We start from the raw sequence: 144,179 nt of genomic DNA, 5'->3' as shown, positions 1-144,179 counted from the left end.
AAGTTTGATTTGAGGGATCACGACTGCATTAAAGACTGAGTGTATTACCCCAATCCTCACACAGACTCCACTTTAATCAGTGATCAGACATCACATCAGACCTGAGTCTCAGGTACCGAACTGTATTTTTCCTTCCACTATCAAGGTTGTAACATAAAGAGATGTGTTTTACCTGGGAAGGTGCATGTGGTACCTTTGATTAGCTTTTACAGTAAAGCTTTAAACCTGAGGTCTGATTATGAGCCTTTTTTTGTGGAAGATGCACCATTTTTATTTTTAGGCTTCACATGTAAAATGTTGGCGGCACGGTGGTGTAGTGGTTAGTGCTGTCGCCTCACAGCAAGAAGGTCTGGGTTCGAGCCCCGTGGCCGGCGAGGGCCTTTCTGTGTGGAGTTTGCATGTTCTCCCCGTGTCTGCGTGGGTTTCCTCCGGGTGCTCCGGTTTCCCCCACAGTCCAAAGACATGCAGGTTAGGTTAACTGGTGACTCTAAATTGAGTGTAGGTGTGAATGTGAGTGTGAATGGTTGTCTGTGTCTATGTGTCAGCCCTGTGATGACCTGGCGACTTGTCCAGGGTGAACCCCGCCTTTCACCCGTAGTCAGCTGGGATAGGATCCAGCTCGCCTGCGACCCTGTAGAACAGGATAAAGCGGCTACAGATAATGAGATGAGATGAGATGAGATGAGACATGTAAAATGTAATAAAGCTGTTCCCTTAATAGCAGCACCAGAGGAACAAGGAACAGTTCAGCTTGGTACCTTTATTCAGCTGATCTACTCATTAACAGCACTCCCTGAGTTAAGTGTGTGTGTGTGTGTGTGTGTGTTAGAGCAAGAAGACACTAAAGCATGCAGGACATGGAGTTCTCTCCAGGACCACTGCTGGGGAGATTTGGTTTCGAAGGACAAAAAAAGACAATGAGCCACTCGGGAGCCGGAAGAGTCGACTCTTATTGTGAGTTGAATCAAATGATCCGACTCACTGAAAAGATCCGGAATTCTCATCACGGCTGCATTAAAGAAGATTTTTGGGAAAGAAAAGCGAGCTGCGAATGACGTGATTGGAGAAGAGGGGGAGGGGGTGAGCGTGGTGGGGTGGAGGTTTGACAAGTCTCGCGATGCTTAAACGAGATTGTGACTGTGGGTTGAAGAAGGCAGAGCGGCGGAAGCGCCATCTAGCGGCGGTGGTGTGAACTGAGCGTCAGGTTTGAGGGTGAAGAACTTGAGCGGTCGGGATGCTCTTCATCTCGCATCATCATCATCATCATCCTGACTGAGGAACACACAGCGCATCAGACCTGCATCAGACCTTCAGACCTGCATCAGACCTTCAGACCTGCATCAGACTATCAGACCTGCATCAGACCTTCAGACCTGCATCAGACCTGCATCAGACTATCAGACCTGCATCAGACTATCAGACCTGCATCAGACCTGCATCAGACTATCAGACCTGCATCAGACTATCAGACCTGCATCAGACCTGCATCAGACTATCAGACCTGCATCAGACCTTCAGAGCTGCATCAGACTATCAGACCTGCATCAGACCTTCAGAGCTGCATCAGACTATCAGAGCTGCATCAGACCATCAGACCTGCATCAGACCTTCAGACCTGCATCAGACTATCAGAGCTGCATCAGACCTTCAGACCTGCATCAGACTATCAGAGCTGCATCAGACCATCAGACCTGCATCAGACCTTCAGACCTGCATCAGACTATCAGAGCTGCATCAGACTATCAGAGCTGCATCAGACCATCAGACCTGCATCAGACTATCAGACCTGCATCAGACTATCAGAGCTGCATCAGACTATCAGAGCTGCATCAGACTATCAGAGCTGCATCAGACCATCAGACCTGCATCAGACTATCAGAGCTGCATCAGACTATCAGAGCTGCATCAGACTATCAGAGCTGCATCAGACTATCAGAGCTGCATCAGACTATCAGAGCTGCATCAGACCATCAGAGCTGCATCAGACTATCAGAGCTGCATCAGACTATCAGAGCTGCATCAGACTATCAGAGCTGCATCAGACTATCAGAGCTGCATCAGACCATCAGACCTGCATCAGACTATCAGAGCTGCATCAGACTATCAGAGCTGCATCAGACTATCAGAGCTGCATCAGACTATCAGAGCTGCATCAGACTATCAGAGCTGCATCAGACTATCAGAGCTGCATCAGACTATCAGAGCTGCATCAGACTATCAGAGCTGCATCAGACCATCAGACCTGCATCAGACTATCAGAGCTGCATCAGACTATCAGAGCTGCATCAGACTATCAGAGCTGCATCAGACTATCAGAGCTGCATCAGACTATCAGAGCTGCATGAGCCCGCGACACGAGCATCACATTTACTGTCAGACAGTTTATTACAGCGCACGCGCTTCCGGAAACTTATTGCTGGTGCGCAGCCTCGCGCGCCGCGACCTGCTTTAAGTTTGTGTTTATTAATAGAGAGAGAGAGACTGCTGTCTGTCTGACTGTCTGTCTGTCTGTCTGTCTGTGTGCGCACGCGCGGCTTCGTTGTTAAAAAATTAAGGCTGCATTGCTGCTGATGATGAAGAAGATGATGATGCTGATGATGAAGATGTTTTCTCCGGAGCAGCTGAGACGCAGAGACTCGTCCTGAATCAGCTCCGGTTCCGGGCGGGGAGTGAAGCGGATCTGCGCAGCTTCCACAAAAGCAAGGTGCGGTTCTGAGAGAGAGAGAGAGAGAGAGAGAGAGAGAGAGATTAACATTAGTATTTTTAATCTGCAGGCAGCGCGCGCGTGTGTTTGGGAGATGATGATGATGATGATGATGAAGTCGCAGCGCTTGATGTCCTGTGCGCGTTTTTCCTCATCAGCGCGCAGTCAGTCCGCTTTTCTTTGCGCTCCACATTAAGATCATTTATCAGTCCATTGATCATAAATCTGAGATGGAGGTGTTTAAGATCAGATTAGATCAGATCAGATCAGATCATGTGTCAGGTGAAGAAGCAGTCTGATTGGCTGCTGCAGTCGGAATTCTTGGGGAAGGAAACTGCGCAGTTCTTGTAGAAGCGGAATCAGGCTGCGATTTTATATTTACCCAAAACCACTCCGAGATATTTCCTTCAGATTTACTGCAGTCATGGTGATCAGATCTCTCCAGAACTGTTCTGTTCGAGTCTCTGATGCTGGAGAGTCAAAATGAGCGGATTGTGTTTTTCTCAGATCAGTGAGATGATGAGCTTCAACACTGAGATCACTCCATAAACACCAACACCTCCTCTCCATCCACAACACGACCTGTGGGCTATTTACAGTACCACATTATTACCCCTGCACTGCTTTACACACACACACACACACACACACACGAGTTTATGATCTCTAATGGAATCATTTTTACATGAAAAACAAACTTTTTTTTTTTTTTTTTACACTGAATCAAAAAACAAAACAAACCAGCTTTAAAATAACAGCACAAAGTTTCCTGGTGTGTGAATTTCATCTTGGGCATTTACAGTTCAGTTTAAGATACATTTTAAAAGTTATTTTTCCAATATTATTATAACCCTTTAGGTTATTGTATGTCAGGGTTAAATGGCTTTAAAGGAATTCAGCATGATGTCACATCCGGTTCCTGTTGTATCACCTGGAATTTTTCAGGAAAAACCAGGAGCTCAAACAGGATCAGGCATAAAGTACTGAACCGGACTGGAGTACTGAACCGGACTCCTCCTCATCACTGGAGAGGAATCATTTTATGAACATGTTTTGGACCTTTATTGTGTGATTTTGTTTTAATTTTATAATTTAGTTTTTTCACTCAAATTAACTTACATTATTTCAAAGATACAATATTTACTCTTTCAGGAAAAAAGCACTGAAGGTACATTTGTAAAGGGTACCACTCCAGCGACAGGCACCGGTTCAGTTCAGGACCCTGTGTGTAAATCTGCAGTATCAGGAGCAACATGTCACTGAACCATGACACATTTTACTGTGTGTTTCCGTGGTGATGTGTGAGAAAGTGAGAATTTGGGGGTAAAACCACACAAAGAGGCAACGCTGGATCATGCATGAATTTAGTTTGAGTCATAAACCTCTGAGAGTCGGGGGGGGGGGGGGGGTGGCAGCCATCTTGTGTACAAATTAGCAGTTCAGTTGCATTTTTTTTTGTGCGTGTGTGTGTGTGTGTTTGTGTGTGTGTTTGTGTGTGTGTGTGTGTGTGTTTGTGTGTGTGTTTGTGTGTGTGTGTGTGTGTGCTCTCCAGTTTAAGTGCTCTTTTATAGCTTGATGCACACATTGTGTTCTTTAGATATCTGGAACTATCTGGAACTCTCAGTGCTAAAGATCATGTTTATTCCGATCTCAAAGCTCATGATGACAACGATGTTTGTTTTGTAACTACTGATTTGGATCCCATTTTTCTCTTCAGAATAAATCTCCGCTATGTAAAGAAGCTGGAGCTTCAGTAATTTTACTCAGCTGACATCATCGATTTGCTTTAAGACTAAATTCCATAAGATTGCAAACCCTGAGCACAGAAACCTTCAGCCCAAATTTACACACTTCGTCCTTTTCATTTTACATTTTCTGCATCAGTGTGTAAGTAGAAGACCAACATTTCCATTTCCAAACATCCTCATCTTCTGTAAGATCCATATCCTGGTGCTGATGGATGTGGCGTCTGTGCTGGGAACACTGTGTGTGATGCTGGAACACATCCTGGATGTGACAGCAGTCCATCACACACACCTTCACACTGACAAACCCAGCTACTGGCATGTTTTTGGGAGGAGGGAGAAAACTGGAAAACCCAGAGGAAACCCAGATAGACACGAGGGGAAGACATGAGACTCAGCACAGACAGGAACCTGAGCTCAGGACTGAACCTGGAACCCTGGAACTGTGAGCTGTGTTTTCCAAAAGTAACTTTAAATATGACAGAAGTGTGTGTATGAGGATAAATAAAGTCTGATCTTCAGTCGTGGAGCTGTTTTAAACCCGTCACGGAGGCCGTAGTGGATTTAGTGCAGGAACAGAAGAACCGTGTCGAGTTCTCCAACACGCAGCAAAAACCTCCAGCTGATTTCTTTATAAAACTGAAGGCCAGAGAAGCTGAGAGAGAGAACCGCTGCAGCTTTTAACACTTCACCACACACACACACACTGACCTGCTCAGCTTTAGGACTCTTTACTGCGGTTTATAGTTTGTTTTTATCTGTAGAACACTTTGTTATAGTATCTCTGCTTTACAGACGATATTTGGACAGAACTGTGTGTTAAATCAACATCACAGCTTTCCTTAAAATGGAAATTTTATATCCACGTCCTGGGCGCCTCGTGCTCTGGACGTTAAATTGAATTTATTGTGCAGTGAGAGCCGAGTGGAAAAAGAACACGTGTTTCACAGAGAGCCTCCAACTGGGATTTGAGAAATGAAGCCGTAACTACAGATAGTTGAAGATAACATGCAATGGGCGGTTTGGAAATATAGGATTACAATCTGCTCGGGATAATTCTGACATTCTCTGATCGTGATCTCATAACCACGACGTTAATGGATGTTAACTGAGGTGTGCTTCCAGGGGAGAACTCTCCTCTTGAGTTTCTATTAATGTGCCTCCTCTAGAGAGAACCGCGTTCACTCAGGCAGCAGCAGAGAACCCATTCCTGAATTCACTTAGTGGTAGAGAGAGAGAGAGAGAGAGAGAGAGAGAGACAGAGGGATTTGAGAGAGAGACAGATGGAGAGAGAGAAAGAGAGAGCGTGAGATTTGAGAGAGAGAGAGAGAGAGAGAATGAAAGAGAGCGAGAGAGAGCTCTTTGGTTTTAAAAGCTAAATGGAAGAGTGTGTGTGTGTGTGTGCGCGTGCGTGTGTGTGTGGAAAGCAAGACAGCTGTGCTGAAACGTCTCCCTGTCTGTCTGCTCGTATCACAGCGAGCTCATCTGAGTGCCTGTGACGGCTAATTGTGTTTTTTAAAGTGGGTCTGCGAGGACACAACGGGGAATCGGCTGGTTTTGAGCTCCCCAGCGCCGTTCCGTGGATGAGAGACGTGTCAGATTTGTAGGTCAGGCTGCAGGGGTTGTTGTCAGGCAGATTCACAGCAGTACACGTGGTTTCATTCTGAGGGTTTCAGACCCTGCTGATGTGTGAAATTTCAGTTCAGCTTGTTTACTTCACACAGCAACAGCCCACTGCTGCTCCTCACAGCTCCTCCCTTTACACAAGTGGTTTTGTTTTACACTAAGAGACAACCAGCTTCCATCAGCCTCCATCAGCCTCCATCAGCCTCCATTAGACTCCATCAGCCTCCATTACACTCCATCAGCTTCCATCAGCTTCCATTAGACTCCATCAGCCTCCATCAGCTTCCATTAGACTCCATCAGCTTCCATTAGACTCCATTAGCTTCCATTACACTCCATCAGCCTCCATCAGCTTCCATTACACTCCATCAGCCTCCATCAGCTTCCATTAGACTCCATCAGCCTCCATCAGCTTCCATTAGACTCCATCAGCCTCCATCAGCTTCCATTAGACTCCATCAGCTTCCATTAGACTCCATCAGCTTCCATTAGACTCCATCAGCCTCCATCAGCTTCCATTAGCTTCCATTACACTCCATCAGCCTCCATCAGCTTCCATTAGACTCCATCAGCTTCCATTAGACTCCATCAGCCTCCATCAGCTTCCATTAGACTCCATCAGCCTCCATTAGACTCCATCAGCTTCCATTAGACTCCATCAGCCTCCATTAGACTCCATCAGCCTCCATTAGACTCCATCAGCCTCCATTAGACTCCGTCAGCCTCCATTAGACTCCGTCAGCCTCCATTAGACTCCGTCAGCCTCCATTAGACTCCATCAGCCTCCATTAGACTCCATCAGCCTCCATCAGCCTCCATTAGACTCCATCAGCCTCCATTAGACTCCATCAGCCTCCATCAGCCTCCATTAGACTCCATCAGCCTCCATTAGACTCCGTCAGCCTCCATTAGACTCCATCAGCCTCCATTAGACTCTGTCAGCCTCCATCAGCTTCCATTAAACTCCGTTAGCCTCCATCAGCTTCCATCAGCTTCCATTACACTCCATCAGCCTCCATCAGCTTCCATTAGACTCCATCATCTCCATCAGCTTCCATTACACTCCATCAACCTCCATCAGCTTCCATTAGACTCCATCAGCCTCCATTAGACTCCATCAGCTTCCATTAGACTCCATCAGCCTCCATCAGCCTCCATTAGACTCCGTCAGCCTCCATTAGACTCCGTCAGCCTCCATTAGACTCCATCAGCCTCCATCAGCTTCCATTACACTCCATCAGCCTCCATCAGCTTCCATTAGACTCCATCAGCCTCCATTTGACTCCATCAGCCTCCATCAGCTTCCATCAGCCTCCATCAGCCTCTATTAGACTCCATCAGCCTCCATTAGACTCCATCAGCTTCCCTTAGACTCCATCAACCTCCATCAGCTTTCATTAGACTCCATCAGCCTCCATTAGACTCCATCAGCCTCCCTGATGGACATTTACACCTCCTGCTGCCTTAGCAGAGCTAAAAACATTATCAAGGACAGCTCCCACCCTGGCTTTGATCTGTTCGACCTGTTGCCCTCAGGGAGGCGCTACAGGTGCATCAGGACAAAGACAAACCGATTCAAAAGCAGCTTCTTTCCAAAAGCCATAACCGCCTTGAACTCGGATATGCTCTGACTTTATAGTCTATTTATTTTACTCTGTGACTCTCCTCGTGTAATAATTTATAATGTGCAGTACTTTATAAGGGACTCTCTCTGTGCAATACTTTTATAATGTGCAATGCTTTAAGCTCATTGTACATGTGTATAGTGACAATAAAGGCATTCTATTCTATTAGCCTCCATTAGCTTCCATCAGCTTCCATTAGACTCCGTCAGACACCAACAGCTTCCATCAGCCTCCATCAGCTTCCAATAGCCTCCAACAGCCTCCATCAGCTTTCATCAGCCTCCATCAGCTTTCATCAGCCTCCATCAGCTTTCATCAGCCTCCGTTAGCCTCCATCAGCTTCCATTAGACTCCATCAGCCTCCATCAGGTTCCATTAGCCTCCATCAGCCTCCGTTAGCCTCCATCAGCTTCCATTAGCCTACGTCAGCTTCCATCAGACTCTGTCAGCTTCCATTAGATTCCATCAGCTTTCATCAGCTTCCATTAGCCTCCATCAGCTTATCCACACTTTGGAATAATTCTCATCACTGCTGTTTCAACCTCAAACTGAAATACGATCAAATCTTAATTAAGTTTGTGCTTTGGAGAGCAGCGCGTCATGTCATGTCATGTACCGTGATCGTCTCTCCTCGTGAAACTTGAGGTTAACCTTGATTCCCCATGTCTCAGAGGTCTAGAGGGATGTGTCCATATGTCCTTATGTCAATCTCATCCAGGAATGTCAAGATGGAATTGGGCTGGATTGGCTGACATGAAACACACACACACACACACCCTCTCATGCACGCCACACACACACACACACACACACACACACACCCTCTCATGCACGCCACACATGGCAGTAAATCATTGTAGGTCACTCAGCACGTCTCCTCCTTCCATTTTGGGAAAAGAGAGCTTCCGGGGAAATTTCGCCCTAGAAAAGAAATAATTATCAGCTCTCTCCAATTCACATTTATTATGAACACATTTAGTTAAGAAGAGGATCAGAGAGAGAGAGAGAGAGAGAGAGAGATGTAGGGTGCCTCACTGAGGGTTAAACCACTGTGCCTCCTGTCTTAGGTAGAGCTGTCTCACTGCACCGGAGTCTGGGCGTGGTCTCATCACACTGGAGGAGTCTCGCAGCACGCCACAGTCATGGAGAAGGTAAGACTCTTCAGCACTCGTGTTCTTCTCAGGAAGTGTGTTTGTGTTTCGGGTTGATGAACCGAAAGCAAGGTGTGTGTTTGGTTTTGTGTGATAAAACATTCATATAGAATAATTTATCCGATTTTAATAAGGTTTATCTCACACTGCTGATGAGTTCTCGACTCTGATTGGTCAGAAGGGAAAGTGTTGATTAGTTCTTTATAACAGCAGCTCTGAATGTAGTGCAGGTTTCTGATACATTGTGGTTTCTATAGTCACGGCTCATTCACAGGGACTCGGATTAAAACTAATTGGTGTGGTGAAGGTTTTTCTCAGGAGGAATGGGTTTATGTAACGTTTCTGGAAGGAGTCTCCAGTGTTGGTGCTAAAGCTGTAAACTTATGCTTTGTGACGTCTTCAGGACAGAGGAGTTTACGATTCTTTGCAGTTTCTCGGTAAAAAAAAAAGCTTTGTTCTTTGTCTTATTTATTTGAAGAGAGAATAAAGAGACCATTGAGGGAATGAGTGTTTATAGCTGCTATAACGTCAGAGAGAACAGGAACTGACACCAACATTAATCTGTTTATAACTACATTTAAAGGTAAGACGTGACAACATCAGAGATTGTAATCGTGGGGAAATGGCTGTGGGATAAGGAGGAGAAAAACGCTTGTGGACATGTTTAGGAAAATTAGGATTAGGAAAATAATGAAGTTGTAACTAATTCGGCTTCATCACGTCACTGTGTTGTTGATTAGTTTTCTATGACAGTGTTACTCTGTTAGGGTTTAATCCTTATCTAAAATATTATCCTACTTTAGATTGTCACAGTCTGGACACATCCAGCAGCTTTAAGATTAAAGAATCTTACTCACACACCCACTTCACCTCTTTGGCTCCACCCACCTGAGCTGATCTCCATATAATTGACCCTTATTTATTTATTTATTTATTTATTTCAGCGACTCCAGTGAAAATGACATGAATATAGTGTGTGTGTGTGTGTGTGTGTGTGTGTGTGTGTGTGTGTGTGAGAGAGATGATCTGATGGTGATGGATTTGAATCTGTGTTCAGAGCTGAAGCAGTAAACCCGGCTCTCAGTAAAATGATGTAATCTCTGCTGGGATGCTGAATTTTTAAACTCTGGTTCCAGGAATAGCATCCGAGCTCTAACCCGTGGGTTGTTCCACTTCTCGTCCTCTGTGTTTGTCCTTTCAGTGCTGTTCTGAATGTCCAGAGCCGAGAGTGGCCCAGAGTTTATGCACCTTCTGCAACAAGTGGCTGTGTTTCCAGTGTACAGATCTGCACCAGCACGAGAGAACGCCAGCAGCTCCACCGCCTGAGTCCCGCCTTCACCCAAGCACCAGCAGCCCCACCCTGCCCTCAGAACCAGGCACGTTTAAATGATTTATACATATTACATGCTGTGCCATGAAAGATCATGTCTTATATATTGACATTATATAATTTCAGGATTATTTGGTGTTGAGACTTTAACTGGAAAAATGATGGCAATTGAATCCAGATCCACTCCGGTGTGTTTAGATTATAAACCAGAAACTCGGTTTTGTGTTTTTCATTTATTCACTGAATTGAATTGATTTTGAAGATGAAAGATGGTTGTTCTGTAAGCAGCAGGTCCATCGTGTAATGATGTAAACTGATAAGCGTCGTGTGTCCTGTAGAATCCTGTTGGATTCGTTATTGGTGGCTTCACCGCATCTCCTCTGCTCTGAACTGGACGACTGTGTTTGAGATTTCAACCTGCTTTGAATAGATTCTGATCTCCTGCTGAGTCTCACCATCAGGACTGAAACTGTAGATCGGTATGAGATCTGAGTTTGATCTGTTTTCTGATCTGATCCTCTGGTGAATGAGAAACGACTCTTCAGGCACAAATAACATCTGAGTGAGTGAAAATATCCTGAATGTAGTCAAAATGATCCAGCAGTCCCTATTAGAAGATGACAAGAAACCAAATATAAAACTCATCTCATCTCATTATCTGTAGCCGCTTTATCCTGTTCTACAGGGTCGCAGGCGAGCTGGAGCCTATCCCAGCTGACTACGGGCGAAAGGCGGGGTTCACCCTGGACAAGTCGCCAGGTCATCACAGGGCTGACACATAGACACAGACAACCATTCACACTCACATTCACACCTACGCTCAATTTAGAGTCACCAGTTAACCTAACCTGCATGTCTTTGGACTGTGGGGGAAACCGGAGCACCCGGAGGAAACCCACGCGGACACGGGGAGAACATGCAAACTCCGCACAGAAAGGCCCTCGCCGGCCCCGGGGCTCGAACCCAGACCTTCTTGCTGTGAGGCGACAGCGCTAACCACTACACCACCGTGCCGCCCACCAAATATAAAACTATTAAACCTATTTAGATTTTTTTTTTTTACATTTTAGCAAAATGTCAATGGAATAAGAACATTTAAAGCTTAAAAATAGTAAAATACATCTAGAATTAGGTTTAATAATCTTATATTTGGCTTATTGAAATCACATAATGGGAAATAGCCAATAAATTACGATATCTGAGATATTTTCACTTGTTAAGATGTTATTTTTTTGCAGTGCACAAACTCCTGATGCAGTTTGAAAGCTTAAATCATGTCTCCTGAATGCGTCCCATATTTTGCATAACTTGCAAAGAAAAGCCTGCAGCTGAGGTCACACGTGGCGAAGTGGTGATTCAGCGTTTAACACTCAGAAGATTGTGAGTTTTAAATCACACAAACCTTTTAAAACCAACACCTGCTCAGCCGAATCATAAAAGTCACCAAGAAGCCAAGAATCAACTGTGAAGGAGCTGGAGAGAGCCCGAGCTCAGAGATGGGAGAAGCTGTTCACAGGAGAACCACAGCCTGGACGATAGTGCTGCCATATCAGATCCTGTTTGGACAGCGAAAGGCGTGTTGGAGGATCAGCAAATGTGGGAAATGATTCTCTGGTCTGATGAAATCAAAATGGAACTTTTTGGCCTTAACACAAATAGCTACATTTTGTGGAAACCTGATATCCTGAGAACATCATCCTCACTGTGAAGCATGATGGTGGGAGCACCATGTTCAGCTTTAATGTTGCTCTGTTGGATGTTCAAAGTTTGTGATATTTTTAGAACCGAATCCTGACTGAGCCTCTCCCTGAGTTGTTTTGGTCACTCCTTGGGCTTCATGACGCTGTGGGTTTCGATATGAACTCTAACATGCTCTGGGTTCCTACAGGAACAGATGTATTCATATTGAGACCATGTGACACTTTAATTACTCACAGATCTGCTTCATTCTACTGACTATGATGCTTCTGTTGGAGTCCGGCTACACCAGAGTTAATTTAGGGGGCCAATACTTTCCCCCACACTTCAATATTATGGGTTATTTTGTGTAGATTCATGACACAGACTTCCAATTAAATCTGTTTTAGTTCCAGACTGGAGCACTACAAAATGTGGAAGAGTTCAAGGGGATGTGAATACTTACGCACCTCAGTATTGGGTCAGTCTCAGATGAGGATCTGTGATGTTTTTCCTCTCCTTTCCTCATCCCGTCTTCTCTCAGTACAGAGCTGAACACGATGTAGAACCCGGTTTCTGTAAAAGTTGTGATTAATGATCTGCAGTGATGTTTTGTAGACTTGTGCGTTTTTATTTTTTTTAATCTGACCCACTTTCTGAACGTGAGACTGCCTCAGCGAAACACACCCGCGGCTGAGTGAGCGTGAGCTCCAGTCCCATGTGTAACACTCCGAATCCACAGTGGAGAAGGTTTGGGTTTGTTTGGCCTGGTGCTGAGAGAGAGAAAAGGGTGTGTGTGTGTGTGTGTGTGTGTGTGTGTGTGTGTGTGTGTGTGTGAGAGAGAGAGCAGCTGAAGGTGAGAAAGTGCAGCTCTGGTATACAGGATGTGGTCAGTAGCAGAGCTCTGAGGCTGACTTTTCTCATCGCTGATGGAGTGTGTGTGTGTGTGTGTGTGTGTGTGTGTGTGTGTGTGTGTGTGTGTGTGTGTGTGTGTGTGTGTGAGAAAATGCATCTCTGTGCTCCAGACTGAGAGGTTTGTGAACGTTAGCCTGCTTGCCATCATGATTGACACACAGTAAATTGAAGGTGGCAGCGTTGGTTGGTGGGAGTCGTGTGTGTGTGTGTGTGTGTGTGTGTGTGTGTGTGTGTGTGTGTGTGTGTGTGTGTGTGTGTGTGTGCGTGAGAGAGGCACCACATGCTGTGTCTCATCATTTTGGGACAAGGATGAAGAAAAATCATTCAGCATCACATCCTTATATATATATATATTTAACTTTCAATTCTAAACTGCAGTCAAACCGACTTTCAACTTATTTACATGTATTCAAATATCTTACTGATGATCTGTCTGTCTGTCTCTCTCTCTCTCTGTCTGCCTGTCGCTCTCTCTCTTTCTCTCTGTCTGTCTGTTGCTCTCTCTCTCTCTGTCTCTCTCTGTCTGTCTCTGTCTTGTGCTCGCTTTCTGTCTCTCTCTCCTTCCCTCTGTCTGTCTGTCTCTCTGTCTGCCTGTCGCTCTGTCTCTCTTTCTCTCTGTCTGTCTCTCTCTCTCTGTCGCTCTCTCTCTCTGTCTGTCTCTGTCTGTCTCGTGCTCTCTTTCTGTCTGTCTCTCTCCTTCCCTCTGTCTGTCTGTCTCTCTCTCTCTTTCGTTCTTTCACTGAAAATTGCGTTCCTATGTTTCGGCGTGTCCCAGAATTCCTCCAGATTTGTGTTTGCTCGAATCTCACCTCCATGTTTATTTCCTTTCTTTCTTTGTCTCGTGTCCTTCGGCATTTCCTTGAGCTCATATTCCTCAGTAATCACTGATGAAATCATGAGTTCAGTTTGTTTGTTTGTTTGTTTGTTTTCCTGCTGATGATCTGCAGTAATATTTACAGGGTTTGAAAGCAGCTGTGGATAAAAATGACAGATTAAAGTCCGCTGATGATCACTGAACACACGGCGAGTGTTATTAACATTTATTAACCAACATTAGCTCAGTAACAGCAGCAGATTCTTTATTCATTACATCGAGTGGACTCTGTGTGTGTGTGTGTGTGTGTGTGTGTGTGTGTGTGTGTGTGTGTGTGTGTGTTGTTACTATGGAAACATTTCTGCTTTATAGGAATTAAATAACTGACTCTGTGTGTTTTTGCTCATTAGAGAGCGAGACGTCATTGTTCTGTAAATCTTTCTGCAGAATTTATGCCTGAATGCATGCAGTCAAGTCTATAATTATTGGCACCCTGTATAGAATTGAGAAGTTAATGGTATAAGATGAATCACGCTTGCATACAGAGATGGTGCGTCATTTTATCTCAAAGTGGTGTAATTTCTCTGCAAAACAGTGATTTCAAAATTATTGGCACCTCCAGAGTTAATATTTATTAAAGCCTATTCTACCACAGAGAGAAAACAGCACTGTGTCACTTCCTGTGATGTCTCAGAAGATTAGAGAGACGTGTGGAAGATCTCAGACCCTCCTCCAGTCACAGCAGTTGATTCTCTTTGATAGTCTCAGCTTTGTGCATGTGTGTATGTCATCGTCACTTCCCCACCACAGCGTTAGCAGGGTTCGAATCCAGAAACAGAGATGGGCACTGAACATAAATTATTTTGTCTCACAGCTGGAGCCCAAACGTGGGTTGCCTCTGCCAGGAGGTTATGACTCGGCACAAATACTCGTATATCCACATTAACACTGACCAGGGCTTTGAACCGGTTCAAGGAACGAAAACGAAAACCGGGAACTTTTTCTATTTCACATGGAACAGAAACGAAACCAGAAACTTTATTATTTTTTATGTTCCGGAACAGAAACACTTATTAAAAATAATGGTAACCGGTTAATACCGGTTTTTATTTCGTTCCTCAAAGTTTCCGTAGCCTACAAATAAAGTCATTCTTCTCCTGCGCAAGTTTCTATGACCCGCTGGGGTTCACTTCCTGTGTGACGTTCGCTGATTGAATGGAGAGAGCGGGAAGGTGGACTACTATCACGTCTCCATGTGATAATAAGTGAGTAAGTGCGTTACTGAGTGTCTGAGCAAAGAAGAGCCTGAACGAAAATGTATCAATTGTTGCCCCTCCCACGGGAATCATCGCGGGCTCGAGAGACGAGATCTGACGAGTTAGTTCGTTGGTAGCAGAACAAAATGTCTGGACACAAATCGGGTTTTCAGAAAAGGAAAGAAAATAAACGGAGGGTCGAAAATACAAAAAAGGAGGCAGAAAATGCAAAACGAGTTTTAAGGTAGGACAAATGGTTACTTTTCTGAGGCAGCCCGCCGTGGCTGCCTGCAGGCTTATTTATTATAGCCCATTTAGTTCAAATAGTTGATATAAAATGTTTATAGTTATGTGATGGTTGTCCTGATTTAGACTGGTGTTTTTTTTTTTTTTTGGGGGGGGGGGGGGGGGGGGGTTGCGCGATGTTGCACCCGGGTCCAGATTAGGGCAGAACCGGCCCTGGCTACATTTAGTTTATTTTATGTATGTATGTACTTGCATAGATGTGTACTTGGTCTTCCAATATGGCGCCTAACAAAATCTCGCGGCGCGGTGACGTCATGCGGTAGCCCTCTATAGGGCCTGACTAGCCTTTGGTAACACACTAAACGAATTCTCTTTCATTTTTGGCACTTTTTCTGTTTGTGTAGATGGGAAGACATACTGAGAATCCAAATCGCCAACATTTGAAATAATAATTGTTTTGAATTATTTCTTGTCTTATTTAATGAAGGTTGTAATAGAATTAGCCTACATTTGGCTTAAGCTGGATGAGACAGAGACATAATTTTATAGCCATTTGTTAAACAGCTGACAGGGAACATAATTATCCGTTCCGGGAACGAAATTTTTTTGTTCTAACCGGTTCGGGAACGTCTATTTAATGGTGGAACCCAAAACCGGAAACGTTAAAATTCCGTTTCTGTTCGGAACGAACCAATAGGAAAAAAATTCTGGTTCAAAGCCCTGACACTGAACACTGATCTCATGACTCACAGACAGATGTCTCTGCTGATCTGGATGATAGAGGCTCATTAACCTATTGGATCGTTCATTTACAACCTCCTGGTAGAGTCGGCTCGGTTTTGAGCAGGTGTTTAGCAGACGTTATGATGCCACTGATCGTGACAAGAACAGGGAAACAGCTCCAGAGTGTCTTCATGGTTTCTGTTCCTTTTATTCAGTTCTCTTTTTTTCCTCCCGACATGTTGATGGTGTTCCTGGGGAAAAAGGTTTGATTTTTTCCACGACTGTATCTCCAGTGAGGTTTGGTGAAGATCAGGATGGAGCTTTCTTTTGCTTTGCATATTTTAGATCCATTTACTGACTTATTCAGGTTTACAACTCTCTGTATATTTTGTGCTGAAGCTCACAAAGTCTTACGAATAATTGGGTGCCAATAATTTTGGACTTGACTCTATGTGAATATGTGTATGTGACCGGCTTTAATAAAGCTGCTCACACCTTCTGACATCGTTGAAGCATTTTGAAATGCGTGTCCCCTCATTATCCCGTCTCCCGTTGTCTCGTGTGTCTTAGGTTCGGCGTGTTGTGGCCGAGCGGTCGTCATGTGTCTGCACCATAAACAGGAGCTTCTGGAGCTCTTCTGTGAGACGTGTGACCTTCTGGCCTGCAGCAGCTGCCACCTGTCTGCACACAAGGACCATCGGTGAGCTCGGAGGACACGCAAACTCAGACACAAAGTCAGGAAATGACATGAATGACTGTGAGACTGAAACACACACAGCTTGTTCCCGGTCATCTTGAGAGAAAGTCTGAAGCATGTTGCTGTGGCTCGTCTCAGCGGGTTTTGTTTTATTCATGAAATAAATCTGAATCATCTGAAGACGAAAATTCTGTCACATGACCTGTCTCTCTGATTTACTACATGATCAGTTAAACTGAGCAAGACGACTGAACATCTTAAAAGTTTCACTGAAAAAAAAAAACTGTGACCAGAAAAAAAAAAACCCACTGTGGCAGAATTTTTCTGTGACACTACAGAACAATAAAAAACTTTCATTTCTGTAATAATGGTTATGAATGTATCCTGATTTTCTTCATCCTCAGGCTGATCCACGTTGGCAAGGCTTTACAGGATCAGCGCTGGCTCCTGGAGAACCTGATGGCTCGGGTGGAGGAGAAGAGATCCGCTGTGGAGAACACCGCCAAGCAGATTCAGGGCAGGTGAGCATCAGGACCGTGTTCGACTTTTAAACAGCAGCAGAGCTGAACATCTCTCCATCTGACTGCAGAAGTGAGACTGATTTCTGACTGTTTTCTCATTTGTTCTGGACAAGTCAAACTACTCAGGTTTGCCCCAAACATCTGAACCGAGTTATAATAATAATAATAATAATATTGGGGCGGCACGGTGGTGTAGTGGTTAGCGCTGTCGCCTCACAGCAAGAAGGTCCTGGGTTCGAGCCCCGTGGCCGGCGAGGGCCTTTCTGTGTGGAGTTTGCATGTTCTCCCCGTGTCCGCGTGGGTTTCCTCCGGGTGCTCTGGTTTCCCCCACAGTCCAAAGACATGCAGGTTAGGTTAACTGGTGACTCTAAATTGAGCGTAGGTGTGAATGTGAGTGTGAATGGTTGTCTGTGTCTATGTGTCAGCCCTGTGATGACCTGGCGACTTGTCCAGGGTGAACCCCGCCTTTCGCCCGTAGTCAGCTGGGATAGGATCCAGCTCGCCTGCGACCCTGTAGAACAGGATAAAGCGGCTAGAGATAATGAGATGAATGGATAATATTATTATTATTATTATTATTATTATTATTATTATTATTAATAGTAAGTTCAACTTATATAGTGCCTTTCTCACACCTAAGGTTGCTTTGCAATTACAAAAAAAAAAAAAGTCCACCAAAAGAGGGTCAGAATGTAACTCCAGTGGTGTAGCTGCCCACAAAAGGTGCATGAGGGTACACCTCCTGCCAGGGCTTTGAACCAGAATTTTTTTCCTATTGGTTCGTTCTGAACAGAAACAGAATTTTAACGTTTCCGGTTTTGGGTTCCACCATTAAATAGACGTTCCCGAGCCGGTTAGAACAAAAAAATTTCGTTCCCGGAACGGTTAATTACGTTCCCTGTCAGCTGTTTAACAAATGGCTATAAAATTATGTCTCCGTCTCATCCAGCTTAAGCCAAATGTAGGCTAATTCTATTACAACCTTCATTAAATAAGACAAGAAATAATTCAAAACAATTATTATTTCAAATGTTGGCGATTTGGATTCTCAGTATGTCTTCCCATCTACACAAACAGAAAAAGTGCCAAAAATGAAAGATAATTCGTTTAGTGTGTTACCAAAGGCTAGTCAGGCCCTATAGAGGGCTACCGCATGACGTCACCGCGCCGCGAGATTTTGTTAGGCGCCATATTGGAAGACCAAGTACACATCTATACAAGTACATACATACATAAAACAAACTACACCTGAAATGTAGCCAGGGCCGGTTCTGCCCTAATCTGGACCCGGGTGCAACATCGCGCAACGCCCCCCCCAAAAAAAAAAAAAAACACCAGTCTAAATCAGGACAACCATCACATAACTATAACTATAAACATTTTATATCAACTATTTTAACTAAATGGGCTATAATAAATTAGCCTGCAGGCAGCCACGGCGGGCTGCCTCAGAAAAGTAACCATTCAATGACACAACTAAAAGCCTGCAGCCACGGCGGGCTGCCTCAGAAAAGGAACCATTTGTCCTACCTTAAAACTCGTTTTGCATTTTCTGCCTCCTTTTTTGTATTTTCGACCCTCCGTTTATTTTCTTTCCTTTTCTGAAAACCCGATTTGTGTCCAGACATTTTGTTCTGCTACCAACGAACTAACTCGTCAGGTCTCGTCTCTCGAGCCCGCGATGATTCCCGTGGGAAGGGCAACAACTGATACATTTTTACAAACAGCCAATAGGGAGGTTGCAACGTTCAGGCTCTTCTTTGCTCAGACACTCAGTAATGCACTTACTCACTTATTATCACATGGAGACGTGATAGTAGTCCACCTTCCCGCTCTCTCCATTCAGTCAGCGAACGTCACACAGGAAGTGAATCCCAGCGGGTCATAGAAACTTGCGCAGGAGAAGAATGACTTTATTTGTAGGCTACGGAAACTTTGAGGAATGAAATAAAAACCGGTATTAACCGGTTACCATTATTTTTAATAAGCGTTTCTGTTCCGGAACATAAAAAATAATAAAGTTTCTGGTTTTGTTTCTGTTCCATGTGAAATAGAAAAAGTTCCCGGTTTTCGTTTTCGTTCCTTGAACCGGTTCAAAGCCCTGCCTCCTGCACAGCCACCATGACACCACTGGCAACCTCGCTCAGAACACTGCACCATGGATCCAGAAAGCGAGTACAGAAGCACCACCGCACAGAGCGCTGGACAACTCCGACATTAAAGAGCGCAATGAGCTCACTGCAGTCCATAGCGAGCAGAACATGCATCGCCCACGGCGGACCAAGGCCTGAGGAAACCGACACCCAAAACTGGCTCTGGAGCTATGCCACAACTGGCAGACAAAATATTCAAACAAAGAACAAACATCAAACCATACAAACACAGAAAGAAAAACAAAGGGGGAGAAAGAAAGAAAAATAAAATGCTCCGGTGAGAAGCAGCAGCCAAAACACGCACAGCATCCTCTCAACCGGACACGTAAAACAAGACCAAGTTCTGAAGTTCAAAGAACCAAGTTCTCCTGAAAATCAGAGTTCTCATTCCTGATGTGTGTGAACCAGGGCTCGGTTCCGAACACTAGAAGGCTTCGTTAGTTTCTGGACAGAAACGACACGGTAAAGTTTCTTTTTGTCCAATGTGTTTTGAGTAGACGTGTAACAATTCACCCAGTTCACGATTCAATTTGATTCACGATATTGGGTTCGTGATTCAATTTTGGATTTTATTACCAAACATTTATTCTTTTATTCTTTATAAACTTAAATGTTCCTTTTGTTAAATTAAAAAAGCTTTTATTTCATTTTCTTCATAACCAGCAATAATTTTTAACCACATTTATAAAGGTTGGCATGAAATATAACAGCCTCTTAACTAAAATATTCCTTTTTGTCAGAATAAAAAGGTTAATAACAAATATTGCTTTTCTTAATAAACTTTTATGAACATTTTTTCTCCCTCCATTTGCTTCTCTTTATCTTTCAGCAGTCTGTAAAGAGAGTGAGTTCTTGTTAAATCTATTTGTACAGAATCACACAGCAGCTCTTTCACATTTTACATCCTGACATTAGAGCTGTGTTACTTCCGCTTACAGTGAAGTCACGTGTCTTCCTGCTATTGTACGTCATTGCGCCCCCTGCTGTCTAAACAACACAATTACAGCGAGGAAAAACTCAGATTCTGCAGCCTGATAATCATCACAATTCTTTTTTTTTTAAATGTCATCGATTCAACTCATTATGAACTTGTATCAGGATTTATTGTGGCGTGATCGATCATTACGTGCTGAGTTCTGAATACTGTGCGGTGGCTAATACAGATTTACAACAGTACAACCAGAGAGATGATCCACACCATCTGTTGTTGCTTTAACACTAAAGGTAAATATAGATCATCTCCTCCTGCATGTATTTATAGTTAACATTACAAGCACAAACCTTCAGTAGATCAGAGCCTTGAGGCTTTAGACCAGAAACACTGACGACATGATGGACAGATGTAGTTTTCCTCTCAGATACAAAGCCCAGAAACACATCAGCAGCGTGCAGCTTTTCATCAGCTGTGTCAATCAGGAATAATGGAATTTCACGAGCTAATACAGGAGAGGAGTTAACCTTCAGATGGTCGATTATTCTGACTCTCATCATCATTACATCAAACCCTGAGTCTGATTTTACATTACAGTGAAGAGGAACTTCTCAGATTTCTCCTGAAACAGGATTATCTTTGTACTCTGTGCTTCCGATGATCATATTAGCACCAGAGTCCTTCACGTCCACATCATCCTCACACCTCACCACGGATCTGTTCATTTCTCTCCTGTGTTTTATTTTACAGACTTCACAGCGTAAAGATCACGCAGAGGAAGGCTGAGAACCAGATTAAAATGGCTAAGATGATCATGATGAACGAGCTGAACAAACGGGCCAACCTATTAATAGAGCAGCTGGAGGTAATTACCTTCTCCTCCTTTTTCTTCTCCTTGGCTTCTCTTTGTCTTTCCTCTCCAAACCCATGCAGGTAGATGGAGCACGCAGAATATCACACCTTCATCGGTGTTTAATGTTGCATGAAAGCAGATGTGTATTCGATTCTGTTTCGGCTCTTGGGCTCTTTACATGAGGCTCTTTGCTGCTCCACAGAATATCTCCAGCGGTTTTAAGCAGCATCTGGAGGACCAGCTGCAGGGGGCTATAGACCTTTGTAGCCAGCTGGAGCATGTGCAGAACTTCATCACCTGGGCGGTGGCACATCACAGGAGGAACCCGCTGCTGTTCAGCAAAGATCTGGTACGCTTTCAGAGTGTGGAGAGGATTGTGTGTCAGGTAGAAAAGTGATCACAGCATGAGGACACAGGTGTGAGACGAGGACAGCAGGCAGCACCCAAACACACACCACTGCATTTCTTTCATTTATATACACACGATAGTGATTTTTATTAATAACGTACAGAAAACAGTCCACACTGAACAACCTTTATTCCGTCGGTTGATCTCTTCAGCGGCAAGAAATTTCTTTTTTAAACATTGACGATGTCCCTGTCATGTCACATTTTCACTTTCACAACGATGTTGCACTCATGATGCACTGAAATGTATTCACAATCCTATGACATCACTTAATTACACTCAGGGGCGGGGTTACAATCAGAGGAGTGGATAAAAAGGTTTAAAGTTGTTCGAATTGAAGGCATTTATAGTTTTTCATTGGTGTCTTCAATCTTGCTGCATTACATCACCTCAGACTTTTCAGAATTAAACTAAAACGTGATCAAATAATGAATTAATCTGATGTGAAAATACGTACAGCTAACAGCAGGAACCAAGAAATATTTTACACGTACTTTTATTGAGGAGTAAGATCAACATTTAATGTAAGAGTGACGCAGTGAAGGTTCTCTGTCACAAATGATCATCTGTATGGATGCAGAATCTTCTCCATACGAGACGCTGCATGACGACGGAGTTTCCGTCTTACTGAATAAACGGATGCTTTTATTCTCAGTGAAGAACTTTATAGGAACACGTCCTCGATTACATCATCAGTATGATCATGAAGCTGCTGTGTGTCGGTGCTGATTGTTAAAGACTTGGTGCCTCAGGAAGAGAAGTGTGTGAGCTGCATTGGTGTTTATATCTCGCTGTGTTTATTCTGCCTGTAATCGTGGAGGTTGATGTGTGAATTGTGATCCATCAGATTGCTCTTCAGATGCAGCAGCTCCTGGAGCCACTGATCCACTCCGAAACATGGACACCTCTGAAAATAAAGTTCAACTGGGATGCCAGTTTCTGGACCAAACAGATCTCCGCTCTGGGTGAGCAGAACAAAGAGAGATACCTGTCATGACGTTATTATTCTGGAATGAAGTGCATTAAATATCACACAAGTTTGCGAGATTTGTGTTTATCTGCATAAAATGCTGAACATCTTTCTTTGTGTTTGTGCGGTAACTGTGTAGGTCAGCTGAGTGTCGAGGGAGGAAGTCGCTCATACTCTGAGGGCGTGGGCCGGGCCGCGATCCTGAGACCTCAGCCTGTTCCCTGCGTGTCCGTGCCGTCTCTGTGTTATCCGCTGCGAGAGACAGACTGCAGCTATCAGTCGTTCTGCCAGCACCAGCTCTGCTGCCTTCACTGCAGACCGGCGTCGTCTGTCCCGCTGGACAAGTACACACTTCCACTGGACAAGTACTCGGTACCTCACGCTCAGGAACCCAGCTGCAGTTCCCCTCCGAGCCTGCAGAGGTGCTGGAATACTGACACCACGACCCAAGTGCACCCATCCCAGAATTCCACTCAGCGGAGCCCAGATCCAGAGCCAGTGAAACGCCCTGCTGTGAGCGACGTTCAGCCCACAGAGCAGGAGAACTTTCCACAAAAACAGCGTGAAGATCAAGTGGGTGAGGAGTGCAGTGAGGATCGAGTCTCAGCACGGACAGAGGAAGACACGGTGAGTAGATGGACTGGTCAGAGACGTGTGCGTGCGTGCGTGTGTGCGTGTGTGTGTGTGTGTGTGTGTGTGTGTGTGCATCGAGCCCTGCAGTGCCTCCAACACCAACCACAGCCTCCATCCTCCCTCTGTTTGTCGTTTTCTGCAAAGTTCACACCTCAACCACACATCGAAACAACTTCACGCCACAGACATGCAGCAGTGTCGTTCACACTCTGATACACGCCGAGGACTGAAAGACACCTACGCTCTCTCTCTCTCTCTCTGTCTGTCTCTCTCTGTCTCTCTCTCTCTCTCTGTACTCCACCTGTACCGTGATGCTCACAGTGTGTTTTAATGTGACAGGACAACTGCACTGCATCATTTACAATATAAACCAAGATATGAGCGAGAGAGGAGAAGAAGAAACTGAATCAGTGTTTGAGACATATATATATATATATATATTTAATGCATTGTCACTATGACAGCAGCTCTGCTAACAGATGTCACCTCTCAGCCTTTATATCACACACACACACACACACACACACACACACACACACACACACACACACACATGTGAACACCATGGCAGAGCAACATCTCCACACCTGCAATCTCTAAAAATGTGAAATAAAGTCGGGTCTGTGAGTGAAAATATCTTAAAGCTCAGTGAAAACGTGCCAAATTCTGATTCTCTCTCAGGACTCCAGACGAATTTGTGGGTTCGGCCCTATTTATCTCATCTCATCTCATTATCTGTAGCGGCTTTATCCTTCTACAGGGTTGCAGGCAAGCTGGAGCCTATTTATATATTTATTTATTTATTTAAACAAACATTGAGTGCATTTATTGAGAAATAAGAGCTCAGACTCAAGCTGTGCAGATTCACTATCAGCTCATGAGTGTTTGTGACCTCCTACCTGCTCTCTACACCCTTCCTCTACACCCGCCCACACACACACACACACACACACACCCGCCCACACACACACACTCTCTCTCTCTCTCTCTCTCTCTCTCTCTCTCTCTCTCTCTCTCTCTCTCAACACAGCCTGATTCGTTCCAGATTGTCTTACAAAGAATTTAAATCTTCTGTAATTATCCATGAGAGAGAGAGAGAGAGAGAAGGAGGAAAAGTGAAAAGACGAGGAATTCTGACGAGGAGACCTGAACCCTGACACCAGTCACCATCAGAGGAGCATGCAGTCCCTTCTGGCAGTGTGGTGTGTGAGTGAGGAGAGTGTAATCTGTCGGGTGTTAATGTGGAGATGTGGATTAACACGCTGTAAATGATCTCTCCATCAGCAGGACGTTTCTTTTCCACCTCAGTGGTGGATGTGAGACGTCAGAGAGGAACGAGGCTGAGTGTGCTGATGTTTTCCTCCCCGTTGCTGCTCCTCTGCTTCCTCATTGTTGCTATGACACTTACATCGTGGTTAAGCTGTGAAAGTGACTGTTAGCTTAGCACTGCTAACGACAGCGTGGCTCTTCCTCACAGAGAAACCCCGGACCCTCAGACATGCTGCTGCAGGACAGAGGAGGATGTGGAGCGAGTGCCGAGAGCCCGGAGAGCAGGAGCGCGGTGTGCAGCATCTCGGCAGAACCGGGATCGTCAGGCAGCGCTTCATACCAGCCCGGTTCTCTCGGGGTTAATCAGCACCGAGGAACAGCAGCCGAGGAACAGGAGCACACGGTACAGAGGGTAAATACACCAACCAAGAGGGAAGCGTTGCAACCAACACTGTACTGCTGTCAGGGACACCTGTGGGCATAATAATAATAATAATAATAATAATAATAATAACAATAATAATAATGGATTAATGTCATTGTGTCTTATCACTTAATATTTATGAAAAATAAAAAATGGTGTGATATTTATATAAGATTTATTGAGTGACTTTTAAAAAGAAAAAAGGAAATAGATTGAAAGTTATCCAGAAACGAGTGCCGTTGATAAAACTGTAAATTTATACTTATTTTAAATTTATATGATATTTAACCATTCATTAGTTTCTTCATGCCTGTTTTTATCTCTTTGTCTGTCTGTTTATTTTTTGCTTCTTTTGAATAAATTAACTTTGTTTTTAATTGCTATTTTAATTTATAGTATATATAACTAATTAATTGATATATTTACATGAATCTAAGTTATTGTCTTTTAATCAAACTAATTATTTTAAATGGAAATATCTTTATCATTTTTCACAGTATTGAAATGCAGCATCATGTGACCCTTCATCCTCCTGAACTTATTTTTCATTTAACCTGTAAATATTATTACAATAATAATAATAATAATAATAATAATAATAATAATAATTCTTTATGCAAAGGTGAGAAAAACTAATATTCGTATCAAATAATCAGCTAATGTTGTGTCTCTATAATTTAAAAAAAAATCATGTTTTGTGTTGTTTCATTTCTCCACACGGTCTTTCATGATCATGAACTTTGTGTTTATTTTAACGAAGCGTTCTCTCTTCTTTCACTTTCTAATTCTCTGTTTTAAACACACATACGTTACATTTTTTGCTTTTTTTTCTGAGACTGAATTATTGTCAGCTTTAAACCTTTGGCTTTACTCACGCTCTCAGCGTTTGTACAGATGTTTACTCAAACTGAAACTTACTGATCTGTGGTCTCCGAGCTCACGACCTCTGCAGCCTGGGGACTGAAGCGTTTGTTCTTTGCATGTCAGTCAAATATTCTCTTTTTTTTGTGCCCAAGCTGGAAAACACAAGTCCTACTGAAAGAAGTCCAGACGATGTGATGACCCGGCTTCATCCACACAGCTGTGATGGTTCTTCTCAGACAGTCTACAAGACTGAGCCAGGTACAGAGACCTGTTTTAGCCTCGAGTCTTCCTGTAATACATTTTAGATTCAGATAAAACATTAAAATATTCCGTTATGATCCGTTCATGATCGGATTGTGCAATTCTTTTTCAGATAACGTTTATGCATATTCTTCTGAAAACACCAGCTGTACGAATCCCACTAAATACAGCATACCGAGAAAAGTTCAAGACACCAGGTAGAACCTTTTAGAAAGTTCCTGCAGATGTCTGATTCTTCTGCCTCCATAAACAGCTTTAAAGTTTTGTTGTGGTTTCCGTGTAATAGCAGAAAAGTTCCTGAAGGTTCTAAGGTACCAGTTGTGTGTCTGAAACGTCTGAAGATCCTGGTGTCCAGATGTCCACCACAGGGACACCACAGCACAGCTCCTCCAGCTGACTCCACTCTGAAGTGTGAAGGCATCGTGTCCCAGGAGCTGGACAGAGAACTTAGTGCTGAGGTAAGATCCACTAACAACAGCAGATTCCCAAAAATATTTTAAAAGTTCAACCTCCATGTTGATTTCTGTGGTTTTGTTAAAGGAGGAATCCAATGAAGATCCAGGACAGAGAGTGGAGGTGGATCAGATTCCTTGTGAGCCACTGTTAGCAGAACATCTTCCATGCAGCACATCACCTGTTGATTCAGAGTCATCACTGCAGGAGCTATGCAACCGAAGCATGGAATTTTCAGCACCCAGTGCTGCATCGGCCCAATCCAGCAATCTGGAACCTTCCACACCACCTGAAACTGAACATGCTTCTGAACCCAATCCATCTGAACCCAGATCAGTGCTGGCGTCTGACTCGCAGCTTGACTCCACAGTGGAAGCTGACTTCGGCTCAGATGCAGAACTGGAATCAGAACTTCAAATTGAAACGGATCCGAGCTCCACATCGGAACCACAAATTGAATCGGACTCAGAATCAGACCTTGAATCCGAACAGATTCCGTTGCTCTCCGGCGAGTCCGAGCAGGAGCTGGGATCGGATCCAGACTCCACCGCCGAAGTGACTCTGAATCTGGAGCAGGAGTGTGAATGGGAGGCGGAGCAAGTCAGTGCGGACGTGAGCGTGCAGGAGGAGGTGGGCGTGGTTGAGCGGGAGTGTGCGGAGGTGGACAGTGAGGATTTTTGTGCCGTCTGCTCCATTGGCGGCGAGCTACTGTGCTGCGATTGCTGCCCCAAGGTCTTCCACCTGACCTGCCACGTGCCCTCGCTCCTCAGCTTTCCCACGTAAGAGCTCCTCCACTCTCACCTCACAGAATGTTTCTCCACCTCCCTGAAGCTGAGCAGATGTTTCTCCTCTTGTTCCTGCAGGGGCGACTGGGTGTGCACTCTGTGCAGAGACGTGCAGCAGCCAGAGGTGGAGTACAACTGCGAGGACTCCCGGCTGCCCCCACACGCCGCGCCATCTGCCCTGCCGCCATGTGACCTGAGGGTAAGAGGGCAGATGCTGAGTGACATTTGCCCTGAATGTGATTTATTTCTGGAGACTGCTTCTGGGTTGCTATAAGCATAATATCTTTGGAATAAAACACTTGGGGGTGTGCTGTCATAGGAAAATAATCAACTATGGGGTGGTGTGATGCAGTAGGATGCAAACTTAGCGTCAAAGTGGATTCATTTCTTATAACTGCAGGTTCCCAAGTGTTTTTATTGAAAGAACAACACGTTATACTTTTTATCCATTTACAGTCAGGTTTAATGTTGTGGAACGTCGATGAAACGAGTGAGTTCTTGTTGTCACTGACATTAAAGCAGTTATAAACAGTCGTTCCCTCACCAGAGTCTCTTTATTCTCTCTTTTGGAGTTAATAAGACAAAAGAAACCACACAGAAGTGTAAACGCCTCTGTACTCAAGATTTATATATTTCTGTAAAGCTGCTTTGTGACAGGAAACTTCACCACATCAAAGATTACACACATTTACCAATTTGTTTACGATCAGTGAAGTGCATTAAGAGCTCTACACATCCTTGTGAATTAGCTGTTACTATAGAAACGATAACGTAATAGAACTGGTGGATTAATGTAAACCTGTAGAAGTGAGACACTGAAACACGAGCGCTGTAATGATTTAATCATCTGTGTGTTTGTTGTACAGAAATGTGAGAAGCTCACGCTGCTCATCTACAGCAACATCCTGAGCGCTCCGTTCCACGAGCCCGTCAGCCCGCTGGTCCGTTTAAACCGTCCTTTCTTCTGAAAGAACAAAGCAGAAATATTGCATTTCTAATTTTTTTTTTTAATTTCTGTCCAAGGCTCGTCATTATTATCAGATCATCAAGAGGCCCATGGATTTGTCTGTAATCCGGAGCAGACTGAAGAGAAGCAGCTCGGCTCACTACAGCTCCATCAGAGAGTTCGTGTCTGACGTCCTGCTGATGTTTAAAAACTGCGCCAAGTTTAACTACGTGAGTGAATCTCTTATCGACTCGTCGTACTGCTGTTTGGTTTATTCAGTCCTTGTGCTCATGTGTAAGAGATGTTTGCTTTCTCATTCTGCTGCACTTTCATTTCCTGTGTGACAATAACACACTAAAAATAAACTGCGCCCATGTGAATTCACTTCATCGCCCTGCAGTTTGTTATTGATTCTGTTCACGCTGCATCATTGTCACTGCACGCTCACTTGGAGAATGAAATAGCGATAAAGCTGAAGGACTTGAACACAGTGTGAAGTTTATTTCTGATGGAAGCAGCGCGAGTCGTTGCTCTTTCATCTGTTTTGTGTGTTTTGGAATATTTCAACAGAGAAGTGAATGAATGTAGATGGAAATACGGGGAAAGTGACATGTTTTATTTTAAAGGTGCAGTTAGAAGTAAATATGAGAAACATCGTGTGATGTCGAAACCCTACATCTAACATCAACCATGCTTCCTGTTATTTTATAAAACTCCACCCTCTTGCACTCGCAGGTGTTTTAGGGGCGTGGCTTTAGGGGAGCGGTGATGGGAGGGGCTGCATTCACTGACTGCATCTTTAACCCTCTGGGGTTGAGAGCTTCTCTGCGGAAGCTCAACAGGTTTAGAATGAGTAGGTCATGGAGTGAAATAAATATCTGTGAGTTTTTATCATACAAGCATGATAAACATATTGACAGAAACTTTATGTGCTTTCCTCTGATCCCACTGCCAAATAATAATAGTTTTTAAATGACCTAAATTAGATGAAACATAAAACTCGTCCCGGGCGGCACGGTGGTGTAGTGGTTAGCGCTGTCGCCTCACAGCAAGAAGGTCCTGGGTTCGAGCCCCGTGGCCGGCGAGGGCCTTTCTGTGTGGAGTTTGCATGTTCTCCCCGTGTCCGCGTGGGTTTCCTCCGGGTGCTCCGGTTTCCCCCACAGTCCAAAGACATGCAGGTTAGGTTAACTGGTGACTCTAAATTGAGCGTAGGTGTGAATGTGAGTGTGAATGGTTGTCTGTGTCTATGTGTCAGCCCTGTGATGACCTGGCGACTTGTCCAGGGTGAACCCCGCCTTTCGCCCGTAGTCAGCTGGGATAGGATCCAGCTTGCCTGCGACCCTGTAGAAGGATAAAGTGGCTAGAGATAATGAGATGAGATGAGATAAAACTCGTCCCCATCCTCAGTCACACCGGAGTCGGAGCGCTGAGCGCACACTTACACATTCATAAAAGACTGTTCCCATGGTAACAGCATGATAATAACTTTCACTCTTTCGCTTTCGATTGGTTTCTCTCTCGCGGTGGGAACGCCCACCGTAAACAGGATAAAATCTGTCAGACATAGTTCAGGCTATTTGGAGGTAAAACTTGTTTCAAGGTAGCACGTGGATTTTATTTGGTTCAATCTTGAGAACTGCGACACTGATGATCAACGGTGCCTTTTTTTAAAAATTTTGACTCGATCCAGCCGAAGATCAGCTTGAGGAAGTGTAAATATTTCTTCTATTTCTGACGATCAGATCAGCTGATATATTGTGCGCTGTAGTGCAGACACAGAAAAATCACTCAGCAGTTTTTTCCAGAGTTAAAAGTATTTTCCTTAAAAATAGTTAATTTTGCTCCATTTTGAGTTTAGAGATTGAAATTTGGAGTTGGAGCAAAATTACAGAGTAACTGTGTAACAGAGTAACAGAGTTGACTGTGGCTCTGAACTGAGTAAAACAGTACAAGAGTTAATTTCAAGACACACTGAATCGAGTCAAATCCCAAAATAAAGTCAAATATCAGATAAATGAAGGTGTTGTAAAAGTCAGTTTTAGAACTGTGTTGGAATGTGTGAACGACATGACCTCACCCAATGGGACTTGACCTGATGGGATTAAGAGTTGGCAGTGGGAGGGGTTTTCACTCCTCTCATGGAATGGAATGGAATTTTTTACTCTTCTCTTTGAATACCCCTCCCACTGCCAACGCTTTATCCCAAAAACAATAGGACATAATTTTTTTGATGGCCAGTTAATTGTCCAAATCAATGGAGCAGATTTAAGATTTTGTGTTTGATCCATTCCTCAGACTGAACAGAATCACCTCAAGTGACCAAAACGGTTTGACACAGTGGGTAAGGTCAGGTTTTTACACACATCCCAACACAGCTCTAAAACTGCTTTTTACAACACCTTCATTTATGTTATTTTTTTTAAAAGTGCAATCATGACATACAAACTACAGAGATATTATTGTAGCCGAATTTGTGCTGAATACAAAAACGTCATATGACTTTGAAAATACTGCGAGGATTTGTTGAAATTGACAACAAAATCAGAGCTTGACAAAATCATTAGAGTGCCAGAAAATACCCTCAGACCCCAGAGGGGTAAAGATCTTTGTCTTTCTTCTCTCTCTATCCAGATTCTCTCTCTCTCTCCCCTCCCCATCCAGATTCTCTCTCTGTCTCTTTCTGACCAAACTTTCTCTCTCTCTCTCTGACTAAACTCTCTGTTTCTTCTCTCTCTCTCCAGCCGGACTCAGAAGTGGCTCAGGCTGGCCGCAGCCTCCAGTCCTTTTTCTTCTCCAAGCTCAGTGAGATTTTTCCTGAGCTCATCTGTCCTGCTCCTGATGAGGACTCGGACAGCGATGATTACGAGGAGCCCGAGTGTGCGGCTGCCATGGCCTTCCCCTGGCCTGAGAGGAGAGAGCAGAGCCACAGGAAGAGGAAGAGGAGGCGCTCGCTCACCTGGAGGAGACATCAGTATTAACCTCCTGTTCCATGATGGCTTTCTAAACCATACGAGTTACACAGCTTCCCGATTAAAGAGAGAGCTAAACCCAATTAAAACCTTTTCTTTTCTAAGTTCCCATCTTCTTCCTCCCTTAACTTTTATAATCCTGTGTGCCACTGTGTTCCATATTCACACAGCTGGAGCTTTATAAACCCCATCGCTGTGCTGCGAGGTTCTGCACTGGGACGGTCTCTCCATGTCCGAGCTTCTCTTTGGAAAGGTTTTGATATCTCACAGGTTGCTGGCGACTGCTGCTTCATGGATGTAGATGAGCAATGTCCATTATTGTATACAGTAATATACAGTATATTTATTATAGATAATGTGATATTGTGATATGTTTTTATATGCTTTATATGCCCTGTCTGTAACAAGCGTTTCCTTTTTCCTCCTGTAGTAACCCATTAGACCTGTAGGGGGAGCAGTTTATATAACCTTAAGCCCAACAGCTGTTCACATTGGACAGACTATGTTGAATTAATTTTCTTTTGGCTATTTATCAATGAAAAATATTCCTCCTATTCTGGAGAGGAACGAGGATTCTGATTGGACGTTGCTAGGTAACTCGTTTTAAATATGTATCACTTAAATATTAATTTAGTAACGATTCTAAAATATTCAAGGAATGAATTATTTCTCAGGTAGAAGTGAAGGAGGAGTGCGGTTTATTCCTCAGTATAACTCGTGTACAGGGTAGACATGAAAATAATAATAATAATAATAATACTTTGTAATAGTGTAGAATTTGTTTATTTTATTCTCTTATACTACTGTAATTATCTGGATTATTTGATCGATATATAGACTTCTGTTTGTACTTCAGCTCATTTTGCTTCCTTCATATAATCCCACTTTAAATCATTTACAGCTTTATTTACATTGTACAGTTGGACATCATCAGTATCTACATTTCTTTTCTAATGCAGTACTTTTTATTATTATGATTATTTTTTAATCTGCTGTATAATCTGTACAGATTGTATAAATAGTCTGTGGTGGATCCTGGTTATTATCTGCTAATAACTCAGACGTGACACCACTTCTCAGTTTAATTTCCATTTTTTGGCACAAACTGAGTGGAAATGTTCTCACGCTGAATAACGATGTAAATCCGATCACTCTCGTACTCTCGACTATGTTGCTGCTTTGTCAATGTGCCATAAACACTATTCATAGCACTGAAGATTCCATTTAATCACAGAAACTGCATGATCACACAGTGAGGAGATAAAGATCCGCACTTGGACTGCTGAGTGTGGACGTCATTATAATGAGCTGCATTTATCAGAATTAAAACATCCTGAAACTCACTTTAACTCTGACCTCGTTTTTCCCTTCAGCACTTCCAGATGTTCACTTCAAATAATCTTCAAACATTTTAATCTAATTATAATTTTCTTGCAAAGATCATGTTCATTTTTAAAGACACAGGAAAGGAGGAAAAAAACCCAAGCATCATATTGATCTCTCTCCCTGTCTGTGTGTCTATCTGTCTCTCTCCCTCCCTCTCTCTCTCTCTCTCTCTCTCTCCCTCTCTCTGTGACCCCCTCCCTCTCTCTCTCTCTCTCTCTCTCTCTCTCCCTCTCTCTGTGACCCCCTCCGTCTCTCTCTCTCTCTCTCTCTCTCTCTGTGCCCCCCCTCTCTCTGTGACCCCCCTCCGTCTCTCTCTCTCTCTCTCTCTGTGCCCCCCCTCTCTCTGTGACCCCCCTCCGTCTCTCTCTCTCTCTCTCTCTCTCTCTGTGCCCCCCTCTCTCTCTCTGTGACCCTCTCTCTCCCTCTCTCTCTCTCTGTGATCCTCTCTCTCCCTCTCTCTCTCTGTGACCCCCTCTCTCTCCCTCTCTCCCTCTCTCTCTCTCTGTGATCCTCTCTCTCCCTCTCTCTCTCTCTGTGACCCTCTCTCTCCTTCTCTCTCTCTGTGACCCCCTCTCTCTCCCTCTCTCTCTCTCTCTCTGTGACCCTCTCTCTCCCTCTCTCTCTCTCTCTGTGACCCTCTCTCTCCCTCTCTCTCTCTCTGTGACCCTCTCTCTCCCTCTCTCTCTCTGTGACCCCCTCTCTCTCCCTCTCTCCCTCTCTCTCTCTCTCTCTCTGTGATCCTCTCTCTCCCTCTCTCTCTCTGTGACCCCCTCTCTCTCCCTCTCTCTCTCTGTGACCCTCTCTCTCTCTCTCTGTGACCCTCTCTCTCTCTCTGTGACCCTCTCTCTCTCTCTGTGACCCTCTCTCTCCCTCTCTCTCTCTCTCTCTGTGACCCTCTCTCTCCCTCTCTCTCTCTCTGTGACCCTCTCTCTCTCTCCCTCTCTCTCTCTCTGTGACCCTCTCTCTCCATCTCTCTCTCTCTGTGATCCTCTCTCTCCCTCTCTCTCTCTCTGTGACCCTCTCTCTCCCTCTCTCTCTCTGTGACCCCCTCTCTCTCCCTCTCTCCCTCTCTCTCTCTCTGTGATCCTCTCTCTCCCTCTCTCTCTCTGTGACCCCCTCTCTCTCCCTCTCTCTCTCTGTGACCCTCTCTCTCTCTCTCTGTGACCCTCTCTCTCTTTCTGTGACCCTCTCTCTCTCTCTGTGACCCTCTCTCTCCCTCTCTCTCTCTCTCTCTGTGACCCTCTCTCTCTCTCTGTGACCCTCTCTCTCTGTGACCCCCTCTCTCTCCCTCTCTCTCTCTCTCTCTGTGACCCTCTCTCTCTCTCTCTCTCTGTGACCCTCTCTCTCCCTCTCTCTCTCTCTGTGACCCCTCTCTCTCTCTCTCTGTGACCCCCCCCCCGGTGCCTCTCTCTAATGGCTGAGTTTGAGATTCTGAAATAAAGAGAATAAAATGTGGGTGTTATGTAAAGGAACAACTGCCTTCCAGAGTCACAGCGAGTGAAAGTGCACTATAATAAAACACTGAGTTATTCAGCACTCACTGTATATAACGATGAAATATTTATTAAGTCCTGAAGGTTTGTGTTGTAATTTTAACTCCCACAGTGAAAGAAGGGAAGTCCTTCAGGTGAAGTTGTGAGTGAGCTGCTTTAACACACTCATAAATCTGGATCCATTCTTCAGTTTGGTTTTAAACCCGAATGAGAGGAGTGTCCAGGGCAGCTGCTGGAGGAGTTTATTACTGCTGTAAAATGGTCCGTGTCTGTCTTTCCCAGATACACTAAATCAGTTTGTCGCTTTCAGCTAACTTTTATTTAAAGCACAAAATATCTCGTCCTACACCTTTCATTTCAGATTCGCTCAAACCCAGAACCGAGCCAGGAGCTTCTTTCATGTGGACTCCATCTCATCACTGAACTTCCTTAACACAATAAAGAACGACTGTAAGGTTAAAAAAATCAACATTTTTGAACATTTTTGAGAGGGCTGAATCTTTTCCTTATTCCACTGCTCTGGGTGTGAGAGAGAGTGTGTGTGTGTGTGTGTGTGTGTGTGTGTTCACTACTTCAGATGGGTTAAATGCAGAGGAATTTCACTGTGCTTGAGTGTGCATGTGACAAATAAAGGCTTTCTTCTTCCCTATGACTCTGTGAAAATGAATATAGTTATGATGATAATTTTCAACCACAATGTGATTGTGAATAATAAGCCTTTGATAATAAAAAAGTGGACAAAAAAACCATCAAGGCGGCACGATGGAACAGACAGAAACTGCAGCGCCTTGTTGTGACGTAGATCAGGGAATCTCCAGAAACCAGAAGTGCACGCACAGCATCTGAAGGCAGGACTTTTAAACATCATTTTCCATCAGTACCAAAGGAACAGAGACACGCCCCGTCACTTAATAACATGGCAGTTGTAAGAGCCATTTTTTTTATTTGAAGATAAATTGTAATATTGTGCTACAGGAGCACTTGAAATTTTGGTTGAACTTTAGTTTAGTTGACTTTACTTTGGTTGGTAATATACTCTTATTTTGATACCTGTGAAGAACTTTGGAGCCAAGATGGCTGTCAGTCACCTTTGACCTTAAGGGTCAGTTCAGCAGAGCAGAACAATAGAATTGTTTGAAGGACCTGGTGGTCACACAGCTCTTTACAAGCCATTAGAAAGCTATTTTGAAACTACTTTGAACGTTTAAAGCTAAGAACAAGTTGGAAATATTTTTAGTTTGGTTTTGATCTTAAGTTGATACTTTTGATGTACCTTTACTGGATTAGTGACTTTCCGTGGAGCCTTTGTGTTAGCAGGCTAACTCGGCCTGCTAACACTGCCTGCCTGCCTTCTGTCCATCCATCCATCCATCCATCCATCATCAACCGTTCATCCGACAAGGTACATCTTTGTTTATTTGAAAGCTTGTTAAAGGAAGCCACAAGGTCTGCTTGAATCTTGAAATTGGACACAACAGCAGTTTATTTACAAATGTTATGGCATAAATGCAGTGTTCCTTTGTGGTACTTTACAATACCTAAAAGGTTTTAAATTAATACTAACATAATTTCACTCTTCTCCATGACTCCTCCGTGAACATAAAGCAATCTGGCTGACAGATGATGGACTCGATTGTACACACACTCCATTAGTCCTGAGTGTTGAAAATGCTTGAAAACAATGACAAACCCAGGCTTGAACAGTGGGTAGATATTCTTAGGTAGCTGGGAAAATATTTTATTTTAGCCTTCAGGTAATAAAATAAGTAGAGGAGATCTAAACTAGCACTGTTCTGGTACACTGGCTGCAGTCTAGTGACGACTTTCCACTACAGTTGTCTCCACTAAGCACTCTTCCCCAACTAACTCCTCTTCATCCCCATCATACAACACATGTTCTGTCATGAAAGCATGTTCTGTCAGTGCACCTTCCAGGCAGGGGTTCCCCGATCTACATCATTTCCAGTTTGGGACATTCTCGGTGGAAGGGAAGGGAATTCCAGGCATCATTTTGTGATGGGAGGTTTAAATGATTTATTTTGTTGAATTTTCATCTCCACACCATGCGATTACATCGAAAATTGAAAGTTTGTGTTAAAATCTATAAAATGACACCGAGGAGACCTGTTCGTGTCAGTATCACTTAAGTTCTCCGACATCTTCAGGATAGATGAGTTTGCACTTCTTTTTTTGGTAACATCAGCTGCATTTTTTGACTTATTAACTTTGAGAGAATAAAGAGAGGCTGGTGAGGGAATGAGTGTTTATAGCTGCTATAACATCAGTGACAACAGGAACTAACCTGATTCACCGACGTTCCACAACATTACATGTAACTACAAATGGATAAAATGTGCAACATATCATTCCTTAATTAAAAAAAAACCCTGTGATGTAATCATTGTTAAATTGCTGTGGTTTAAGAGGAATAAAACACTTAGGGACTGTCAGTAAACCTGCTGAGAAACAACGAACTACAAACATGGACACTGGACTACAGTTCCCAAAACACAGTGCCCTCTGGCTCCAGCCTACTGAATCTCAGCTGGCTCGCATTTCCTTAATCACCTGTTCCTCTATTTAAGCTCTCCAAAGAAGCACTCCGGCGCTGTTTACACATACCCAGGTATTTTTAAAAACGCATATTTTCTAAACTCCATTTTCCAAAATAACTTCGTGCACACAGCTGCGTTTTTTTTTTTTAAATTACGTTTATATTGATCCGCATAAATACGCTGTCAAGAGCTGTTAAACTACGCCAGAGTGTGCAGGCAACTTTTTTGACGACATTGACAGAAGCGCGCATGTGAGTACACTCGCCCTGTATGTACGGACGTACCAACTCTGCGAGTGACAGGAGTGAAGATCGCGACATTCTGAAATTTTCCTGCTATTCCTCCGGGACGACAACGCCATTCTCGAAATTCTCCCACCAGACAGCAGTCCGTCCAGGTCGAACCCAAAATTGCTGGCGGCGATACGGTCGGGCTCTTTTGGTCACCAGAAGCTCCGCAATTGCTGCCCTCCGAGCCCTAATGCGTCTCTGCTGGTCAATGAGCTTTATGAGCTTTATTCTCAAAAGCAAACAGGCGAATATAGCTCTTAATAACAGAAATGCTGCTACTCTGAGTATTTCCATGCTTGTCGTATGTACAATGGTCGCTCTTTTGTGGCGCGAAGATTGCTTAAAACTCTGTTTTGGTCTCTCTACACACAAATGCAAAACGGAGTTTTCAAAAAATCTCCACTTTTGCCGGGGTTTTTTAGAAAGAATCGTTTTCAGAGGAAAAAACTCCGTTTGTGTATAAACGAAAGGCACAAACGAAGGCAAAGGTCTGTGTTTTTAAAAATACCCGGGTATGTGTAAACAGCGCCTCCATTGTGAAGTATTATCCTGCTAGTTCAGTTTATACCAAGCCTTGTACCCTTTCTGACTGCCTCTTGTAGTTCTGATCCTTTGCTATTTCTTCCACGTTTTTGCTCGGTCTTCCCTATGTTACGCTGATCGCCTGACCCTCGCTAGTTTACCGATACTGATTCCAGTCCCTTGACTTGGCTTTTTTGACATTCTGCACTCTGTTCTCCTCTGCGTGTAAATCTGTAAGCACCTGCATTTTTATATATATATATATATATATATATATATATATATATATATATATATATATGACTTTAGAAATTAAATCTAGTAGACTAATAAATGCTAATTACAGATTTGCTCAAATCAAAAACTATTTCCTTGTAAATTCTTTCCTGCTTTTGGAAAATGACATTTCTGTGTGAACTCTGTGTAAATCTCCTCTCGGAACACATTTTCTGCTTCATCTTCACTCACACTTTCCTGACGAGACTTAAATCAGATTAGGTTTCTGAAAACTGTGGGATAAGAACCGGGCCTCTAGAAGGGCACATTAAATGGGTATGATGTAATGCCTCCAGTGCCATTATTTAAATCTTTTTCTGTTCTCTGACCTCATTTTTACCCCCTCACATTTCTGAAAGCTCATTTGGAACGACTGTTTTTGAAATAAGGTAAGAGTATTTATTTTCCTATAAGTGCGGTATTTCCTCCCTCTCGCGCCTCACTGTGTGTAAGTGCTGAATAATGATCACACAGCTGAATGAGCTGGAGGTCAGTGTGGTGCAGTTAAACCTAAAAAGCCATTAGTTGCCTCAGTGTGTTGCGTTCACCAGCTTCTCTGATTTACTCTGTGGCTTTTTTTTTTTTTTTTTTAAGACGATCAGTTCAGCCTTTTCTAGGGTGACCAGATTTCCCGAGTCTGAAACCGGGACACTTTTGCGCGCGACCATGCTCGTGCACGCACACCTTTTTTTTACGTAAACGTGACACTCAGAGAGGTGCTCTTATCACTGTGCTCAAGCTCACATTTATCAACATCTCACATGAAATAAAACAAACAGGCATTGTGTTCTCTAGTAGCACAGTGGGATACAGATCAGTTAAATTATGGTCAGACAGCAGATGTTGTAATGGCTGAGAATAGGCCAGGCTATGTCCATAGGCCACATTTACACTGACTTATTCCACCTGTTTGTGAGAACACCAAGAAGAATGCATATGCACATGTAGGCTATATCTCTAAAATTGTATGCACTATAGCATGAACTTAAAAAGTAGATATGTGACCTCAACATAGCCTCGGTCAGAATCAACCTTACTAACCATTCCCCACAACTGAATGAATAAAGCAAGAAGATGTGGACAAAAGTGAACACTTTAATGGAAGGTGCAACAAGCTGTTCAACACAGCAATATGGCCAAACTGTCAGAATGGTGTGTTAAACAGAAACAAAAAAGAGACAAGTGATTTGAGAATATATACTATGGAAGCCGAGAGAGGCCCTTCGTATAATCCTTTTTTTAATTCACCTTGTTATCCCGAGATAACGACATAATTCAGGATCTCGAGAAAACAACACTAATTCAAGATCTCGAGAAAACAAAACAATTATTTCATGATCTCGAGTAAACAGCTGAGAAATGGTTCATTCAGGTGCACCAAGAGACCTGTGATATGCTGACTTTGGGGCTATTTCTCATTCTGTATAGACGCAACTTTGGTCATTAGAATGTCTGGAATAATCAATCACCTAATAAGGCAATATTTTGATCAGGGGTTGACACAGGGAGAGATTGCATTTAAGTTTTTTAATAAGGGATAATTTCAAAATTAGTCCGCGGCACCTCCACAGAAGACTGGCCCGGCTTCATCTCTACTGACGGAGATACAGTGATCCAGCTGAGATCATGAAATAATTTTGTTTTCTCGAGATCTCGGAATAACGGTTTTGTTTTCTTGAGATCTCAAATTAGTTGTGTTTTCTCGAGATCCTGAATTATGTCGTTATCTCGGGATAAGGTGAATAAAAAAAAAGATTATATGACGGGGCTCTCTCGGCTTCCGTAAATATACACTCAAACAAAACAGCAGTAAAGGAGGAGAGGGGCGACGGCCCGAGGAAAGCCCCCACAGGAGCGCACAGCATTTGCAGCATAGGCTACCCAACTCAGTACAAGAACAAAGCACTTACAGTGTGTGCAGTCGGCTTCGTGCGCATTGTTCTGCGCCTCTCGGAGGAAGGGGTAGGTGCCCTGTAAATCTTTGGAAAAGGTACATTTTCTTTTCGGCATAATTGCTGCGGCATTACTGCTGCTAGCTGCTAGACAAAGAACATTCGCACCAGTTAATGTTTATTTTATTGTTGCATGGCAACACGTTCTGTTGTCTGGAATAATGTGGCTAAATAAACACCCATGCCACAGGGCCAGGGGGCAGTAACCAGGAAAGTTTGCGATTCCTGTCAATTCATCAAAATAGTAAATGCAGACATTTCTCCGCTAATGATTCCCACGCTGCTCAGTCGCAAACGTCGCGAGTGGCGAAAACCGGGACATATCCGTGTCCCGACAGACTTTTGTTGGGACTCGGGACACACGACCCCAAATCGGGACTGTCCCAGTAAAACCGGGACGTCTGGTCACCCTAGCCTTTTCATCTCTGTCAAACTTTCTCCTTTCTCACTGTTTTTGCTGATCTGTGTTAACACATTACATACTACATTATAGTACAGTTTATTCACTATAGTATAGAACTGTATGGTCTGGTATAAGACAGTACAGTTCAACACCTTTCCAAAAACGTTAGAACAGTAAATCATTTCCCACTTTATAACTAACGCTCCCGTTCCTTCTCCCGACACTTAAAAGCTGTTTATGGACTGAAGACTCCAAGTGATGAAGTGGTTCAGGTGTTATTTTTGTCCCGTTCTTCCTGTAAACAGGTCTTAAGGTGTGGAACAGTTCGGGGTCGTCACTGTCATATTTATCATTTCTAAATTCTCCACACATTCTCTATTGGGGACAGAGGGGACACGCCCTCTTCTTCCACAGCCACACCTTTGTAATGTGAGCAGAACGTGGTTTTGCGTCGTCTTGTTGAAATCTCCCTGGAAAAGACGTCGTCCTGAAGGCAGCAGATGTTGCTCCAAAATCTCAGTGGACTTTTCTGCATTAATGCTCCATCACAGAAGTGTAAGTTACCTTTGCCAAGGGCACTGACCCAACACCATACCATGATACACCCTGGCTTTTGGACTCGTTCCTGTAACAGTCTGGATGGTCCTTTTCCTCTTCAGAGCACACGGCATCCATTTCTTCTAAAAAAGTCCTGGAATACTGATTCATCTGACCACAATACCCGTTCCCACTGTGTGATGGTCCATCCCAGACACCTCCGAGCCCAGAGAAGTCAGTGGCGCTTCTGGACACAGTTAACATACAGTGGTGCTTGAAAGTTTGTGAACCCTTTAGAATTTTCTATATTTCTGCATAAATATGACCTAAAACATTATAAGATTTTCACACAAGTCCTAAAAGTAGATAAAGAGAACCCAGTTAAACAAATGAGACAAATATTATACTTGGTCACTTATTTATTGAGGAAAATAATCCAATATTACAGATCTGTGAGTGGCAAAAGTATGTGAACCTCTAGGATTAGCAGTTAATTTGAAGGTGAAATTAGAGTCAGGTGTTTTCAATCAATGGGATGACAATCAGGTGTGAGTGGGCACCCTGTTTTATTTAAAGAACAGGGATCTATCAAAGTCTGATCTTCACAACACATGTTTGTGGAAGTGTATCATGGCACGAACAAAGGAGATTTCTGAGGACCTCAGAAAAAGCGTTGTTGATGCTCATCAGGCTGGAAAAGGTTACAAAACCATCTCTAAAGAGTTTGGACTCCACCAATCCACAGTCAGACAGATTGTGTGCAAATGGAGGAAATTCAAGACCATTGTTACCCTCCCCAGGAGTGGTCGACCAACAAAGATCACTCCAAGAGCAAGGCGTGTAATAGTCAGCGAGGTCACAAAGGACCCCAGGGTAACTTCTAAGCAACTGAAGGCCTCTCTCACATTGGCTAATGTTCATGAGTCCACCATCAGGAGAATACTGAACAACAATGGTGTGCATGGCAGGGTTGCAAGCAGAAAGCCACTGCTCTCCAAAAAGAACATTGCTGCTCATCTGCAGTTTGCTAAAGATCACATGGACAAGCCAGAAGGCTATTGGAAAAATGTTTTGTGGATGGATGAGACCAAAATAGAACTTTTTGGTTTAAATGAGAAGCGTTATGTTTGGAGAAGGAAAAGACTGCATTCCAGCATAAGAACCTTATCCCATCTGTGAAACATGGTGGTGGTAGTATCATGGTTTGGTCCTGTTTTGCTGCATCTGGGCCAGGACGGCTTGCCGTCATTGATGGAACAATGAATTCTGAATTATACCAGCGAATTCTAAAGGAAAATGTCAGGACAGCTGTCCATGAACTGAATCTCAAGAGAAGATGGGTCATGCAGCAAGACAACGACCCTAAGCACACAAGTCATTCTACCAAAGAATGGTTAAAGAAGAATAAAGTGAATGTTTTGGAATGGCCAAGTCAAAGTCCTGACCTTCATCCAACGGAAATGTTGTGGAAGGACCTGAAGCGAGCAGTTCATGTGAGGAAACCCACCAACATCCCAGAGTTGAAACTGTTCTGTACAGAGGAACGGGCTAAAATTCCTCCAAGCCGGTGTGCAGGACTGATCAACAGTTACCGCAAACGTTTAATTGCAGTTATTGCTGCACAAGGGGGTCACACCAGATACTGAGGCCAAGTTTACATTAGACCGTATCTGTCTCGTTTTCTTCGCGGATGCACTGTCCGTTTACATTAAAACACCTGGAAACGCTAGGAAACGGGAATCTGCCAGGGTCCACGTATTCAATCCAGATCGTGTCTGGTCCGGTGCTGTGTAAACATTGAGAATACGCGGATACGCTGTGCTGAGCTCTAGCTGGCGTCGTCATTGGACAACGTCACTGTGACATCCACCTTCCTGATTCGCTGGTGTTGGTCATATGACGCGACTGCTGAAAAACGGCGCGGACTTCCGCCTTGTATCACCTTTCATTAAAGAGTATAAAAGTATGAAAATACTGCAAATACTGATGCAAATACTGCCCATTGTGTAGTTATGATTGTCTTTAGGCTTGCCATCCTTCCACTTGCAAGTGGTAAGTGATATGCACTGAGATCACACACACAGCGGCTCAGTCCCGAATCACTGCTCGTGCGCTTCACTCGCGCGCTCTGTGAGCTGCGCAGGGCCGGAGTGCGCACCCTCCAGAGGGCACTCGCTGTTCAGGGTGGAGTGATTTGGAGTGCAGGATGCCTGCGGAGCCGAGCGTATCCGTGTATTAGCGTTGCTGTGTGCACACTAATCGTTTTAAAAACGTTAATCTGATGATCTGCTGATACCTGAAAGCAAAGGTTCACATACTTTTGCCACTCACAGATATGTAATACTAGATAATTTCTCAAATAAATAAATAACCAAGTGTAATAGTTTTCTCATTTGTTTAACTGGGTTCTCTTTATCTACTCTTAGGACTTGTGTGAGAATCTGATGTGTTCGGTCATTTATGCAGAAATATAGAAAATTCTAAAACGGTTCACAATCTTTCAAGCACCACCATAAGCTTCCTTTTTGCACAGTAAACTTTTAACTGGTGTTTGTGGATGTAACTCCCTATTGTAGCTTGATAAAGCTTTTCCAAAGTAATCCTGAGCCCATGTGGTTCTATCAGCTATAGATGAACGACGGTTCAGTCTTTTACAGTGCAGTATAGTATGATGTAGTATAGCACAGTCTGGACAACCAATCAGTCCAAGGCATCAGACCTCAGGCTACTCCCCTACCAATCATCTTGCCTGTCAGTTCAGAAAGCTCCGCCTCTTGCTCAACTCCTGATTATTTTAATAGTTCCTGTTTTTATACAGATTTTATGCAGGTGTTTTGATAATTGTTTTGGTTTTAAATTGAATTGAAATGATCAGTGTCTCATTTCACATGTAAATCCATCTCATCTACACAGTGATCTATTTTTGCATATCCAGCACGGTGGCGTAGTGGTTAGCACTGTCTCCTCACAGTAAGAAGGTCCTGGGTTCGAGTCCATTGGCTGATGGGCTTCTTTCTGTGTGGAGTTTGCATGTTCTCTCCATGGGTGTGCTCTGGTTCCCCCACAGTCCAAATACATGCAGTTAGGTTAACATGAGGTGGCCTCGGCCTGAAGTGCCCAAGAGTGGTGGTGTGCATGTACGCAGTGGCTTTGCTCTCCAATGATGAACTAAATTTTGTTGTACATTTGTACAGCAACAGCAATAAAGGTGTTCTATTTTTTTATTTAATCTTTTGAAGAGCTGTTCCAGAGGTTCTGCAAGTCCTCATCCAGCATAATCAAGTCTGACTCATGCCCTAATTTTAAGGACTCGTGACTTGACTTGGACTTGAGCACTGATGACTTGGACTCTGACTCGTGTGTTAACTGCATTCAGACTCGTAAATTGGAGACGAGGTCTCGGATCTTTATTTTTTTTGTAACATGCTATAATAATTTGGCACAAGATATTTATGTCTGTTAATTTTTGTGCGAGAGAATGCACGTTCACTTGTTCATACGTCATGTTCAGGAACAAACTAACATTAATGGTGCTAAAATACCTGGAGAGACGCCCCAGGATTGTCCGCTTTGCTTATGCAGACTTCTCGTGCAGTGGAAAAAAAAAAATGCACTGCTATGTCTTCCGTATGTAGAAGAACTATCAAAGAGACTACGGGGACAACCTTGAACTTCAATCGCCATTTGGTGAGACTCCACCCAGAGAAGGAAGTGACTTGCCCTGTTGATACTGGGGTTTGCTGAGTGATGAACTAGCTAGTGTTAACCCTGTCTCATGTTATTTGCCCTGCTGATAGTGGGCGGGGCTTGCTGAGTGAGGAGCAAGCTTTATCTGTAGCCTGTTCACTTAAATGGGGCAGTGGAGCAGGAACGTTAGTCCAACACAGTAGCAGAGACGCTTTCACAGTAAGGCAGCAGTAGACACCGTTGCATGGTGCAGTTGGAGTCTTGTTCTCAGACTTGAACACTGGGGACGTGAGACTGGACTCAGACTCGAGGTTTAGTGACTTGACTGCAACACTGAGCAGAACTGGGGGGGGAACTCCTCCTCCACAGCAGGACACTACCCCTTTTCCACCAAATCAGTTCCAGGGCTGGTTTGGGGCCAGTGCTCGCTCACAACTCGTTTAACTTGCGAGTCAGCTGAGAACCAGTTTGCTTTTCCATAGCTCGGGGTGCTAAGGGGAGCCACATCAGTTACTTCGCTGTATACATCGGTTACGTCGCTGTGTTTGCATAAACCTTAGCGCAAATATCAAAGCAACAACACGGAGAAGCAGCAGCAATAATAATAATAATAATGGATGACTTCGCGTTTGTACAGCTGCTGCTTCTTGGTGCTTAAAAATGGCGACCTTTCACGGTCTTGCGATTGTTGTTGGTCTTAACAACTCACACACACACTGACGTAAGCGGTTCTTTCCTCTGGCCCAGCAGAGAGTTGGTGTTAGCCTGGAACCGTTTTTTCTGGCCCCAGAGCCAGTTCTTTGTCAGTGGAAACAGAAAACCCGGTTCCAAACTAAGCACTGGCCCCGAACCAGCCCTGGAACTGCTTTGGTGGAAAAGGGGCAGAGACGCTGTGATCTGAACAGAGTCCGACCCGATCAACAGGAGGAAGAAATCAGACTGATTTCTGAGCAGTGTAGCTATCTGTGAAACTGAGGTTTGAGGTTTTTTTTTTTTCCACTGGAATGTTTGGAATTGTGGGGGGGGGGAAGGAAAAACAGATCTGAGAATCTGATCCCTGCACTGTAAAAAATGATTTGTTGTTTTAACTTAGTTAGTACCCGGGCTGCCTTAAAATTGAGTTCATTGAAATTAATATAGTAAGTTAACACAACAAGGTGGACAATTTAACTTGATATATGAATTTCAATGAACTCAAAATTAAGGCAGCCTGGGTACTAATTTTTTTTTTTTTAAGTTAAAACAACAAATCATTTTTTACAGTGTGCTCAACATCCAGCTGCTGTGTGTGGAGTCTCTCACTTCATGTGGGATTCAGCATTCACTGGAAGTGTGAGTATTCATGTGATTTGGAATTTACACGTGTGTGTGTGTGTGTGTGTGTGTGTGTGTGTGTGTGTGTGTGTGTGTGCGCTTTTAGACATCTTCACATTATATTTCTCACAGTTCTTACATGTAGTGAAAATAAATGAATTGTGTGCACTTTTGTCAGATTCATCACGTTACTTGAGTTCATGTCGAGGCTGAAATACACTTCCTGAGGTTTCTCACATGTAATCATAAATTATTCACAGAATCACAAGGGAAAAACAATCGCATGAAGACCGGATGCTTTTCTTTGTACTGTGAACACGAGGAAGTGATCAGTAAACCATTCTGAGTGTAAAAACACCTCGGGGAGCTTCAGTGTGCAAAATAACACTATTAAATGGAACATCATGACAACCAAACAAACTGAAATTATTGTATATTCCAATATGAAGGTGGTTAGTTTACGAATCGTAACTCTTTCTGAGGAAAATATCTTGTCAGTTCACTGTGAACAGAAATCTGCTAAACCTCATGTTGGTGAGATCCCGTCAATTTTATTTGTATAGCGCTTTTAATAATAAACATTGTCGCAAAGCAGCTTTACACAATTTGAACGACTTAAAACATGAGCTAATTTTATCCCTAATCTATCCCCAATGATGAAGCCTGTGGCGATGGCGGCAAGGAAAAACTCCCTCAGACGACATGAGGAAGAAACCTCGAGAGGAACCAGACTCAAAAGGGAACCCATCCTCATTTGGGCAACAACAGACAGCATGACTATAATATTAACAGTTTTAACATGAAGTCAGTTTCGCTGATGTTATAAACTCTTCACTGATGGAAACTTGAGTGCAAAACTGTTCATGACAACTGCAGTCCTAAAGTTAGCAAGTCAACTGTAGTCCTCAGCCATAAAAGCATTACTGTAAGAGTCCAGAGCGTCCTCCAGGTGTGACTTTCAACTGTCCTCATGGGGCCGTCCTCTACAGGAGCGATGCGATGAGACTCCAACCAGACACAGGGCACCAGGATGGATCAGGCAGGTCCGAGGAGCAGAAGAGGTTCAGCATCTCGATCCCAGGACCGACATGTAACTCAGAGGGACAGATTTGGGGGGGAGAAGAGAGAGAAAACACAGGTTGTTATGTATGCCCAATGTCACCTGAATAAGTAGGAACAGTATACATATTGCACTGAGTACAAGCAGGGACTCCGGCAACTAACTATGACAGCATAACTAAAAGGGGAGAGCCAGAAGGTAACACAGGCATGAGGGGCCCCGGGACATAAAGCAGCAGCCACTACACCGTCAACAAACTCGAGTGAGCAAGCGAGTGGGGACTGACAGCATCCATACATCCCAGTTTACCAAAACACTCTGTCTGAGGATCCTCCAGATCCCATGTGTTTCAGAGTGACCTCGTGATAACTCCTGATGTTGAACGCTCCACACTGCGGGAGGAGAAAGTGGAGCTCGGAGCATTAATGTGCACAAGAAAAGGAGGGAGAACCTCAGATGGAGACGGGAAAACAGGGAAAGGTTTCGTTTCTCCTCAGCTGAGGAACGGTGTTCGAGTCTCCGTCTGTTCTGCAGCCATGAACGAGGTGAAGGTGGCTCTGCTGGGCAGCGAGGGAGCGGGGAAATCAGGTCTGTGTTTTATCTTTTCATCTCCTCACACAAAAATGAATATGGGGGGGAAGCGAGCAGGAAACCTGCAGTGTCTCACCACAGTGACTCTGAAAGTCTGCCATCAATCCACAGTGCAGGTATCTGCACACACTCAGGGTCCAATCAAACCTTTAACGACCTCAGAAACCATCAGAGCATCTTATTAGTAAGTATATATTTATTAAACAAAAATAAATTTACATTATTTTTAAAATTTGACCTTTCTTGTATTTTATTATAAATTTACATAAAATATACAGGTAAACAGTTGTGCTGTTGCACAAAGTTGTTTAAAAAAAGTTTATAAAACTTTGCATTTTTACATTCACTTATGGGATTTTATTTTTATGTAATATTAAACATAAGTACTGTGGCAATTTGCTTGTTAGTTACATTATTTTATAAACTTTGTTTTTCTCACTGGAAATGATACAAATTTATGCCAAATGTTTAAATTGCACTTTTATTATAAAATACATGAACTGCTCAGTCAAGGGTGCCTTTTTTTTTTAATTATTATTTTTTATATAAAAGTTCAGGGCACGGTGGTGTAGTGGTTAGTGCTGTCGCCTCACAGCAAGAGGGTCCGGGTTCGAGCCCCGTGGCCGGCGAGGGCCTTTCTGTGTGGAGTTTGCATGTTCTCCCCGTGTCCGCGTGGGTTTCCTCCGGGTGCTCCGGTTTCCCCCACAGTCCAAAGACATGCAGGTTAGGTTAACTGGTGACTCTAAATTGAGCGTAGGTGTGAATGTGAGTGTGAATGGTTGTCTGTGTCTATGTGTCAGCCCTGTGATGACCTGGCGACTTGTCCAGGGTGAACCCCGCCTTTCACCCGTAGTCAGCTGGGATAGGATCCAGCTCGCCTGCGACCCTGTAGAACAGGATAAAGCGGCTACAGATGATGAGATGAGAACGTGGAGAGCAGATGCATCCTGGAGGAACCGGTGGACTGGGCAGATGGCTTTGCGGTGGTGTACACAATCAGTGACTGCATGTCTTTCCTCAACGCTAAAAACCTCCTGCAGCAGATCAGAGAGAGCCGTTGAGAGATGTGTAAAGGGTGAGTGTGGGTCAGAGCCCAGACCAGGAGACCCGATCTCACAATGAGTCCAATAGAACTTGAATGACTTAATGAAGGACAGTCAGGAGGCCAGGCCCAGGTTCGAGTTGAGTAGAAAAGAAAACCCCACACTGGCTCAAACTCAACAGGATGACATGCAGTCGGCATTTATGATGAAAGTCAGGGACATTTTGGTGCCTGTTCATTTCTGTAGTGCATCACAACCGGACCGTGAGACTCAAACCCAGTACGCTGTTAGTCAGCGGCATCTGTGAGCTGTGTGTCATTTTAGTCTTTTCAAAGCCATTTCAGGACAACAGGCAGGACGTGAGACAGGACGGATGGATCGGATTAGAGAACTCAAACAAGCTGAATCGGGTCATGTGTGGCCAAGTGTCATTATAATATAATTATATTCTCTATACAGGACACTTTTCCAATGGAATAAAAACGTGTTCTATTCCCTTCTAGTGGGTTTCATTCATTTTGTTTGATGGTGTGCAATATTGTCAGCGTATCGCTTATCCTACGTGTATTACGTCACACTACCCAATGGAGAATGAGCGTTGACTATGGTTTACAATATTGCATGGTTGTCAAGACATGTCACACGTCGGACACGTAAAACTTCCGCGCTAGCGACGACTGTGAAAATTTGTGAACAAACATGGCTGCCAGGATTGCTTCGCTAAATACGGAAGATTTTGAGAGAATTTTGAAAGGGAAAGACGTGCTGAACACCCGAAAGGAATGTGTGTGTATATATAATAATATTGGCTGGCTTTTTTTCTCATGGTCTATCAGATGTATTCCATTCAGCTACTCGTCTCTGACTCGTTCAGTATCATGCTCACTGAATGGAATATATCTGATGGACCACAAAAAAGCCAGCCAGTATTATTTAAATATAATACAATATCTTAATATAGTTTATTACTTTCCAAATGCATATAATTATCTGGACATGCTTTCTGAAGGGACTTTAATCCCCCCAGTGCTTCTCAACTACATGCCAGGGAGTTCTCACATTTTCTTTATATTTGCATCACGATGGTACACTTTCTAGCCCAGAGGTATTGAACATGCGGCTTGTGGATCAGAACCATTCTGATTACATTACGTTAATGGGATTTAGCAGACGTTCTTATCCAGAGCGATGTACATCACACCCAGAGCAGGTGGGGGTTAGGTGCCATTCTCAAGGGCACTTCAGCCATTCCTGCTGGTCCAGGGAATCAAACCAGTGACCTTTTTGTCCCAAAGCTGCTTCAACCATTAGGCCATGGCTGATAAAATATAAACTTTCTCATAATTTTAATTATTTGTGGGTCATACTTGAATCCAAAGTTTTGGAAAAAGAGCTAGTTTCCATTATTCCACTAGGGGGCAAACTAGAGCAATAAACTCAGCTACTGATCAAATGAACTAATGTTAAACTGTTCATTAGAAAGTGAAAAAAATCAAAAAGTTGAATACTTTTACAGTGAGCTGTTTGTGTAGGTGATATACAGGATGTGTGTTCAGAATGGACTTTTAGTTGATTGATGTACACGTGGAAGAAGAGTTGGTGTTCGTCACTAAACTCTTTTTATCCATTAAACTTTATGGGTTACGTGTTCTCTAAAATGAGTTAGACACCATGACACCACCCTTTCTTAGCTTTTCACAATAGAACAAAATTATTTTATTTTATTCTGATGGAAGTGTTACAGCGCCACCTGCTGCATCATAAAGACTGTGTGCTTTTCATGCCTGCGTTTATGAGATGATCATGTTCAGTGTTGGAGCTCTGTGTGGTTTTTGTGAACTCTGCTCTGATGGCTTCTGTCTGGTCCACACACAGACGTGGATGTTCCCATCTGCCTGGTGGGGAATAAGCAGGACCCGAGTCACAGCCGGCAGGTGAGCGAAGAAGAGGGACGTTCTCTCGCCCTGGAGCACAATTGCGTCTTTTCAGGAAGTGTCTGCTGCTGAGAACTACCTGGACATCGCCAACCTCTTCACCGGACATCGCCAACCTCTTCACCAGACTCTTACAACACGTCATGGAACACATGAAAGACAGGTCCAAGCACCGGTGCTACAGCAGCTTGAAATCCATGGCCAAGCTCACCACCAGCATGTTTGGGAAGAGGAGGAAGTCCATCTGAAGCACTTTGCAGTGAAGGAACATGAGACTCTTCTGAGTGTTTGGAGTCTGGGATGTTCCTGAGAACCTGATGTCCACAGCTAGTGATGAGAGCCCACCTGAGAACAGGAGAAGAACCCAGACACCACTTACTCCACTCTTCAAAAAAAAAAATTAGAGCCAGTAAAGAGTCTTTGGTTCTTCATTTAACTTAAAGGGCTTAAGAATCTTCAGAATCCGAGAAAGCTTTATTGCCAAGTAATTGTTGCAACTACAAGGAATTTGGCTTGGAGTTAAGGTGCTCAATAAATAAATGCTAAGTACAGACAGTCTATTCTAATAAGGGAGCTACATAAGTCTATTCTAAGATATTAAGAACTAAGTAAACAAGATAAATAAGATAAAATAAACTGTGCAGGTAAACAAATGTGCCAATTGGGTGAACAAGAAGATAAACAAATGTGCAAATCACGTAGACAACTGGGGGGCAGAGGAAATGGGGCCACTGGTCTTTGTTTATTGAGGTGGGGGAGTGGGTCAGGAGTCTGAGGTATGGTACTGGTGGGGGGGGGGGCAGAGTAAGTGGGAGTCACTGGTCATGTTTAGGAGGCCAGCAGCGGTAGAAAATAAACTGTTTTCTGTAGTGTGAGGTTTTGGTCTTGATGGACCGCAGCCCCCTGCCAGAGGGGAGTGTCTCAGAGTTTATGTCTGGGGTGGGAGGGATCAGCCACAATCTTTCCTGCCTGCCTCAGTGTCCTGGAGGCGAACAGGTCCTCAAGTGAAGGCAGGCTGCAGCCGATCACCTTCTCTGCCGAGCAAATGGTACCCCGCAGTCTACTCTTGTCCCTGGCAGAGGTGGCAGCGTACCAGATGGTGATGGAGGTGAGGATGGGCTCAATGATGGCTGTGGAGAAGTGCACCATCATTGTCTTTGGCAGGTAGAACTACTTTAACTATGGCAGGAAGTACATCCTCTGCTGTATGTTTTGAGATGAGGAAGCTGATGTTCAGTTCCCACTTCAGGTCCTGGGTGATTATGGTGCCCAGGAAGTGGAATCAAGTCAAGTTTATTTGTATAGTGCTTTTAACAATAAACATTGTTGCAAAGCAGCTTTACACTGCAAAAAATAAAAGATTAAAACAAAGCATATTTGCTTGAATCAGGTGAAAAAAAAAATCTGCCAATGGAACTAGTCAAATTTGACTTGGTAAGATTTCTTAAAGTAAGATGAAAAATCGAACCTGTTTTTAGATGAAATAATTCCAAAATAAGATTGGGGAACTTATTATGCGAGATCTGATTTAACTCCAAAATAACACCATAGACAATACCGGCAATATAAAATTCACACATGAAGAAGAAACGGAGCAGTCAATAGCATTTTTGGATTTAAAAATACAACACACAGAAGATGGGGATATCAAAATAAAAGTACACAGAAAACCCACACACACCGACCAATATTTAAACTGGACTTCCGAACACCCCATAATGCACAAAATATCCGTAGTTAGAACATTACATGAACGCACAGCAATAATTACAGATCCACAGGACAAAGAACAGGAGGAACAACATATACAACACGCACTGAAGGCATGTCAATATCCACAATGGGCAATATCCAAAGGGGCGGAACAGGTTAAAAACAAAACACAGAAGAAAGAGAAAAAACAAACTAACAAACAAGAACACAGGGGAGTAGTTACATTACCATACATCAGGGGAATAACTGAACGCATTCAAAGAGTAATGAGGAAACACAACATTAACACACCTGTCAAACCACACACAACACTCCGTCAGATCCTGGTTCATCCCAAAGACAGAATACATCCGGACAACAGATGCAACACCATATATGAGATTCCATGTCAATTATGCAATAAAACTTACATTGGGGAGACAGGAAGGAGTTTCAACACAAGAAAACATGAACATAAGAAAGAGTGCGAAAAGGAGACAGCTACAAGACAAACCCGAACAATAAAAGAAAAGGCACAACAGGAAAATTATAAGTCAGCTATAACAGATCACTGTAAAAGGGAAAATCATATTATGGACTGGGGGAATGCCAGAGTCATCCGCACAGAAGATAACAAACATCAGCGCTGGATCAGGGAGGCCATGGAGATCCGTAAGCGAAGCCCGAGGACCATCAACCGGGATGAGGGAGCATACATGCTCTCCCACACCTGGAGTGCCATCTTGCAGGGGACAAACAGACAGTAGAAGGCGTGACCGACCTGTCAAACCAGACAGGAAGGCCACGCCTTCAGAAACAGCAGCTGATAAAAGATGCGTCACCAATTAACATCCGGTGACACTCTGAGGAAGACGGAAGTTGTACGTCGAAACATGTCAGGTAAACAAACCCAATAAATTAGATGTCTGATAAAAAAGAAAAAAAAAAACAACTAACTATATTTAATATAAGACATAATGAACGTAATCGAAAGATAATCAAAATAGTTCTTATAACAAGATCGTACTTCTTACATTTAGCCATTCAAGTCATTTTTATTTATTTCATTTTAAGGGTATTTCACTTAAATTCATGACAAAGTCTTGGCAGTAAAAACTGAATTTAAGATAAATATACTAATATTAGGATTGTTAAATTCTACAACTAAGCATTGCTAGCTTAAAAGATTCTCCTTTTGTGACCTGTAATTAGTAAAATACTCTAGATATGAGACCAGAGACTATCTTGAATCAAGTTGACGACACGTGTAGCATTGCAACAAGTTTATTTTTTTTCCCATTTCAACATTAAAACATCTAAGATTCCACTTCCCCAGGACCTCAGGCACCAAAAAAAAAAAAAGTCTATGCATTTTGACTTACAGTGCTTACACAACGCCAAAGCAACAGTGCATTTTGGGGGCACTGACTATTCATGTGTACGAGGGGTTTACAAGATCAGGCACAAAAAAACCCCAAACAAGCAACAAAAAACCCCACTGAACTTAACTCCCAGCATTCCAAAAAGACGTCACTAAAACGCCTCCACTCACTCACAGCCTTTTTGAAGGCGCTTGTCTGGTCTAGAGTCTGTACAGCATCTAGAAGGAGCTCACTCTGAATGACTGACTGAGAAAACAGTCACAGTAAACTTAGGATATGAAAGGTGACCCAAACGTCTACACATTTTGACTTGCAGTGCTTACACAACGCCAAAGCAACAATGCATTTTGGGGGCACTGACTTTTGTTTTTTTTGTTTGGTGCCTGACTTCAGTAAAGTTCATTTATTCCCAAAACAAGCATACTTTTTTTCTTCTTGAAACAAGATGAACTGCATTTGACAAATGTCCAAAATGTACTTGCTTGTTTTTTTTTTTTTAATTATTTTCAAAAGTGCTCCAAATAGGACTTTTTTTCCAAGACATTTTGTCTATACAAGATTTTCAAGATGGACTGTCTAAAAACCAGCCTTTCTAGCTAAATGAGGTTTTGCTTGTTGGGCAATTGTCTTATAATAAGGGTGGCGAGATGTTTTGACTTGAAAATAGACAAACTTCCTAAGATTTCTTTTTTGCAGTGTATAAACCCCCCACCGATGGAAACCCGAGTGCAAAACCGTTCACGACAACTACTGTCCCAAAGTCAGCAAGTCAACTGCAGTCCTAAAGGAGCTTGACGGAATGGTGGGTGGAGGTGCAGCTGTTTTATATACAGGGAGAAGAGCAGAGGAGAAAGAATGGAGCCTTGGGGGGGGGGGGGGGGGATCTGGTGCTGATTGTCCTGGAAGGACTCCAGTGTCCACTGGTGAGCTACGCAGGGTGATTGGGAGAGGAGGGGCTGGGTTTTTCCTCAAGTCCACAATCATTTCCACTGTTTTTTCAGCATTTAGCTCCAGGTTGTTTTGGCTACACCAGGTCGCCAGACAGTCAATCTCCCACCTGTAGGCAGACTCCCGAGAGAGGAGTCCAATGAGGGTGATGTCATACGTGAACTTCAGGAGCTTGATGGAATGGTGGGTGGAGGTGCAGCTGTTTTTGCATACAGGGAGAAGAGCAGAGGAGAAAGAATGGAGCCTTGGGGATCTGGTGCTGATTGTTTTATCTTGCAATAAACAGAAAATAAATATCAAGTAGAACCTCTTCAGGAGGATGAGATGTCTTAATTATCCAACAAAACCGTACAGACCCCTGGAAAAACCATGAGGTTTTTCAACACAACACGTCTCAATTCAGAACAGCACAACTCAGTTGAACACAGCACAGCTCAACACAATTCAATTCAACTCAACACACAGGTCAACACAACTCAATTGAACACAGTTCAACACAACTCAATTCAGAACTCAATTCAACACAACACTACTCAACTCAACACACAGGTCAACTCAACACAACTCAGCTGAACACAACTCAATTCAGAACAGCTCAACTCAACATAACTCAATTCAAAACAAATCAACACATCTCAGCTCAACACCAATTCATTTCAACACAACACAGGTCAACACAACTCAATTCAGAACAACAAAACAATTTAATTCAACACAATTCATCTCAACACAACCCTATTCAACTCAACACACAGGTCAGCTCAATTGAACTCAACACAACTTAATTCAGAACACAACACAGCTTAATTCAGAGCAACTCAATTCAGAACACAACTCAACACAACTTAATTCAGAACAGAATTTAATACAACAACTTAATTCAGAACAACACCACACAATTCAACACAACTTCTCAACACAATTCAGAACAACACACAATTCAACTCAAATCAACACTACAAATCAGCACAATTCAATTCATCTCAACACGGCACTACTCAACTCAACACACAGGTCAACTCAATTCAGAACAAATCAACACAGCTCAACACAATTCAACACAACACACAGGTCAACTCAACACAACTCAGTTGAACACAACTCAATTCAGAACAACTCAACACAACTTCTCAATACAACTCAATTGAACACAACACAATTCAGAACAACTCAACACAACTAAATTGAACACCACTCAATTCAGAACAACTCAACACAAAACACATCTCAGCTCAATTCAATTCATCTCAACAAAACACAAGTCAACACAACACAGCCCAATTCAATACAGGTCAACACAACAAAGCTCAATTCAACACAATTCAATAAAGCTCAACTCAATTGAAGCCAACACAACTCAACATGAATATTCTACAACTACAGCTCAGGCAGAATGACTTTCAGTCTGACTTTTTATTTAGCTTAGAAACAAAAGGTAACAAAAATGATTTTTCTTTGGAAATACAAAACAGGGGCGGCACGGTGGTGTAGTGGTTAGCGCTGTCGCCTCACAGCAAGAAGGTCCTGGGTTCGAGCCCCGTGGCCGGCGAGGGCCTTTCTATGCGGAGTTTGCATGTTCTCCCCGTGTCCGCGTGGGTTTCCTCCGGGTGCTCCGGTTTCCCCCACAGTCCAAAGACATGCAGGTTAGGTTAACTGGTGACTCTAAATTGAGCGTAGGTGTGAATGTGAGTGTGAATGGTTGTCTGTGTCTATGTGTCGGCCCTGTGATGACCTGGCGACTTGTCCAGGGTGAACCCCGCCTTTCGCCCGTAGTCAGCTGGGATAGGATCCAGCTTGCCTGCGACCCTGTAGAAGGATAAAGCGGCTAGAGATAATGAGATGAGATGAGACAAAAGGTAACAAAAATGATTTTTCTTTGGAAATACAAAACAGGGGCGGCATGGTGGTGTAGTGGTTAGCGCTGTCGCCTCACAGCAAGAAGGTCCTGGGTTCGAGCCCCGTGGCCGGCGAGGGCCTTTCTGTGCGGAGTTTGCATGTTCTCCCCGTGTCCGCGTGGGTTTCCTCCGGGTGCTCCGGTTTCCCCCACAGTCCAAAGACATGCAGGTTAGGTTAACTGGTGACTCTAAATTGAGCGTAGGTGTGAATGTGAGTGTGAATGGTTGTCTGTGTCTATGTGTCGGCCCTGTGATGACCTGGCGACTTGTCCAGGGTGAACCCCGCCTTTCGCCCGTAGTCAGCTGGGATAGGATCCAGCTTGCCTGCGACCCTGTAGAACAGGATAAAGCGGCTACAGATAATGAGATGAGATGAGAAATACAAAAACAAACACGTGTTTCCTTATGAAGCTGGACCAGAATCCCTCTCATAGGAGATTTACTTTATGCACAGATATTTACCTGTAAACTGCTCTATTTCACAAATTACTTTAATCTTCTTCAAATAACTTCTAAAATAAAACGTGTGTGCGGGTTAATAAAAACCCTATTAAATAAATTGTGTAATGTGCAGTGATTTTCGGGATTAATATTTAATCCCTGAAAGCACAGTGAACATTTCTGCTCTTAATTTCTCACCCGAATTAATGATTCACTTTGAAGTTTTTCTTTTTCCTTTTGTTTTTCTCTTCTTTTTTTAAAATACCCTGTTCATGTGATGGATTAGTGATAAAGGATGAAGGATGTAATTAAATAATGGAGTAAAATGCAGTTTGTACAAAATGTTTTTTGGGGCTTTTTGAGGTTCTGCATTACAGCAAGTTTCATCCTGATGTCAACAAAAATATATGATATCACACACAGAGAAATGGTCCAATGTCAACATTTAACTTCACTTTTGGGAGCCTAAATATGGCGGTTAAAACAAACAAAAAACCCCAACAACAAGCCACTGTGTTTCTTTCTGAGGATCAGTCACATGCTCTCATTTAATAAAAATATATCATGTATGTCTGTCTATATGTATTTATTTACACACACACACACACACACACACACACACACACACACAATTACAAGTTACATTACTCCACTGGCCTGCAACTCATAATATACTAATCTAGGCTGGTCAGTGATATATATTATAGAACTACAGTGTAAAAGTAAAAGACAAATAAGGATACTAATATATTGATAGAATGAGACCAAATGAATTATGACTAACAAGATGATGAATGTAAACAACAACTGAAATAACAAGAATAATGGTTCCAAAAAACTCTGATTGATAAATGAGGCTATTAGTTAAGATATATTTTTATTGATGCAGCACACACACACACACACACACACACACACACACACACACACACACAAATATCATGCAAATATCTTGTGAAGAAACTAATGAATGTTTCTAGGATAATTAAATGGCTTTATGGAACGTTATTAATTTGGTGATAAAAAGTTGGAACACATCTGTGTGAAATTGGGCCACCAGCTGTAATAGCGTTTATCACCACTAGATGGGGCAAAAATACCAATAAACCCTCCATATCAAGTCTAATAAAAAGTCAAGTCAACTTTATTGTCAAATATGCTCTACATGCTCGACATACAGCACAGATGAAATTTCAGTCCTCTCTGACCCACGGTGCAAACAGGCAATGCAATAAATAAAAATAGAATAATTGAAAAAAAAACAAACCAAACAACAATATAAACAGTATAAACACTCTAGATAGGAACTAGACAGACTAAACACTCAGACAATATAAACAGTATAAACACTAGATAAGAACTACACACAGACTAAACACTCAGACAATATAAACAGTATAAACACTCTAAATATGAACTAGACGTAGACTAAACACTCATATATATATATATATATATATACACACACACACACACACACACACACACACATAAATTGGTACAAATAACCAAACAGTCAAGGGCACTTGAGGTATAGCAGGTAAACATGAAACATGAAATAAGCAGAATAAACAAACTAGCAGCTGTTAAGGTGAGGTAGTGCGGGATAGTGCAAATGGGCGAGGTAAAGTGAGATGTGCGGTCCCTGAGTTCAGTGTGTTAATGAACGATGAGATGTATGTATGTATGTATGTGTGTGTGCTAGGGCGTAATTTTGGGTAGGGACGCTAGGGACGTGTCCCTACCAATATTCAGATGCTATTGTGTAATCACGATCAATAAAACCGATGTCCTAACCTGAGCAATGATTATATGGCACACAAAGGGTTAAATGTATGACACTGCTAATAATCCCCACTCTAACATAGATATACATTCTCTGATTAGCTACCTGTTTCTCGCTAACTTACATGGTTGGCTATCCCAGCTGTCACTCCATCTGCTGTAAAAGCAGCACACGTCCCACAGCAGCCGTGACTACCCGCCCATCAACCCCCCGTATCTCACACGTACACACCTGACCTACCCCATGCACCCCCCACTCTCCGTCAGCCTACAAATTGAGCTGGACTTCGATGTCCATGCATGCTTGCCCTACGACTCGCATGCTGACTTGAGTATCATGGATGACGGCCCCCCTCCCAAGAAACAAGACATTCGTTCATTCTTCTTCAAAGTCAAGAATGTAAGTGCAGGGTTTCCGTCGAGCTTTAAAAACTCAACAAAATCCTTTTGATGTATGGAAACCCTTCATAAAAGTATTGCTGCGGCTCCTTAGGCAGGTTTAGCAACGTGACAGGACGCATCAGAGCTAGGCTACTGCATAGCTGCAGAGAAAAGGAATGCTGGAGCAATGTAACTTGGTGTTAGATAATATCCTCGATGAATGAATGTTAAATTTATAGACCTAATGGTTTTACAGAATGTAAGTAGTCAGATGTAGGCTACTGCATGGCCATGCAGATGTGCGACTTGCATTTCAGAATCAACAGCGTGACAGCCGCTGAGTCTGCTGCTGAGTCTGCTGCATTCACCGTTTTACAGAGACCTCTTTCTACTACTAGGCTAGGCTAGATGCAACAAATCCATGGTCCTTTACTGCCACCTACAGACGAATATTGGTAACTGCAGCATGAACATGAAGTCACAATCACATCTGCAGTGAAAATCATAACACACGTTACAAACACAGAAACAGGCAACAAAAAGACATAATATGGAAAATGGAGGGGCAACAAAAAGACAAAAAAATGGGGGGGTATACTACAAATGCAATACTAATGTAATCATAATCATGCTATAATAGGCAATCACTAAATTATATATCCAAATATCATTTTAACTAAATTTGAGCTTAATTACAGAATAGAAAATGCCACCAGTAGCACCTATTTATGAGTGTCTCAATAAGGCAGTCAGTGAATTTTGAGACCCCCCCCATGTCAAACAATACAGATATTGAATTAAAAAAACCCAAACAATATTTAATGCTAAAAATGCTTAAAGTTTTTAATTCTTATTTTCATGTATTTCTGTGGAAGAGACAGAACGACTGCTTAAACACAAATTAGGAATTGTGCGGTGTAAAAGTAATAAATCATCAGATTCTAGCAATGTTGGGTTAGGTGCCTTGCTCAGGGGCACTTCAGCCATGGACAGAGATGTAAGGGTGGGATTTGAAGCTGCAACCCTGGGATCCAAAGACCAATTCCCTAACCATTAGGCCACAGCAGCCCTCGTTAACCTATAAGATCTGCATGACATGAAATTATGATTGCTAATGGAAAAAAAACCCCCACCTTTCGGAAGCTCTGCCTTGGATCACTTTTGTGTCCCCACCAATGTCAAAATCAAAGTTACTCCCTTGTGTGTGTGTGTGTGTGTGTGTGTGTGTTGGGGGGGAACTGTGAGGGTGACATGTCAGATGCTGAAGGGGGGGCAGGGGTGTGTGTGGGCGGGCAGAATCTGTTGCAGGGGGCAGAGGGGGGAGGAGGGGCAGAACAGGGAGGGAGTTGAGCCTCCTGACCGCCTGGTGAAAGAAACTGTTCTTGAGCCTGTTGGTTTTGGCCCGGAGACTCCGCAGTCTCCTCCCCGACGGCAGCAGGCTGAAGAGGCTGTGAGATGGGTGGGTGGGGTCACCTGGAATCCTGATGGCTTTGCGGGTGAGGTGGGAGTTATAAATATCCATAAGAGAAGGGAGAGAGACACCAATGATCCTCTCAGCTGCTCTCACGATGCGCTGCAGAGTCTTGCAGCAGGACACGGTGCAGGCGCCGTACCACACGGTGATGCAGCTGGTCAGGATGTTCTCGATGGTGCCTCTGTAGAAAGTGTGCATGATGGGGGCCGGGGCTCTTGCTCTCCTCAGTTTGTGGAGGAAGTACAGACGCTGTTGGGCTTTTTTGGCCAGTGATGCGGTGTTGTTGCTCCAGGACAGGTCTTCAGAGATGTGCACACCCAGAAACTTGGTGCTGCTCACCCTCTCCACTGCAGCACCGTCGAAAAAAGACAATGATTTAAAAATTGTTCAAAAAGTTTACAAAAAGTGGGCTAATAAAATAGATGTGGACAGATGCACTGAGCCTCCCAGGGATTAATGAGCAGTAAAGTTAATGAACTTGTGTCTGTTAGTGTTCAGTGCACACATGAATAGATATAAAACACAGGCCAGCCGATTAATAAACAGCTCAAACTGTAACAGTCGGAGTCTAAACCCAGCCGGAAGTGAATCACTGCAGTCTGTGTGAAAATGAGCCGCTGTGAGCTTCGCGTTTCTGTGCTGCCTCCTGTCCCTCGGTGCTCTCCGGAGTTTTACACTTTCAGCGGCGAGCAGCGGGACTGAGGCCCCGGGCCACACAGCCTCTGTTCATCCATCAGCCAATCAGTTCACTGACTCATTCCACTCAGCGGGTAAAGGCGTGGTCATTCATAAATAAATAAATAAACATGCTCCGTTTGATTGGTTGAGCCGCTGTGTGATGCGGAAGTGAAAGCCTTGCGGTTGTCATGGTAACGCGCGCTTGCGGCTGTGTGTGTGTTCTGGTGCTGCTGATTTTTCACTGATTCACTGCGGGATTCACCGGCGGCTTTCACTTCCAACACTTCCAACACGCGGCCGACTGGAGCCTGGCGGAGTCAAGAGCAGGTAACGCACAACTGTTCGTGTTTACTGGAGGATTTGAATCAGGGATCACTTTAACAGCTGAGAACACAGTGCTGTTCTGAGTTAGAATGGGCTGGAACGGAAGCATTCTTTACTGGACAGTAACATTCTTTACTGTCACTGGGTCGTCAAACAAACAAACACCCCGCCACACATTCTTTAACACTATACCATACAATAACAAACAGGACAATAAACAGCAACAAATACAACAAATAACTATAATAGCGCAAAATAAGGAAGAAGAAAAGAGGGGGCATTTATTTACACTTTACCCTCCTGCTGGAACTGTGTGAGTATATAATGAAGGGTGAAGGAACTAAACCCTAACCCCTAAACCCCTAACCCCTAAACCCTAACCCCTAAACCCCTAACCCCATGCATGAACACACATAGCCTACTATTCATATACCACATGACACATGTCTGACCGGTAAACGAGAAAGTATCCAAAAAGATTATTGTGCATGTGGTTGGATATACGAGAAGTAACATTGATCTTCTGCGACTGAGTCCGATTAGGTGGGCATTGCTGTAGGGAAGAAGCTGTAATTGAGTCTTTAGACAAATTAAGTAAAATTAAATAACACTGATTTCTAACACAAGTCCCGTAAATCATTATTCCACTCATGTACAGGGTTTAACTCTATATTCAGGGGAAAGTGGCTCAAAAACAGCTCAAAGTCACCACATGACATCACAACACAATTAGCATATTCAGTATTTCATCATGCTCATTTGCATATCCAAACCAAACGTGTTCCATGAAGAAAGAAAAAAAATTCTGAAGACATTTAGACTGTAACAGAATGATATTAAATTTGATCAGAATCTGAACTAAACTCACAGGTGACAATGTTTCTAAAATAAGCACAGTTCCCATGGCTCCTCCAAATCCTTGAAAGTTTGTGAATTTGAGGGAAAAAAAAATGAAGGCCTCAAAAGTTTTTGAAAATGTCCATAAATAAATACAGGTCATTGAAAGTCCTTGAATTTATATATTTTGTGCAAAAATAGAAATTGAAGAGCCTTAGATGGTACAGCGTCAGGAGCCATCATTCATCATTCGCTGATCGAACCACATGGGCTCAGGGTGAACTTTTGCAAACCTTTGTTCAGCTCTACAATACAGAGTTACATCCACAAACCTTGCGTAACGTTCGCGTTCTTAACCTTGATCATTCGACTTCACTCACTCCTGTACACACGTGACGGTGACCATCGCACTTTCTTGAGGCAAGTGGCATTTATTTTTTGTCTTCCTTTGGCCACAGTCACGTTCATGAAAAGCGTGTTTTGTGTTGTGAAGCTGGTGCTAATGAAATAGCCCTCCAACTGGTAAGCCTCTTCCTCTATCAATCAACTTCACATTGCTTTGCTGTGCTGTTAGAGAATGAAAGAGCTTACACAGCCTGCCATCACTGCAACAGGACAACTGAGAAGTTTTGACATGTTCAAGTTGACTGTGAGCTTTTGTAAAACCTGCTAGTTCTCATTATAAACATTCTTAGCGTTGTAACAGTAATTAACCTTAATCTGTCTCTGAAACTATGCTATGCTGGGTCCTTGAATTTGATGGAATTGGGCCTTGAAAAGTCCTTGAATTCGATGCTTAAGAAGGTGCAGGAACCCTGAGCAAGAAGTCGTCCTGGGTCACGGCACCATAAACTATTGAAATATTTACAAAGTCCCTGTCAAATCTTTTACAAATACAAACAAAACACTAATGAACAGGAGTCAGGAGTCAAGAAATAGACATGAAGGACACGGTTATGACTGGAACCATTAGCTTTTATGACTGTAAATATCCTTTAATAACACAATCCTGTACAAAGACGCATCCAGACAGCGGCGATCATTGACTGGTCATTAGGAACAGCGTTGATGATAACATACCTGAGAACAGGAAGTGACTTTTTACCAATGTTCTGCAACATTTAATGTAGCTATAAATAGAAAAAAAATCTGATGTGTTCTTTAAGAAATACAAAATCTTCCTCACTGGAAAGTTGCTGTGGTGTAAGAGGAATAAAACACTAGGGGATATGCTGTTATAGGAAAATAATCAACGTCAGGATGGTATCAGTACCATCATACTATTTTCCTGTAATAACAGCACACCTGAATGAATGAATGAATGAATGAATGAATGAACCCTTTATTGTCACTTAGTCACAAGTACCAGCGAAATTAGCTGTCAACCCGTCCGTACATATACACATACACACAATTGACACAGGGGGAGTAGACAGGACAGGAAGACAGGGATGAAAAATACAGAGTAACATGAGGGGAGGGGAGAAGAAAAAAGCAACCCCCACACTATGCTTCTGTGGGGAGTACAGTGTGGGAACATTAAAAACACACCTCAGCACATAAGCACAAAAACAACACAGTACACTTTACACATGACTCGGGACTCGAGGGGGAAGGGGGTGAGGGAGGGGGTGATCATGGGAGGGGGGAGGGGCAGAGGTATAGGTAACCCAGCGCAAACAAGCAGTCCAGTCCTGCAGCCGAAGACAGCACTTACCCACTTGTCACACTGGGGGTAAAAGTGGTGACCGTGGGAAGTGGGGGGAGGAATACGAGAGAGTCTAACAGCAGTGATCTTCAGGGGGGGAGTTGTTGTCCCAGCAACGACTTTGGCCAAGGCCAGTGCTGTCTGAGGGAGCCAAAAGCAGATAAGATTGGGATTGTTTGGTCTTGGGGCGAGTAGACGCATTCCTTTACACGACTACTCTGTTTGTCCATTCTGGTCTCCGAATCGATCCATTTTCCTCTGCAAAGCCAAAAGCTTCTCCATGATGATATCCATGTTGCAGTTCAAGTTCTGAATAGCCACAGTCTGAGTGCTGACAGCTCTGCCCACCACTTCCATCATGTCGGGCAGCTTTATGGGGCTTTGGACAGCTGTCACTGTTTTCTGATTTCCTCGATAAACCAGGGCAATACCTAATCCAGTCAGCAAAAGTCCTGTAATCATGGTTCCGAATAGGTAGATGTCTTCAATGTCCTCCACAGAAAGAACCGCCAGGCACATGACCCGCCACCGCTCCCACGCGTCCATCGTGTAGCCAGCTGCGAACATTCTGGCAGGACAGGCTGGTTCCCCCGAACCCAGGCTTCTCGTCGAGAAGATTGTGTCAATTGCGTGAAGAGACCAGTTTATCAATTCCATGATTTGTAGTTTGGAGAGCAGTGCAGAGAGAGTCTCTCAAAAGTATAGACAATAGACAGCTGAGACAGCAGAAGCAGGAAAAATAAGGGAAGGGAGAGGCAGAGAAATGTGACTTCTCCGTGCTCTCACGGAAGGCGGTGTTTCTTTAATTCCTTCTTCATTTTCATTGTCATCATCATCTTCTCTAGCCACTTTATCCTGTTCTACAGGGTCGCAGGCGAGCTGGAGCCTATCCCAGCTGACTACGGGCGAAAGGCGGGGTTCACCCTGGACAAGTCGCCAGGTCATCACAGGGCTGACACATAGACACAGACAACCATTCACACTCACATTCACACCTACGCTCAATTTAGAGTCACCAGTTAACCTAACCTGCATGTCTTTGGACTGTGGGGGAAACCGGAGCACCCGGAGGAAACCCACGCGGACACGGGGAGAACATGCAAACTCCACACAGAAAGGCCCTCGCCGGCCACAGGGCTCGAACCCGGACCTTCTTGCTGTGAGGCGACAGCGCTAACAACTACACCACCGTGCCGCCCCTTCTTCATTTTATAGAATCATTTTGCTAATTCTTTTGAAGGGTGCCATTAATTCTGTAGTTCACTCGACTTTCATACAAATGCAGATGCAATAATTGATCCTTATTAAGAGGAGTGTTTCTGAGGGGCGTCTGGCAGAATGTACGGAATGTCTGTGGAGCGTCAGACGGCTTGGACTTGACAGCGTCGATGCCGGATGATTAGATTTAGCTGAGTGGGTCACGGGGAGTTAATTACTACTTGTGTGTGAATTAAATGGTAATTGGCATCAGGCTGCTGAAGATCAGTCTCCACTGCAGCGTTGATGCTCCTGGATTTGTGTGATGTTCTGATCTAAAGTCTGGATCCTGAGATAAACTCTGTAGATGAAGATGAAGACATGCTTTAAAACCTGTGTAAATTCTGTACACTGCATCACCTGGTGCTGGACTGCGTTTAATTTATCCTCAGGACACAGGAACTAACAAGGTGGAATATTAGTGTCTGAGTGATCACACTTCCTTCCTGTTCTTCAGTCCTATTTTTGGAGGATTTGTAACTCACCTTTTACTCCTTACCTTTTCACTCTGACCTTCAGAGAACTCGTGACGGAGCTGAAACGCCGTGAGAGAAATTTATCACCCTGTTGTGGCACCAGTCAGTTGTGTGATTGACAGATGTGACGGCCAATCAGATTCACATCAACGTCTAGTGAAACTGCACACTGTTGTGCTAATTGTGAGAGAGCAAGTGTTTCTCTCTCTGCTGGATTTACCAACGATTTCCACATGATGACGCGTCCTATGCGCCGTTCTTTGTAAAACAACAACACAATTTTGTTGAATGTTTATTATTAGCTTTAGATGATATCAGAGCATCTACCACACACACACGGCCCATTCTTGTGGGTACATTTCAAGTGTTGAAAGAAAACAAAATATTGGAATGATTTTTTTTTCCAGGCAGCATGCTGGTGTAGTGGTTAGCACTGTCGCCTCACAGCAAGAAGGTCCGGGTTCGAGCCCCGTGGCCGGCGAGGGCCTTTCTGTGCGGAGTTTGCATGTTCTCCCCGTGTCCGCGTGGGTTTCCTCCGGGTGCTCCGGTTTCCCCCACAGTCCAAAGACATGCAGGTTAGGTTAACTGGTGACTCTAAATTGAGCGTAGGTGTGAATGTGAGTGTGAATGGTTGTCTGTGTCTATGTGTCAGCCCTGTGATGACCTGGCGACTTGTCCAGGGTGTACCCCGCCTTTCACCCGTAGTCAGCTGGGATAGGATCCAGCCCGCCTGCGACCCTGCACAGGATGTTTTTTATTGTCATAGAACACACTTCATTACAAGTGTTACTAACATTACAAGTATTTTCAAACCTTAAACCTGTAAGACCTTAAGTATTCAAAAATAAAAAAAACCCTATCATTAAATTGCGCAATCCATTAACAGAATTGAAGATAACAGAGTTGACATTTTCCACCATCTTGTGTCTTAACTCCACATGCTAACTTCAAACTAGCTCCCACACGGCATATGTAAAAACAGAATTTTATGGATTTTAATCATATTATTGTTTTTAAAAAATGAGCGAGAGATTCACTCCAATCTTACAATAACAGAGTTGACAAATAATTAATCTACTGTTGGTGTAAAATTATGACTGAAATTTCACATAATACAGAAAATAGACTTTCTATGCAATTGATTTTATCTTATCCAGTGCAGCCTGGGGGTCAGGGGCCTTGCTCAAGGGCACTTCAGCCATTCCTGTTGGTCCAGAGAATTAAACCGGTCACCTTCTGGTCCTAAAGCTGCTTCTCTAACCATTAGGCCATGACTTCCTCAACCAACATAGAGAAAAATAAAATGTTCATGATGCTCCTGATTGATTAATACTAGGGTTAAGTAGGTCACTTACCTCAGTATCAGTCACGGGCGATTGCTCTAAGACAGCGAGGGAGGCTCAGCCTCCTCTAAAAATGACAAACATCATGTAGGATGAATTGCGCTAGGCTTATGTTATAGCCGACCTTATAACATTGCTATTTCAGATCCAGAATCATAGAAATATATGTGCTCAACCCACTACAGTGCGAAATAATTCCGTTATAACTTTAATGTGTGCGTGAGTTTTTCCCCCTTGTGACAGCACGATGCAGCCCAGCCTCAGTGCACTTCAATGGCATTTGGGAGCTCTGCGCTTTCAATCTCAGAATGCAAGCAGTGTTGCCAGATACTGCTGACGTTTTCCAGCCCAAAATATGTTCAAAACCTGCCAAAATGCACTTAAAACCACCCAATCTGGCAACACTGAATGCAAGACGATTATTGGACAAATACTGCGAAAACGCCCGCCCATGGAGTCTCACGGACTCCCAGCCTCAGTGGACTTCAATGGCATTTGGGAGCTCTGCGCTTTTCAATCTCAAAATGCAAGATGATTATTGGACACATACTGCGAAAACGCCCGCCCACAGACTCCCAGCCTCACAGTGGGAGGGACATGGTAGTTTCCGCGAGGAGACTGGTGATTGGTGAAAGCGGCCGGATATTTTCTTTGATTGACAGCTCGTTTCAAATATAGACAGGCAGCGGTGAATCTCAGTTCAGTCCCATGCGGATTCGCAAGTGCTGTGGTGTATTGTAAGAGATCAGCTTACATTTCGATTTCATTCATTACATACGGTTTCTACCAGCTTTTTTAGTTTGTATATATTTTCATTGTAAATAAAGTGTAAATATAGTGTTGTCAAGTTTGCTATCTTAGTTCCAGAAACTTTGTTTATTTGAATGACTGAACTTGAATTTGAGGGGGCTAGTCAGCTAGCAAGAAAGCTGCGCACGGATGCCAAGCATTGCTGATTTAATTTTGGCAAAGCCATTTGCCAGTCTTCCTTTCGAGGAAAAAATTAAAATTAAAGAGCAGGGTAGACCAACGCCTCAAACTGACTTGGTGAAAAAGGTAGGGAATAATACTCGTTCCTTTCAGCTCTCCTGGTACGAGAAAGTGAATTGGCTAACAGCAAGTGACCCACATCAACAACAGTAAATAGGCTACTTTAGTAATATGTCATGGATGGACCAAAAATATAGAATCTATTTAAAATGTTTATGCTGAGTATATTATATTGGAATATATATTTCTCTGGATATGAATTAAACACAGCTACAATTTTGAAAACATTTTTAAACAAAAACGCAGCCGAGAACATTTCACACTACAGACCTGGATTAAAAGTGAAGGGTTATCAAAATTGTCAATAAAACATTTCTCAGTCAAAATAAGTAAAATATAGGGAAAGTGTCATTGAATGAAATGTGTGGCCCCCAGCTCTATGTTTGGCTCCCCAAGGTCAGTGCTTGTGCCTATTCCAGAACACTCTGCTGTTACTGCTGAGGTTCCTGACAAAGAGCTGCTTTCAATAATGATCAATTTTTAAACAACATGCCACAATTTTAAAATATAAAATGTTAAAATATACCCCTCCCCCCCAACACCACCATCATGTATATTGGACAGTAGGCTAATGGGCCAAAAGAACCTGTTATTTCACAGTTTGTGACGCTGCCAACAATCAGCCAGATCAGAGGCAAGAGTATGGGCAAAATTAATGTGTTTTTTTCTTTTAAAATCTGGAAATATCGTAACCGACCAGCCTCCCCGTTTGAAAGACTACCAGCCGCCACTGATATCAGTATCCCAGAAGACCAAAATCATTCACGTGTACATAGTCAGTTGGTATAGATTCATCCCTAATACACACACACACACACACAGAGTTAATCCACTCCTTTTATTTCTGAGAAATCTGAAGAGATGTTGTTTTCTGATCTCGCTGTCTTCTTTAATAATATTTTATGATGCATTATGGGATTAAAAGAGCACACTGGATTTTCCCCACTACGTTTTCCGATGTCTCTACACACCCCAATACATCCTGCACTGTATGCAGTGGTGAATCGGGCACAGTTTTGGACACAGCATGTGTTTAGGACAGCAGTTGTAATCTCCAGAGTGAATAAATGTCACCCAAAAAAAACTGAGTTGGTGACATTTTCCACTAAAGCGCAGTGCCATGGCCATGATGTGCATCAGAGGCACAGCGCAAGGAGAATAAATATGAGGTAAATAAGACTGCAGTGCTACAGAATGCTAACAGCAGAGTGGACAATAAGACCGTGAACATGTGAGCTTTGGGAGAAACAGAAACTGGAGGATGTGGGAGTTTTGGGTAACGGGACGTCTGCTTTAAAAACACCAGGAGTTTGAGGTGAAATGTTTAGACGAGGTTCCTGCTGAAAGAAACCCAGTAATGTTTACAGTCAGGACAGGAAACACTCTGTCTGTCTCTGTAATGTAATTCCACACTTCATTACGGCTGTGGAGTTTATCGTTCATCATCAAAGCCAGCTGTCAATAAATAATTACGCTGTACATGAAGCCAATAAAATATTTAGGAAGGAAAAATATGACGTCTGTGTGTTTTGCTAAATATAAATGTAAATAGCTTTTCCCTCTTCTTCAGTGTAAAGCCTGGATTTGTTTCCCCTAAAACTGGGTGTTTAAACTCCATCAGGAGAAATCAATCAGTAATAAATACAGTATTTATCTTCGCATAGTGCACTTCTCACAGACTCGATCTTCTATCACAGCTCTGATATTTCACACACAGACTCTAAAGCCCTGTTCAGACGGGATCAGTTTTCCATGTGGAAGTGTGTAATGTAATTATTCCCTGAGTATCTCTGGGATTTTAGTCTGAATCTGTCACATCTGAAATGTTTCACGGACTGTGTGTCCACACGTCTGTAAAGATTATTCTTTATGTTTTATAAACTGAGCAGTAGAAATAACTCCAGGTAATATTTACAATATAAATCCTGTCTGAAGCGACATGTCGGTAAAGATCGCGTTATATTCTGTGTGAAAAGAGGCTTTTATGTTTTTTTCTTCTTTCTATTAAAAAGTTTAAAATGCAGAACAATAAAAATTAAACAAGGTGTAAAAGGGCTTAACTTGTAGGTCCATCCGGTCCATGGTCAGAGTTCCATTGGGGTCAGTCCAGTTTGGGTTCCATATGCAAGGTTTTGTAGCAGGTTTGTTTTATGTGGGGGGCTGCTAACCCATTGCACAACCTTGGCTGGATTTGTCATACATGAAAATCCCTCACCTTTCGGTGAAATTCGCCGTTTTGAAACCAAAATGGGTGACCTACGTGAATCGTGTAGATCCGATGAGAAAAAAAGTTGGGGGGGTTGATATTGACCCAAAGGGCAAGGAGGTCACTTCGCGCCCATAGACAGTTCGTGACGGTTTGTGCCGCCTCCTCCTGCTTTGATATTGACGCCATAGTGACGAGTACATCTCGCTGCGAAGGGCAAGCAGCATCATTTCGCACCTCTTCTCCTGCTGGCCAGAGCGTGCACACATCAGTCAGAGTGCAGACCAGACCACCAGAAGCTGGAAGCTGGATTGTGTCATCGGACTGAATTTCCTACTTTTTTCAAACTTTCCTGATCGCTATCAAAACAAACAAAACTTCCGGCTTGATTACATCAGCATTCGAAAGAGGGCGCGCACATTTTTTGACAATCCCTGTGTCCGAAATTGCTCGCTACTCACTATATAGGGCACTGTATAGTGGAGACGCCATTTTGTAGTGCTGTCCGTACTGAAAGAAATCTAATTAAGAGTCTCAAATTTGATTTAATAAAAGACAGCAGCAAAGAAGAAAGTATTCAGCCTTGATTTAAAAAGAACTGAAAGCTGCAGGTACTTCCATATCTTGGCAGGCTGAGTGGTATGCTGGGGCACCTCTTGCCAGCAGACCAGGATATCCAGAGGGAACTTGTGCGGTTCAGTGTTGACCTGACCATCCCCAGCTTCAAGAAGGGAGAGAGCATCGTGGAGTGGTGGGGTCATGTCTTCGACAAACCAGACAAGTACCCCTCCCTGGGTGCACTGGTTAAGTGTTGCCTCTCCATCTTTCATGGACCTAGAGTCGAGTCCTCATTTAGTCTGATGAATGATGTAATTGATCAAAGGAGTGGCAACATGAACGTGGAAACATTTAATGCAATACAGACGGTCAAGTACACGCTGATGTCCAGGGGGAAGACAGCTATGCAGCTCTTTAGAAGGGAGGACGTGAAGTTTGGGGAAGTGGACAGAACATTGTGCAAGAACATTAACTCAGCAGCAGCCACATACAAACACCAGCAGAGGGTGAACAAGGAGGAAAAGCAGCAGCAGCAGAGCAAATATGGCTCTCAAGCAACTTGGAGTGCTCAGCAGGCCAAGAAACCGACTGCTGAAGGAGAGAAGCGGGCGAGGCTGAAACATGTGGCAACTCAGCGAAAGCGGGCCATGGAGACACTGGTGGTCCAGGCAAATAAAAGGAAAAAATTATCACTATTCCTTGTGTGTTCTCCACTTTCTTCGTTCTATTATTCGCATTTTTTTTCCAGGGCATAATTTCACTATAGTTACATGTATTTGAATTTGTATTTGTACTGTATGTCCTTGTGCAAATGTCAATACAGTATACTTAGTAAGGAGGCTATAATATTTATTCTGGGGGAGGACCCCCCAAACAAAATAAAACAACACCAGAGGCCACGTCACCACTCGTGCACCCTTCTCACCTTTTTCACCCCTGACCTGTTTTCATGCCTGATTTGTAGACCGCCTATCGGGGGCTGAGGTGGTGCAGGTGCTATTAGCCAGCAGCAGCAGCTCCCCTGGGAACTGTCCCACCATGGTCGAACCTGCCAGGAGTGGGGGGAGCCTTTGCAGACAGACCTGCTAGTTCTCCGCCCCGCCCCCGATGGTATCGCAACCCTGGGTCATTGCAGCAGCTGTTGCCTGGGGAAAACTGCTAGGAGGTTAGCACTCTGCCTTTAACCTTGTGCTTGGGCACAAGAGAACGAAGAAGAGGAAGAACTTCCTGTCAGAGGAAACTCTCAGTGTTGTGGAGGCAAGAAGAACAGCCAGACTCGCAGGAAACCGTAGGGAGTGCAGACGTCTTAAAGGAACAGTCCACCGTACTTCCATAATGAAATATGCTCTTATCTGAATTGAGACGAGCTGCTCCGTACCTGTCCGAGCTTTGCGCGACCTCCCGGTCAGTCAGACGCAGTCAGACACGCTGTCACTCCTGTTAGCAATGTAGCTAGGCTCAGTATGGCCAATGGTATTTTTTGGGGCTGTAGTTAGATGTGACCAAACTCTTCCGCGTTTTTCCTGTTTACATAGGTTTATATGACCAGTGACATGAAACAAGTTCAGTTACACAAATTGAAACGTGGCGATTTTCTATGCTATGGAAAGTCCGCACTATAATGACAGGCATACTAACACCTTCTGCGCGCTTCGGCAGCGCATTGATATCTGAGCTCCATATCAATGCGCTGCCGAAGCGCGCAGAAGGTGTTAGTACGCCTGTCATTATAGTGCGGACTTTCCATAGCATAGAAAATCTCCACGTTTCAATTTGTGTAACTGAACTTGTTTCATATCACTGGTCATATAAACCTATGTAAACAGGAAAAACATGGAAGAGTTTGGTTGCATCTAACTACAGCCCCAAAAAATACCATTGGCCATGCTGAGCCTAGCTACATTGCTAACAAGAGTGACAGCGCGTCTGACTGCATCTGACTGACTGGGAGGTCGCGCAAAGCTTGGACAGGTACGGAGCATCTCGTTTCAATTCAGATAAGAGCATATTTCATTATGGAAGTACAGTGGACTGTTCCTTTAACACCAAACGCAACAAGCTTCTCTGCAAGGACAAGCTGAACTGGCTCGACAACCTCACAGAAGAAGCAGAGGTGACTGCCCGTAGAGGCGACCAAGGCTCCCTCTACAGGACCCTAAAGACCCTCTCAGGGAAGACATCACCACCTACTGCCTGCGTGAAAGCCATGGATGGAACCATCCCAGACACTCCAGATCAACAGATGGCACGGTGGAGGGAGCATTTTCAAAGCTTGCTAACCCTAACCCAGCGCCACTCCCCTCTCCCCAGCTGGAAGAACTAGCTGTCTCAGCCAGGGAGGACAACTCTGTCCCTACTGGTCCCCCCACTCTAGCTGAAGTGGTCAAGGCCACACGGAAACTCAAACCTGGCTGGGCCGCAGGGGCCAAGGGAATCACCCCAGAGTTGCTACTGCATGGTGGACCCACAGTAGCAGGTCAGCTCCAACAACAGTTTACCGCCATCTGGAGTAACGAGACCATCCCGGCAGACTGGCTGCAAGGTGTCATCCTTCCCTTCTGGAAGAAGGGGCCCAAAGACCTCTGCAGCAACTACAGAGGGATCACCCTTCTGAGTGTCCCAGGGAAGGTGTTTACCAACATCATCCTCACGAGGCTGTGCCCACTTCTCATCCACAAGCAGAGAAAGGAGCAGAGCGGCTTCACACCAGGTTGCTCCACAGTGGACAGAATCCTGACCCTCCGACTGCTGGCTGAGAAAAGAAGGGAGTTCAGGAAACCTCTCTATGCAGCCTACATGGACCTGAAACAAGCCTTTGATTCTGTGGACAGACCAGCCCTTTGGAAGATCCTCAAGATCCTTGGTGTCCCAGTCAAGCTGCTAAACCTTCTCTCTTTCCTCTACTCTGACACCTCCTCCTGTGTGAGAGTAAACGGGCTGCTGTCAGACAACATCAACAGCGGCGTCCGCCAGGGCTGTATCTTGGCCCCGACAGTCTTCAATACAGCCATCGACTATGTCATGGGGAGAACTGTGGCCCAGTGTGCCTGCGATGCTAGCTTTGGCGATGTTACCATCACAGACCTGGATTATGCAGACAATGTGGCAATCCTGGCCGAAGTCATGGAAGCCCTCCAACTTGCCCTGCAGGCCATGGATACGGAAACCCAACTGCTTGGCCTGATGGTCAGCTGGGAAAAAAACCAAGGTCCAGTGCCTCAGCGACTATGAGACACCCCAAGCAGGACTGGTGATTAACTCCCACCCTGTTGAAGCTGTCAACAGGTTCTGCTACCTCGGAGGCACGATAACGTCTGACTGCAAGAGTGACTCTGACATCCAGCTCCGCATCGGTCGTGCTGCCTCTGCGATGGCAAGCCTTGACAGCATATGGTCCAACAGAAAACTCTTGGTCCAAACAAATATCAGGCTGTACAACAGCCTTGTGCTGTCCATCCTCATGTATGGAGCCGAGACCTGGACTCTAACAGCTGCCCAGGAACACCGCCTGGATGCCTTCGACACCAAGTGCCAACGAAGGATCATAGGGATCAGGTGGCATGACCATGTTTCCAATGCCACCCTGCATGAGATCACCAACCAGCCTCCACTGTCCAACAAGATCCGGTTGGCCCATCTCTGCCTCTTTGGCCACATCGCCAGGGTGGAGCCACCCCTGGAACCAGCCGCCCTACTGAGGGAACTGACCCCCACCACCCGGTCCCATCCCAGAGGCCGACCCAGACGCACATGGTCCCACCAGATGAGCAACGACCTGCAGGCTGCTGGCCTCAACATCGCCACCACCTGGGAGGCAGCCAGGAACAGATCCGCCTGGAGAGTCATATGCAGAGGTGCCACGCTCCCTTCGGGAGCATGTAGAGCTGAGTGAGTGAGTGAGTGAGTGAGTGAGTAAAAGGGCGTGTCAAAGAAGAGACGCTTGCAGGGTTTTTAGGGAAGATTTTGTACAATATTTCCTTCAATATACTGTATTGACCTCATGGAAAGCTTGATTCACATTTCTTTTTGAGGTTGATGTTCCTAAAGCCAATAGAATCCTAAAACCCACAACCAGAAGGTTTAACAGAAATGGGTTCACAGATTCCTGTGTATGCTGGTGTAAGTGCTGCTGGCTGATTTTACAGCCTGGATCAGGGATCGGGACGCCTCCCTCATGAAGCATGCCATCGTAATTGTCCTGAGAGATGTATTTTAAGCTGCCATGTTGATCTCACTGTCGCTGCTGCCATGCTGGGCCTGGACATCACCTCCACCACTGCGTCATGTTCCTGTGGGCTGTGGAGGGGGAGAAGGTGGACTTACCTTTGCTTTTTTTTTGAAGCAAAACAAATGTAGGATGACAAACTCATACTCACTCCATACGTGACCCTCTGTTACAAAACCAGTCACATGGGGCAATTTTTCAAAATTGAGTTCTTGTTATCCTCCGCTGGCTGAAAGGCCCAAAAGGGGATTATGTCGTGGTGATGTCCGTCTGTCCATCCGTCCCGGGAAGAGTGCTCACCTTCTGAAATCAACTTCTCTCACAATTTTTGGAGGAATTTCATGAAACTTGACAGGATTCTTTGTTCTGTCGTTAATACACATATTGTAATTTCGTTCAATTCAGTCGCATTTTACCAGAGTTATGGCCGAGTAGCCAGCGGGGGACATTGTGCTCTCAGAGCACTCTTTTTGTGTTTTCATGAAACACCATAAAAAAGCTCTCCATCATTGGAGAGCTTTTTTATGGTGTTTCATGAAAACACAAAAGTCTTCCAAAACTTTGTTTAAGGTCCATTTAATGCCTTGTTGATTTTCCTGGGTGACATTTTTCATTATCCAGTCAATGGCCAATGAGAAGAGCAGAAGGGAGAGGATACAACCCTGTTTAACCCCAGTATTTACATTAAACGGATCAGTCAACATGTTGTGGATAACTCTACATTCAAAGTTCTCGTACATTGATCTGATGATGTTTACCAGCTTCTGAGGTATTCCATAATGCCGGAGTATCTTATACTGAGAATCCCGATGTAGGCTATCAAACGCCTTCTCAAAATCCACAAACACAACATACAGAGGACTGTTCCATTCTTGTGACTGCTCTAAAATCTGTCTCAGTACAAAAATGTGATCAATACATGAGCGTCCCTTCTGGAAACCTGCCTGTTCCGGCCTTAATATGTTATCTACTGCTGTTTTAATCCTTTGAAGAATGATGCGACTGAAGACTTTACTTGTAATTGATAATAAGGTGATACCCCTCCAGTTATTACAGTCTGTCAATTTCCCCTTTTTGGGTAGTTTCACAATCACTCCAGTTTTCCAGACAGCTGGTATTGCTCCATGGTCCCATATATTCTGCAAAATGTTTCTTAGTATTTGAGGTGTAAGTTGTTTTTCTGCCTTGAGCATTTCCGGGCACACCCCGTCCTCCCCAGGGACTTTACCATTCTGCAAATTTTTAATTGCTTCTTTAACTTCCTCAACAGTAATATCATTCATGTTGATGTCAAGGTCGTTGTCCGCCTCTGTTATACTTGGGAGTACTTGTGGTTCTGGTCTATTTAGTATACCCCTGAAGTGTTCTCTCCATCTTTCCAGCTTTCCCTTATCTTCTGTGATGGTAGTACCGTCTACTGCTTTGACCGGCTGATCTTGGTTGGTGTTCTGGTTTCCACACAGTTTCTTTGTGATCTTGTAAACAGTTTTCATGTCTCTTCTCTGAGCCGCTGATTCAGCTTGTTCTGCCAGTTGTTCTGTGAAGCGTCTTTTGTCTCTCCTCGCAGAATTCTTAACCTCTTTGTCTATTGCTCTATACTGGATGTTCAACCGCTGTGTCTGTCTCTGTGATCTCGAGCCTAGGATTTTCTTCTTTATCGCTTTTCTTTCCTCTACTATTTTCCAAGTGTCTACAGTCATCCATTCTACCTTGTTGTTCTTTCTGTAACCAATAGTTTCTTTGGCTGCATGAGCCATAGCCTAATTGAAGGTATCTATGGTCATAGCTGCCTCATCTTGTAATATACTGAAGCAATTTGTGAGTGCTATACCGAACTCTTTCCTTTCTACTGGGTTTTCTAGTTTAGTAACATCAAAACGCTTATTTCTACTTTTCCCAATTTTTGCTTTTCTCAATTTTAGGGTGAGTTTTGCTACAACCATGTAGTGATCACTGCCAACATCTGCGTTTCTCATAACTCGGACATCTTGTAAAGATCGCTTCCATTTATTATTGATAATGATGTGGTCTATTTGGCTCTTGGTTTTACCGTCCGGCGATGTCCATGTTAGTTTGTGGATGTTTTTATGTGTGAAAAGTGTACCTCCAATGGCCAGGTCATACTCCTTGCAGGTGTCTATCAGACGCTCTCCATTGTCAGTGATGTCCCCTAGACCATGTTTTCCCATGGTCTTTTCCCTGTCTGTGTTATCACTTCCCACCTTGGCGTTGAAATCCCCAGTTACCAAAAGAACATCGGGCTTGGGCCTTTCCTCTAATGCTCCCTGCAAGACACTGTATAACTGTTCTTTGTCTTCTTCTTCAGCAACATCAGGAGGTGCATAGGCCACAATAACAGACAGTTTCGTGTACTTAGAGTTCAATCTTACATACAATAAATGTTCATTTATTGGTTTCCATTCAATCAGAGTGTTAGCATATGTCTTACTGATAATCAGGGCTACAGTGGGGAAAACAAGTATTTGATCCCTTGCTGATTTTGTTGGTTTGGCCACTAATAAAGACTCGATCAGTCTGTAATATTAATGGTAGGTGTAGTCTAACATGCTGAGACAGAATATCTCATCTCATCTCATTATCTCTAGCCATTTTATCCTGTTCTACAGGGTCGCAGGCAAGCTGGAGCCTATCCCAGCTGACTATGGGCGAAAGGCGGGGTACACCCTGGACAAGTTGCCAGGTCATCACAGGGCTGACACATAGACACAGACAACCATTCACACTCACATTTACACCTACGGTCAATTTAGAGTCACCAGTTAACCTAACCTGCATGTCTTTGGACTGTGGGGGAAACCGGAGCACCCGGAGGAAACCCACGCGGACACGGGGAGAACATGCAAACTCCGCACAGAAAGGCCCTCGCTGGCCACGGGGCTCGAACCCAGACCTTCTTGCTGTGAGGTGACAGCGCTAACCACTACACCACCGTGCCGCCCTGAGACAGAATATCACAAAGAAAATCAAGAAATCAACTTTAAAGAATTTGTATTAATTTATTTGCATTTTATTGAGGAAAATAAGTATTTGAACCCTCTTGCCAAAAGGACTTAGTACTTTGTGGCAAACCCCTTATTAGCAAGCACAGAGGTCAGACATTTTTTTGTAGTTGATGACCAGGTTTCTGCACATATTAGGAGGAATTTTGGTCCACTCTTCTTTGCAAATGACCTCTAAATCATCAAGATTCCGTGGCTGTCGCTTGGCAACTCTGAGCTTCAGCTCTCTCCATAGATTTTCTATAGGATTCAGGTCCGGAGACTGGCTGGGCCACTCCATGACCTTGATATGTTTCTTCTTCAGCCATTCCTTGGTTGCCTTGGCTGTATGCTTTGGGTCATTATCCTGCTGGAAGACCCATCCACGACCCATTTTAAGCTTCCTGGCAGAGGGAAGGAGGTTTTCACTTAGGATTTTATGGTACATGGCTCCGTCCATGTACCGTAAAACTGTTTGCTTGGTGACTGTGATCCCAGCTGCTTTAAGATCATCCACTAACTCTGCCCGTGTTGTATTAGGTCTATTTCTCACCGTTCTCATGATCCTGGAAACCCCACGAGGTGAGATCTTGTTTGGAGCCCCAGACCTAGGTCGATTGATGATCATGTTGTGAGTCTTGTACTTGTGCACAATTGCACCAACAGTTGTCACCTTAACACACAGCTTCTTGCTAATGGTTTTGTAGCCCATACCGGTCTTGTGCAGGTCTACAATCTTCTCCCTTAAATCCACAGAAAGCTCTTTAGTCTTTCCCATGTTGGAGAGTTTGGAGTCTGACAAACTGATTGATTCTGTGGCCAGGTGGCTTTTATACAAGTCATTAGTGATATCAGGTGTCTTCAATTTAGGTGACAAGGTAATTTGGAGAGTCTAACTTGTCTGTATTAACAATAACTCTTGATGGTTACTAGGGGATCAAATACTTCTTTTTCTCAATAAAATACAAATAAATTAATATAGATATTTAAAAGTTATTTTCTGGATTTTCTTTTTGATATTCTGTCTCCACATGTTAGAATACACCTACCATTAAAATTACAGACTGATTAAGTCTTTCTTAGTGGGTAAACCAACAAAATCAGCAAGGGATCAAATACTTGTTTTCCCCACTGTACCCCTTGTTGATGTTTATCATCATCCCTTCCTGACCATATTATTGTTTCACCAGTACTGAGTGCTTGTTTTCCTGCTTTAGTCCATCTCGCTTCTGTAATTCCTAACAAACATAAGTTGTATTCATTAATTTCTTTGACAGTTTGTGCAAGTTTTCCAGTCTGGAACAGAGTCCTTACATTCCAGCAGCCTACTTTTATACAGTGTTTCGGCGACAGGATGTCCACTCTCGAGTTGAGGGTTTCCTCTCGGCTTTGACCCCCCCCCCCCCCACGTCATATGTCCATTTGCATGGACAGCTTCTCTCCTATTGCCAGATGAGTTCATTCTCCTTCCTATCATTTCCGTAGCTACGCCTGGTTTGACAGGGTGGGGAAGCTGCCCCCACGCCTAACCTTCCTCACTTTCCTGGTAGGTGACAATTCGGATAGGATTCAGGGTACCAGTTACTGCCTCTGATGTAGTTGGAGGGGTGCGGGTGCTATTAGCCAGCAGCAGCTCCCCTGTGAACCGTCCCACCATGGTTGAATCTGCCAGGAGCAGGGGGGAGCTCTGCAGAACAAGCCTGCTCGCTTGCCACCCTGCTCCCGGTGGTATCGCAACTCAGGGTCATTGCTGTAGCCGTTGCCCGGGGAAAACCACTAGGAGGTTAACACTCCGACTTTATCCCCACATGTGAATACCTCGTCTCAATAAAGGGTCATAAGGCATCAATTTCTGCAAAATTCTTTCAAAACAGGAAAGTGTAGAAATTATGCTCTGATATTATGCCAGAATCTAAAATTCAACCGTTTTTGCTCACACGATGTAAAATCTTTCCCTATTTATCTCAGAATCGTGACTTGCAGCTTCTGACTGGTTTTGTAATGTCGGGTCACGTATGAGCTCTGCTGCACAGGATTAGGTGAAATGAGTTGGTCAGAATAAGTATCTTTGTCTTTATTTGTTATTAATTTCAGAAGAAATAAGAAAGTAGAAGTAATTAGAGTCTCTCCATGAAGTAAAGGCAACCCCCCCACCATTCTGCCCTGTGCCTCACGTCCACTGATCCGGCGTGTTTCAGCAGGGCGTCGCTCAGAGGCAGCCTTATTAGAGCAGACTCTCCAGTTCTCATCCAGAACTTCAGAGCTGCTGTGTGGAATATCTCCACTCACTGGGCTGTGATTTCTCCGGCATCCAGTAGGAGGTTGAGTCGCGCCCTGGTGGTGAAGCTGACATTGAGTTTGTTTCCTGTTAGAGATGCAGAAAGCACAATTACATCCAATGTACTTTCATAAAAAACACCAATGTACACAGATTTCTTTAAGTTTTGTCTTAGTAGCTTATCGATTACTAGTCATATACAGTCACTGGCCACTTTGTTAGGAACACCCATGTTACTACCTCCACATATCTTTATTTGCAGTTAAGCGTCTACACAGAACGGCCTGCTGAAATGTTCGCTTTGATTCTGCTTTAAGTTTAAAGGAATGATTCAGCAAAACCATATTTGCACATTTATTCCCCTTACTCCAAACGTTGGGTTCTTTAGTTTTGCACTGGACTGTAATGTAGCTAAAGGCTTATTTATACTTGCTGAACACCTGCTGTTTTCTGCAGTTCTCTAATCAGCTGATGTATCAAATCCCGCAGCTACAAATCAAGAGCTTCAGTTAATCTTCACAATGTTCAAACATCAGAATGGGAAAAATTAGTTTGAGTATTTCAGAAACTGCTGATCTCCTGGGGTTTTCACACACAACAGTCTCTAGAGTTTACACAGAATGGTGCAGAAAACAAAAAACACTGAGTGACTGAGCGACAGTTCTGTGGGTGGAAACAAACGCCTCGTTGATAAGAGAGGGTCAGAGGGAAATGGACAGATTTGTTTGAGATGTCTTTTTTTGCCAGGAAGGATATAGTAACTCATATAATCACTCTTTACAACCGTGGTGAGCAGAAAAGCATCTCAGCATGCAACAGCAGAAGAACACATTGGGTTCCACTCCTGCAGCCAAGAACAGGGATCTTAGAACCAACAGCACGTTCCTATTAAAGTGGCCGGGGAGTGTACTTCCAAAAGACAATGCATTACATCCATGCAGTACCAAGAAAAAGTCTAGACACGCCAAGATGTTTGTGATTGGTGTTGGATTGCTGTATTTGCTGATGGCCTCTGCTGTTTATGTGCCTAATAATATCAGTGATCTCCTGGAGACAGCAGCATCTTCTACCTTCCACATGGAGCACCAACACTGTGGACTTGCTCACTGTACTCTGTAATGAGCAGCCAGTTTCATCACCATTCATTTTTTAAAGAGCATCTCAGCTCCACTCTGGGTTTTGGTCTTCGGACCCCATCTTGCTTCTTTCCCTGAGGGCTCCTCTATGTCTCTCTGCTCTAACACACACCTTCATGTGTCTTGTTCTGCTGCTGATTTGCCTTCTCAGGTTCAGGACTTCTTGGGAAGCTGGTTAGCTGCCTACACTGAGATAAGAGTCCTTTCCCTCTCTGCAGCTGTCCATGATGCATCCTGCAATAGACGGCTCAAATCAGAATTAATATATTAGATATAAATAAGACCATTTGAGCTGAGCTGTCGTGGAAAGACCTGAACTAGACGTGACACATGACCACTGCTCTTACCTTCTTCTGTGTTTGCTCCACTCATGCTCGCTCGGCGGGTTAGCTGCTCGATCACGAAGTCTTTGTGATTGGCTGTTCCACCGGTCTGTGCACTGCGGCGATTTGTTGTTGCACAAACTGCAGGAGGAAGATGAAAAGTTAGCGTGAGAGAAGGCGTGGGTGGCGTGAGACTGTGAGATCTGTGTCTCACGCTTAATACGTTCGGTTTAGCAGCCCTGTGTGAATGCACTGCTGAGCACACACCCATCAGAAAAACTCCTCCCACATGAAGAATAATTAATTTTTTAATAAGTGGAGGGAAAGAGTGATGTGAATGGAGGAGGAGAAGGTGTACTGGGAGAACTCAGGGTTCAGGGGGCGACATGGTGGTGCAGCAGTTAGCACTGAAGGTTCTGTGTTCAAACCTCACGACCGTCTGTGTCCTTTCTGTGTGGAGTTTACGGGTTCTCCCCGTGTCTGTGTGGGTTTCCTTCCACTTCAAAATACATGCAGATGAGGTAAACATTTCTGAACTTGTTGTACGTCACTCTGGATAAGAGCATCTGCTAAACATCTGTAATGTAAATAATAATCAGTAAATAAACACTGATGGAGTTCTGACTGTTATGGATGAGAAATAAAAAATCAGAAGTTTCCATTGCTGGCATCCAACCAGCCATCAGTACTCAGTCCTTATGGAGACTGTTGAGGAAACGCAGAGAGAAAGGGTGCGAGTTCTGCTAACGCTGATATGAGTGACAGTGACTGCATGCTACAGTAGGTATCTTCTGTTTACCTGCTGGAGTGTGTGTGTGTGTGTGTGCGTGCGTGTGTGTGTGTGTGTGTGTGTGTGTGTGTGTGTGTGTGCGTCCGCGCACATACATGCAGACTGCAGCTACTTGGTCAGTGTGAATGATTTAGATCTCTTCATCTCTAATTCTTCTGGATTGAGATTAGTCACATTAATTCTCTCTGACAGTACTGCAGGTTTATATTAATGACCTCGTTCTAATACGTCATCGTTTCTATAGTAACGGCTCGTTCACAGGGACTCGTACAGCGGACGCTCTGTTTAATTTGTTCTGTCTGTTAATCTGTATAAACCTCCGGAGCGTCTGCTGTACGCATCAGTGTGAATGAGCCATTACCATAGAAACGATCCCTTATTAGAACGAGCGCATTAATATAAACCTGCGGTACGTAGATGCTGTAACGTAAGTGAGATCAGGAACTGACCTGTCTCAGGGATGCGCCACAATGTTAACTGTACAGTTAAAAAAGCATGATGCTCTTTAATAAACTGAAATGATAATTGTGCGTAAATTGGTGTGTGATGAGAGATCAGAGGAATAAAACACTTGGGGATGTGCTGTTACAGGGAAAGGATCAGAGTCAGGGTGCGAGTGAGAGGTTCCACTGTTTCATTCTGTAAGTTAAAAGCTGTTAGAGCTGTGGACCTGCAGCATGTGTTCTTCTGCACTTCACTCTTCATACCAACATCCTCTCAGTCCAAACGATTAAACCCACGTTTCTGACCCGCCGTCTTTTATTTCTGTCCTCTGTCATGTACCTGAGCCCATCTCCATCATCTCAAAGTCTACACTTTCTCTCTCTCTCTCGCTCTCAGTCTGTCTGTCTCAGTCACTAAAACCGAAGGAGTGATGCCGATCTGAAGTCACTCCTCTCCCTGCCATGACCTCCATATCTCGTTTCCTGCCCTGTGTCCCGAGCTCGGTGATACACTCATCACATGCCTCTGTCGTTCTCAAACGAGCTGTGATTGAGCTGATTGGGCTTTTCACATCCTGTCACCGCGGCTCTGATTAGTGGATTTTCAGGCACTAATGGCAGAGACAGCAGTGTTCTGAGGAGCCCATCAGCAGAGACAGAGGTGGTTAAAGACACTGCTTCCTCGTTAATAATTAATTGCCACCCGTTCAGTGGATCCACTCCGGCACCTCCCTGTCATCATACTGTAATTGCTTTACATTTAATTTGGCTCTGGAGAGCGTTTTTCAGCTCGACTTAATTGTGCTGAACTGTTCATGTGGAGACGCTGAGGTGAAGAGCTGCGGATGAACATTTCTGTGTGTTTGGAGTTTCCCTTTAAAGGACAAATGAAAACGATTTGTACGCTTTCCCCTCCTTTTAAGTCACATGTAGCACTGCTGGTCACATGACCGGTCATAACATCGGATTAGTGAGTAATCTACTGAATGCCTACGTCACTGAACCGTTATTACACAAAGCCATGCAGTATTTCACTCCTCCTCCTCCTACTCGTCCTGTAAAATAATATCCTTCTCTCTTAATATTTCATCAAATTATATTACTCAGCTATTCCAAGAATATCTCATATATAATGGGATTATAAATTTAGTGAACTCATATCAAGCTTAATTTGTTTAGCATCTTGACATTTGCAAAAAAGGACTTCGTAAATCAAACTACATAATTATTATTTTTTAATTAACATGAAATGAAAAAGGTAGATTAATAAGAAAAAAGACAGTGTTCTAAATCTAACTTCTGTCTGTTTTTGAGAAATCTGTGGGCCGTTAATGTGCAGGTCACTAAAGACTCTGTGTTTTTTTATTTTATTTATTTATTCATTTTTATCTGTGACTCAGACGGATGTTTCTGGAGGTGCTGAGAGGATGGCCGTGTCGTGGAGACGTGTGGACAGTGCAGAGCGAACAGTGCCACACGCTCACCTGAGCGATGAAGCTGACGTTCAGGTAGCACACTGATGCATTTACACTGATCTCAGACCAGATGTCCTGACTGTAACCAGAGCAGAACCAAAGTTCCTGACTTTCTGCTCAGCATTTCCAGCTGGAGAAGATCCTCAGCCTCTGTGTGGATTTGCTCCATGCTGAAGTGAACCCTACTGTATGACCCCGACACAGGGGACTCAGGAGGAGGACGAGCCCCCAGGAGCTAATCAGAGTTTTTAAACTGCTGATTTTCTCCAGTTTGTTCATTTTTCCAGTTCACACCATGTAGCAAGTTCTCCACTTTCACGCAAACACTACTGATGTTGCTTGTGGGCGTGGCTTGTTCAGAATTTTTTTAAATGCTGCATTCAGCTTAGCTCAGAAATGGGAAGTCGGAGCTGGGAATTACGTCATATCTGACCTCTGTGCAATCGAGCTCCAAAGTAAAACGCGAATATGTCTGTAATTAGCTGCGAACTGTTGTTATTAGAGCTGGGACTTGAGCTCAGCCCAAACTTAGCCAGACACCAAAAAAGCAGTAGGGTAAAGGATTTTACAAGGGATTAGTGGCAGGCTGCCAGGTCGCTCCATTGTGTGTAGCTGTCGATGTTGATTTTAAAAGTAACTCAGAAAATTCCACAAAGAAATGAATCCTTAAGTCTGAGTGAAAAATACTGTGGTGAGCATGCAGCATGGAAGAAGAGTCTGGAGACAGAAATCGTAGTTTCTTGGTCGTTAGCCTGTGCTACTTGTTCTCGATAGCAGTGACCGCTTTATTAGCATTCGCTAACACTACTGATGAATGCTACACCGGCTGGAAGGTGACTTCACGGCTGCTCTGACGGTGCTGACTCACGGTTAAGCTCACGTTGGCCTTCGAGTAGGCCGAGGGCAATAAATCTTTGGTCCCTCCTACTATAAATCAAAATCTGATTGGTTAATTCATCCATAACTTCCTACGTAAACATACACTGCCATGGCCTTCTGTCCCGGCAATGCAGTCCTAACCAATGAGTGAGCAGCTCTAAACTCTTCTCAGCCTCGAGACAACAAACAAAACAATCTCATTGGAGAACTCGATTTTAATGTTTTCAGGACAGAAGCACATTTGATAGAAAATGAGGCCAAATTATAATTAGAAGAGAATAATTATCATGAAATTATGAAAGAAATTAAATATAACATTTGAAATGCTGATATATTTGGGCATCTCTGAACACCTCGAAGGCCCTGATGGTTCCCCTCTGTCTGTAATGTTGGTGTCTGTGTCGTTGCGAATATAAATCACACCGGCTCTGGGTTTAGACAAATCACATTAAAGTGTGATTCAAATGGCCGCCCGTTCAGTGGGACCCTCCGGAGTGCAGCGTGTCACAATGCAGAGTGAATACGGCGTGGTGACGATCAGTTCAGAATGAACAACAGCCTGCACGCTGACCCGAGCCCTCGTCTGCTCTCGTCACAGCTCCCCCATAGGTCTGGAGACAGCTTGTGCCTCTCTGTGCCTCTGATTGGCCTCGTCCTCTCCGGAGACCTCCGAGTGCAGTCTTTGCCAAATCCGCAGCAGTCTGTGCTCAGCCTTGCATGTGTCGAGATAATGATCGAGTTAATTAGACCTGAGATTGAATGAACTGCGGCAGCAACTTAATCATTTGTAACTTGATTAGAAATACTATATTCTCTCAAACTCCAGAGACTGGCAAACTTGAAAATTAAGTTCCACTTTAAGGATTCAGGTCTCGACTTAATAGAGCATGAGAAGGACTGAAAAACAATCCCCCTCCTCCTCCTGCCCCGTTTACCCTCATCACCCTCGTCGTGTCCCCATTAAGGCAGCAAGGGACGGCTGTTTACTGTCAGAGGTTAGAAAAGGAACCGTGTACTGCTTGACCTAACGCCGTCCTTTTCTTTTGGATCCACAGAAAATCTACTCCTTCGGGAAGAAACTAGGTGAAGGAGCCTTCGGGGTCGTCCATGAAGTCACTCACACGGAGACACAGAAGAAATGGGCGATTAAGAAAGTGAAGAAAATGGAGGTAAGCATGTGATCATAGTGGCGTGGCGGACAGGCTGTTACGTGTCTCTTCTGACACCGTGTGTCCCGATGCAGCGTGGGAGTTCCAGGGCGAGGCATTTGGAGCGAGAGGTGGACATCCTGAAGCGGGTGAACCACAAGAACATCATCCACCTGGAGGAGGTGTTGGAGACGCCAGAGGTGCGGCTTGAGAAGAGCACACCATGTGGCAGAACGAAGAATATTATTACTGTGTTCTGGTAGAGGTTCTGAGGTCAAGGCCCAGAAAGTGTGTGTGTGTGTGTGTGTGTGTGTGTGTGTTTTGTAGCAAATGTACCTGGTTGTAGAGCTGTGTGAAGGTGGAGAGCTGAACCAGTTCTTACAGAAAAAAGGCCATTTCAGTGAAGAGGACACTAAATACATCATCAGCAGCTTAGCCGAGGCCACTGTCTACCTTCACAAGCGGGGTAACACACACACACACACACACACACACAGAGTAACAGAAGTTCCTGATGCTAATCACATCACCGTTATTCCTGAGAGCTCCACAAACAGCAGCCCCACACTGTGTGTGTTCATCTCTATAGCATAAACACACATTTCTACACATTTCACATTGTTTGTTTTTTTAATCATAAATTCGTTATGGTGTCTCAGGTTGGTGATTCTGTCCACACTTCTGCTCATTAAACTGGTGGTCAGATGAACATTAACGAGCTCCATCATCTGCTTTGAACACAAACGATTATCCGGAGCAAGTGTGTGGGAGGTCTGCAGTGTGTGTGTGTGTGTGTGTGTGTTTTTTTCCCAGCCTGCATTAAACTCCGCATTCTCATCTGCGTAATCTCATTACGATTTAATCGTTTGAGTCATGCAGCCCTCAGAGAGAAATGTCATGTACACAGATTGTTCTCCACATCTGGGCAAATTGGTCACATCATAAACCGGACCTCCATCGCTTTGTTCTCATTGACATCTGATAATCACCGTGCTGATTGCGCCCACATTAACTCTCTCCATCATTACCGGGCTCCAGGCTTATTCTAATTATGAGATAATATACCAACTGCCAGACTAAATATCAGCCGGTTTTAATTGATTCCGAAGACGCTCTGCAATTTTCTCTCTTCTGCTGAAATCTCCAGTTAAAGGTAATTTAAGACGTTGCTAGGCAAGGAGACACCATTACACAGGGCTAATGAGTCATTAACGACGAGCAGAGGAGGAATACTGATTAATAGGTGTGTTTTCCAACAGACTCCAAGCATCAGTGTGCCTTTACATCCAGACGAGCTCATAATGACGAGAGCAGGTTTACATTACACAGCTTCTGTTCCACATACAGTAAACTCACACACTGCTCATGAGGTCATTGGTTTTATCTTTACATCACAGCACTGCTGAGTTCTGGATTCTGATTGGTCAGAAGGTGTTCATTATTATCAGGGCTTTGAACCGGTTCAAGGAACGAAAACGAAAACCGGGAACTTTTTCTATTTCACATGGAACAGAAACGAAACCAGAAACTATTATTTTTTATGTTCCGGAACAGAAACGCTTATTAAAAATAATGGTAACCGGTTAATACCGGTTTTTATTTCGTTCCTCAAAGTTTCTGTAGCCTACAAATAAAAAAAGTCATTCTTCTCATGCGCAAGTTTCTATGACCCGCTGGGGTTCACTTCCTGTGTGACGTTCGCTGACTGAATGGAGAGAGCGGGAAGGTGGACTACTATCACGTCTCCATGTGATAATAAGTGAGTAAGTGCATTACTGAGTGTCTGAGCAAAGAAGAGCCTGAACGATGCAACCTCCCTATTGGTTGTTTGTAAAAATGTATCAATTGTTGCCCTTCCCACGGGAATCATCGCGGGCTCGAGAGACGAGACCTGACGAGTTAGTTCGTTGGTAGCAGAACAAAATGTCTGGACACAAATCGGGTTTTCAGAAAAGGAAAGAAAATAAACGGAGGGTCGAAAATACAAAAAAGGAGGCAGAAAATGCAAAACGAGTTTTAAGGTAGGACAAATGGTTACTTTTTAAGGCAGCCCGCTGTGGCTGCAGGCTTTCAGTTGTGTCATTGAATGGTTAGTTTTCTGAGGCAGCCCGCCGTGGCTGCCTGCAGGCTTATTTATTATAGCCCATTTAGTTAAAATAGTTTATATAAAATGTTTATAGTTATAGTTATGTGATGGTTGTCCTGATTTAGACTGGTGTTTTTTTTGGGGGGGGGGGGGGGGGGGGGGGGGTTGCGCGATGTTGCACCCGGGTCCAGATTAGGGCAGAACCGGCCCTGGCTACATTTAGTTTATTTTATGTATGTATGTACTTGTATAGATGTGTACTTGGTCTTCCAATATGGCACCTAACAAAATCTCGCGGCGCGGTGACGTCATGCGGTAGCCCTCTATAGGGCCTGACTAGCCTTTGGTAACACACTAAACGAATTCTCTTTCATTTTTGGCACTTTTTCTGTTTGTGTAGATGGGAAGACATACTGAGAATCCAAATCGCCAACATTTGAAATAATAATTGTTTTGAATTATTTCTTGTCTTATTTAATGAAGGTTGTAATAGAATTAGCCTACATTTGGCTTAAGCTGGATGAGACAGACACATAATTTTATAGCCATTTGTTAAACAGCTGACAGGGAACGTAATTAACCGTTCCGGGAACGAAATTTTTTTGTTCTAACCGGTTCGGGAACGTCTATTTAATGGTGGAACCCAAAACCGGAAACGTTAAAATTCCGTTTCTGTTCGGAACGAACCAATAGGAAAAAAATTCTGGTTCAAAGCCCTGATTATTATTAAATTTTTTTTTATAACAGGAGCTCTGACAGTAGTGCAGCTGCAAATCACAGACTTAAGGAACTTTTCTTAAACTTAGGAGAAGTGTGTGTACAGTGGTGCTTGAAAGTTTGTGAACCCTTTAGAATTTTCTATATTTCTGCATAAATATGACCCAAAACATCATCCGATTTTCACACAAGTCCTAAAAGTAGATAAAGAGAACCCAGTTAAACAAATGAGACAAAAATATGATACTTGGTCATTTATTTATTGAGGAAAATGATCCAATATTACATATCTGTGAGTGGCAAAAGTATGTGAACCTCTAGGATTAGCAGTTAATTTGAAGGTGAAATTAGAGTCAGGTGTTTTCAATCAGTGGGATGACAATCAGGTGTGAGTGGGCACCCTGTTTTATTTAAAGAACAGGGATCTATCAAAGTCTGATCTTCACAACACGTTTGTGGAAGTGTATCATGGCACGAACAAAGGAGATTTCTGAGGACCTCAGAAAAAGCGTTGTTGATGCTCATCAGGCTGGAAAAGGTTACAAAACCATCTCTAAAGAGTTTGGACTCCACCAATCCACAGTCAGACAGATTGTGTACAAATGGAGGAAATTCAAGACCAGTGTTACCCTCCTGGGTGGCACAGTGGTGTAGTGGTTAGTGCTGTTACCTCACAGCAAGAAGGTCCGGGTTCGAGCCCCGTGGCCGGCGAGGGCCTTTCTGTGTGGAGTTTGCATGTTGTCCGCGTGGGTTTCCTCCGGGTGCTCCGGTTTCCTCCGTGGTCCAAAGACATGGAGGAAATTCAAATGGAGGAAATTCAACACCATTGTTACCCTCCCCAGGAGTGGTCAACCAACAAAGATCACTCCAAGAGCAAGGCGTGTAATAGTCGGCAAGGTCACAAAGGACCCCAGGGTAACTTCTAAGCAACTGAAGGCTTCTCTCACATTGGCTAATGTTAATGTTCATGAGTCCACCATCAGGAGAACACTGAACAACAATGGTGTGCATGGCAGGGTTGCAAGGAGAAAGCCACTGCTCTCCAAAAAGAACATTGCTGCTCATCTGCAGTTTGCTAAAGATCACATGGACAAGCCAGAAGGCTATTGGAAAAATGTTTTGTGGATGGATGAGACCAAAATAGAACTTTTTGGTTTAAATGAGAAGCGTTATGTTTGGAGAAAGGAAAACACTGCATTCCAGCATAAGAACCTTATCTCAACTGTGAAACATGGTGGTGGTAGTATCATGGTTTGGGCCTGTTTTGCTGCATCTGGGCCAGGACGGCTTGCCATCATTGATGGAACAATGAATTCTGAATTATACCAGCGAATTCTAAAGGAAAATGTCAGGACATCTGTCCATGAACTGAATCTCAAGAGAAGGTGGGTCATGCAGCAAGACAACGACCCTAAGCACACAAGTCGTTCTACCAAAGAATAGTTAAAGAAGAATGAAGTGAATGTTTTGGAATGGCCAAGTCAAAGTCCTGACCTTAATCCAATGGAAATGTTGTGGAAGGACCTGAAGCGAGCAGTTCATGTGAGGAAACCCACCAACATCCCAGAGTTGAAGCTGTTCTGTACGGAGGAACGGGCTAAAATTCCTCCAAGCCGGTGTGCAGGACTGAGCAAACGTTTAGTTGCAGTTATTGCTGCACAAGGGGGTCACACCAGATACTGAAAGCAAAGGTTCACATACTTTTGCCACTCACAGATATGTAATATTGGATCATTTTCCTCAATAAATAAATGACCAAGTATAATATTTTTGTCTCATTTGTTTAACTGGGTTCTCTTTATCTACTTTTAGGACTTGTGTGAAAATCTGATGATGTTTTAGGTCATATTTATGCAGAAATATAGACAATTCTAAAGGGTTCACAAACTTTCAAGCACCACTGTGTGTGTGTGTGTGTGTGTGTGTGTGTGTGTGTGTGTGTGTAATGTTTCTGAAAGGAGTTTCCAGTGTGTAACAGTCAAAGGTGAACTTTAAGTTCTCCAACATCTTCAGGACAGAAGAGTTTACACTTCTTTACAGTTTCTTAGTAACATGTGGAACAAGCTGTGATTTTTTTTTTTGTCATATTAACTTCAAGAGAGAATAAAGAGACTCTGGTGAGGGAACGACTGTTTGTAGCTGCTATAACATCAGTGAGAACAGGAACTCGTTTCACTGACGTATTACAACATTACATGTAACTATAGCTGGATAAAAATATCCAATATCGAATGTAATTATTTAATAAATAAGCAATTGTAATTGTTCATAAATTGCTGTGGTATAAGAATAAAACACTTAGGGACATGGTGTTAGAACTTTATTGTCATTGTTTTAGAAACAACGAAACAGTTTAGCAGCTTTCGGTACTGACAGTGCAAATGCAAAATAGACACATAAGAATAAATAACACAAAAAGAAACAATAAATAGACATAAAAGCAATAAATAGGCATTTTCCTTGGGGAAGGGTGTTGGTCGTCCCTCACTGGTGGAGTTGGGGCAGGGGAGGTGGGGTTGCGCATCCAACAGCTTGATGGTAGAAACTGTTTTTTAGTCTGTTTGATGCAGCTCTGATGAGTCTGTATCTCCTTCCAGAGGGCAGTAGGGAGAACAGATGATGTCCAGGGTGGGTGTGGTCCTTTAAAATACAGCTGGCCTTCTTTTGTAGTCGGTCAATGTAAATGTCTTTGAGGGGAGGTAGTGGTGTATCAATTATGCGCTGTGTGGCCCTCACCACCCGCTGCAGGTCCTTCCTGTCCTCCACGGTGCAGCTGGAAAACCACACCATACAACAGTAAGTCAGGAGACTCTCTATTACAGATCGATAAAAGTTGATCAGCAGGTGGTGAGGGAGGCGAGCTTGCTTTAACTTCCTAAGGAAGTAAAGCCTCTGTTGGGCTTTCCCCACCTGGTGGGAGATGTTAGTGGTCCAGGTGGATCAGCCGAGATATGGACGCTGAGGAACTTGAAGGTCTCCACACTGTCCACCTCCTCACTATGTATGCAGAGGGCAGAGGTGCACCTCGATCTCCTAAAGTCCACGATCATTTCCTTAGTTTTTGAAATGTTTAAGTCCAGGTTATTGTCTGAACAGCATTTTGTCTAGTGCTGAACCTCCTCTCTGTAGGCTGTCTCGTTGTTGTTAGTTATCATTCCCACTATCATGGTATCGTCAGCAAATTTGACAATGGTGTTGCTGGTGTGGATGGGGAACAGTCATGGGTGAGGAGGGAGTAGAGGACGGAGCTGAGGACACACCCCTGTGGTGTGCCTGTGTTCAAGATGAGAGTGGACGATGTGTAAAGTCCAGTCTTGACATTCTGTGGTCTGTTACTTAGGAAATCTAATATCCAAGTGCACAGTGAACTGCTTAAGCTCAGGTCACTCAGCTTTTGAACTAGCCTGTGGGGAATAACTGTATTAAAGGCAGAGCTAAAATCCACAAACAGCATTTTCACATAGGTGTTTTTCTGATCCAAGTGTGTGAGAACTGTGTGGAGAGCTGTGATTATTACATCCTCTGTTGACCTGTTCGCTTTATAAGTGTACTGATGTTGGTCAAGGTCAGCAGGGATGGCCATTTTAATGTGAGAGAGGATGAGTCTCTCGAAACATTTAGTGATGATGGGGGTTAGGGCAACTGGGCGATAGTCATTGAGGCAGTTCATTGTACTTTTCTTTGGTATTGGGATGATGGTAGCTGATTTCAAGCAAGCAGTCCAAAGACCTGCAGTTAGGTTAATATGGAATGGCCTTGGAATGAGGTGCCCTTGACCGAGGCACCTAACTCCCAACTGCTCCCCGGGCACTGTTAGCATGGCTGCCCACTGCTCTGGGTATGTGTGTGTGTGCTCATTGCTCACGTATGTGTGCATGTGTGTGTTCACTGCTTCAGATGGGTTAAACGCAGAGAGGGATTTCACAAGTGTATGATGAATAAAGTTTTGTTGTTGTTGTTCTTCTTATTTCAAGCAAGTAGGGACTGTGGACTGTTGTAGTGATAGGTTGAAGATGGTTGTAAATACCTCTACTAGCTGGTCTGCACAGTCTCTGAGGATCCTGCCAGTGACTCCATCTGGACCGGCGGCTTTCCTTGCGATGACTCTCCGCAGGCCGGATCTGACCTGGTGTTGATGCAGCTGTATGGGGTCATCCTTCCCTGTTAGTGCTGGGTGGATGTTGGCCTCTCTGTTTCTTAGACTTCAACATAGACAACCTTTATTGTCATTCAGTACGCAACAAACGTACACCGAATGAAATTTCGTTGCAATTTGGCTCAGCACAGAAATAAATATGAAGTGCATTAAATTAAATTATGCAGCAGCAAAAAATATTAAAGTGCAATCGTATAAAGTGACCTGTGGAATTAGGAATGTTCAAGTTATAAATAGAAGTTTAGAGTTTGGGTTTGGAGTTCAGCAGTCTGGTGACCTGGGGCAAAAAGCTGTTACAGAACCTGGTGGTCCTGCACTGAATGCTGCGGAACCTCTTTCCAGAGGCCAGAGGGGAGAACAGTCCATAGTGAGGGTGTGACGGGTCACTGATGATGTTTCTGGCTCGAGACATGCAACGCCTTGGTGCAATGTCCTGAATGGAGGGAAGAGAAGTCCCAATGATTTTCTCTGCTGTCCTCACCGCTCTCCTCACAGTCTTCCAGTCAGAGGTGCTGCAGCCTCCACACCACACAGAGATGCAGCTGGTCAGAACGCTCTCTATGGTGTTTCTGTAGAATGTAGTGAGGATGGGCGGGGGCAGGTGGGCTCTCCTCATCCTACGCAGGAAGTGTAGATGTTGCTGTGCCTTCTTGACCAGTGACACGGTGTTCACAGACCAGGTAAAGTTTGTCTGTGATTGCACCCCCAGAAACTTGGTCCTATTGACCACCTCCACAGCCGTGTTGTTGAGGAGAAGTGGAGCATGGCTGGGTTGTTTTTTTCCTGAAGTCAACAATGACCTCTTTAGTTTTGTCCATGTTCAGGGTCAGGTTGTTTTCCCTGCACCAGCCCACAAGCTGCTCCACCTCCTCTCTATAGGCCAGGTCGTTATCGTCCCTGATGAGGCCCACCACTGTTGTGTCGTCCGCAAACTTCACAATGTAGTTGCTGGTAGCCTTGGGGACACAGTCGTGTGTCATCAGAGTGAGCAGCAGAGGGCTCAGGACACAGCCCTGAGGGGAGCCTGTGCTGAGGGTGAGGACACTGGAGGTGTTCTGTCCAACCTGCACTGACTGTGATCTTTCAGTGAGGAAGTCCAGCAGCCAGTTGTATATGGGGGTGCTGAAGCCCAGGGGACCCAGTTTGTTCACCAGATGCTGTGGAATGATGGTACTGAACGCTGAAGTGAAGTCCAGGAACAGCATCCGCACATGAGGGTTCTTCTCCTCCAGGTGTGCAAGGCTCAGGTGAAGAGCGGAGGAGGTGGCGTCTTCAGTGGAGTGGTTTGGCCGGTAGGTAAACTGGAAGGGGTCGAATGTGGGAGGGAGCCTGGGGGTGATGTACTCCTTTATCAGCCTCTCAAAGCACTTCATCATAATGGGAGTGAGTGCGATGGGACGGTAGTCATTGAGTGATGTGATATAAGGTTTTTTTGGCACTGGGATGATGGTGGCAGTCTTGAAACATGATGGGATGTTGATCGAAGTGAGAAAAGCAGTTCAGTGTGTCCAGCGGAGTGCGGTCCGTGGGGTTTGTGAGTATGTTGCCGTCCTTGTAGCCAGTCAGAGTTTTTATCCCCTGCTACATAACCTTTGGAGTTATTGCTGTTAAAGTGTTCCTCTATGCGCTGCTTGTACCTGCGCTTGGCCTCTCTGATTCCCCTCTTCAGGTTTCTCCATGCTGTTTTGTAGGCCTGCAGATCCCCAGATTTAAACAGAGTCACATGTTTTGAGCAGGGCCCGCACCTTACTGTTGAGCCACAGTTTATGATTTGGGGAACACTCTAACAGTTTTTGTCTCAGTCACATTCTCAGCACAGAAGTTAATGTATGAGAGGACAGCTGTTGTGTGTCTCTCTAGGTCTGCCTCCTCAGAAAAAACTCCCCAGTCTGTGTCTTCCAAACAGTCCTGCAGGGCTGAGGTGGCTTCCTTAGTCCATACTTTGACTGTTTTTGTGGATGGTTTCTGTCTGCAGCTGAGTGGTTTGTATGATGGAATCAGAGATGGAGAGAGATTATCTGAGAGTCCCAGGTGTGGCAGGAGGCTGGCTTTGAAAGCAGCTGATATATTGAATTAGACTTGATCTAAAGTATTCTTTTCTCTTGTAGGGAAGTTGACATACTTGTGGAATTTGGGCAGAACTGACCTCAAGTTGGCATGATTAAAGTCTCCTGCCACTATAACAATACTGTCTGGTTGTGCTGATAGATGCTGGCTAGTGGAGTGGTATAACTTCTCCATAGCTAGCCTAGCGTTAGCTTGTGGTGGCACATACACAGCTGTTATGACGGCCGATGTAAACTCCCTCGGCAAGTAGAAAGGTCTACACAGCAGCATTAGATACTCCTTGTCTGGCGAGCAGTACATGTCTTTAACTGTAGCGTTTGTGCACCGGCTGTTGTTTAAATAAATACAAAGTCCTCCTCCTCTACTCTTACTGGAGTGAATAGTCCTGTCTGCTCTGAAGATAGTGTGGCCTGCTAACTCGATAAGAGCGTCCGGGATGTTTTGGTCAAGCCAAGTCTCCGTAATTATCATCACACAGTGGTTCAGACTGTGTGACATGATCCGCAGTTGTAGCTCGTCCACTTCATTATTTAGCGACCGGGAATTGGCGAGAAAAAGACTTGGGATCGCTGGTTTGTGAGGGGTAGCTTTTAGCTTCGCCTGTAGCCCCCCTCTCTTCTGCTTTCTGTGTCTTTTCCACCTCAGCAGGGGGGTGTTGAGCCCCTCGCTCTCGGGAGAGTGCCGAATCTCTGGAGGGATGAAATCCCAGTTGTCAGCCTTGAACTTGCAGTGAATATTGTTCAAAACTGAAAATAGCTCAGCTCTGCTGTACTGTACACAGATAGTTACAAAACCCCGCAAGAAAAACACAATAAAAAACAAAGTAAAAACAAAGTAGCTGCCAAAACATGAGGAGCGCTGGGCCGCTGCATCTGGACACGACGCCATCTTATAGGAAAATAATCAACTTTGTGGCGGGTAACAGTAATTTCACTCATTATTTTACTATAACAGCACTTAAGTCAAGCAGCTTTAGAGATAAATATAAATTTTAAACATATAAATTTATCCCTGAGTAACTCTGAGATGACGGTGTTGAGGAAAAACTCCCTCAGACGACATGAGGAAGAAACCCTGAGAGGAACCAGACTCTAAAGGAAACCCATCCCCATCTGGGTGATAATAGATAGCGTGATTATAAATAACTCACTTCTATAACTGTGTCCTATAGAGTCACAAAGTACAACTGTGTCACCAGGAAATTCAAGTCAAGTCAAGTCAAGTTTATTTGTATCGCGCTTTTAACAATAAACATTGTCGCAAAGCAGCTTTACACAATTTGAACGACTTAAAACATGAGCTAATTTTATCCCTAATCTATCCCCAATGATGAAGCCTGTGGCGACGGTGGCAAGGAAAAACTCCCTCAGACGACATGAGGAAGAAACCTCGAGAGGAACCAGACTCAAAAGGGAACCCATCCTCATTTGGGCAACAACAGACAGCATGACTATAACATTAACAGTTTTAACATGAAGTCAGTTTCGTTGATGTTATAAACTCTTCACTGATGGAAACTTGAGCGCAAAACTGTTCATGACAACTGCAGTCCTAAAGTTAGCAAGTCAACTGTAGTCCTCAGCCATAAAAGCATTACTGTAAGAGTCCAGAGCGTCCTCCAGGTGTGACTTTCAACTGTCCTCACGGGGCCGTCCTCCACAGGAGCGATGCGATGAGACTCCAATATAATTCATTATAGTTTAACAGGAAGTCTGTTTTGTTGAAGTTATCAACTGTTCACTGATGGAGACTTTAGTGTAAAACTGTTCATGACAACTGCAGTCCTAAAAGTTAGCAAGTCAACTGAAGTCCTCAGCCATAACTGTATTACTGTAAGAGTCCAGAGTGTTTTCCAAGTGCACCTTTCGACTGTCCATATGGGGGCCGTCCTCCACAGGAGTGATGTGATGAGACTCCAGCTAGAAGTGGTGCGTCAGGATGGATCAGACAGGTCCCAGGAGTAGAAGAGGTTCAGCATCACTGGTGTCTGAGGAGTGATATGTAACTCAATGGAAGGAGGGCCAGGGGGAGAGAGAGAACACAGGTTGTTAGGTATGCCCGGTGTCACCTGATGGTTAAGAACAGTATACATTTTGTGCTGAGTGCAAGCAGGGACTCCAGCAAGACTAAATATAACATCATAACTAAAAGGGGAGAGCCAGAAGGTAACACAGGCATGAGGGGCCCCGGGACATAAAGCAGCAGCCACTACACCGTCAACAAACTCGAGTGAGCAAGCGAGTGGGGACTGACAGCACCCATACATCCCAGTTTACCAAAACACTCTGTCTGAGGATCCTCCAGATCTACACCTTTACCTCATAAACACCATTAACACAAGGCTTGACTAAACAGATCTGTTTTCAGCCGAGACTTAAACGCTGAGACTGTGTCTGATTCCCGAACACTACTTGGAAGGCTGTTCTATAACTGTGGGGCTTTGTAAGAAAAGGCTCCGCCCCCTGATGTAGCCTTCAGTATTTGAGGTACCAACAAATAGCCTGCACCTTTGAATCTAAGTAGGCGTGGCGGGTCCTAAAGAACCAGAATTTCACTCAGCTACTGTGGTGCACTACTTGGAAGGCTGTTCCATAGCAATCCCTTTTTAGGTTGTGCACAAAGAAGCTACTAGCTGGGATCAGTCATTACTAACAGGAAGTTAAGAGACCTTGGATTTGGCAAGTTAAAAGACATTTTTGACTTTTGGGCATCACTGAATTAATAAATTAATAAAATGGCTGTATGTGGTGATTTTCAGAAAACCCAAAATAAATTAACACTTGTGTGGCATATTCTTGTTTTTTTCTGTTAAAGATGTGTCTTCTAATCATTCTGCCACAGAGAAAGAACAGTTCAAAGAAATCACTGAAAGCCCAATATCACCATGACATAAACTTCTGAACTCAGTCGTGTTTACTTTTTATTATTAAAATATTGACTTGTTCCTCTCTCTCTCTTTCTCTTCTGTCCCTCTCTTTCTTCCATTTTCTTTCCTCAGGCATCGTTCACAGGGATCTCAAACTGGAAAACATTCTTGTGGACAGTTATGAACAGAGAAATGATCAGACCATCGTAAACATCAAGGTGAGAGTGGAAAAAAAACAACAACCAACCAACCAGCCCCCCCCCCCCCCCCCCCAAAAAAAAAAAAATCAAGCATGAGGTCTGGTGTTTGGTCTGGACAAGACCTTCGTACAGGACCTCGGTCCTCCACCCCGTCATGATCCAGTCATGTTTACGAAGGGTCACGTTACACCAGAGCTCCAGGATTGAGATTTTTTTTAAATGTTCTGGTCTCAAGGAAAACGAACAGAGTGTGTGGGGCTTTTTTCTGAAATGAACACGTGGCCGGTTCCCACCAGGCATCTGTGGTCGAAGGGAAACAGCACAAAACACTCGGTGAAGTGGAAGCTTGCGGTGAGTTAGAGCCGAGGGAATAAATCAGAGTGGGAGAGCGAGAAGAGACGGCGCTGTCCTGCTCCACTACAACCTCCTTTTATCTAGCAGAAGGTGGTCAGCTCTCCTGGTTATTTATTCAGCGCACCCCTACAGCCTGACTGAAACCATATATACTGTTCATATGTATTATTCATCAGAGTGTGTGTGTGTGTGTGTGTGTGTGTGTGTGTCAGCCTTTTCCACATAAGCCTATTTACACTGTAAATATTCAAAATGGAGTTTAGATGTAAAGGAGATTGATCCAGCTCAGGGTGTGTGTGCTGTATATTACATTAAAAGGTCAGACAGTATAGAGCAGAACCTAATTATGAAAAAGGGAAAAGAGTGTGTGTGTGTGCGCTGGGGGGGGGGGGGGGGGGGGGGGGGCGGCGGCATGTTTTTATATCTTGGTGGGGACTGAAAAAATGGTTATATTGGAGTTTTGGCTGGAAAATTGCAGGTTTTACTTAAACTGAAACGTTTACTGAGGGTAGGGTTAGAGGGAAGTGTCGCATAATGTTAATTAGCTGCATTAATAATTATGTAACAAGGATAGAAAGATTAACCTGTGTGTGTGTGTGTGTGTGTGTGTGTGTGTGTGTGTCAGATCACAGACTTCGGACTGTCCGTGCAGAAACGTGGAGTGGGCAGTGCGCGCATGATGCAAAGCACATGTGGGACACCTCAATACATGGGTAACACACACACACACACACACACACACACACACACACACACACACACACACACAGAGCATGCTCTAATTTACTTGTCGTTTGATGAATCAATGTCAGCTAGTCTAATAAGTTCTATGCCCGCTGATTAAAAGCAGAGGTTGACCCAAATTAAACAGCACGGAACAGAGAACATTTCAGATGAGGAGATACAGCACATAAATTCCTGCACACATCACCAAAAATCATCTCTCTCTCTCTCTCTCTCTCTCATTTTTTTTTTTTTAACTGATGCGTGTCTTTGCCCAATCAGCACCTGAAGTGCTTGCTGGCCATGACTACAGCCAGCAGTGTGACGTATGGAGCATCGGTATCATCATGTACATGCTGTAAGACCATTCTGTCATCTTACACACACACACACACACACACACACACACACACACACACACACACAACATTGAACAGTAATGATTGGTGATCACTGATCTCGGTTCTTCTGCAGGATAAGTGGAGAACATCCGTTCACGCCCAACTCTCATGAACATTTGTTTCAAAAAATTAAGAAGGGGGAACTGAAATTCTCTGCTGCTGTGTGGGAGACCATCAGTGACGCAGGTGAACAGGACACGTCACTCTTACAGACATTACCCAGAATTCCTCTGGTGTTCTTACAGACTTGACACATCAGCGTTTTTCTGTGTTTGTCTCACAGCCAAAGCGGCGCTGATCTGTCTGCTGAAAGTCGACCCAGCGTATCGCATCACAGCCAGTGAGCTGCTGGATCACCCCTGGATCACGGTGAGGACATCAGGACAGTACAGCACCTTTCACATGCTTTTCTGTAGAACAGTGGAAATTAAAAACACGTGGGCTCTTTGGCTCACTGAAAGGGCACCATGGTGTCACAGCAGGTAGCGCTGTCTCCTCACAGTCCCGGGGTTCGAGCCTGAACTCAGCTTCCTGTCAGTGTAGAGTTTCATGCGTTCTCATTGTGTCCATGTTAAAAACAAAAACTCCCCAAATGTGGATAAATCACTAATTTAAGGTCAAATTACTGTGCTGAATAAATACTCACTGTGGCGTACAGACTCAGAAGAGACGGGTCTATGAGTACACAAGTGTAGACAATCACTTGTTACTTGCTTGTTCTCTCTATAACCACACCCTCGTGCTAACAGTGATAATACTTTACTATACACACTGTGCATCTAGCACTGTAGCTAACTGTCTCAGTAGGAGTATGAATAAACATAATGTCATTTCAGGGAGACACGTCTGCGGATATCTTCCCCACCAACGTCCTGGAGATGATGAAAGAGTTCCAGAATGAGCTACAGGATGAGGAGAGCAAGCAGGCGAGCCAGGGAACGGGCGACCTCCCTCACAGCTGCTCCCAGGACACTGTGGTCGAGTCTGTGGCCTCCCCAGAATCTCTGTCCATTCCTCTGTCTGCTCCTCCGTCCACTCCTCCATCCATGCCTCTGTCCACTCCTCCATCTGCGCCTCTGTCCATTCCTCTGTCTGCTCCTCCGTCCACTCCTCCATCCATGCCTCCATCCGCTCCTCCATCTGTGCCTCTGTCCACTCCTCTGTCCACTCCTCCGTCTGCTCCTCCGTCCACTCCTCCATCCGCTCCTCCATCTGCGCCTCTGTCCACTCCTCCATCTGCACCTCTGTCCATTCCTCTGTCCACTCCTCCTTCTGCTCCTCCATCCTCTCCTCTATCTGCTCCTCTGTCTGCTCCTCCATCTGCTCCTCCGTCTGCTCCTCCACCTGCTCCTCTGTCTGCTCCTCCGTCCAACCCTCCATCTGCTCTTCTGTCCATTCCTCTGTCCACTCCTCCTTCTGCTCCTCCATCCTCTCCTCCATCTGCTCCTGAATGTCCTCCAGTGCAGACACTCAGCCTCAACGAAGACCTGAACAGCAACAATGTAAAACCCTCCACATCCACGAAACCGGTGACGTAGCTCTCTTACTCTCAGCAACACACACAGCACAAGGGGAATGAAGCTGTATTGCACTACTTTTTGCACTCAGTGAAAAACTGCACCCCCGTGGGTGGGAGTGGAGTTTATAATCCAGTGTACTAATAATATCTCCTGCCGAGTGCAGACCCAGTGTCAGAATAACTTTTACTGAAGTTTTTAAAATCCTGTCTCAATTCTGATCTTTAATCTTTAATGTAATTCTGAGAAAATACAAAAACACAAAGGTGTTTGATCAAATCCCTTCAGTGTGTTGAGCTACAGAGGTGCTGTGAACACAATACAATAATGTTGTTTCCTGGACGTTCATTTGGCACCAAGGAACAAATCAGATATTTTGAAAATGTATACAACTCCAAATGAGAAAAAGTTGGGCCGGTGTGGAAAATGCAAATAAAAAAAGAAAGCAGTGATTTGTAAATGTACTTTGACTTGTATTTCATTGCAGACAGAATGAACCCGAGATATTTCATGTTTTGTTGGTCAACTTCATTTCATTTGTTAATATCCACCCATTCCGGCATTTCAGACCTGAAACACATTCCAAAAAAAGTTGGGGCGGGGCAATTTAGGGTGAGTAATGAGGTAAAACAATTAAATAATGATGTGATGTGAAACAGGTGATGTCATGAGGTGACTGTAATCACGATTCGGTACAAAAATCAGCCTCCAGGAAAGGTCGAGTGTTTGAGGAGTAAAGACGGGCCGAGGATCTCCGGTTTATCAACAAGTGCATGAGAAAATTATTGAAATGTTTAAAACAATGTTCCTCTGAGAAAGATAGGAAGGGATTTGGATATTTCACCCTCTACGGTGCAGAATATCATTAAACCATTCAAGGAATCTGGAGGAATTTCGGTGTGTAAAGGGCACAAGCCTAATCTGAACCCCCGTGATCTCCGATCCCTCAGACAGCATTAAGAACTGTGATTCATCTACAGCTGATAGAACCACATGGGCTCGGGATTACTCTGGAAAACCTTTATCAAGCTACAATACGGAGTTACATCCACAAACACCAGTTAAAACTTTACTGTGGAAAAAGGAAGCCTTATGTTAACCGTGTCCAGAAGCGCTGTTGACTTCTCTGGGCTCGGAGGCGTCTGGGATGGACCATCACATAGTGGGAACGGGTATTGTGGTCAGGCGAATCAGTATTCCAGGTCTTTTTTTGGAAGAAATGGACACCGTGTGCTCTGAAGAGGAAAAGGACCATCCAGACTGTTACAGGAACGAGTCCAAAAGCCAGGGTGTGTTATGGTATGGTGTTGGGTCAGTGCCCTTGGCAAAGGTAACTTACACTTCTGTGATGGAGCATTAATGCAGAAAAGTCCACTGAGATTTTGGAGCAACATCTGCTGCCTTCAGGACGACGTCTTTTCCAGGGAGATTTCAACAAGACGATGCAAAACCACGTTCTGCTCACATTACAAAGGCGTGGCTGTGGAAGAAGAGGGCGTGTCCCCTCTGTCCCCAATAGAGAATGTGTGGAGAATTTAGAAATGATAAATATGGCAGTGACGACCCCGAACTGTTCCACACCTTCAGACCTGTTTACAGGAAGAACGGGACAAAAATAACACCTGAAACACTTCAGCACTCGGAGTCTTCAGTCCATAAACAGCTTTTAAGTGTCGGGAGAAGGAACGGGAGCGTTAGTTATAAAGTGGGAAATGATTTACTGTCACAAGTTTTTTTTGAAAATAGTCAAAATTGAAATGTGTTTATTAAAAAACAAACAAAATTTGTGAGTTTGAACATCAAATAATGTGCTGTTGTGGTGTTTTGAGTGAAATACAAGTCAAATATTATTTACAAATCATTGATTTCAGTTTTAATTTCAGTTTCAGTGTACTCTCCCGACTGTTTGTGATTTGGAGCTGTAATTTGGTGGTGATTTTCCGTCTCTCCCTCCGCTATGTATTTTGTCTCTGATCATCATGTGACGCAGATTTATTGTAATACTAATCAGAAATGTCCCACTGTATCACCCACTGCAGAAAAAGAAGAAACCCTGCTCCTTCTCTTCTAAAATCGTGAGGAAGAACAGCTCCGCCGTGAAGGCCAGGAGCGCGCTCAGGTTGTGCACAGGGCAGGTGAGTTCTTCCACACACTCGGAGCCGGATTTACCCCTCACTCATTTCTCTAAGTAACATTTATCTGTCAACTCAATGAGTTTATGAAGGCTGAGTGAATGTAGCACAGAGTAACACAACAGTCCACCACTAGATGGCGCCAATATCAGCAGCATGAGAGTGAAGCGCGTGTTTTTTCTCTGCAGCCCTCTACAGCGAAAAAACAGACGAGTACAAAGCACCACAAACATCAGGACAAACTGGAGAGCAGCAGGAAGGCCTCGTCTTCCAAACCATGCACACCACCTGATAGCCCCACCCTCCCCTCCACAAGCCACGCCTCAAAGTCAGCTCCACGGCCAAGATCATCAGGCAGGCCGCACACACCTTAGAGTCCAGTGGAGGAAACTGCGAAGTTGGGGTTCACTGCTCAGATCAGCTGGACCCACAGGTGGAAAAGGACTCGAGCTGAAAACTTCACTTTTCTAGATTTAAGATTATTTAATGAGCGTGTGAGGACTGAGTGAGCATGTGAGACTCGAGTCTCATCCGCCTCACACTTCCTGGGAAATAGTTTTAATTTTATGTTCCAATATGAAAACAAAACAGTTCATACTGATGTTCATATTTTAACAGTGTTTCAGAGTTTAATGCCTGTAGTAGTCAAGTCAAGTTGTATATAGTTCATGATTTTACTTCATCAATAAACACAAATAGTTTGTTTTTGCTGAGAAAACCTTTAATTTAATTTTACCAATAAACTCATTTCATGTATTTATTCATGCATTTGATTCTTCTTCAGTAAGTTCTGTGTTCTGGGTCACGGTGGTTCCGGAGTCGATCCCAGGAATGCTGGGTGTATAGCAGGAATATGCCCTGGATGGGACACCATTCTTTCTTCCTCTCTCTCACTCACTCACTTTAGTGGTAATTTAGTCATCAGTCTGTCTCCTGGCGTGTTTTTGTGAGGTGCAGAAGAGCCCAGAGGAAACCCACACGAACACAGGGAGAACATGTGATGCTCCACACAGGACTCTGGATGGAACCTGGAGCTGTGAGACAGGAACTCTCACCTCAGCACTGCCTGCACTTAAGCGTTGTACAGCCCATATTTAATTAAAAGTATTCAAATAAAAGCATCAGGAGAATGATATGATGAGATTAAAGGCAGCGAGGAGGGAACTGGAGTGGTGGGACAGGCGGAAAAGCACATCACTGAGAGTGAATTGCAGTCTAATCTTGTTTGGATGTGCAGCAGGATACTCTATAAAGACGCAGCACTCGAGCGCTGGGCTTCAGGACGGAGAGAAAATAATCCTGAGTATGGATACAATATTAAAGTCACCGAGCAGAACTCACTGAGGCTGTGTCAGAATCCCATTTACATCCTGTGTGTGTGTGTGAAACATGCAGCCTGTCTGCTTTCACACTCAGTGTTTAGTGAGTGAACAGAACCCTGTGTGTTCTCGTCCTCCTCAGTGAGGTTCTGTAGTCGGCTGAGAACACGGTGGGTCCGACAGCGTCTGAACAAGTGTTCCTGATCCGCTTCAGAGTGAGAAAGCGATTCGACTCTGAATTGACTCACTACAGGAAGTGCTTTGTGAAGCCTGGAGATGTTTGTAGATTTTTATGTGAGTTGTGAAACTGAGCCAAAGCACAGAGCTGTAGTGCTGCAGGAACGCTGTGTTCGAGAGATTTGGATAAAATAAACACAAAATGTTTGTTTATTTAATTATCTAATTGTTCATTTTGAGCAGGCTCCGTGTTCGGGTGATGTTTAATTTCTTCACACACTTGTTTTGCATTTTTCTGTTGCTGTGGGGGTGGTGTAGTGGTTAGCGCTGTCGCCTCACAGCAAGAAGGTCCTGGGTTCGAGCCCCGGGGCCGGCGAGGGCCTTTCTGTGCGGAGTTTGCATGTTCTCCCCGTGTCCGCGTGGGTTTCCTCCGGGTGCTCCGGTTTCCCCCACAGTCCAAAGACATGCAGGTTAGGTTAACTGGTGACTCTAAATTGACCGTAGGTGTGAATGTGAGTGTGAATGGTTGTCTGTGTCTATGTGTCAGCCCTGTGATGACCTGGCGACTTGTCCAGGGTGAACCCCGCCTTTCACCCATAGGCGGTTTTAAACGGGGGCCAGGGGGGGCCAGTGCCCCTGTAAAATTGCTCCTGGCCCCTGTTGTGGCCCCTGTGCTGAACAGGTAACAAGATTTATTAATTTTGACGTGCGCTGGCTCGAAGATCGGAACTGACATGACGGAGTGTTCTACACGGACTCCTTAAAGCGCTACACGCACACTGTTACCTGCAGCAGAAAGATCAGCAGCAGCGCGAATTGTAAACTTCGGACACAGATAACAGCTGCAGCCCTGCAAGAACTAGGCTACTGCGAAGAGGCGAAGGTAAGGAAAATTATTCAATTTTGTAACGTCAGTGTTTGCACATATCCGTGTTTTACTGTTGTTGTTCACTACAATAATAAATCCGTTTTATTGCGCTTTCTTAAAAGTGTGTTGCACAGCAATAAGTAGCCTAACTTAATATTTTTGGGAAATGGGTAAAATAACCGACAGTGTTTAACCTTCTTGTAAAACTTTAATGGCCTTTTGATATGTAGAGGCTACATTCCTCTCCGTTTACTTTTTAGTATAGACCTACTGTAGGCTGTCATCATGGAAAGGAGCAAGAAGGACATTATGTCCTTTTTTGCCCCTGTTGGCAAAAAGCAACATAGAGAGAGTAAGGAAGATGAAGATTATGAAAGAGGAGAGAGAGCCAGAGGTGGAGAGAGAGCCAGAGGTGGTGGTTGGAGAGGTGGAAAGTGAGGCATCTGAAAGGCAATCTGAGAGTGAGGATGAAGACATTCAGGATCAGATTGAGGGACAGAATGAGAGACAACCCAACAAGTCATTGGGACAACCAGATTCACCATGCATATCAAGTACAGCACCATCAGGTTTGTGATGTTGAACAAATGTGTGTGTGTGAGCAGTGTCGACCTACAATTCATATAGCCTACCCTGAAAGTGTGAAGTCTGAATAATAATTAATAAATATAAAATACAAATAATAGATATAATAATAAATGAATAATGAATAATGATAAATAAGTGTTGTTCTCAGTCGCACTCTCATATTTACTGTATTCATCTTTCTCCAGATATCAGCAAGTGCTTGGACGACACTCCAGTGCAGCCACGTCTGAAGAAAAGGTTCATTGTGTGCAAAAATAGAAATCTTATTTTACAAAAAAGAGAAACATGGTTTTAAGATTTACTGAGCACAATTTATTTTATGTTTAGGCTATTGAGACAGAATGTTTATCTCATTGTATTTATGCTCAATGTATTTTGTTTTGGTTTTAAATAAACTAAACAAAACATTTTGAACGCCTAAATATTGCCATGTTTTGCTCATATGTGCCCCCCTGAAAAAACACTGGCCCAACCTCGGCCCCCCTAGTAATTTTGGTCTAGAACCGCCAGTGCTTTCACCCGTAGTCAGCTGGGATAGGCTCCAGCTTGCCTGCGACCCTGTAGAAGGATAAAGCGGCTACAGATAATGAGATGAGATGAGATGTTGCTGTGTTTCTGAGCAATGAATGAAGGAGTTTTATGAGGACGTTTTCGGTCGTACACACACCACACGGACAAGGTTTTTTTTTCTTTTTGGTTCATATAATTATTTATATTCTCTCCATATTCACTGGATTTGAGCAATCGCACACTCTGATTGGCTACTCTATGACTAGGATACCATGAGTCAAGAAAAACAAAATGGCGCTGCGTGTTGCTGAACCAACCGAGAATGAAATAAAAACTCTCTACTCAACCCCCCCCCCCCCCCCCCCCCCAAAAAAAAGCAACAAAATCTCATCTCATCTCATTATCTGTAGCCGCTTTATCCTGTTCTACAGGGTTGCAGGCGAGCTGGAGCCTATCCCAGCTGACTACGGGCGAAAGGCGGGGTTCACCCTGGACAAGTCGCCAGGTCATCACAGGGCTGACACATAGACACAGACAACCATTCACACTCACATTCACACCTACGCTCAATTTAGAGTCACCAGTTAACCTAACCTGCATGTCTTTGGACTGTGGGGGAAACCGGAGCACCCGGAGGAAACCCACGCGGACACGGGGAGAACATGCAAACTCCACACAGAAAGGCCCTCGCCGGCCCCGGGGCTCGAACCCAGGACCTTCTTGCTGTGAGGCGACAGCGCTAACCACTACACCACTGTGCCTCCCCAAGCAACAAAATATGGAATGAAAATATTTGATGGTAAGAACATATAATTTTTTAATTTTTCAAGAATTATTATTATTACATTTTTCATAAATTGCTCCTGTCATATCACCGGTTTGTTTACATTCTAAGTGGAAATGATTTTGTCGGACGTTTTGTATAAAGTTTTTATTTATCAAATTTGTAAAGAATAAAAATTCTCTGTTTCTCAAAATCCAGTGAATGTGGAGAGAATAAAACAGTTATTCCACTCACTCATCGTACATGGATTATAGACAACTCGGTGCTACGCGCCTCGTCACCTATCAGCTCATGTACGACTCGATTTCAGGGAATAACTGTTTAATTATTGCATGGAAGCTGAACAGCTCTTGAACCCAAACAATATACTTCACTGTGATTTGGAGTTAATGAAACAACTTATAAAAATGTCTGAATGATTGTTTTTTTTTAAAAAAAATCTGTTTATTATCAGTGAATCGTTCACTGTACACGCCCCTCTGAATGAGCTGTTACTATAGAAACAATAATGTATCAGAATCGTCTCGTCTCGTCTCGTCTCGTCTTCGAGCTCCTTAATTATAAATAAACCTGTGATGTGCAGCTGCACTACAGTCAAAGCTGCTGTTAGAGAGAATTAATCAACACCTTCCTTTCTGACCAATCAGAGTCCAGAACTCTACAGCAATGTGAGATAAATATATTGTAATAGATTCCTTTATAATACTCTGTGAATGATGAATAATATAAACTCCATGAACAGTGACTCTGTTGTTGAGAACCACAGGATGGCGCTACACTGAGACTCTCACAGAGCAGAGCAGAGACACAGAGACGAGCTTCTCCTGCTCATGTTTGATGGATTGCGTCATTAAATAATTACAATGTATGACTGTGTGTGTGTGTGTGTGTGTGTGTGTATCACCTGAACATGATGAATAATCTCAATAACTCCTCATCTAGGAGCTCAGCACTTCTTGTTTACAGTGAACACACCACTCGCTGGCATTTCAGCCAGAACTGGAACAGATAACTAAGATTCATTCGGTTTGAAAAGCCCTGATCGCTGTTCGGAGCATGATCGATTCACGTGAGGTTTGTTTCCATGACCTGCAGCATGCTGAATGTGGTGTCAGAGGCCTGGATGGGATCTCAGCATATGGTCTTCATTCTCCTGCCAGACTTCTACTTCATTAACAGAGAGAAAGAGTGGAGAGGAGGTGGAACATCCCAGAATTCATCTCTCCTGGTGGAATTTACAGGAGAGAGAGCGTAAGTTTATAAACCGGAGGTTGGAGTTGGTTTTTATGTTCCTTTCTTTACATGTAAGGCTCAGGCTTCCAGAAGTTTTAGACTTTGGTGTTTCCTGTGCCAGGAATGAGAGCGCACACACAGTGAGAGGAGCGTAGCGGCTGAAAAAGAGAAAGAAGGCGTTTGTTTACGAGGCAGAGGAAATGAGATTGGTGGCCAGTTGGAACAGGGTACTCACTTTTCTTCTCTTCTCCAGCTGTATGCACTGACAGATGGGCACTGAGGGAGAGAAGAGACGCCAGGATTAAAACTTGGTGGCTCCTTTCATATCCTGGAGGTCGAGATACGGCCTGTGGTGCGACTCCACAGGAGATCCAAGTGCTAATGTCATCAGAGACAGAGGGAGAGGAGAACGCTGAGCCGCAGCGAACGTCCCCGTTAGCGCCAGCGTCTCAATAACCTTAATGGAGGCTTCCTTAATTAATCAACTCGTACACAGAGATGTGATACCTGCAGCTCGTCCCAGCACCTCCTCCTCTTAATGCATCCTCACCATGTGGCCCATGACATTGGAGTAATGAGCTAATGTGCTTACAATGTCACTCCGACGCCGCGGGGACGTTATCTGCACTCGCTCATCGCCCAGGCTGATGTCCCTGATCCCCTTCAGCGAGTGTGTATCTGTACACGGGGCCGCAGTTTAACATTTATCTTTCATCACCGTGCATACAGACTCGTTTTTGTAGATCTTTCTCAGGAGCGTTTACACAAAAAATATCCAGTTAGAGAACACGCTTGCTCATTCACACTTCATTGTCGTTTATAAAGAAAATCAGAAACTTTGGTAAATTTGGTGAACATTTCATTTAGTTTAGTTTGGATTTGAAAACATTGACACACAATTTTAATAAAAAGATAATAAATGAGGCGCAGTGTGTGAAAGCAGCCCATTAAAACATTTACAAAAAAACAAAAACAAAACAAAACCCAAAACTTTGCCTGAAGTAAATATAAAAACAGATGGCAATTTCAAAGCAAGCTTCATCAATCTTTGTTAACACTTCTCCTCTGTTCCTCCCCCCAAACTACTCTTAAAATATGTGCAATTAAAGCCAATTAGCTCATTTGAATATCAAATTAATTAGCAAACACACTTACTGGAGTAAATCCTTTTTTTAATAAGTGAAAAGTTCTTCACTACGCTTGGATGGCGTGTTAATTTCCACTGATATCTATTCCCATGTCAGCACACATTAAAAGCTTTACTATACATATTTTAATGGGGAGGTGGTGTTTTCCAAGCAATTTTCTGCTAGACTTCATTTTTAATTTATTCATATTTAATTTATTGGTCTCTGTGTACTGGCTTGATGTAAAACTCATAAACAGGCCTCTTAAAAGATACAGGAAAAGCAGCACGGGGAAAAAAAATCCCAGACTTGATTTTAAAAACGCTTCGTCCCTCAGAACCGTCGTATGAGGTTGAAACCGAGATGCACGGCTGAACTCCAACGAAGGAGACCGTGTGATTCCTACAGTAAACCTTTTGATAATTCAGAGAGCGAGAGAGAGAGAGAGGAAAGGAAAGAATAAAAAATGTGGTCAACCTTGAATCACCAGAAATATTTCAATTTTGCGGGTGCTGACCATCAGCCCTGCTGACAGAATGCCATCCACAGAGGAATGCTCCTCTCCTCCTCCTCCTCCTGCATCCACTTTCCCCTCAATTCCTGCTCTCCTGCCCTTGATTCTGCCTCTTCCTTTACTTCAGCAATCATTTAATGCAATGCGACTCAAATGCTTGTCGCTTGTGTCCACTGAATGCTCCAAGAACAAACCAGTGCCACAGGAATCAGCCACATGGAAACCGTTTCTATTTATATTTCTTACAAGAATGCAAACCTCGTTTGCTGTTTGGTTTGTTTTCACTCTACACACAAAAGCTAAATGTCTTTCATTCACTGGTCAGAAACCAATTAAAATGTGTGAAGAAATCAGAAAAACCACCTGAGCACAGAGAACCCGGAGCCTGCACCCAGTAAACGATCAGATCATTATAGACATAACGAGTTTAAAACATTTTCTGTGTTTATTTCAAACTGGTATTTGCACTGGCTCATCATCTGACCATCACGGAATCATCATGGGGAATGTTCTGGAATTCCGGTCTGCGTAACGTCTCTGATTGTGAAATGCAGTTCAGCTCTTGAGTGGATAAGATCTGATTCAGGAAGCTCTGGGAAGCCTTTAATTCATTTATCATCCTTAGTCTATGGTCCCGGTGATAATTTTTAAAATAAATTCAATTTGATTTAAGCTACACAATTATTTTAACAATGGACAACGGACACAACGCAGGAGATCAGTGAAACAACCAACAGGAGTGGGGTGGAGATACTTCCTTCTCTGGAATGGAGTCTGCATTGCTTCCCTGTAGTTCTGTAGTCAAGACCGTCATCATCACGTCTGAGACCAGGAATATGTTTATATTTATATTTACGTTACTTGGCAGATGCCCTTATTTAAAAAAAAAGACCAAGTGATAGATAATTGAAGTATCCCATGAAGAAGAAGGTCTTTAGGTGTTATTTGAAGACGGTCAGTGACTCAGCAGTTCGGACATCTAGAGAAAGTTAATTTCAACCTCCAGACACCAGAACAGAGACAAGTCTGGATGTAGGACTTCCTTATACCCTGAGAGATGGTGGGACGAGTCGAGAAGCACTGGAGGACCGGAGTGAGCATGGTGCAGTGCAGGGTGTTGATCAGTGCTTTAACGTAGACCTGGTCTGGGTTCTGGCCCGTTGTCCATGTTTGAGTAAAACATCAGTGTTTTAAACCTGATGCAGCAACTCCAGGAAGCCAGTGGACGGAGCGCAATGATGGGAGGCCTGATGGTTGGACTGAGAGATCACCAGATCAAGCCAAGAGGGTCTTGAGAAGGTTGAGGCCAAGTCAAGATCAAGACCAAATGAAAGAGAAACCAGGTCAGTGTTGAGACTTAAATCTGTTTCAAGGCTTGGACTTTATTCACTGGTTGATGATTCAAGTGTTTTCTAGAACACAGAATTGCTTCTTGTCAAATTTTTGTGCATTTGAAAAGAAAACAAAAAGGCAACACAAACACCAAACACTCGAGACTGAGACAAGTCCAAGTCAACACTAAAAACATCTCAAGACTGGACTCGAGTCCCACACCTTCACCTATACAGTCCGGAAACTCATCAGAACAGACTTCAGGATGCACAGGAGGGACGAGACGGTGATGAGAACTGTACCATGCCATCATGAGACGAGGTAAAAACTGCTAAACTTCTGCACACGGATGGTGAACACAGAAGTGTGTCCTGGTCTCCGTCGAGTCTTGCACTTGTCACTGTCATCACGTGTGGGATTCTGGTTTGGTTGATTCAGTTTCAATTACACAGTGAGCCATTTTTTTATTTTTACAAGAGACCCCACATCCAACACCCCTGCTGAGAGAAGACAGACAGATGGACTGTGATACCCGGTGCTGTGCTCCTGAACACACTCATGATCTCCTGAGTGTCTTGAACTTTAACTCAAACACCACACAGAGGCAAAACAGGAACCACCGAGAACATGAACATTAAGCCACTCCTCCAGTCATATTGGGCCACGGAGCAGTGTGACAGAATCTGGGTGTAGATTTATTCCCTAATGAACAAATCCAGAGGCAGCAGAAGAACCTGGAGAGGAACCGGACTCCAAACAGAAGCTGCTCTCTTCTGGGTCACGATGGTTAGTGTGCTGTTTATTTCCAAACCAACACAACAGCTCAGGGGTAAATCTGTGTTTTGTTCAGTTCGCCATGACAAGAAAATGTAGATCTTTGTATGAAGCATTAACATCTCACTCCATAATTATTGGCACCTTTGATAAAGATTTCTTATGATCATACTGTCTGCTTACTCTTGCACTGAAAATATGAGCAAAATATAAATAATTAATTGAAATCAATTTATTCTAAGCAAACTGGAAAAAATGTTTTATCTGAAAATGTTTTTTTTTTTCAAAACCTGTCTTAAAACACATTAGAATTATTGGCACTCCTACAATTAGTTTGTGCACCCATTCACTGCATTTTTTCTTAACCTTTTTGTTTAAAAACTCACTTTACCAAGGGTGCCAATAATTCTGGAGCTGACTGTAAATCTAATTTTTTTGTAAGGAGAGAAATGTACATCATCCTGCCATCATCTACTTTTAAAAGGTTTGTATTTTGGAGAAAAATGTTCTTAGATGAGAGGAGTTAATTAAATTTAAACATTTTTTTTGTTTTGTTTTTCCTGAAAAGTAGCCAAATTTTTAGCTTGTCCGGCCGACAGGTGATGAGTTTATGCCATCATGTGTTGTCCGGCTTCTGGCGTCATCCACATTTCATGAAAATCGCTTCTTCTCCCTCAATTCTTCACCGATTTTTATTCTTTTTGGCAGGAAGGTAGTTCTGCCTGGGGTGCATATAGCTTCTATCCAAATTTTCTTCATTACAATTATTAATGAAATTATGGACTAATTAAGCCTTAATGAGCAGTTCAATAAAAATCTCTTCTTCTCGGTCAATTCTTCACCAATTTGGATTCTTTCTGGTAAATAGGTCGGTATTCCTAGGATGGATATCGCTTCTATCATGGCAGTCACTCATGACCGAGCACTAGAGTTCATGTCAGATCTGCCTCAGTTGTTACTGATTCAGGGGGTGACGATGTCTTATGTGGCTGCTCAAACCCAGAGCAGAACGGAAGAGTCGGGGACACTTTGTGCAAGGCAGGGTGGGTGGTGAGCGAGGAAGGAGAAGCCGCTCTTTCCATTGTTGTCTCTTGGCCTCTACCTCACAACATCATTGATTCTCCATGCGGTCTGTTCCCTGAATGATGGTGCGCCTCCACTCAGTGCGGTCCTCAGCGAGGGTCTCCCAGTTGGCATGGTCAATGTTGCAGCGAAGGAGAGTGGCCTTCAATTGGTCGTGAAATCGACGTTTGGGGGCTCCTCGGGATCTTGTGCCGGATTCAAGTTGTGAGAACAGGATCTGGCGGGGGAGTCGGGTTGTAGGCATTCTTCTGACGTGTACTGCCCAGCGGAGGCGATGTCATGCCATCGTGGACTCGATGCTGGGGAGATTGGCTCGGAGAAGGACAGATTCATTGGAGACGAGGTCTTGCCATTTGATCTTCAGGATCGCATGGAGTTTCTGCTGTTGGAAACGCTCCAGCTTTTTTATGTCACTCCTATACAGAACCCACACCTCAGAGCCATAAAGGACGATGGAGAGAATGATGGCTTGGAACACCATGATTTTTGTATGAAGACTCAGGTCATGGTTTAGGAAGACATGTTTAGACAGCCTTCCAAAAGCTGTATGTGCAGCACGAATCCTATTTTCAATGTCTTTCTGCACAGTGCAGTCATTGGAAAGATAGCCTCCCAGATAGGGGAAGGCTTCCACAGTCTCAAGGACTTCACCACAGAGTTGTACATTGCTGGTGTCTGGAGGGGGATGGCCTGGGGCTCCCTGCGCAAGGATCTTGGTCTTCCCAGTGTTGAAAGTGAGACCGAAGCTGGAGTAGCCACCATCAAAGGCATGGACAGTAGTCTGGAGGGTGGCGACTGTGTCCACAGGGGTAGCGTTGTCGTCAGTATACTGCAGCTCCCGAACTGTGACCAGGGTGGTGAGTATGTGGGCATGGAGGCGTCCTGTGTTGAAGAGGCCTCCATCCATTCGGCAGCGAAGTTGGATGCCAGAGGCCATGTCAGGAAGCTCGTGGATCATGGCCCCAAGGTAGAGGCAGAAGAGGGTGGGGGCCAGAACGCAGCCCTGCTTCAGACAAGTGGTGATGGAGAAGGGGTCTGAGATGGTGTTCTTGGCCACGATGCGACCAGTCATCCCGTCGTGAAGGGCCTGTACAAGGTCTGAAGTGGTCAGAACAGCCAAAGCGTCTCAAGGTTGCCCACATAGCTGGTCTTAGGACGCTATTGAAAGCCTTCTCCAGGTCCCAGAAGATGAAAAGGAGTGGTCGTCATTGCTCTCGGGACTTCTTCTGAAGCAGGCAGGCACAGAAGATCATGTCAGTGGTGCCATGAGATGGCCAGAAGCCGCACTGTGACTCTGGGAGGACTTCCTCAGTGGCGGTTAGGAGCCTGTCTAGCAGGACCCATGCAAAGATCTTTCCAGCAATGCTGAGGAGGGAGATGCTGCGGTAGTTTCCGCAGATCGATCGATCCCCCTTCTTGAAGATAGTGATGATGGTGGCTTCCTTCAGGTCCGCAGGTACAGCTTTCGTCTCCCACATGCGCAGGATCATCATGAAAAGCCTGGTCTCCACGGCTCAGCCCCCATGAGAGATAAGTTCCAACAAGATGTTGTCGGGACCTGGGGCCTTCCATGCTTTCATGTGCTTCAGCGCCTTCTGAAACTCGGTGTAGAAGGGAGGGAGTGACATCCAATGCCTGACTGGGTGTTGGGGTACCTAACGGAGCAAGTCATCAGCCGCGTTAGATGGACGATTCAGGAGCATCTGTAAATGTTCTTTCCACCTTTTAAGGATGGCTTGATCTTCTGTAAGGGTGGTTGTCCTGTCGGCAGTCCGGAGGGTGTTGGTACCTCCATGACGAGGACCAAAGATTTCCTTCGTTGCAGCGTAGAAGCGCCGGAGGTCTCTGCTGTCAGCGTAAGACTGGATCTCCTTTGCTTTGTCTTGCCACCAGAGGTTCTGCATCTCTTGGACCCTTTGCTGGCACTCCTGCTTTGCCTTTTGGAAGTGTCGCAAGCAGGCACGGGTAGGGTGATTTCTCCCATGCGAGGCAGGCAGATCTCTTCTAGTCGATCAGTTCTCGGATATTGGCATCATTTTGATTGAACCAGTCTTGATGGGGATGACTGCAGTAGCCAACTACGTCCTCTGCAGCCTTGCTGATGGTGCCATGGAGCACAGACCAGTCCGCTTCTATGGAGTCTGGCTGATGTGCCGATGGTGGGGTCTTACTAAGAAGCTCTGTGAGACAGTTGGAGTAGTCTTCCTGGACTCCAGGGATCTTCAGCTTCGCGACATTGAAGCGACATGCCCTCTTTGCTGGTCTGTTGTGGCAGGGAAGGTTACGCAGTCAGAGTCTGAGGCGAGACATGAGGAGCCGGTGGTCTGTCCAACAGTCATCTGCACCGGGCATGCTGCAGGTCACAAGGACATTGCTTCGGTCATGTAATTGGGTGAGGATGTAGTCAAGGAGGGTCCAGTGCTTTGACCACGGGTGTTTCCAGGTGATCTTGTGACGATTCGGAAGCCAGAAGAAGGTGTTAGTGATGGCCAGTTCATTTTCAGCACATAGGCCAAGGAGGAGAAGCCCGTTGGAGTTGCAGAATCCAAGGTCCTGCTTGCCCAGAATGCCCTCCCAGAGTCTGTGGTCACGACCGACTCTGGCATTGAAGTCTCCAAGCACAAGGAGCTTGTCTCTACTGGGGACGGCTTGGATGGTACTGTTCAGGGCAGCATAGAATGACTCCTTGACATCATCCTCAGAGTTAAGGGTTGGTGCGTAGATGGAGATCAGGGTCAGGTGGTTGCTGTCAGGGAGTGGCATGCGGAGGGTCATGAGATGCTAGTTTATGGCAGTTGGGACCAGGTTATAGCGATTCATGATTGATGTCTTGATCGCAAAACCAATGCCATGGATCCACTGCTCTTCAGCATCTTTCCCTTTCCAGAAATAAAGTATAGTTGGCTCCAACTTCGGAAAGACTTCCCTGACTGGCAAGTCTTGTTTCAGAGAGGGCAGCGATATCAATGTTAAAACGGTTGACCTCCCAACTCACAAGGGCAGTGCATCGGTGTGGTATTTCTATGTCATCGTTGTCTATGAGGGTCCTCACATTCCATGCTTCCACCTTGAAAGGGTTCAGTTTCGGTTTTCTTCTCAGGTTTTGACCATAGAAGCAGGTCCCCACTGGCCACGGTCTGCTAGTCAGGGGGGATTGTGGTGACCGATGTTTACCCCACCTTTTCTAGGGGTCTCTCCATTTGGAGTGGGCTGCAGTACTCCTAAATAGGCCAGCCCAGTCACACCTGTAGCTGCCAAACTACCATGTCACCACAACTTTGTGGATAGAACGACCTTCACACAAGCGCCGCCAGTGTGTGGCTCCAGACTAGAGACTTCCAGCCGACCAAGGCTGTCCCCGTCATCCAGGGTACCATCGCCACGGGACTTTTGAGGAGGGTAAGAAAGAAAGTTGAAGCTCGTTGGTTCTGGAATGAATAGCCTTCACGTGAATTTGTTTAAGGTGGATCACAGGTTGCATGCCTGAGACCCACACACTTTGGGCACCTGCCTTCTCCAGCAGCACCATGGAGATGGAGACGTGCTAGTTCTGGTTGGGGTGCTTGCAGCGGGCTGCCGGAAAACTTGATTACAGTCAAGGTCTGCCTTAAACCACGCCAGCCCGCCTGGCGCTGCTCTCATCCGCCAGTTACGAGGCAGCTGCCGTTGGAGTCTTCAAAGTTCGAAACCCTGGTAACCCAAGGGCCCGCTCGGTTTTGTGGCGCCAACCACACTTGCCAGTTACAGAGTGAGTAGTAACAGCCACCTGTGCACTTTTTATAGGTTTCAGGTTGGGGTACACTGATCCCACGCACGACCTCCCCACTCTGCCTGGATGCAGTTTAATGTCATACCCAGGACACATTGCTTCTATATATAGCTTGTATATAGCGTTTATAGCTTACAACATTTATTGCGCAAGGTGGCCCACTTTTAGATCGTTCCTTCTGGACTAGACGGGGCCGGAGTGAGCCACGCCATCATTGATGCTCTCATTATTATTATCATTATTATTATTATTCATTGATTTAAAATCATTTTCAGTGTCAAACAGGAGTAAACTCTGCTCTTGTCCATTCCTGTGGTTTACGTCTTGTTAAAGCTCTGGAGAAAGATTTATCACATTAAAACCACAGAAAAATAAGTCATTAACTGTTATCAAAGCGGGAAAGTTTTCCTGATAATTAGTTCTGAGATTAGAGCCTATTTAGCATCGAAGGTTATTTTATTAAACTTTCTTCCAAAACAAAAGAAATTAGTGGCACTGTTTGAATGTTGAGAGCATTTTCATGATTTATTTTTTTTAAAAATTCTTTTTAAATCACTTTAAGTGAATTAAATGTCATGATAATTGTAATGGGGTTATATTTAATGAACACGCTTTGTTCTAAATAGCCATGTGGGAACAGCAGCACATTTCCTCAGCTAATGACTGCAACTAAAACAACCATGCCAAAATAAACGTTAAAGAAGAAAGATAAAGAAGCTCCAGCGTTTCACATCTGAGCCTCGATCTTTTCGAGACGTGATTGATGAGCAGATGATTAACTTTATGGATCAAATCGGCTGAAGCTCCACATTTATGATCAAACTGCATGAGGAGCGTTCTTCAGGACTGAATTATACCCTTCTTTAAAACTCAAACCTGTTTTTCTCTGAAATAATCTTCTGTGATGTCATGTGATGACGGCAAGTAAATTATATTCTAACTCCTGTCTCACATGCTTTAGTGGAGCGTGTCGCTGTATGAGAACCAACCAAATCACACCGTCTGTACGTTTACCGTCAACGTTCTGGCACCAGAAGATTCTGGCACTTCAGCACATCAAACTTTCACTAAAACGCTCTGTACAGTGGTGCTTGAAAGTTTGTGAACCCTTTAGAATTTTCTATATTTCTGCATAAATATGACCTAAAACATCATCGTATTTTCACACAAGTCCTAAAAGTAGATAAAGAGAACCCAGTTAAACAAATGAGACAAAAATATTATTCTTGATCATTTATTTATTGAGGAAAATGATCCAATATTACATATCTGTGAGTGGCAAAAGTATGTGAACCTTTGCGTTCAGTATCTGGTGTGACCCCCTTGTGCAGCAATAACTGCAACTAAACATTTGTGGTAACTTGTGGTTGGTAGAAGAGAGCAACTGGACTTGCTTGAAAAGTCTTGAAGACGTTTCGCCTCTCATCCGAAAGGCATCCTCAGTTCTGTCTGTCTAATAGGGAGATAAGCAAGTCCAGTTGCTCTCTTCTACCAACCACAGATTACTATGTACCTGGACGACTGAGTATCTTCACAGATATGTTTCTATGCACTTTGGGATGAGTTCCCTTCGACTGATGCGGGAGTATGAGAGGACTTCCAGAAAACTGGCAGACATCTTAGCCAGAGAGGATCGTTCATTTTTGTCAACCTGGAACGACCATCACTGAACAGAGGTGGGTGTCTATGACATCGATCAGCCACCTACAATGCAGCCATCAGCATTCTGATTCGGATTCTATGATGATCCATGAGAGGATAAATACTTGATACTCCCTATTAGACAGACAGAACTGAGGATGCCTTTCGGACGAGAGGCGAAACGTCTTCAAGACTTTTCAAGCAAGTCCAGTTGCTCTCTTCTACCAACCACGGATTACTATGTACCTGGACGACTGAGTATCTTCACAGATTTGTGGTAACTGTTGATCAGTCCTGCACACCGGCTTGGAGGAATTTTAGCCCGTTCCTCCGTACAGAACAGCTTCAACTCTGGGATGTTGGTGGGTTTCCTCACATAAACTGCTCGCTTCAGGTCCTTCCACAACATTTCCATTGGATTAAGGTCAGGACTTTGACTTGGCCATTCCAAAACATTAACTTTTTTCTTCTTTAACCATTCTTTGGTAGAACGACTTGTGTGCTTAGGGTTGCTGTCTTGCTGCATGACTCACCTTCTCTTGAGATTCAGTTCATGGACAGATGTCCTGATATTTTCCTTTAGAATTTGCTGGTATAATTCAGAATTCATTGTTCCATCAATGATGGCAAGCTGTCCTGGCCCAGATGCAGCAAAACAGGCCCAAACCATGATACTACCACCACCATGTTTCACAGAAGGGATAAGGTTCTTATGCTGGAATGCAGTGCTTTCCTTTCTCCAAACATAACACTTCTCATTGAAACCAAAAAGTTCTATTTTGATCTCATTTGTCCACAAAACATTTTCCAATAGCCTTCTGGCTTGTCCACATGATCTTTAGCAAACTGCAGATGAGCAGCAATGTTCTTTTTGGAGAGCAGTGGCTTTCTCCTTGCAACCCTGCCATGCACACCATTGTTGTTCAGTGTTCTCCTGATGGTGGACTCATGAACATTGGCTAATGTTAATGTGAGAGAGGTCTTCAGTTGCTTAGAAGTGAAGTTACCCTGGGGTCCTTTGTGACCTCGCCGACTATTACACACCTTGCTCATGGAGTGATCTTTGTTGGTCGACCACTCCTGGGGAGGGTAATAATGGTCTTGAATTTCCTCCATTTGTACACAATCTGTCTGACTGTGGATTGGTGGAGTCCAAACTCTTTAGAGATGGTTTTGTAACCTTTTCCAGCCTGATAAGCATCAACAACGCTTTTTCTGAGGTCCTCAGAAATCTCCTTTGTTCGTGCCATGATACACTTCCACAAACATGTGTTGTGAAGATCAGACTTTGATAGATCCCTGTTCTTTAAATAAAACAGGGTGCCCACTCACACCTGATTATCATCCCATTGAATGAAAACACCTGACTCTAATTTCACCTTCAAATTAACTGCTAATCCTAGAGGTTCACATACTTTTGCCACTCACAGATATGTAATATTGGCTCATTTTCCTCAATAAATAAATGACCAAGTATAATATTTTTGTCTCATTTGTTTAACTGGGTTCTCTTTATCTACTTTTAGGACTTGTGTGAAAATATGATGTTTTAGGTCATATTTATGCAGAAATATAGAAAATTCTAAAGGGTTCACAAACTTTCAAGCACCACTGTATGTCACGTTCTGCACCAACGTACTGTGACCACGCCCATCTCGACCACCGCGCTGTTTGAATAAGATGGATCTGGAATGTATGCAAATAATTTGACTTTTTAAAACAAAACAAATTGAATGTTGAACACGTCATGTGCTTCTTAGACATGCCAAGCTCATAAAAGATCAGACTGATTGTATATTTTTGAGAAGCATCCTGGTGCTAAAAACCCCAAATGTGTGCTTGTGTTATTAAACTCCTGTCGCTTCACTTCAAACTGTACAATCCGCTGAATGTCATGAAAAGGACGCAAACAATCTGTGAAGAGATTTGGCGTGCGAGTTCCTAGAGATCGCTCTCAGAATTCCTCTTTGGATGAGATGAAGATGAGTCACTTGTTCATTTTTCTCCTTTGTTGTTGAAACCGAGGCTGTAGACATGGCTGTACACCACTCTGTTCCTGCTGAGATCGAACTCTCTCTCTCTCCTCCTGTTTCTCCACATTATTGCCCATTACTGCTCACCCGGCCCTGTGTGGGGTGACAGTGTCTGGCTGATGGAGAGACGACAGGAAAGACCTGGCTGCAATAACACATTATTAGCTTTTCTACAGCTCCCCTGGGCTGGATTTAGGCTGGATCTCCTCTGGCTCTCGGAGGGCAGCGCTCCGTCACAACACACCGCCACCGTCCAGTCCACCACTCCGGTGTTTATTTACACAGAGTCTTATCTGACTTTTCACACTCAGAAGCCAAGCTCAATTAGCAGGAGAGGAGATCGGAATAGTGCTGAATCCATCACTTATTCCCCGTTTCAGTCCTGTTCAGAACACGTCCTCACCTTGGTGACTTTCCTTCAGGACTCCGAAGAGAATAAAGGCCACATGCAGTACAGGAGGAGGAGTGGATTTCTCTTGGCAGTGAACATAAACACACCTGAAACACTTCGTGTGATTTTGTACATGCATGATGTTCACAGTTGCATCAGTAACGTGTTCAAGAGATCAAATACTTTTGAACAAGTTTGTAGTTGAGAAGCAAAACAAGACAAAGCTAGCATGAGCGAGCTAATTAGCAAACTTTTAAAATTTACTATTTAAAAGTTAACTTTAAAATTTATGGATGTGGTGAAGGAGGACAGGAGGACGGTTGGTGCAACAGAAAAAGATACAGAGCACAGGAGGAGATGGAGGGACATTATCTGCTGTGGAGACTCTGAACAGGAACAGCTGAAAAACTTGACTTTTTATTTAAAGTTGATTTCTTTTTTTAACAGTGAGGTTTTTAAGTTGACTTTTTATTTGTAAAGCCCCATCTATCCATTATCCATAAGCACTTATCCTGTGCAGGGTTGTGGACGAGTCGCCAGGTCATCACAGGGCTGACACATAGACACAGACAACCATTCACACTCACATTCACACCTACGCTCAATTTAGAGTCACCAGTTAACCTAACCTGCATGTCTTTGGACTGTGGGGGAAACCGGAGCACCCGGAGGAAACCCACGCGGACACGGGGAGAACATGCAAACTCCGCACAGAAAGGCCCTCGCTGGCCATGGGGCTCGAACCCGGACCTTCTTGCTGTGAGGCGACAGTGCTAACCACTACACCACCGTGCCGCCCACTATTTGTAAAGTTGACTCCATTAAAGTTGGCCTTTTTAATTCAGCTTATTTTTTCATTTAAAGGTGACTAAAGATGAAATTTCTCTTTTCTTAAGCTGACTTCTTATTTAAAGTTCATTTGTGTGTGTTTTTTTTTTTTTTTGAAGTCAAATCTTTATTTTTAGGTGCTGTGAACTTCAAAGCCGCTGTACTGAACAGCTTTATCTGAATCTTTTTTTTTTTATTTAGAAGTGAAATTGAGTCCGATTGTACCGGTTCCTCTGAACTCTACATTATGACCCGGTTCCTCAAACCTCTCAGGCTTTGTACAACACACTTCATCTGAGCTGACGGAGTAAAGGACCAGCCTTTAAGACCCCATGCAGTCCGTCTGCTGCAGTGACAGTGACAGGAAGCTCCATCTCAGGACATGACACTTTGCTTACATTCACATTATCTTTGTTCAAAAGTTTTCTTTTTTTAATCTAAAATGCTCACATGCTTCTCATCATTGAATAAATGAACTTTGTAAGGAATCGATGGTATTGATGATTCACGGATCACACAAGTCAACAAGACTGACATCATAAAAATGAATTCATTGCACTGGGAAAGTCGACATCAGAATATAATCATCACGGGGGAAAGTGAATTAAAGCGAATCAATAAGACAATTACGGCGATTGACTCCACAGACAGAAACACACTCAGGAAAAATGAGAAATCGTGTGAAATGAAGTGCTTCTGTATAATATGGAAGGACATGGCACATATTTCTGTGTTCAGTGATCTAAAGGCTTATAATTGAGGTTTCAGACAAACTGGTTCACTACAGCTTCACCTTTCAGACTCGTACCCAAGAAACCTTGGAATAAATTTCTTTCTTTGGAACTGAATTATATCTGGAAAAGCTTTTCTTTAAAAAATATCTTGACTGATATTTACAACCAGAATTCTCTCTCTAATAAGCCTCTGTAGCTAGCAGTGTTAGTTAGCATTAACAGTTAACTATGTTCATATCTGCCTTAAATGGTGCAGCTGTTAAGGGATGCATCTTTAATGTCCTTATAATGTAGTATACAGTTGAGGTCAGAAGTTTACATACACTCATCATGGACATGTCGTGGCGAGATCGGGCTCTCGGGGATTTCTCTAAACTGTCCTTTTTCTTTGGCAGACTGATTTTATAACACACATCTTGATTAGAAAGAAAAAAACAAGAATTTGGTGCACAAGTAATTTTTGTGAAATCAACACAGGGTCAAAAATATACATACAGAACCTTTGATGATTATTGGCCCCCTCGTAAAGATCAGTTAAAGAGCTAGAAAAAAAATCCACCTTTTTGTGAAGTCACTTCATCTCACACTGAAAAAATGAGAAAAAGCCAGCCTTTAATTGAATTAAATTTATTCAGAGAAAAACAAATCCCTCAATAATAAATAAATAATTTGCAACAAAAACACATGTGCCACTATTATTGACCCCCCCCCCCCCCCCCCCCCGAAATGATGGTGAACACAATGTACCTGAAGCATGTTTCCATTTAAATTGGACATGTTTGAGTTGATTGGAGTGTATAGGAACTTTCAAGCTGTAATCCATGACTTCCTGATTAACTGGGGAACAAATATGAGGTGACACAGAGGCCAAATTCCCTCAACATCAACATGGGAAAGGTAAGAGACACACAAACCACATGAGGGAGAAGTGTTGACCAACACAAGTCAGGGAATGGGGATAAAAACATCTACTTGCCTGAAAATGTCCATTTCTACTGTTAGTGCAAAAAAAATGGACACCAACTGGAACTGTTCCACACTCACCTGGAAGAGGAGTTGAGTTTATTTTACCCCACGTGCAGTGAGGAGGGTAAGAGAAGCAAAAAAAAAAAATCCCCAAGGGTCACTGTTGGTGAATGACAAGAAAAAGTAAAATCTTGGGATTTCCAAGTCTCCAAAACCCCCATCAGACTCCACCTCCATACCAACAGATTATTTGGAAGGTTCCAGAAAAAAGCCTTTTCTGTCAGTTAACCCCAAATGTAAGCACCTGAAGTTTGTGAAACACTATGACAACTTTGACTGGAACCGTGTTCTCTGGTCTGATGGAACAAAAATGGAGCTTTTGGTAATAAACACTCGTGGTGGGTTTGGAGTAAAAAGAAGGATGGCTATAATGAAAAGAACCCGATCCCAACTGTAAAATATGGTGGGGGTTCTGTGATGTTTTGGGGCTGTTTTCCCTCCAAAGGCCCTGAAACCTTGTTAGGGTCCATGGTATCGTGGACTCCATAAAACACCAGGACATTTTAAATCAGAATCTGGCTCCTCTGACAGGAAGCTAAAACCGGGTTGTTGTTGGATTTTCCAGCAGAACAATGATCCGAAGCATCTGTCCAAGTCAACACTAAAACAGTTCACTGAGCACAGAATTGAGCTTCTGCCCTGAACATCTCAGTTCCCTGAGCTGAACCCCACTGAAAACCTGTGGGTGGAGCTGAAGAGGAGAGAGAGCACAAGAGAGGGTTGAGGACTCTGGATGATCTGGAGAGATTGTGGAAAGAGGAATGGGCTCAATGCCCCGCTCTGGATCTCTAACCTTTTAAACTGTTACAGGAGAGACTCAGTGCTGTTTTACTGGTAAAGAAGGTTGGACAGAGTGTTGAAAATAATTATTTCTTGATGAGGGATTTGTACACTCTAAATGGAATAACATTCTGCAACTTCCTTTTAACAGCATTATGGAAGAGTTCAAGGTCTCTTGTACTGGAGAGGTTATACAATACAGAGACTCTAATGACCCCAAAGTCTCAGCAGCTGGCACTGAAGTTCACACAGGCAGGAAATGGAGTGCTGGAGATGACAGAAGCAGATACAAGGCTGAGGCACAAAGCGGTGGTGGTGGTGGGGTGGACAGCTTTTTGATACCCAAGTACGATAAGGTCCAGGGCAAGGAGAGGTGACTTCTGGTCCAGAGAGAAGTGAAGGCAGCTATGGACGATGTAAGAACAAGCAGAATGGTAGTTATGAGGAAGCAGGGGGCAGGGATGAGATGGGAGAGTGCGATGGAATGAAGGCTCACTTAGTCTGACAACTGGCAAGCAGAGCCCCGGTGCATAAAATTCCTAATCCAAGTTGTGTATGACATCTTACCCAGCCCAGAAAACCTCCACCTATGGGGCACGACTGATGTACCTTCTTGCCCTCTCTGCTCTGGGAGAGGGACAATCGAACATATACAACCCCGATTCCAAAAAAGTTGGGACAAAGTACAAAATTGTAAATAAAAACGGAATGCAATAATTTACAAATCTCAAAAACTGATATTGTATTCACAATAGAACATAGACAACATAGCAAATGTCGAAAGTGAGACATTTTGAAATTTCATGCCAAATATTGGCTCATTTGAAATTTCATGACAGCAACACATCTCAAAAAAGTTGGGACAGGGGCAATAAGAGGCTGGAAAAGTTAAAGGGACAAAAAAGGAACAGCTGGAGGACCAAATTGCAACTCATTAGGTCAATTGGCAATAGGTCATTAACATGACTGGGTATAAAAAGAGCATCTTGGAGTGACAGTGGCTCTCAGAAGTAAAGATGGGAAGAGGATCACCAATCCCCCTAATTCTGCACCGACAAATAGTGGAGCAATATCAGAAAGGAGTTCGACAGTGTAAAATTGCAAAGAGTTTGAACATATCATCATCTACAGTGCATAATATCATCAAAAGATTCAGAGAATCTGGAAGAATCTCTGTGCGTAAGGGTCAAGGCCGGAAAACCACACTGGGTGCCCATGATCTTCGGGCCCTTAGATGGCACTGCATCACATACAGGCATGCTTCTGTATTGGAAATCACAAAATGGGCTCAGGAATATTTCCAGAGAACATTATCTGTGAACACAATTCACCGTGCCATCCGCCGTTGCCAGCTAAAACTCTATAGTTCAAAGAAGAAGCCGTATCTAAACACGATCCAGAAGCGCAGACGTCTTCTCTGGGCCAAGGCTCATTTAAAGAGTGTCTCTTCAGCAATAACAAACAGCAGGCCCAACTACCCTCCCAGGAAGCAGATGACCTTCATTAAGGCAGGAGAACAGCCCAAACCACAAACAGCAGCTTCGGCGGGTCTACTTTCCACTGCACAGCATGTATGGCAGATATTGGTAGACTGAGGCAAGCAGCTGACATTTCAGGCACACATCATAGTAACATCTGTGACCATTACATTACATTACATTACATTACAGGCATTTAGTAGATGCTCTTATGCAGAGCAATATACAAAAGACCCAGGCCCTGTCCACACGGCAACAGATTCAGGTGACTCCGATACAATTGCTTATCGTTTAGGCCTGGCGTCCACACGGCACCGGCGTTTTGGGTGCCCAAAACGCAATCTTTTTGAGAACGGGTTCTAGAGTGGAAAGATCTGGCAACGTTGCCGTTGTGAAGTCGTCTGGATGAGTAGAACGGATTTGTTTACGATGACGTCACAACCACATGACTGTGAGTGCTTCACGCTGGGTAGAAGTGTAACGAATATCACCAGGAAAAAGCCTTACAGAGCACTAGTGAGAGTGAAACACGAGCTTGGATATTATTATTATTATTATGTTCAGTGTTAGTTCACAGTAGTAATGCAAGAAGCAGAATAGTGACAGTAATAGTGAAGCAAAAACATGCAATTGTACAAACACTGCAGCTCTACAGCAAAATATTCATTTATGAAATGGTCTGATTCTTAACACCAGTAGTGCCAATGATCTTCTCATTGCGATGCGATGCGAGTTGTCAACAAATCCTATAACTTGGTTCATGAAACGCGCTTACAAAATATTTTCACTGTGAATATTTATTGTGTAATGGTGCAAAGTGAGAGAGAGAGAGAGAGTTAGGGCAGAGTCAATCCTGCCAGCAAAAATAGGGAAAAAAAAGGAGCGATCTCACCTCTTCAGATGTTGATTTAAGTCCGACAATACATTCCTCAAAAAGGGCGTAGAGGAGCAAATTAATCCAATTTATTCCGGACCATTAAAGACGTCGCCTTCCGCGTAGAATCATACGTCATCCTCGCCACCATATTGGATAGGTCAAAGCGGAGAATAAAGATTCATGTGCTGCCTTTAACTGTACCAACAGGTTTACCGTCCAAACGAGATCACATGGGATTACCTTTTACAGGTGAGAAACAACAAATTAATCCATCAACGTGTAGTATTCAATTTATTCCGGACCATTAAAGACGCCGCCTTCCGCGTAGAATCATACGTCATCCTCGCCGCCATATTGGAGAGGCCAAAGCGGAGAATAAAGATTAGCTGCGTTCAACTGTACCAACAGGTTTGCCGTCCAAACGAGATCACATGGGATTACCTTTCACAGGTGAGACTGGAAAAATACTTTCATTGTATTTGGTCATTATAATGTAATTTTACAAACAGATTTTCCTGACTTTGTGGCTAATATGAAGTCTCGCGCATTATGCGCATGCGTCCTTACTTCTTCTGGTGTCTCCGAAGGGACCGTCTTACAGCGCCCCTAGAGGTGTGGCATGTGTATTGCATCGTTTTCAGCAAGCGTTGCGTTGCCATATGGACCTGATATTTTACTGATCGTTGCCCATTTGGACGCGATATATTTTTAAATAACATCTCGTTGCCGTTGTCGTGTGGATGTAGCCCCAGAGTAGCCTGGGGAGCAGTTGGGGTTAGGTACCTTGCTCAAGGGCACTTCAGCCATTCCTGCTGGTCCAGGGAATCAAACCAGTGACCTTTTGGTCCCAAAGGTGAAATCAGCTAAGAGGAGCTATGCTGAAAGGATCAAAAACAGCCTTTCAGCCAACGATCCGGCATCGGTGTGGACAGGCCTGAAGAAATCACTAACTACAGGAGCCCATCCCCCTACACTGCAATGAACCATCAACTGGCTGACGAGTTGAATATGTTCTACTCCAGATTCGGCAAATTCACACCTCTCGCCCCCTCAGACATTAAAGACCCATTCACACCCCATGCTATTCTGCCTCCTCTTGCCTCTGACCCCACACCAGCACTCAAGATCTGTGAAGAGGATGTTTGTCAGCTTTTTCGCAGACAGAAGATCAGGAAGGCACCTGGCCCAGATGGTGTGTCACCCTCCTGTCTGAAGGTCTGTGCTGATCAGCTGGCTCCCATCTTCACCCAGATCTTCAATAGATCCCTGGAGCTATGTGAAGTCCCCTCATGCTTCAAATGCTCCACAATAATCCCGGTTCCCAAGAAAACCACCATCACAGGACTGAATGACTACAGGCCTGTAGCTCTCATATCTGTAGTCATGAAGTCCTTTGAGAGACTGGTGTTGTCACACCTGAAGGACATCACAGACACCCTGCTGGACCCCCTGCAGTTTGCCTACCGGGCAAACAGGTCAGCGGATGATGCAATCAATATGGGACTGCACGACATCCTGCAACACCTTGACTCTGCAGGGACGTACGCCAGGATTCCGTTCGTAGACTTCAGTTCGGCATTCAACACAATTGTTCCAGACATCCTCCACACCAAGCTCACCCAGTTCACTGTGCCCTCCTCCACCTGTCAGTGGATTACAAACTTCCTGACTGACAGGAAGCAGCAGGTGAGGATGGAGAGCATCATATCCAGTACTCGGACTGTCAGCACTGGCGCCCCCCAAGGGTGTGTGCTCTCCCCACTGCTCTCCTCCCTTTATACCAACGACTGCACCTCAAGAGACCCGTCTGTTAAACTCCTGAAATTTGCAGATGATACAACGGTCATCGGCCTCATCCGGGACGGTGACGAGTCTGCATGCAGACGGGAGGTTGAACGGCTGGTCTGGTGGTGCAGTCAGAACAATCTGGAGCTGAACACGCTCAAAACTGTGGAGATGACAGTGGACTTTAGGAGGAGCCCCCCCCCCACTCTGCTGCCCATCACCAACAACATTGTGACTGCCGTTGAAAGCTTCAGGTTTCTGGGTTCCACAATCTCTCAGGACTTGAAGTGGGAGACAAACACAGTCACTATCATCAAAAAGGCTCAGCAGAGGTTGTACTTTCTGTGCCAGCTCAGGAAGCTCAACCTGCCTAAGGAGCTGCTGACACAATTCTACTCTGCCATCATTCAGTCTGTTCTTTGCTCTTCCATCACTGTTTGGTTTGGATCAGTCACCAAACAGGAGAAGAACAGACTGCAACGGACAATAAGGTCTGCAGAGAAAATTATTGGTGTCAACCTGCCCTCCATCCAAGATTTATACTTGTCCAGAGTCAGGAAACAGGCAGGTAACATCTCTGCGGACCCATCACACCCTGGTCACAATCTGTTTAATCTTCTCCCCTCAGGGAGGCGATATAGATCACTGTATGCAAAAACAACCAGACAAAAGAACAGTTTCTTCCCTCAGGCTGTCTCTGTGATGAACAGCTAAAATCCAGATTCATATATCAGTAATATCACTTGCAAAATATCTGCACACTCATACCGTCATTCTGTGCTCACTGTTACTTATATTTATACTTATTTAAATTTACTATTCATCTTTGCACTATGCACCAAAAGGGAAATCCTTTCTGTGATGAACAGCTAAAATCCAGATTCATATATCAGTAATATCACTTGTAAAATATCTGAAGACTTATACCGTCATTCTGTGCACACTGTATACTTTATATTTATTTAACTATTCCATACTTGACTTACCTGGATTACTTTGCACTATGCACCTATTTTGTTGTTGTTGTTTGCTTGTTTGTTTGTTTTGTGTATACGCTTTTTTATCTGTTTTGTACTATGAGAGCTAAGTGAACCGGAGTCAAATTCCTCGTGTGTGTCCACATACCTGGCAATAAAAGTGTTTCTGTTTCTGAAAAAGCTGCTTCTTTAACCATCAGGTCATGGCTTCCCCCAGATATTGACCAGATATTGTCATTTTGTCAGAGGCTTCAAAACAGCTAGCCCTGATAGAGCTGACAGTGTCCTGGGAAGAACACAGAGGGGGCATTTGAGAGGAACCCTGCCAAGTATCAGGGACTTCTGGGGGAGTTCTGAAAACAGGGTTTGTGAGCACACTGCCACCCAGTGGAAGTAGGCTGCAGAGGCTTTGCTGGCCACTCCTCTTTATAGAATCTACACCCTGCTGGGCATGAGTGGGCCATTGAGGAGGATGGCCATCAAGACTGCAATGGAGTCAGCAGAGAAAACCTCTAGGTGGCTGTGGATTAATTGATTAAGAGGGGAAATCTGTGGGCTAATGCTGTTGGGACATAAGTCGAGGCTTGATCAACCCTGACTGGATCACCTGGCTAAGGGTGTATGGAGAGACCCAAAACACCCAAAGAGCCCAGGAAACATCACTGATGATGCTTCCCAGCGCTTCTGTAGGATGTATCTTTTACCTGTACAAAATTCATGAATAAATTTATTCCACTTGAAGGATGGACTTATTTTTTCAGTGTGAGATGAAGCTACTTCACCAAAAGGTGGATTTTTTCTAATCCTTTTTACTAACCTTTACAAGGGGTGCCAATAATTGTAGAGGACTCTGTACACCAACTTAGATGATTAATTAAATGGTACTGAAAGTTCCAAAAATGTCTTGACTTTTAATGTCTTTTAGCCACAGCTGGTAAGTTATCTGTGTCAACATAAAAAGGGTTTGTTTGACACTCATTGGATTGACCAAAACACAGTACAATGGGAAAGTCCAAGGAGCTCAGTGCAGCTCTGAGTGTACAGTGGTGCTTGAAAGTTTGTGAACCCATTAGAATTTTCTATATTTCTGCATAAATATGACCTAAAACATCATCAGATTTTCACACGAGTCCTAAAAGTAGATAAAGAGAACCCAGTTAAACAAATGAGACAAAATTATTATACTTGGTCATTTATTTATTGAGGAAAATGATCCAATATTACATACCTGTGAGTGGCAAAAGTATGTGAACCTCTAGGATTAGCAGTTAATTTGAAGGTGAAATTAGAGTCAGGTGTTTTCATTCAATGTGATGACAATCGGGTGTGAGTGGGCACCTTGTTTTATTTAAAGAACAGGGATCTATCAAAGTCTGATCTTCACAACACATGTTTGTGGAAGTGTATCATGGCATAAACAAAGGAGATTTCTGAGGACCTCAGAAAAAGCGTTGTTGATGCTCATCAGGCTGGAAAAGGTGACAAAACCATCTCTAAAGAGTTTGGACTCCACCAATCCACAGTCAGACAGATTGTGTACAAATGGAGGAAATTCAAGACCATTGTTACCCTCCCGGGTGGCACAATGGTGTAGTGGTTAGTGCTGTTACCTCACAGCAAGAAGGTCCGGGTTCAAGCCCCGTGGCCGGCGAGGGTCTTTCTGTGTGGAGTTTGCATGTTGTCTGCGTGGGTTTCCTCTGGGTGCTCCGGTTTCCTCCATGGTCCAAAGACATGCAGGTTAGGTTAACTGGTGACTCTAAATTGACTGTAGGTGTGAATGGTTGTCTGTGTCTATGTGTCAGCCCTGTGATGACCTGGCTACTTGTCCAGGGTGTACCCCACCTTTCACCCGTAGTCAGCTGGGATAGGCTCCAGCTTGCCTGCGACCCTGTAGAACAGGATAAAGCGGCTAGAGAAGATGAGATGAGATTTTACCCTCCCCAGGAGTGGTCCACCAACAAAGATTACTCCAAGAGCAAGGCGTGTAGTCAGCGAGGTCACAAAGGACCCCAGGGTAACTTCTAAGCAACTGAAGGCCTCTCTCACATTGGCTAATGTTCATGAGTCCACCATCAGGAGAACACTGAACAACAATGGTGTGCATGGCAGGGTTGCAAGGAGAAAGCCACTGCTCTCCAAAAAGAACATTGCTGCTTGTCTGCAGTTTGCTAAAGATCACGTGGACAAGCCAGAAGGCTATTGGAAAAATGTTTTGTCGACAGATGAGGCCAAAATAGAACTTTTTGATTTAAATGAGAAGCGTTAAGTTTGGAGAAAGGAAAATGCTGCATTCCAGCATAAGAACCTTATCCCATCTGTGAAACATGGTGGTGGTAGTATCATGGTTTGGGCCTGTTTTGCTGCATCTGGGCCAGAACGGCTTTCCATCATTGATGGAACAATGTATTCTGAATTATATCAGCAAATTCTAAAGGAAAATGTCAGGACATCTGTCCATGAACTGAATCTCAAGAGAAGGTGGGTCATGCAGCAAGACAACGACCCTAAGCACACAAGTTGTTCTACCAAAGAATGGTTAAAGAAGAATAAAGTGAATGTTTTGGAATGGCCAGGTCAAAGTCCTGACCTTAATCCAATGGAAATGTTGTGGAAGGACCTGAAGCGAGCAGTTCATGTGAGGAAACCCACCAACATCCCAGAGTTGAAGCTGTTCTGTGCGGAGGAACGGGCTAAAATTCCTCCAAGCCGGTGTGCAGGACTGATCAACAGTTACCGGAAATGTTTAGTTGCAGTTATTGCTGCACAAGGGGGTCACACCAGATACTGAAAGCAAAGGTTCACATACTTTTGACACTCACAGATATGTAATATTGGATCATTTTCCTCAATAAATAAATGACCAAGTATAATATTTTTGTCTCATTTGTTTAACTGGGTTCTCTTTATCTACTTTTAGGACTTGTGTGAAAATCTGATGATGTTTTAGGTCATATTTATGCAGAAATATGGAAAATTCTGAAGGGTTCACAAACTTTCAAGCACCACTGTATATTTACTCACTTGGGAATGTCTCCTGGAGCCATTTCTAAACAACTGAAAATTCCAAGGTCATCAGTTCAAACAACTGTACAAGTTATTGAAGAGTGTAGACACTTTGTCAAGCCACTTTCCTGGGAGAAGATCCAAACTGTCCCATTCAGTGGAGAAGAAATTGGTTGGCTGGTCAGGAACAACCCAGGAACCACCAAGGCACAGGCCTGCCATGAACTGGAAGCTGCTGGAAGACCAGTATTACTGTCTACAGTCAAGAGAGTTTTACATCATCATGGACTGAGAGGCTGCAGCTCAAGAAAGAAACCCCTGCTCCAAAATCCACACCTTCAAGCTCAACTAAGGTTTCCAGCTGACCACATGGACAAAGAAAAAGCCTTCTGGAGGAAAGTTTTATGGTCAGATGAGACAAAGATTGAGTTGTTTGGCCACAATGACCAGAGATATGTTTGGAGGAGTAAAGTTGAGGCATTCAACCCCAAGAACACTGTCACAACTGTTAAGCATGGTGGTGGTAACATCAAGCTCTGGGGCTGTTTTGCTGCCACTGGAACTGATGCATGGAATTGTTGTTATTTTGTTCTATTAAAGATGTGTGTTGTAATCATTCTGCCACAGAGAAAGAACAGTTCAAAGAAATCACTGAAAACCCGATATCACCATAACGTTCATTTCCATGATGAGTGTTTGTAAACTTCTGACCTCAACTGTATTTCTATATTATAATTAATATAATTTTTGAGAAACCTCATAGCACTGACTTTTGTGGTGTGTGTGTGTGTGTGTGTGTGTGTGTGTGTGTGTGAAGGCGGGGTGAAGAATTACTGCAAAGCATGGTGATATATGAGCCTGTGCCTCTTGTCTGTACTCTGGACTTAAACATATTGGAAAAGGATTGTGGGCCGGAGTACAATATATCTGTGAAAGCTGAGGAGACAATGGCATTTGATTGTGTCCTTTGGTGAACTCGGAGTTATTGACTGGACGGCTGGAGGTTTTCATTCAGTATTGGGAAGTGGTGTAAGATTAGAAGCAGACTTTCTGACAGTGTGATTATACCTCATTACTACTGCGGTGTGTTTTATACGCATCTTTAATATCTAGAGGATTTTACACAGGGTCACGAAGATATGAAGTTTATCTTCGAGTGGTGAATGTATATATCATGAGTGAAAATATTTTCAACATGAGAAGATAAACTTCACATCTTCACCCCACCATGTAACATTCTTTATATTATATGGACACATCCACAAAAAAAAAGCAAGTGAATCAAAAGAATTTTAATTTTGAACCGGTTCACCATTTTGACAACGCGCATCTAGTCAGCAATAAAACACTGGGAGTGACATCATCAGAGTGAAATATCAGGAATTATTATACGTAGAGGACACTCTTTCCATGGAAGAAAATTGGAAAATTTCATTCATTTGGTTTGATAGCATGCAATATTGTTAGCATATCACTTATCCTACGTGTATTATGTCACTCTACCAAATGGAGAATAAGTGTTGAATATGGTTTGTGATATTGCATGGTTGTCAGGGCAACACAACGTCACACGTCAGAGACGTAAAACTTCCGTGTTAGCGAGCGACTGTGACAATTTGTAAAGCAAACATAGTTTGCTTTGTTAAATACGGAAGATTTTGAGAGAATTTTGAAAGAGAAAGATGCGTTGAACACCCGAAAGGAATGTGTATGGATAATAATATTGTCTGGCTTTTTTTCGTGGTCTATCAGATATAGTCCATTCAGCTACACATCTTTGACTCGTTTGATATCATGCTCGCTGAATGGAATATATCTGATGGACCACGAAAAAAAGCCAGACAATATTATTTAAATATGTCCCTCAGGTCTGTGATGTATTTCGTATGAAAAATGTGAGTTTTTCAACATGAGAAGATAAACTTCATATCTTCAAGCCAACGTGTGATTTTCTTTTTATTATATCGACACATTCACAAAGTCCCCAAATTTATCAAAACAATTCATTGATTTCCTCACGAGTGACAGATAGAGATTTATGTCACGGTTTTGGTTCTCCATGTCCCGGATGGAGCTCGGATGAAAAATACCAGTGGTGTATTTCACACTAAAACACTCGTGTGTGTGTGTGTGTGTGTGTGTGTGTAATACAAGCTGATTATGTTCTTATTGAGAAATAACGCATGTGTGTGTGTGTGTGTGTGTGTGTGTGTGTGTGTGTGTGTGTGTGTTACAGTAAAAATACTGACAGGGTGGTGTGATGAAGTGGAGTTACTGTCTTCACCCCAAAGTTGATTATTTTCCTATAACAGCATGTCCCTGGATATTTTATTCCTCTTATACTGCAGCAATTTATCACTGATTACAATTTTACACAAATTTACCCTTGTGAATGAGCTGTTACTATAGAAATGATAATGTATTTAAAAACCGCATTAATTATAAATAAATGTGATTTTCTGTAGAGAATAAACTACTGTCAGAGAACATTAATCAACATCAACAGAATTCAACAGAACATGACACAGATGCCTGATTATATAAAGGTCTCAGTATTATAAGGTTCTTTAAGACCACAAGCTTTTAAAAAAAAAGGGTGTGTCCAGCAAGTCTTCCCCACATCCTTTAATACAGATACAGACTGTGTGGAGTGAACTCAGACAGACAGGGAGGTCCTGAGCTCAGCCTCGGAGTGAGGTTTCCTCACGTGTGGTGTGGTTGGACAAGGCTACGCTCTGGAAACGTTCTCCTGAACCGCTGCCTCACTGCTAACCACAGGATTTTAAGATTCCCATTAAACCAAGGGAGGAACGCCACGCTTCTGCTTCTAACCAGCCTTAAAGAACGCCTGGCATTGACGCATGTGGGTCAGCGCATAAAGAGAATTCCTGAAAATTAAAATCTCTGCTCTGGGAAAGATGAAGATTACCTTAAACAAGGTTACTGAAGAACTGCTGCTGTAATCATAAAGACTGTCCTGTTGCTCTATATTCTATATAAATAAATATAAATAAGCTCTATAGAAGTAACACTGAATTCCTTGATATTAGTATTTGCATCATGCCTGAGACTTAAAGATACACATCTGTATTTATCAAAGAACCACATATCATGAACTGTTTGGAAATATCCCCTTCATTTCCACATGCGATTTTTTTTGGGTTTGCTATGCTGAACTCTCCCCAAAGTTTTTATGTGTTTGAGCTGCTATAAGACCCTGTAATTTGCACTGAAGCAAAACAGAAAGAAAGGAGTAAATGAACGCTTGTGAGGGAGTGTGAACAGCCTTCAATCGAGGCAGCTTTCTCCTTACAAGCAAACAGCAAACCGCAGATAACTTCAGATTATTACTCTACACGAAATACTGTAGAGACCACCCACACAAATGTACTCCGAATCCACTTCCTGTTTTACTGCAACTTTCACTTCACCTGTTCTTTAGAGCTTGGCAGATTTTTCTTGAGTAGAAACGTCTGAACCAGGATTTAACAACAGCATCTCCACCATCACCTTTAAACACAAACAGTCACAGGGATAGAAAATACGGACTGAAGAAGCAATGTTTCCCTTGCTATAATCTGATGAGATCACATAAGAAACCTGAACTCAAATCCAAACAAAACCCCCAAAATAAACTCCTTTATACTGACAAATAATGTCCACACAAGACATGGAGTGTTCATTTATTCATGTTTGTACCTGTAGACTGCGTACAGATTATTTGTTTTTCTTTTAAAATAAAGCTTCCCTGGGTGCTGGCATCTCACTCTCTCCATGGTTCAAACATTGCACTACTGCAGATTGTGACGTACCTTACCACATTACTTACCGAGGCTGAGATTCAGTGGATACATCACTTCTACATTGTTGGAAACGACCCTAAAGATGCCAAGTGTTTGGGTGTAAAAATAAGACCCATCATTGCAAAGGGAAAGATTTCTGTCCTCCCCAATCCTACAGAGGATATGACTTTTACAAGTGGTGAAACAGCTGGGTTTTGTGACACTGGTCACACTGTGGACAAATTTCGTTTCAGCAGGCACAAGGTGGTTTATGAGGACCACTTCACCATGGAAAGGTTTACACAAACAGGACAAACAGAAAGGCAGCGAGGTGAGCGATAATTCAGACTCTTCCAGAACCGTACTGTAATCTGTCACATGCACTCGGCCAAACTTACACACATCAGATATCTAAATCCCAGACACAGCAGCCCTGTCAGGAACCGCACCACTTACAAACACTCCATCACCGGCTACTCACAGTGGGTTTTTCAAAAAATTTAAAAAGTTTCCTTGTATTTTTATGTGACATGCCTTTGTTTGTTTTTATTCCCTGACAAAAGTGATCTTTTTAGACAGAAAGAATCACATTTGTGCTGTGATGACAGAATTGTTTACAAGTATCTGTGTCAGTCCTGTGTGTGTGTGTGTGTGTGTGTGTGTTATCGAGTCGAGTGAAATTTAAACTTCATCGTCTGCTGGTTTTGCTGATTTTGTAGCCAGTTAAAAATCACACGGTTACAGAAAGAAGTCTGATTAGATTTTTAGAATTAGAAGCCTTTATTTGCTGTATCTGTGTCACTAAAGTAAACGGTGTACTAGTGGGAAAGCTACGTCACAAGCGCATATCCGGTTTCAGTGCAAATGGCCACGCCCGGGGAAGTCTATTCTTAGCAATATCACAACTTTTAAAACGGATAAATTATCACAAATTTATTTATTATTTGGCTTCAAGTCCAAGATCAGTATCAAGTGTAACTGAGACACAGCCATTCAAGGCAAACTCCGCCCCATGTGTGTAACTCTCAAGTAACATCTGAATTTTACTTAAATCTGTAGATGTCTCTCTCACACACACACACACACACACACACACACACACACACACACACACACATCTGAGATTGCTGTGTAGAGCGATTTCCATTAACCTCCAGTTCTATTGTTTCATTTCCCTTCTCTCTGTCTCTCTGAATGGGCTCTAATGATTGTATATAATTGAGTAAATCAGACAGCGAAGGCCGGCTCCTTCTCCACCGAGTGTCTCTGGTGAGAAGGTCTTGTCCAGGAGCTCTGTGTGAGGACCAGCACTGGTCACATCGGCGAGCTTTTCTTGTGTCTGGCAGCCGACACTTTAAAATGTTAATGGACGGCGTGAACAAAGCCCAAAATGGCTCTGAAAATGCTAATTGTCCTTAATTCATGTAAATAGCTTTTCTAATGGAGGAATTAAGCTTTTTACAGACGCAATCGCAGGCAATCAGGCCTTTCATTTGGTGGGCGGCACAGGTGTAGGAGATTGAAATTCATACTTACAGGAGGTGCGCTGGTTTCTCACTCAACCGTGACCAATCACTGACTGGGTTACTGATGGGAGACGGAGAGAGAGAGACAGAATTCAGGGGTGTGGCTGCAGGATCTGTGTGTATTACTCCTCACCGTGTCCATCAGCACCTCACCATCAGTGCCATCCTTACTGATGATGATCTCAGCTGTGTTTACGTGCACAATTATTTTGGGTTTGAAATAATTCATTGATGACGCTCGTGTGAAAGCAGGTCTGAGACGGGATTTAACTGTCACTTCTCTTCAGATAAAGAACATACAGGAACACGTGTAAAGCTATAAAGTGATCTGTTAAAGAGAGAACTCAGAGAATTAAACTCAGACTCTCAGAGTTGCTGTGTACGCTACTGAAACTCAGGGAGTCACATTGAAACTCTGAGGGAGCATTACACATGGAATTATACTCCATTTTTACAGAGATTGTTTTTTTTTTTAGCAGAAATGTGTTACACATTTCTTTTCTAAAACTTGAGTGTTCCTGTTGGATAGAGCTGCTTTCTCAAAGAGAATGCTTCTCTGGGTCAGAAAAATTCTAAACATTGTAAAAATGCAGGCTGTTCATCAGATTGGGCCTCGTAGCATTTTTGCAAAAGTAGAAAAAAAAACCACAGATGCTCCTGCAGTAAGTATCATAATATCAAGCTGCTCTCCATCCATCCATCCATCCATTTTTTTCCACTATCCGAAGGCGGGTCGCGGTGGCAGCAGGATAAGCATGGTATTCCAGGCATCTCTCTCCCCAGCAACACCTTTCAGTTCTTCCTGGGGCATCCCAAGGCGCTCCCAGGCCAGATGAGATCTATAATCTCTCCAGCGTGTTCTGGGTCTACCCCAAGGTCTTCTCCCAGTTGGAGGTGCCTGGAAAACCTCCAAAGGAAGGCATCCAGGAGGCATCCTAATCAGATGCCCGAACCACCTCAGCTAACTCCTTTTGAAAGGAAGGAGCAGCAGCTCTACTCCGAGATCTCTCCAGTTGTCTGAGCTCCTCACCCTGTCTCTAGGGGTGAGCCCAGCCACCCTACGGGGGAAGCTCATTTCAGACGCCTGTATCTGCGATCTCATCCTTTCGGTCACTACCCAAAGCTCATGACCATAGGTGAGGGTTACTGGTAAATCGAAAGCTTTGCCTTCTGGCTCAGCTCCCTCTTCACCATGACGGACTGGTACAGTGCCCGCATTACTGCTGATGGCGCCCCAATCTGCCTGTCCATCTCACACTCCATTTTACCATCACTCATGAACAAGACCCTGAGATACTTGAACTCCTTCACTTGGGGCAGCAACTCACTCCCAACCCGTTGGGAGCACTCCACCGTTTTCCAGCAGAGAACCATGGCCTCAGACTTGGAGATGCTGACTCTCATCCCAGCCATTTCACTCTCTGCTGTAAACCATCCCAGTGCTTGCTGAAGGTCACGCTCTGAAGAAGCCAACAGAACCACATCATCTTCAAAGAGCAGAGATGCAATTCTCAGGTTCCCAAACTGGACACCCTCCTCACCTCAAGCTGCTTGCTCATTTAATTTGATTTATTTATTTATTTTAAATTTGCTGCTTGCTGCATTTTCGTGCTGATATTATTTATATATATATCAATATCAGCTCATGTGACCTGCACACTGTAAAAACTCTTTCCAGTCATACTTGCGTACTGTAGTAGCCGATGAACTTGGCAAGCTTTTTGTCTCCGTTAGCTATGTGTGTGTGTGTGTGTGTGTGTGTGTGTGTGTGTGTGTGTGTGTTATTATCAGTAACAGACATGGAATAAAGGCTGCTGTAACTGTAAAAATCTACCATCTATTTTTTTTTTTACATGTAGCCCACTTCTCCCCATTAAGTCAGAGAGAGAGGGGCCCTGAGTTCACTCACTCACTCACTCACTCACTCACTCACTCACTCACTCACTCACTCACTCACTCACTCACTATCCATTTTGAGTCAGTTGACACATCAGATGTGTGTATGACTAGCAGTCTTCAGCAGAGCTGTCCATTCAGCATGGTCTTGAGTTGCCTCCTTTGTGATATTCCATATCTTCAAGTCAGCATGGACAGATGCTTCCCAGCTTTTTCGAGGTCAGCCACGGTTGTTTGCTCCTTCAACTTCCAAGCTAGTACATCTGTTGATCCAAGAATTACTACGTTGGACGTGTCCAAACCAATGGAGACGATTGCATCTGAGGACAGTGTCAAGACAACGGAGGTTCAGCATCTGCAGAAGAGAAGACGTGCTAATTTGTATTCCTCTTTTGACATTGCACATCCATAAAAGCATGGCTCTTTCATTATGCTCAAGCCATTTTTGGTTATCTCTTCGGAGTGCCCAACATTCAGAACCGTATAACATGGTGCTACGCACACAACTGCTGTATAGTTGACCACAGGTATGAAGTGAGACAGCTTTGCAGGTTAACAATGGCAGCAGCTCTCCAAGTCAAGTTTATTTGTTTCGCGCTTTTAACAATAAACATTGTCGCAAAGCAGCTTTACAGAATTTGAACGACTTAAAACATGAGCTAATTTTATCCCTAATCTATCCCTAATGATGAAGCCTGTGGCGACGGTGGCAAGGAAAAACTCCCTCAGACGACATGAGGAAGAAACCTCGAGAGGAACCAGACTCAAAAGGGAACCCATCCTCATTTGGGCAACAACAGACAGCCTGACTATAACATTAACAGTTTTAACATGAAGTCAGTTTTGTTGATGTTATAAACTCTTCATTGATGGAAACTTGAGTGCAAAACTGTTCATGACAACTGCAGTCCTAAAGTTAGCAAGTCAACTGTAGTCCTCAGCCATAAAAGCATTACTGTAAGAGTCCAGAGCGTCCTCCAGGTGTGACTTTCAACTGTCCACATGGGGCCGTCCTCCACAGGAGCGATGCGATGAGACTCCAACCAGACACAGGGCACCAGGATGGATCAGGCAGGTCCGAGGAGCAGAAGAGGTTCAGCATCTCGATCCCAGGACCGACATGTAACTCAGAGGGACAGATTTTTTTTTGGGGGGGGGGGAGGGAGAGAAAACACAGGTTGTTAGGTATGCCCAATGTCACCTGAATAAGTGTAGGCAACAGGTGTCAATGTCTAAAAATAACACAAGTATTAAGTCTGTGTGGTAGGCTTGCAGAGACAAGAGTCTTGACATCAGGCATAACACACAACAATGGCATGTTAATATGGTTAAAAAATATCATGACCTGCTCTGGCTGGATGCTTGATTGGGTGATGGGAGCACACTCCTCAGCAATGAGACAGTTGGAATTATAGATCAGAGTGAGTGCAGGCAGATGCAGATGGGACCCTTACGGCTGGCCAAGACAATTCAGTTACATTTCACTGGGTCTGGGACATGCGACAGAATGTCTGACGGCCGATTCCCTGCAGGCTATGAGAGCCAGTCAAGGTCTCCACCCTCTCCACCAAAAGACTTCCTGTTGACTCCATGTAACTCAGAGGGACAGATCTGGGGGGGGGGGAGAGAGAGAGAAAGAGAGAGAGAGCGAAAACACAGGTTGTTAGGTATGCCCAATGTCACCTGAATAAGTAGGAACAGTATACATATTGCACTGAGTACAAGCAGGGACTCTGGCAAAACTAACTATGACATCATAACTAAAAGGGGAGAGCCAGAAGGTAACACAGGCATGAGGGGCCCCGGGACATAAAGCAGCAGCCACTACACCGTCAACAAACTCGAGTGAGCAAGCGAGTGGGGACTGACAGCACCCATACATCCCAGTTTACCAAAACACTCTGTCTGAGGATCCTCCAGATCTACTCCTTTACCTCATAAACACCATTAACAAAAGGCTTGACTAAACAGATATGTTTCCAGCCTAGACTTAAACACTGAGACTGTGTCTGATTCCCGAACATTACTTGGAAGGCTGTTCCATAACTGTGGGGCTTTGTAAGAAAAGGCTCCACCCCCTGATGTAGCCTTCACTATACGAGGTACCAGCAGATAGCCTGCACCTTTTGATCTAAGTAGGCGTGGCGGGTCATAGAGGAGCAGAAGTTCACTTAGGTACTGTGGTGCGAGACCATTCAGTGCTTTAAAGGTCAACAGTATAATCAATATGAAATGTGATTGGGAGCCAATGCAGTGTGGATAAGACAGGGGTGATGTGGTCATATTTTCTAGTTCTAGTAAGGACTCTTGCTGCTGCATTTTGAACTAACTGGAGCTTGTTTATGCACTTATTGGAACATCCAGACAGTAAGGCATTACAATAATCCAACCTGGAGGGAACGAAAGCATGAACTAGTTTTTCCGCGTCATGTAGTGACATTAAATTTCTTATCTTAGCAATATTTCTGAGATGAAAGAAAGCTATCCGGGTGATGTTATCAGTGTGAGTTTCGAATGAAAGACTGGGGTCAATAATCACTCCGAGGTCTTTTACTGCTGCACGTGAAGAAACAGAAAGGCCATCCAGAGTTACTGTGGAATCAGAAAACTTACTTCTAGCTGCATGTGGTCCGAGTACAAGTACTTCAGTCTTGTCAGAGTTAAGCAGAAGGAAGTTAATAAGCATCCAGTGTCTAATGTCCTTCACACATTCCTCAATTCTATTAAGCTGGTGTCTCTCATCAGGTTTTGCAGAAACATACAACTGTGTGTCATCAGCATAACAGTGGAAACTAATACAATGTTTACGAATAATATCGCCCAGAGGGAACATATATAGAGAAAAAAAGCAGTGGACCCAAGACAGAACCTTGTGGAACACCAAACTTTACCTCAGTACGTCTAGAAATATCACCATTTACATCAACATACTGATAGCGATCAGTTAAATAAGAGCTGAGCCAGGAGAGGGCCGTTCCCTTAACTCCCACAACATTTTCTAGTCTATCCAGAAGAATGGAATGATCAATGGTATCAAATGCTGCACTAAGGTCAAGCAACACAAGTAGCGAGACACAGCCCTGATCAGACGCCAACAGTAGGTCATTTACTACTTTAACCAGAGCTGTCTCTGTGCTATGATGAGGTCTAAATCCTGACTGATACATTTCATGGATGTTATTCCTATGTAAATATGAGCATAACTGCTGTGCCACAGCTTTTTCAAGGATCTTGGAGATAAAGGGGAGGTTTGATATTGGCCGATAATTGGACAGCTGACAGGGATCAAGGTCAGGTTTTTTAATCAGGGGTTTGATAACTGCTAGTTTAAAGGATTTGGGTACATAGCCAATCCTAAGAGAAGAATTTATTATTTTTAGAAGCGGTTCAATTACTTCAGGCATTATCTGTTTGAATAGACGTGTAGGTAAGGGATCTAGTACACAAGTTTAGGATTTTGATGCCGAGATTAATGAAAGTAATTCAGTTTCTCTAAGGGGAGTAAAACATTCTAATTGCTGATCTGATACAGTTATATCGTTAACTACAGGGTCACTTACATTGTCTGACCTTAAATTAGTAGTTTGAATTTTTTGTCGTATATTCTCAATTTTGTCATTAAAAAAAAAAAATTCATGAAGTTGTTGCTACTACATACTGCAGGTGTGCGTGTGTCTATAGTGGACTTATTCCTGGTTAATTTTGCTACAGTATTAAATAGGAATCTAGGATTATTTTTGTTATCTTCTATTAGGGAGGAGAGATATGTTGATCTCGCAGCACTAAGAGCTTTTCTATACTTCAGGAAGCTCTCCTTCCACGCTAATTTGAACGCTATCAATTTTGTTTGACGCCATTTACGTTCCAATTTTCGAGTGGTCTGTTTTAATGTGCGAGTGTCATCATTATACCAGGGTGCTAATTTTTTCTCTCTGACCATTTTCCTTTTAAGAGGAGCTACATTATCTAAAGTATGGCGGAATGTTGACTCTAAGCATTCA

General features: G+C 43.8%; 2 protein-coding genes across 3 annotated transcripts; both read left to right on the top strand.

The window, feature by feature from the left end:
- The first annotated feature begins 2,345 nt into the window (after positions 1-2,345).
- On the top strand, positions 2,346-32,293 carry trim66 (tripartite motif containing 66). Of its 2 annotated transcripts, none has more exons than XM_060940722.1 (18): positions 2,346-2,704; positions 8,768-8,851; positions 10,053-10,227; positions 16,383-16,512; positions 16,914-17,030; positions 20,865-20,979; positions 21,170-21,316; positions 22,224-22,341; positions 22,486-22,973; positions 24,457-24,660; positions 25,689-25,794; positions 25,910-25,994; positions 26,087-26,255; positions 26,338-27,029; positions 27,114-27,234; positions 27,902-27,976; positions 28,059-28,211; positions 30,723-32,293. In XM_060940722.1, the coding sequence occupies exons 2-18, from the start codon at positions 8,843-8,845 to the stop codon at positions 30,957-30,959; spliced, it is 3,141 nt and encodes a 1,046-aa protein (XP_060796705.1). In that variant the 5' UTR covers positions 2,346-2,704; positions 8,768-8,842; the 3' UTR covers positions 30,960-32,293. The 2 variants fall into 2 exon arrangements, with proteins under 2 accessions (XP_060796705.1, XP_060796704.1); XM_060940721.1 differs by having other exon boundaries at positions 26,084-26,255.
- Positions 32,294-60,903: 28,610 nt separating this feature from the next.
- Positions 60,904-103,717, top strand: stk33 (serine/threonine kinase 33; the record flags this gene model as incomplete). Its single annotated transcript, XM_060941895.1, has 13 exons — positions 60,904-60,996; positions 84,023-84,130; positions 86,032-86,145; positions 86,220-86,324; positions 86,452-86,590; positions 98,149-98,234; positions 99,196-99,283; positions 99,576-99,651; positions 99,768-99,880; positions 99,978-100,063; positions 100,531-101,223; positions 103,251-103,346; positions 103,532-103,717. Coding segments are annotated over 13 exons (1,983 nt in total), but the record flags the coding sequence as incomplete, so codon positions are not given.
- Positions 103,718-144,179: the final 40,462 nt, after the last annotated feature.

The sequence above is a fragment of the Neoarius graeffei genome, chromosome 15, assembly GCF_027579695.1.
Source record: "Neoarius graeffei isolate fNeoGra1 chromosome 15, fNeoGra1.pri, whole genome shotgun sequence".
Taxonomy (NCBI): domain Eukaryota; kingdom Metazoa; phylum Chordata; class Actinopteri; order Siluriformes; family Ariidae; genus Neoarius; species Neoarius graeffei.
The sequence above is the reverse complement of the archived record's forward strand: the minus strand, read 5'-3'. Positions and strand labels throughout refer to the sequence as shown.

Coding starts and splice junctions, on each gene's coding strand:
- trim66 (XM_060940721.1), top strand. Junction 21,317..22,223: donor TGCTGTTCAGCAAAGATCTG/GTACGCTTTCAG, acceptor GTGATCCATCAG/ATTGCTCTTCAGATGCAGCA. Junction 27,235..27,901: donor TGCCGCCATGTGACCTGAGG/GTAAGAGGGCAG, acceptor TTTGTTGTACAG/AAATGTGAGAAGCTCACGCT.